Raw genomic sequence first — 108005 nt, 5'->3', positions numbered from 1 at the left:
GATGTCTCCAGCCCACCTGAGTTACTAGGATGTGTGCTGGAGGGTCCCCCTGGGGTGTCCCTCCGCCTTCCACTTCTCCTTTATTGCTGGATTCAAACCACCCCTCGAGGGGCAAGTCATGCTCCCCACCAGTGGGCGAGGAGAGGCTCTTCTCTACCCGTTTGCCTTCACCTTCTTAGGCTACAGAGCTGCTTTGTCTTAAAGTGGGGTGAGGACTGGGGGCGATAATGGTCCTAAGGTCACTCTCTGACTGGGAACCTGTGGGAAGGGACGCAGACAAGGAAATCCGCCCCCTCTCAGAGCTGTTTGTGGTGGCTTCCTGCCACTCTCAGTCAGCGTATGTGAAACCCCACGGGCAACTGGTGACTTTTCATAGTACCCGTGTTATTTTTGAGTTCAGAAAAAAACCCTAAAACAAAACAATAACAACCAATCCTCTATGTCAAATCTGGAAAGCTTTTACATTTGCTGAGTAGCCAACCCTATTAAACCTAGCGACCATTCAGAAGGATCACTAGCCACTAGAGGTAACACAAGAGCTTTAAAACCCGAAATAAAACCCATGAGGATTTATGCTGGCCGTGGGAAGCACACGTTTTCTCGTGCTTCCCTGGAAGTCCTTGCGGAAAACATTTGGCCCCTTCCCTGCAGGAATGGCTTCCAGAACAACATTATATACAATACCAGGAGACCTTATATAGTCATAACTTGTGCTTTACCCCAGATGCACAGTCTGGCCTGTGTCAGCCTCCTTGCTCACCAGACTTGGTTGCTTTCCCAGATCCAGTGTATCCTCAGAGGAGGAGGATTTTGATATTCTAAAGGATGCAGTTCCCAGACGGTGGGGAAGTGGCTGGGGGAAGGAGGGGGGCGGGGTTGGAGTGGGGGCTGCAATCCTGGCATCATTAGAATAAGTGAACGTCCTGCTATGGTGAGTGAAGCGGCCAGTGACGTGTCCAGATTAAGAAATTCCTCGCCTTCCCTTACAGTCTCCTCCTGCTGCCATAAAACCTATGCATAAAAGCATAGGCCAAATTATTTTAACAGGTGGACAATGTTACTCCTCAGTATTTGACTTTTGAATGCCGATGGGGGTTAGTAGTAGTGGGCTTAGCTGTGATTATGTTTGGCTTGGACTGACAGCAGTGAAAATTAAGTTTATGTTGACTGGACACTCACCAAATGGAGTTGGGTGGGAAGTTATTTAGATGACCCAACCCCCATCCCCGAGTCTCCAGAACTTGACATGCCGACTAGGATACTGAGTGCATGAAAAACGGCCATTTGGAAAGCTGCTTTTGGAGTGGAGGTGTTTGGGCTGGGGTTTTGAATCATTTTCTGACACAGGACTCTTCTCTTCAGTTTGCAACCTTGCCCTGACCGAAGCTAGAGCACAAAAATGCCATCATCCCATGGCCGGGGACCAGACTCGGAGCTTCAGGGGTTATAGCCTGGGCAGTAGTAGAACTTCCAGGTCTCTCCACCCCTGGACACTTGCTTCTGTTTCTGAGTCGTAGCCTCCTAGGAATGCTGGCCCGCAGCCTGCTGGGAGAACAGTGCTGCTGTTCCCTACCACTCTGGCCCTAGCACAACTTTGATCTCAGCTCCAGTAGCTTCGGCAATGGCATTTGCAAAAAGATTGACTATTCAGTAACAAGGAGAACTAGGTAATCCAAGTGAATATGACGTTAAAACAGACCTGCTTTTGCAAAACCCAGTGTCCTTCGAGTTTGTGCATTGCTAGTTCACTCTCCTGGCTGAAGCCCAGGAGACTGTGGGGTTAGTTCTATAGAGGGGATCACGCAGCTGTGCTCTGGGTGAACAAGAACAGACAAGTCAGAAAAAGTCTGCAAGTGCTCTTGGGCCCAGGCTGTGGTGGCCCTGCTTTGCCTGGGAAATAAAGATGAAACATATGCTTTGACCTTCCCTCCCCCATAATCTGTGTTTGTAAGAGATCTTGAACTAATCCCTGGGCAGTTATGAAGTCCTAATCAGTGAATCTTATTGTAAGAAGTTATCAAAAGCTCGATACTAGTAGACTCTTACAGTGATCGTCGTCAAGTGTGCTGCCTCTTCTTGAACATGGATTTGCTCAAATGAAATGAATTGCGAATAGAGATGTGAAAAATTTAGATTTATCATCCCCCCTCCTTAGAGCCACACCGAATTAGGTCTAGCACCTCGAACCTGGCACCAGCAGCTCTGAAAGCATCAGTCGGAAGAAAGTGGCTCACGTCTCCTGGTCTTACACATGCTTGTGGGCAGAAAGGAAACCCTGGGACCCCGAGATTTGAAACTGCTCCTCCTGGAGACTCCAGACTGATGTTCTCCAAGTGGAAAAGAGCACCTTTGTTGTGACCTGAGTGATGAGGTCTAGGAAGACCTCAGCAGCTCTACACCCAAATGAGCACCGTGCCTCAAAGCAGCCACCTAGAACACTCCCCATGCCAATATGGCAGCCATTGCCCAGACAGGCGAGACTCCCTGCGCACACTCTCCAGGACCTGCTCACATCAGCTTAAGAGAACCAGGTTGGTTGACTGCTTCTTAGCCACATTTAGCTTGGGGCCCCAGATAGAATGATATCACTTGCTCACTTTTTGTCACTGGTCTTAATTCTAAATGCCCCTTCAAAGTATAGAAATGTTTCATCAGTGAAGAGCTACCAAAGAATGGTCTCTAGTCTCTGAAAGCTGATCCCAGCAAAGGAAGCAGAAGTGATGGAAAACATTTTCAGGTCTTCTCTGGCTCCCACACGGAAGGGGACGGCATGTTATGCTTTAGTTCAGGTGTGTTTTCTTAAATCCATCAAACGACCTGGGCATCTTCCCTCACGCCCCAGCTGTGCGGAGGTTTCAGAGGGACTGCAGCTTATGGGGCTGGCACACACTCCCAAGGGTTCCTGCTGCATTCAGAATGCTCGGAGTAGGTCACTTCTGTAATTCTGGGCAGTGTTTTTTTTAACTTTTGAGGTCACAGACCTCTCTAAAAATGTAACAAAAGCTGTGTCCACTTTTCCAGAAAGGTGTACATAGCCTGAGATTTTGCGCACCACTGGAATTCCGGAAAGTTCTCCATATGCCCGGGGTTAAGAACTCCTACTCCCAGGCTCTGGTTGGTCCAGTGCTGCAAGGCTGTTCAGCTCTGCCTAGGGTGTCCTGGCATTCAATGGGAAAAATTAGGCACGGAGTGAATCTTTCCGTTTAGCTGTGTAGTCAATCCATCCAACGGTCCCTGGGCAGCCATCAAGGCCCCTGGAGCTGTTCTAGGTTCCTGGGAGTTCCTGCAATCTAAAATCTAGCTGTTTACACAGAGGCAAAGCTGACGAATTCCCGGTAGTCCCCTCTTTACAAGAGTCTAAGGATTTGGGGAAGTCAGTCTTGCTAAGTAAGGTTTCCAGTAACTGGTGTGGGAGTGTCAAATGGAACAGAAAGATAACTACACCACACCCGCTGGGGAAATGGTTGCCTGAATTGAGTACCTGACACATTTACAGATCAAGAGGGGTCCCAGAGATAATCTACTCCAAACCCTCTTGTTCCCCCGCCCAAGGCCACAGAGCTGGCTGAGGAAGGGCTGCACTTATTGAGCACCTACCCTCACTAGGGAGGCTCTGAGATTGGAATCAAGGTACTACACTCACCACATGGGGGCGCCTGTGTCTACCTCCTCTCCCTTGTGTCCTTCAGAATCTACCAGCCACATTTTCAAGCTCAGATCAGTCCAGAAATTTTGCTAAAAAGAAGTACCTACTGCTTATTGAGCACCACTGCACAGCAACACCGCTAGTAGCTCTATATAAGCACATAAAACATATTTCATTATGATCATGTTTTGCACACGAAGAAAATACTGGCCCAAGCTTCTAAGTCATCTGCTGAAGGTCACAAAACTAGTTTGTACAGAATCAGGATTCAAACCACACCTATTTGATTCCAGAACTGGAGCTTTTACACACACCTCCCCCACCTCCCCTAAAGAGTGGATGCCTCAGAGCTGGAAACCTTGCACAGCCTGTCAACATCTTTCTAGAAGTTAGGAAGATCCTTGGTTCCAAATTCTCCAACTCCTCCAATTTAGGCACAGTGAAAGAAGGACCTAGAACTGCCGGGGAATGGGGCTTACTGTCCATGGTCACATGCCCCAAAGAAGGCCACCTGGAATAGGCCCAGGAGCCCCACTCTCTGCCCTCAGTGGCCCCCAGGGGCCTCTAGAAACATCTGGACCCTCCTTGATGTGGTTCAGAATCCCCAGACTCTTTCCTTGGCAATATGATTCCTCTCAGGATTCCACTGCTTTTCTCCTTTACTTCCTTTCTTTCTGTCTGGGAGGTGGCTGTATTTTAACCAGTTTTCATGTGCATTATAACTTTAACCCTGTTGGAGAAACCTGGGGCATAAAAGAAGAGAGAGGAATTGGCTCCACGACCCTTAGAAAGCTGCCACTGACCTCCATGGCGCTGAGGCCCAGGCTCCTGCAGGCTTTGGGACTGCCCCAAATCCAGGAGGCAAATGATAATTATAACTAAAACGTATTGAGCTGTTACCCTTTGCCAGGCCCGGTGCTCAGAGATTGATTTACAACCTCAGTAAATCCCTCAGTAGCCCAGTGAGGCATTTCACTCCATGTTACACAAGAAGAAACTGAGATACATAAAGGTTAAATTACTTGCCCAAACTCTGCCCACAGAGTGGCGGGATTTGGACCCAGGCAGATGCAGAAACAGTGTTCTAAAGTGCTGCTCCAACGACTCTCCCAGGAGTTTGCCCTTTTCCAGGCACATTTCCCAGCCTCACTGTCCCAGAATGACAACATACATTTGCACAGTACTTTCCCGTTTATGAATGTTTTGCATCCAATAATCTCATTTAATCATTCATTTAAGAATATTTACTGAGGACGTACCAACTGCAAAGTACTGTGCTCTAAGGCCTTCTGTGCCAAGCGCGGCCCCTGGGCCAGCAGCAGCAGCTGGCAGCTTGTTGGGAAGGTGAAATGTGGGGCCTTGCTACACACCTGAGTCAGAATCAGCGTTCAAACAAGATTCCCGGCTAGCTCATATGCACATCACAGTTTGAGAAGCCCTGCTTTCTAATGTTTCCATAAAAACACCATGAAAAATACCTCACTTTAATATGTGGATAGTGATGCGAGGGGCACCGGCCAGCAGTGATCACGGAACGCTGTGGATGGCTCATCGAAAAACATGCGAGAAAAAAAACATGCACAGAGACAAACTAGTTTCTGTGGGGAAGTAGGGACGAAATGGCCACCCCCCCCTAGTGGGGAGTGCGCTGATTTACAGTCCATACCTGCTTTTATTGGGCTCATTTTGCATAATAATTCAGGTAAAGTACAGTACTCATTAGGGGGAAGTGAGGAATGACAGAAAACAAGGAAGTCTGAGGGTCTATTTTGAGTCGGGGTAAAAGAGCTGTAAGACTTTGAGGAACAAACTAACTTCCTCCTTGGACCCTTCTCATTCAACTGAGAGCATTCTAAACAAAGCAGGTTTCACAGTAATTTACATGTTCTTTCTTAGACCTGATCACCTGGGGAATCCGCCCTTTTCAGCAGAGCTGCACCACCCTGTCATTGTTTCAGGCTTAGGTGGAGCAAGGGAACTAAGGCAACCAAGAGATAAGGAGATTTTCTCCCAGATGATGAGAACTCAGGCTATGTCAAACCCGAGGAGCGAGGGTCCATCACCCCCTTTTGCTGCAGCCCCCCAAGTCCTTCTTTTCGGGGGCCTCCCAAAGTGATCATGCCTGTCTTAGGTCATTCCCCCCTTGGGGAATCTTACCCGTCTTTGGCTAACCGACCAAGCTTTTTGGGGTTCAGTTATGAATAAAGCAGCAGAAGCAGCATTCCTGCCAGGGAGATAAGCTTTTGTCTCCTTGCTGGCTTACGATTCCAAGGGCGTTCCCTTAGCCTTAGCCTAGGCGGGGGTTTCAGCTTCTGATACCAGTCAGGGCAGTTCCCAACAGGATAGATTGAGATATTGTAACTTACTTGTCTTCCCTCGATAATGAAGCAATCTACATTAAGAACTTGGAAGAGCACCTTGCACATAACATGTGCTCAACAGACAACATCTGTTATTATGAATGACATAGTCAAACTATGAACCACTGCTTTTCTCAACTCTGTAGCCCTTTGCTGAGGCCACTTAGGCACCATGCAAGAGGTGAAGCAAGGCTCGTGACTGTGGCTTCCTTCCCAGTTCAGCCCGAGTCTACAAAGTGGAGGATTGGTGGCTCCAGAAGCTACAGTTGGGGTATGCCTGATCCTAAAGCAGGGGCCATTCTGTTACAGAACAAACAAGGGGGCCTGGGATGATATACTATCACTGAAAGAAGCTCCCAGGTCCGTTATGTCCGCCGCCAGAGGAAAGACATGTCTCAATGCCAGAGATTTGTGAAAAGGAAAGGAAATGTTTATTTAATGCTATACAGACTTAAAGTGGTGACCTAATGTCTTCACCAAAATCCCAAAGTCCCTTAAAACACCCACAAACAGACACAGTCCTTCCTTCCCCCTTTGCCCAGTCCAGAGTACCGTATCTCCTAAAGCTGCGGGGGTCCCCACTCTGGCAAAGGCACGTGGTCCTGTCTCCCTGGGCCACGGGAGTCCCCACTCTGCCAGAGCCGCGTGGTTCTCTCTCTCAGGGCTGCGGTGGTCTCCACTCCGTCTCCGTCAAGGCCGCGTGGTTCTCTCTCAAAGGGCCATGGGAGTCTTCACTCTGCTAAAACTGTGTGGTTCTCTCCCAATAGCTGGGATCTTCTCTGCACTTCCACAGCCGCGTGGTTCTCCCTCTCAGGGCTGCTGGAGCCTTGGTTCTCTCTCTTAGGGCTGCCGCCTCTGAGTTTAAATCCCGCGCCAATCTTCCTCTGCATCCCCATTTCCGACCCCTCCCACACTCAGCTGCACAAGCCAGAACTCATATCCTTCCAGCTTTACTGGACTGCCATCATGAGTCTGGGCAGGTGTGGCCCCATGTCGTGGAGCCAATCTTCTCCAAGCTCCCCTGCAGGCGCTGTAGCCCCCAGTCACATCTTGGTGGGGAAGTTACTTCCATTCCCCTGGCTCAGAGCATAGCCACAGCTATTTAACATATCTAAGCGACCAGTCAAAGACTATAGATATGTTAAATGACCACACCAGAGGTTAGCTGCAAGGCTGTTGCTATGTAAAACAGCTCTCAATGGCCCTGCTCCATTTGTCCCTTCCCCCAACCCACACCTGGGGAGTGGGAGTGAGGACATCCAAAAATCCCCTGGACACCTTGAGCTCTGGACCCCATTTTAAATGCCCATTTGGGGTCCCCCCTCTTGGCTGCACCCTGTAACAATTCTGTGGTAGGGATGTTGGTCTGTAGAAGAGGCCACCTAGAGAGAGAGAGAGGCCAGAAGGGTCTCAGGGGATCCCTCCTGGAAACTCCATGCCCTCAAACCTCATCCAGTCTGTCTGCAGGGCTCCTCTGTGCTGGGGACCCTCTGTATCCCAACCCTCCCCAGCCTTCCTCTCTTCACTTCCTGCCCAAGCCCCTTCAGTTGAAGGCTCTGGTGCTGCTCCTTCTCAATCAGTGGGGCAGGCGGGGAGGAAGGACTGGGCCTATCTTCCTGCGCAGGCTGGCCGAGCCCTCCCCAGGGCGCCCTTAGCTCCAAGCAGGACACCCGCTTTCCTGTGCAGGTTCCCCATCCTCTTGGGGCTAACAAAGGGGACGTACTGATTTTCTAAATAGTCCACTATTTTATCTTCTTATTTTTTGAAACAAAACTTTAATATACAAATGTAACCTTTAAGGCAACATTTGTTTATGGTAAAAGTTCAAATAATAATGTTCAAATTATATAAAGATTCCACCCTTTAAAAATTTCATGAGAATTTCATGAAAATTTCTTCTCACAGCGACCTCAGTAGGCTTGGATGCTGAGCAAAATCAACATAAAGGCTTGCCTTTGCCAAGGTTCTATTCAGATACTTAATCAATTTTTCTCTACCACCGTCTGCCTTCGTTAGACAATAAATGTTCCAAAGGCACTTCGCTTCTTCACCGTCACACAATCTCAATCTTTGACTTCCTTTCTTCTACGCCGCCCTTTACCCCCACCTTTGGTCGCCGGGCACACCTGAACCCAGAGGGTGTGAGACCCACGGCCCCGCCCCAATAGAACCTTGAGCCCACCCACTGATGGCAAAGCCCCGCCCACCCTGCCGATGGGGGCGAGCCTAGCCATCTGCGCACACTCGGGGGCGGAACTCCGTTCTACGTCCCCCCCCCCCCACCCCCAAACACAGTCACGTGCCCACACAGGAGTCGGGGTCTTGCCATACACCCGTTTCCTACCTTGGTCTAGAGCCCACCCCCGGCTCCCAGAACAGCCTTGAGCGCCCAGCCCGGGGGCACATCCCCGCGCAGACGCCAGGCACCCAGTCCTCGCTGCTCCGGAGGCGGCGGGAGGGCGTAGCCTAGGGGCTGCAGGCCCAGAGCCGGTGAGTGCAGCCGCCCGCCCCTCCGCACAGTCCGCACGGGCCGGGAGAGGGCGGTGGGGCTCTCTCCCCGGAGGTGCGCGGAGTGCCCACCATCCTCCACCCCCATCCTAACGCAGAGCTTCCCAGGCTTTACCGCTGCCTGCGCTTGTTGTTGTCACCTTGTTACTGGCGGGAAAACTCAATTACGGAAAATTTTACAAGCGTCCTCTACGGAATCTGCACTCCTGGCCTTTTTTTTTTCTCCGGGAGGGATGCTTACCCCTGGGTCTCCCTCCCTCCATTTTCTCCTGGGAGGCTGCACCATTGTGCCCTTCGGCCCTGTCTCTGCGCCCACCTCTCACCCCCCCACACCCCCGCGTGCACTTTCACCCCAGGCTCTAATCTTTTAAGTCTATGGTGGAGGCAATTTGCTGCTCAGTTTTCCATCTCCATAAATATACCTAGAAGAAGCACGCCCTGTGTCTAGGTACCTTCAGAATTAGATGCATTTCAGAGGGAGGCTTTTTCAGAAGCTTCCTCGTTAGAGATGACTTGGTCACAGGGAGCTGGTTGAGGTTCAGGTCCGCTGCGGGTCTTCTTGCAGCCCAGCAGTTTTACCACTGTGGACTCTGAAATGTCTTGAAGGTCCGATTAGGGGATTATCGCTACATTTTAGTGACTCTAAAACACTCAAATTTAAAATACACATTGTTGAGTGTGCCGCTCACTATCAGAAGGCATGGATTGTAAGAGACATCCCCATTTCAGAGATTTTAAAATGTTCTTTTGAATTGCTTGAATAGACTAGCTAGCACCATACCAGGTACCTACTCAGTCTTTGGATTTTCATCATTACTTACCTAGAGTCTTGTGCAGGTGAGGAAACAGGTAGTTAAGCAGTGTGCCCTGGGTAAGAGTAGGGGGCACTCCTGTGTCCCAGAGTGGGAATGCAGACCACTCAGACTCGGACACCTTAGTGTCTGGCAGACTCTCAGTGAACTTGGGTGGTTTGGAGCAGGGAGAGATGTAGAGATAACCCTACGTCCAGGTTAAAATGGAACCCCAGCTCTTTCTCAGTTACCAGGGATAAAGATCGGTAGTTAAGCTGGATGTGGCCTCTCCCTGCTCTGAATGGACATGTCCCTGTGTCTGCACTTGTCCTGATTCTGAGCTCTGCACTGTTGTCACATACACAGCGCCCTTACTAGTGAGGTGATCCTGGGAGGGCTGGGTCCCTTTCAGCCTCTACCAAGACCATCTCTTTCCTAAAAAGTGGCGTGGGGTGAGGGGAGAAAGACAGGGGTGGATATATCAGCATCAGTGGGTTGGATTGGTTTCAAGAGGAGGACAGCGAGTGTGGAGATGAGTTAGGGGCCACCATCCAGGCTAAAAGTAAGAAGGGGCTGCTCCTGTTCAGAGCTGCCGCAGGCTCCAAGTCGAGGGCTCCTTGAGGTGAAGTGTAGCACACTGAAGGTGCCTGATTGTTTGCCACGTGAAGAAAGGTGAGAGCAGCTGGAAAGGGAACCCATGCCTGGGAAGTTGGTGCAGCTGGTCTGTCTCTTTGACACTCCTGCCAAACCATGCCCCCTTTTGGCCATGTATACTGTTCAAGTTGGCAAAAAAAAAAAAACCCAAAACCCCAAAAACCCAGCTGCTTGAAAGCTTGGAGCCTGACACCCATCAGAGATGCTAGAGAGAAACAGCCACATCATTTCTGCCTGCAGAGATGCCAGAAGGGCCGTCTGTGAGGAAGTTTCACCATTTGGTATGCCCCTTTGTGGGGCAGCAGGTGGTCCAGACAGGGGGCAGCAGCAAGAAGCTGAACCCCGCCAGTTTCCAGTCCCTGTGGCTCCAGGACACCCAGGTGAGTTCTTCGTCTTCCGGTGGACTTGTTCATACCTCACACAGGTGAGCCGGCTCCATCAGCACGTCCTGTGCCTCCCCTGGAATTTATCTCAACACTTTCCACACCATCACTTCCTTGAGCCCAAGACAGCCATGCTAGGACTCCACGCAGCTCCTCCTCCATCATTCTGGTGTTCCTCAGCCAGAAGTGGGCATCCCAGTGGCCCGTGGGACTCTGGGGGTGAAAAAGGTACAAACACTGGAGATTCTGATTCAGGGAGCCTGGAGTGATTCTGATCGCTCTGGCTGACTGTACCTTTGGTTGGGAACCACGCTAAATCCCATGAGGCCAACAAGGACCTAAGGAAGGAGCATAGCCTTTTGGTATAGTTTTCAACCTGGCTCACCTTTGCCCTGAGTGTAAGTCAGCATTCCCTCAAGGCACTCCCAGGGCTTACCCTGCCCCAAATCTCTTACCCAATCATATTCAATGCTCTGGAGCTCCTCTAACAAGTCCTTCTTGCCCATGGCTTTGACTTGCTGCTCCCCTACTTGAACAAGTCTTCCTTTATATTCCACCTCTGCCCCCAGTCCTGTGTCCTCATGTTACCATGGTAATTCTAGTCTTCTGGGTTTAGCCCTGCCCTCACACCATCTGAGAAGCCTGCCTTGCCCGCTCTGGGCTGGGGAGAGCCTTCTCCTCTGCGCTTCCATGACACCCTCTGTTTCTGACCGTGGGCCCTCATAGCTGAATTTTCTTGCCTGCTTCGTGGAGGAGACAGATAACTCGGGCAGGGGGTGTGTCCTCATCAATATTTTATCGCTGCCACTTAGCTCAGTGCCTGGCACTTAGGAGGCATGTCGTAATGGCTGTAGAAAAAAATTAATGAGCTTTGTTACTTCTTAGCTATGTGTTCCTAAGCAGGTTGCTTAATCTTAGCTTCAGTTCCTGCAGTTGTAAATGGGGATAAATCACTGAGCAGTAAAAATGGTTGTATGAAACAGGCCCTAGCTGGTATAGCTCAGTGGATTGAGCACCAGCCAGTGAAACAAAAGGTCACTGGTTCGATTCCCAGTTAAGGCACATGCCTGGGTTGTGGGTCAGGTCTTTAGTAGGGGGGCGTGTGAGGCAACCGCACATTGATGTTACTCTCCCTCCCTTTCTCTAAAAATAAATAAAATATTTACAAGACAAAAGAAACAGGCTTCATGCTTGGTACATAATAGGTGCTCAGTAAATCCTAGTTTGCTTTATTGAGATAAAATTCACATAGCATACAATTCACTCCCTTGAAGTGTGCAAGTCATTGGCTTTTAGTGTCTTCACACAAGCTCGTGCAGCCATTACCGTGATCAACTTTAGAACATTTTCATCACCCCAAAAAGAAACCTGGTGTCCATTTGCAGTCACTCTGCATTTCACCTCAACCCTTCACTGCCAGCCCTGAGCAGCCACTAATCTATTTTCTGTCTTTACAGATGTGCCTTTGTTGGGCATTGTACATACATTAAATCAAGCACATGGTCTGTGTGTTTTTCTGTGACTGGCTTCTTTCACAGAGCATTCACTGAGCATAATGTTTTTAGTGTTTATCCCTGTCGTCACACATGTCAGAATTTTCTTCCCTTTAAATATTGAATTCCTAGAGGGGAGAAGCAGAGATTTACTCCTCAGGGTGCGCCCCAGAGCCTGGCACACGTCTGGCACGTTGTTTAAACTCAATGAATGATCAGCTGTTCGAAGTGCCGCAGTGTCCCAGGAACTGAAAAGAGGGGCAGTAGAAATTGCCATCGTCGGAGAGGGTACAGGAATATCCTGACAGAAGCATTTTTCACCCGGTAAATGATTTAACCCTGAGGGGCATTTGGTAAATATTTTCATCAGCATTTTGCCAACATGGGTGAATCTGTATCGAGAAAGCATTTTCTGGAGCAAATTCTGTTATGCCCACTTAATTCCTTGCTTTGCATTTTTTATTTTTTAAGATTTTATTTCTTTTCGGGGGGGCAGGGAGGGAGGAAAAGGGAGACTAGAAACATCGATGTGCAAGAGCAACATCTATTGCTTGCAGGACCCCAACCAAAGCGAAGACAAAGGAAGTGAAGACACTTCCGCTTTGCTGGACGATGCCCAGCCCACGGAGCCATGCCAGTCATACACCTTGCTCTGTTTTGTATGTAGCTCAGTTGAACCATTCCTCATATGTGGGTGCAAATAGCTGTGCTCAGATTTGCAGATAAGATATGCAGATAATGCCCTCTTTTGGGGAGAGGGTTGCAACATACTGCTATAGTTGGAATTTCTGTACTCACTGAGGTATGTACCTTTGGTGGCGCTTACGTTGTGCAGTGTGCTGTCTTTAGCTGCTGTCAGTCTCTATGTGGAGCATGTGTATGCTGTTTCTTAAAAAAACAAACAAACAAAAAACACATGCATTAATCCTTGAATACAGGGATGACAATTTCTATTCATTTCTTAGCTAATGCATGAAAAAATTGGGAGCATTTCCCCTCAGGTACTCTAAGATAGCCTTGCTGTCCGGAATGGATCTGTGTCAATGCTGATCCTACTCTCACTTGATCCTAATCACTTTGAAACTGCTAACTGCCCACACCTCTGGAGCAAAGAGCAAAAGTCAAGTCCAAAATACCCAGCTTGGGAAAGCTTCATGGAAGGGGCAAGAGTGGCAAGATTTGCACTGGGATAAATGTCCCATCCACCTGTTCTAGTCTTCCCCTCTCTGGGTCTGTGTAGTCCGTCTGTGCTGCCGTCACAGAATACCACGGACTGGGTGGCTTACAAATACAGACACTTCTCAGTTCTGGAGGCTAGAAATTCAAAATCAAGGTGCTGGCAGATTCCCCTTCCTGGCTCAAGGACAGTCGTCTTTTCCCTGTGTTCTCATATGGTGGAAGGGACCAGGGAGCTCTCTGGGGTCTTCTTTATGAGGGCATCAATCCCCTTCATGAGCCCCCCCCCCCCCACGGTCATGACCTCATCACCGTCCAGAGGAGCACTTCCAGATGCCATACCTTGGTGGGTTGTGTTTTCAACACCTGAATTTTGGGGGAACACAAACACACCTGTAACACAGGCTTAGATTATGTTCATTTTTTTCTAGGTCCATGGAAAGAAACTATACCTTAGATTTGACCCAGATGAAGAAACCAGGTGTCCTGGCGACAACCCACTGCCAGAACCTCTACGAAAAAGAAAGAGGAAGGAAGGGGCTGGGGACCACAAGCAGACCTTGGGTCCCGACTTCCAGAAAATCTCGGACCAGTCGCCCCGGTCCCCGGAGCTTGTCCACAGCGGAGACAATGGCTCGGAGTATCTGAGGAGGGACAGCCCTGCCGGGAGTGCAGAGAGGTGGCTGCAGATCCGCTTTGGTTTGTTTGGCAGCATTTGGGTGAATGAATTCTCCAGAGCAAAGAAAGCAAACAAGAGGGGTGACTGGAGGGACCCCATTCCAAGGTAATGGCATGGTGGGGTGGGCCGTGGGCAGTGGGCAGTGTCTCTGCTTCTCCGTGGGGTCCGCAGTGTTCCCCTCGGCCCCCACGGGGTGCCTCACTCTGTGGGCGCACTCAGGTGGCTGCCCAACCTGCTCTCTAGCAGTCTCCTCTCTGGGAGAGAGAAGACGCTTCTCTGTCTACCTGTCATTGGAAGTAGACTGTGGTCTGCACCCGGAGAGGAAGGGTCACATCCAGGGTAGGCTTAGCGAAGGGGGACAACTTCCCCAACAAACATGGCCCTGGGCGGCGGAGGTCTCTGAAGAACAGCGGGTGGCCTAACGAGTGCACCCTGAATTTAGGGACAGAAATGTCTCCGTTTTTAATCAATTAGGTGTTGAGACTATCTCAGGGCACAGAGGCGCATCCGTGTCAGGGTTATGTCATTACTGCTCATTCCCGGAGGGTTACTGCTGCTCAGAGAGGGTGAGCAGGGTCCTTATGGCTGAGCGTCCCTACGGCCTTGCAGAAGTGCTCACTTAGCTGAATTCTCGCTGCCATTGGATTATCTGGTCATTTTTTCTTATTACTTTGTAAGAGCTTGTCGATATTGTGTGTTACCTTTTGTGATGACACCACAGTCCTGGTGTCATTTCCTCTCTGTCCTTTTGGGAGTGTTTGTGGCCTTTGGCATTCAGAATTTTCAATTGTATGTAGTCACTGGTCAGTATTTTTTTATAAATAATTCTTATTTTTCAATCACAGTGGACAAAAAATATTAAATTAGTTTCTGGTGTACAACATAGTAATTAGACATTTATATAACTTACAAAGTTATATAGTCCAGAACTATATAACTATATGGGGTTAGTATTTTTCTTGCTATCTCTTAAGTTAACCCCTTTTGCTAAAGAAGGCCCCATTCTACCCAAAAGTCACATTGCTTTTCTATTTTCTAAAGTCTCATATTATATTTTATTACACTCAGATCTGTAGTCTTTATTTATGCTACGATTTATGAGCCAGGAGGATGCTTTGGACTGTAAAAGTAACTCAGGCTGGCTTAAGTTGGGAGGAGATTTTTCTTGTTCACATAATCGGATGTTCAGAGGGAGGGTGGGGTTTGGCATCAACTTAACTTTCCAGTTTTGGGCTTCAGGGTCCTGTGACTCTCCTGTCTCCGCGCTTTTCCACATGTTGGTTTTGTTTTTGGAACAGCTGTTCCAGGCCTGTGTGCACACAAAGAAAGAGAAGAAAGAGGAAAGAGGAAGAGAGAGGGTCATTTTGAAACGTTCAGTTAGCAAGGAGAGCTTTCTCAGAACCCCCCGCCCACCTCTCACTGCAGGGGCGGCTCCTGGGTGGAGGCCTGGATGGCTCCAGCTGGGAGTTCGATGCTCTTCTGCGGGCAGGGCTCCCCCCAGGTTTTCAGATGAGCTAACACATCACCGCTCTCTTCCTTTTCAAATCTTGTCAAGTTTTGTGTCCCTTCTCTTTTTTCACGTATTACCTATTACTTCGTCTCCCCACCCCTTTTTTCCTTAACTAGGCTTGCCAGAGTTTTATCTACATTGTTGGCCTTTAAAATAAATAACATTCATTTTAAATAGTCTGTAGGTAAGAGGATTTCCTACTTGTCCAAATGGTTGAGTGTTCGGAGTCACTGTTTTGTCTGGCTTTGTTTACTGGCCTGCGACCGGTATTGTGATCAAAGCCTGCACATAGTCCGCTTTTGGCATTAAGAGTTGCAGCCGAACACATAATTGATCTGTGCTTATACTTTACGTACATAAGTGCATAGTGTGTTTGTTCAAAGTGGAACGTTCTGGAAATGTTAAGAACAGGTTATGACATCACTAACTCAAATATTCTCTGTCCTTCTTTATTTTTTGTTTACTTAATACTTCAAACTTTTGAAGAGGCATGCCGAAATCTCCCAGGGTAGTTGTGGTTTTGTAAAGTTTCCCCTTGTCTTTTTGGCATTTTTGTTTATGAGTTTTTCAGCCCAGGGGTCCCAGATATCAGGATCCCTGACTCTCATAGGTTCTTTACAGCTTCTTTATTAAATAGCATACTCTTTCTTTGCCTTTGGTCCTGAATTATGCTCTTTTTGATGCTAATATTGCCACTCAGTTCCGCTGGCCCACCCCTTGCTCTTTCCTCGCTTGGTTGTAGGTATTTTTTTCACTTATTTTAGGTGTGTTTCATATACACTATGAACCAAACTTTTGTATATCTTTAAAGTCAACCTGAAATTCTTTATTTTGAAATGGGGGTAACTGACATATATGGATTTTCTTTCATTTGCTCTTTTCAGATTTATTGTTTCTTATCGGCTTCCCCCCTAACCCCATTAATTTAGAAATATTACTATTTATCTTCATTCTGTTGGTAATAATTTTATCTTAAATTATACTTATTGTTTTCTGAGTTAATAACCATCAAGTTAAAAATTTTTTTAAAAATTCTTTTTCAGCCCTGGCTAGTGTGGCTCAGTAGATTGAGCACTGGCCTGCAAACCAATGAGTTTGTTTGATTCCCAGTCAGGGCACATGCCTGGGTTTTGGGCCAGGTCCCCAGTTGGGGGTGTGCAAGAGGCAACTAACTGATGTATCTCTCACGTCAATGTTTCTTTCCCTCTCTTTGTGCCTTCCTTCCCCCTCTCTCTGAAAATAAATAAATAACAATTTTTTAAAATTACTTTTCAATTACATCTGACAGCCATCAAATTTTTAATAACATTAATAACTTTTCTCCCTTCTTATTGAAACTGGTTTTTGGTCACATTCCTTCACCCCTCTCCTCTGAGATGAGATGAAGTATTTCTACTTCACTACTTCTATTCTGTTACATCAACGCCATTTCCTGCATTTGCTAAGATAGTTTAGAATTTTAGTTCCAGATTGCTAACTAACTATATTACATAGTTAATTATGTATAACTAAACTGCTTAAGAACCTTGTGCACCCATAGGCATAGGCGGGGTGTCTGGTGCAGCAGCCGGCTCCCCTTCCTGCCGCAGCTCTCTCCTCTCCCTCAGCCTCCTCCCCTCCCTCAGCTCACTCCTTACCAGATCCCCGAGTTCTCCTGTCATGGCTTTCATTGGAGCCAAGAATGCATCCTGTCTTGTTCTTGCCGGCTAGCACTTTCTCCACCAATTTGAAAGACGTATTGGCTTTCCTGATGCCTGAAGAGCAGGACAGAGTTAAGACTGTCAAGCAGCAACATGACAAGACAATTGTGGGCTGAATCACTGTGGACATGATGTATGGTGCCATGAGAGGCACGAAGAGATAGGTGTATTGATGCGTGGGTCACCGGCCAGCAGTGATCATGGAACGCTGCGGATGGCTCGTCGAAACGGTAGAAAAACATACACAGAGACAACCAGGTCCTGTGGGGGAATAGGAACAGCAGGGCCACTCCTCACGTGGGGAGTACCTTGGCCACCCTCTCTCCAGGAGGGCGCCGCTTGGCCACCCTCCCTGGTGGGGAGAGTGCGCCATTCCCCCTGCGGAGAGGCTTTTTATTGGTTTCATTTGCATAAGAATTCAGGTAAAAGCTCATTACTTATTGCTAGGAAGTAAGGATCAAACAATAGAAAACAAGGAAGTCTGAGGGCCTATTTTGAGTCGGGGTCAAAGAGCTGTAAGACTTTAAGGAACAAACTAACTTCCTCCTTGGACCTTTCTCATTCAACTGAGAGCATTCTAAACAAAGAAGGTTTCACAGGAATTTACATGTTCTTTCTTAGGCCTGATCACCCGGGCAGTCCGCCCTTTTCAGCACAGAGCTGCACCACCCTGTCATTGTTTCAGGCTTAGGTGGAGCAAGGGAACTAAGGCAACCAAGAGATAAGGAGATTTTCTCCCAGATGAGGACTCAGGCTATGTCAAAGCCGAGGAGTGAGGGTCTATCACCCCCTTTTGCCGTAGCCCCCAAAGTCCTTCTTTTGGGGGTTTCCCACATGATTGTGCCTGTCTTAGGTCGTTCCCCCCTTGGGGAATCTTACCCGTCTTTGGCTAACCGACCAAGCTTTGGGGTTCAGTTATGAATAAAGCAGCGCTCCTGCCAGGCAGATAAGCTTTTGTCTCCTTGCTGGCTTACGGTTCCAAGGGCGTTCCCTCAGCCTTAGCCTAGGTGGGGGTTACAGCTTCTGATACCAGGCAGGGCGGTTCCCAACAGTGTATGAAACATCAGTTCTTGATCCTGATGAGGATATTCGTTTCCAAGGCTACAGTATCCCTGAATGCCAGGAACTGCTCCCCAAAGTGAAGGGAGGGATAGAGCCCCTAGTGGAGGGCTTATTTTGGCTGTGGGCAACTGGGAAAATCTCAACAGAGGAACAGGTACCTTGGCTCTCAAAAGAGTGGGTGAAGAGGACAGCTCTGCCTATCATGTGCTCACCATGCTGGGCAACTTTGCCACCAATCTACAACCATGTCTGAACTCAGTGCAGCCATTACAGCTCTCAACAGTGAAAGGAACTTGGCCATAGCAGAGCACATCAACAGACCGGGCACTGGGGGTTGATTTATGAAGATTGTGGATCTGATTGCAAAGCTGCCTTGTGTTGCTGCTAAGATCTGCCGGAATCTGTGCTGGGAGAGCAGCAGTATCAGGGCCACTGACTCTCCACTGAACTTGTCCCTCAGTTTCACCAACGTGTTAGGCTGCATTGATGCTCAGTTTACTGATCCCATGCACTTTTGCCTCACCCTCAACAGTGACCACGAAGGTGGCCATGAACTGCCTGTACCAGCCACTTGGTGGACAGTGCCTTTCCAGACCCTCACCTGTCCTTCTCAGCAGCCACGGTCAGCCTGGCAGAGCTCCTGCCTGGACTGGCAGATCAGGAAGTGCTTGTTTGGCTGATGCAGCCAGAGAAGAAAGCTGGCAAAGCTGTGTCAGATGAGAAGTTACGAGAAGTTACATCTGGAAATACTAAGCGCAGAATGGGTTGTCCCAGGCTATGTCCCATGCAGTACTGAGGAAGACTGATCCGCGGTGTGTGTGTCAGTGAGAGCTTGTGCTGAAACACCTGCCTCATGACGCTGTGTTTAAGCTGATTGCTCAGCTGTACGAGATTGTGTCCAGTGTTTTCTTAGAGCAGGGCCAGGCCAAGAGTCCTTGGCCCCATGCAGATGCTCACAGTGGGGTGCTGCTCCAGCACAGTGGCATGATGAAGGTGAATTACAACGTAGTCCTGGTTGGGGCGTCACGAGCATTGGGTGTACCGGCACGGCTGGTCTGGAGTGGAGCCCTCGCCTTCCCCCTAGAGAGGCCCAAGTCCGAGAGCACGGGCGGTCTGATGAAATTTGTGGACTCTGAGGGTGAAACTGGAGACTGGAGGAAACAACCTACCAGAAGTGAGGGAGCTTTAAAAAAAAGTATACTTTTGTTTCATTTCAGGGTGCTTTTATAATAAGTTTGAGGTTAAAATACAAAGTAAGACTTTAAAAGATGAAGAGTGACCTCTTTTCCCTGACCAGCTTCTTTCTGCTGCCTCATGTGGGTTGCCCATCAGCTGCAGGATGGCCGGGACTAATGCCTGTGGTGTGGGTTGGATATGGGCCCTCACCCTCCCTAGAGCAAGAATCTGGCTCCTCTTTCTCTGGGTCACAACTGGTTGCAGAGAATCTGCAGTTGCTTCAGAGTTTTGGTTCTATTCTGCGAAGCCCTCCTTAGGCCAGCAAACCAGGACTCTGCCCCTCCTGTTTCCATAGTAACCACGTTGGATGTCAGCTGCACCAAGCCCTGCTGCCCTCTCCCTTGTGCTCAGACACTTCCTGGAAAGACCCCTTGGTCAGCTGGACATGCTTTGAGAATTTTTTTCTGCTGCCAGGTGACCGTAAAGTCCATGACATTTGTTGTTACTGGTACCCAGTGTTTGTTTTTTATCAAATTATCCCATAAAAATTAAGATCTGGGACTGTTCTGTTCCCTACTACTTTAATACTCGTTTGAGATTTTCTGTACGCACTGAGCTTCATGCTGAGAGGATGCCCTGGACCGTCCCCTTTTTGTCTCTGCTAGAAACCTCTTTCAGCAGTTTATATAAACCACTGTCTGAGATACGGTCTTTTCCAGTCATTTGGCTCTATCAGAGCTTAACATGAACTAAGATTTTTAGCCATTACCCTCTGACTTTTGTCCCGTAGTATAGGGACTTGGGAATGACCAGCTTACTATCTTCGTGGTCTGGTCCTAGGGCTACTAGCACCTTTTTCTGAGCAGGGAAGTGATTTTAGTTTGGACATAGTCTCTTTTGAATATCAGGTGCTAGGTCTGAGCGCCTTAAAAATAGTAAGCCTCCCTCCTCACCCGCTGTCACGTGAAAAGATCCCTTTATGTATCAAGGTCCCCGTCCTGCCCACCCCGTGCCTGAGGGCTCCCAGTACAGGGTCTGTTCACAGCCCCGGCTGCATAGACTTCAGGGACACAGGATGCTCTACTGCCTTTTTTTTCTGTAAGAAGGGATTGAAATACACTCCCACTGTGCCAATTCCCACCTACTTGCATGGACCCCTAGTCCCCAGGACCATGCTGCTGAGATGGGCACTCTGTCCGTGAACCCCTGGGTGACTCGTGAAGTCATGATGCATGCTTCAGCCTGTTCTGTGTGAAACGCAAAGTAAATGATTTCATTAACAAAAGACCCCCCCCCCGAACTAATTAGTATAAAAAACATACTAAAATAAATATTTTTGGTTTCAGAAATTCTTTCCTAGCACTTGTTCTCAGTTGCACTGTCATAATCCATTTCAGATTTCACAATAAATATTACAAATCTAGTGCTGCTTACTATGTCCTGTCCTTTCCATTTCCATCTTGGGATTTTTGCTGATTTAATTAAAAACATCAGATACCCTACATAGATGTTTTGGGGGTTCCTGTTCTTTTAGGGCCACCCTTTTACTTCCACATGGAATATCATCTAGGTCAGATGCATGAATTGCACTTTTCTTCCAATGTGGAGTCCCATTGCAGCCTGCATGTCTTCCCTTACAGAGTAACCCACCCTTCCTTCCCTCCCTCCGTAAAGATTTTTTAAATTTATTTTTAGAGGGGGGAAGGGAGGGAGAAAGAGAGGGGGACATTGATTGGTTGCCTCTTATACTCCCCCAAACTGGGGACCTGGCCCACAACCCTGGCATATGCCCTGACCAGGAATCAAACCAACCACCTTTCACTTTGCAGGACAATGTGCTACCCACTCACCCACGCTGGTCACAGCCCCATTTCTGTATCAAGAACCTATTTATACGGTTTCTCCTTTGTTCTCGGGGTTCAGGAAGCCCGTGGGAGTGTGTTTAGGTGTGTCTTTCTCGGTAAATCCTGCCTGAAACTGGGAGTGGTGCCTCTTCAGCATCTGTCCATCCTCCTTTCTAACAAGCCCGTTTTTGTGCAGGTGGCCTCAGCTCCTGAACTTTAGATTTCCTGTACATCCCAAGTTGTCTTCAGTGAGCATGTATTGTTAGGATCAGAAAAATGAAGCACGCTATATGTGTTTTCTTTCCATTGTTTCATTTAGCCCTGAAATTTTTATAATTCTGGCAGAGACATTCTTTCCCTCTTCCGGGACCTTAGCTCCCCCAGGTCCATCCTGACAGTGGGGTGTGAGCTGCATGGACGTGTGACCTGACACTACTGTGGTCACTCTCGGTGCTTATGATCTTTTCTTTCTTCCCAGGTTGGTCTTGCACTTTGGTGGTGGCAGCTTCCTGGCATTTTATAATTGCCAGATGTCTTGGAGCTCTTCCCCAGTGATCAAGCCCACCTCTGACATCTTGTCTGCAGAGTTCCACCGAGGACAAGCCTTGGAAGCTCTGGGCCAAGCGCAGCCCGTCTGCTACACGCTGTTGGACCAGAGATACTTCTCAGGCTTAGGTATGACGGATGGGAAAGGGGTGAGCCCTGCAGAGTTATTTAATAGAAAAGTCTCTCGTCTGGGAAGCACAAAACTGAGATCCACCCCAAGTGTGAGCACTACTGGTGTTGAGGTGATTGATCCCTTACTCTCTTTGGCTTTGCTTCCCTCATTTTTAAACTGAGGCAGTTAGATTAGATAGTTTCTAACTTCTTTCCTGGCTGCAGAGTTGATATCCTAATCCTGTTATCAGTTGTAGTCTGCAGACAGCCACATTAGCATGTGATCTCATGAAGGGCAGGGTCATGTCTCATCTATCCTTGAACCCTCCACTGCCTAGCACTATGCCTGGGACACAGCAGGTGCTTGAAAGGTGACTGCCAGGAACCCAAAGGCATGCAGTTTGCTAACGGGGAGCAGAGCATTTGTTAATGGGGTTGCTCAGGGCAGATGGAGCTGCCTGTTAGTCAAAGCAGAGACGTCCCAGGTCTGTGTCAGGATCTTGTGAGACGTGAGTGAAGAAGCAGGTTCTCACTCTGTTCAGGTTTCCTCAGCAGTGAAACTGTGAGTGTTTTGAGGTGGAAAGAAGAGTTGAGCAACTTGAAAACTAGGGTGGCTAATTAGCTGGACTATAAGAACATAACCACCTTTATTTCCCACAGTGGGACAGCACGTGCACCTCTGATTGGCTGCTGAGGCAGTAGGGTGAGCTGGTGATGACGGTGTCCCCTCCACAGCCAAGGCATCGTTTTGTCCGCTGCAGGCACAGCTCACCTCAGGAGGCAGGGGACCAGACCCACTAGCTCACCAGACGGTGGCTTTGCATTCTTATGTTCAGACCATGGAGGTCCCTGTACCTTGAGGAGCAAAGGGCCTTTACAGTGTATGTAGCAAGAGCTGATGCCCCACTAAGAAATCGTTATCATGGACAATTGTAATAACAGCTAGTATTTTTCAAGTGACTCTAATGTGCCAGGCACATGGTTTCATCCTTATTACTATTCTATAGGATAGTTATTTACTAGTTTTCTCTTCATTCAGATGAAGAAATTAAAGCAAAGGATGTATTGCTAGTAAGTGGTACAGCTGAGATAGGAATCCAGGTAATCTGCCAGTGAATTTTAGAGAGAAATTCTGTGGGTAGCCAGGGGTGTGAGTATGAAGCTCCTGGAAAGGGAAGTCTTTTCCATTCATCCGTGAATCTGCTTAAGGAGATTATTGTTTAATGGCTCAGCAACTTGGACTCAGTTCACCGTAACTTGAGATAGGTTGAAATACATGCCTAGTAGAGATTAAAGAGTTCATTGTTGGAACATTATGAAGAGAATTATTGATTCTGGAAGGGATCAAGGCTGGCTTCACAGGGAATGAGGCAAGAATAGAAAAATAATAAAATAATACCTCCTAATACTTTTTGTATCTTAGGCATTATGCCTGACATTTTAAATAATAATAACGGGTAGTATTTACTGAGAACTCTGTGTACTAGTCACTGTGCTCACCATGTGCGTGGGTGTGAATTCCCGCCGCTCACAAAAACCAGGCAACACCCCCATTTTACAGACAAGGAAACTGAAGCCTAAAGAAGGTGAGGAACTTGCCAGGGTTAGATAGCTAGGATCTGGATGAGCTGGGATTTAAATCCAGATAATTAGGTTGCAGAGCCTGTTTTAGTAACCACTTTGCTATTACGTGGGTGTGCATGAGTTTCATCTCCTTCCATTTGTGTAGCAACGTTAAAAGTAAATATTGCCAAGCCCATTTTATAGACGAGGAAATTGACTCGGGGATTATGAGACTCCCCCAAGACCCCCCTGCACACGGCAGAGCTGGCCCTGGGTTCTCCTGAGGCTCTCTCCCCTGCTGCCATCAGCTTCGGTTCGCTTTATTAACTGCGTGCACTGGTTTTGTTATAGGTGTGTTGTTTATTCTCCCCTCGTCCTCTCCCTGCTTTCTTTCAGGGAACATCATTAAGAATGAAGCCTTGTACAGAGCTGGGATCCATCCCCTTTCTCTCGGCTCACTCCTCAGTCCTCAGCAACTTGAGATCCTCGTGGATCACGTGGTGGAGTTCAGTGCAGATTGGCTTCATGGCAAGTTCCAGGGCAGACAGCAGCACACGCAGATCTACCAGAAAGATCAGTGCCCTGCCGGGCACCAGGTCATGAGGGAGGCCTTCGGGCCTCCAGGTGGCTTCCAGAGGCTCACCTGGTGGTGCCCACAGTGCCAGCCCAGGCTGTCACCTGATGAGGTGGAGCGAGTTCAGCTTTCCTAAGGCACTCGGGCCTCTTCCTCACAGGACCCTGCCCTTTGGGAGTGCCCTTTGGGAACTCCTCGGCACGGAGTTCAAGTGTCGAGAAGAGAGTGTGGGCAGGGATTGGGAGTGGAGGCAGAACTAGAGGGGAGGAGGGATCAGGAGGATGTCAGTCCTCTTGATGTTCATCTCACTGAAGTTATGTCGAAGACAGTTTTCACAGGGTTATATTTTTTTTCAAGTGTTGGCTAATTTTTTTTTAATTTAAAAACTGTTTTTATCCTCACCCAGGGACATTTTTCCACTGCTTTGACCAAGAGAGGAAGGGAGGTAGAGGCAGCAAGTGGTTGCTCCCCGTAGTCGCCCCAGCCAGGGGGGGTGTTCCAACCATCTGAGCTGTGCCCCCCGGGGCAAGTGTTGGTTAACTCTTCCCGTCTGAGTCTGCCGCTGTGGAAGATGAGAAAGGTTTCATGACAGTTAAGGGGAAAGCCTCCCAGAATGACAATGGGGTAATGAAAATATAAGTCTATGGAAAATTGCTGCACCCCAACATTGTAGTTTGGTTTGCTTTGGTTTTTCAAAGGTTGGTTGTTTTAAGGCCCTCCATTTGAGAATGGGAAACACGGAATTGTCTTTTTTCGTTCCCCTGGAGGCAGCCCAGGGCCGAGGGTGGAGGAGCATGAGGGTCATGCTCGGATGCAGCCTCCAGACTGGGTCCTTTTCCGTGGGAGGGGGACACCCGGGGAAGGGGTCAGGGGAGGAAGGAGACCAGGAAACTGGCCACCTTTCTTGTGTGCCCCATGGGCTTTAGAAACAGCTCCTCATTTCCTCCTCGAGGGTTTTGTTTGTGACCATTGCTGTGTGAAACAGTGCCGGAATCAAGGGTCATGGAGACACCGTGTAAAGTGGTTAGCAAGAGCTGGAGGAGAAACTATATGAAAATAAAGTTCTTTGTGATTTTCTCTGGTTATCTTTATTTGGCAGGAACAGTTCCTACAGTGTAAATAACCGAGTTCTTTGTAAAGGTGGTTGCTTAGGACTTGTCGAGGTGGCCTGTTGGAGCCACTCAACGTGAGCAGCGCAGGGAGCAGGGATGGGAGCGCACCTGGCTCCCTCTGCCCCCGAGGGCACTACATTGGCAGCAGATCTGGTGAAACAGAGATGGATTTCACTTCTGTTGCCCTGGCCTCTGGCATGTAGGCGCCAGTGATTTGTATAAGTGAGATTAAAAACAGGGGCTAATATTGCTCACTTTCCCTTTCTCTCACCTTCTTAAGGAATTGAGAGTTGTCAACAGTGGGTTAAGCCCCTTTATGGCAGACCTATAACCTGTACAATAGTTTGTGTACACTGACTGCTTACCATGTAAACCACGTAGCTTAGTTCTTGCCTTGTAATCTGCCAAAAAACAAACAAACAAACAAACAACACACACACATGAAAATAGGTAGTCACTCTTACTGTCTTTGTTTTATAGATGAGGAAACTGAAGTGTACACAGGCTGAAGAACTTGCTTGCGTTCACACGGTAAATTAACCGGGGCACATACTCAAACACACATTGTAGCCCCTTCTCTGTAGGGCTTGGACAGCTGCACCACGGCCGTTGGTCAAGTCCTGGCTGACGTCATTAAGGGTGCATCCCACAAAGCAGCCAGCAGTTGAGGTGTACGGGTTGTTGTTGGCACCATCACGGACTGGGTCCCGCATGAAAGAAGTGGGGAAGCGGAAATGTGGACAGCTAGCAGAAACCACATCTACAATGCCTCTCCTTAAGATTCATTCAGCATGGCAGGAGGCTCTCAGCCTGAAGTTTTAATTTTGTTCTGAAAGGAGGAAGGGGAGGGAAGAAGAAAGGTAATGGTGGCACAGAAACAGCAGGGGTGGGGAATTGGACAGTGGGAAACACTCCTCTTGTCCGTGCCTCTGGTGGGTAGAAGGAGAGGCTTTTGCTCGACAGAACCGTAGACGAGGGGTAGAGAGTGGGCGAGGCCAGGTTTCCCGTCCAAGTGAGGAGAGGGGCAAAATTTGTACTCAACACGTTCCAAGGGATATGTTAAGTACAACATGAGCTTGAGTTTCCACATTATTGACATTGTGGAAAACTTTGAATTTAATGTTAGGTTTCAGTGGCCTTAGCTATTCAATAAATATTTCTTAAATGCCTCCTAAATGCCAGGTTTGGGAATACAGGACAAAAGACAAGAAAAGCCCTGCACTAATAGGAGGCCAGCTTGTTACAGAGTGTTAACAAGTGTTTCCCTAGGTTATAAAAGCAGTGCTATGTGAAGGTGGGGGAGATGCAGGAAAGATCCAGCACAGTCCCAATTCCAGGCATTGCTATTCAACACAAAGCAGCAGACACGTGTTAGCGGCAGGCACTGTGCAAGGTGTTATGTTTATACATGGTCTTAGACCTTGAGGGGTTCATGGTGAGGTGAAGAGTCAAATGAGATAATCAGAATACAGAAAGTTGAGGATGAGAGTCACTACTGGACAGGATTGAAGGGCTGAGGTTTGTGGAAATACAGACCACCTAATGAGAACAAACAAATGATGCTCTTTAATCATTGTTACTATGTAGCAAGGGCATCAGCCACCATTACTAGCATTTGGCAGAGACTCAGTGGCAGGCTGGGAAGTGGGAAAGCTTTACAGTGGGGAAAAAAAGGCAAGTCATCAGGTGTGCTTGGGTTGGAGGAGGTTGGCATGGGGAAGCTGGAAGCAGGCTAGTAGTGGGGTGTCTTGAGTGATTGGTTTGGGGAGCATATTTGGTTTTCTATGGTCCGTCCTGTGTTGGAAGAGGGGGCAAAAATAGAGAAGTACTTGATCAAGTCCCGACCACTCCAGGCCGGTTGCCGCAGAGGTTGTGGATTAGTGTGCTGTTACTATAAATGGTCTGATCTTTGTCCATTTGTATATGCAGTCTTCAGCTGGACACACAGTAGGTCAGACTGTGCGAGCTGCGTTAGGCTCCAACTATGTAATTGTCTTCCTCTGGCCTGCAAGTTCTCTGGGGTAGAATATCATCGTACTCATCTTTATTTCCAGCGCTTGCCACGTTGTCAGTGTTGGGTGGATGTTGGTTCAATCTGAAGAGCAAATAAAGGAGAGGCCAGTGAGCCTCAGAAGAGGATTCCTGAAGCAGGGTATTCCCCCTGAGCTAGATTGAAGGCATGGCAGTGGCTAGGTGAGAAGCAAGTGAGGAAAGAGCAATCCAGGCAGGTGAATTACTTGGGCCAAGACATGGGTTGTAAAATTCTGTGGCCTCTTTAAGAAATGGAAATGCTGCCAGGACGGGATCTGGGTTTGAAGGATGTGAAGTGACTAAAAAGGAGGCTAAAATTCAAAAAAGGGCATATAAGTGCCAAATGATGAGGGAATTTTTATTCTATGCCAGAATTCTTGATTTGATTTTGGAAGGCATTTCCTTTGAGAAATTTAAAGTTGAGGGGTTGCCAGCAAGAGAGTAACATAGTCAAGTATATGTTTTAGGGAGATGGGAAGTTGTTCTCAAAATAGTTTGGGAGAGGAGATGGGGCTTACACCAAGATGGAGGGAAGAGGAGAGATTAAGACAGAGATGTTTGTTTCTTGGACTCCCCAGGATTTGATGAATGATTTCTAAGGGGTGTAGGGAGAGAAAGGAGTTAGGGATAATGTCTGGATTTTATAATTGGCAACTGGGAGGCTGTTAGTGCTATTCATAGGAGAAGCAGATTCAGTGGGAGAGAGACTTCAGGTATGGACATGTCAAGTTTGCTCAGTTTGGGGGTCATTAAAGAGGAGGTATCCTAGATGCAGCTCGATTCAGTAAGTATTCATTGTGCATCTAGTATGTGCCAGGCATGAATCTAAATGCTTGGGGGTGAGTTAATGAACAGAATGAAGACCTGTCGTGATTGAGCTTACATTCTAGCAAGGGAAAACAGCCAATAGATATCATAAATAAATTATGTATTATATTGGAATGTGATAAATGTTATGAGAAAAAAAAGTAGGATGGAGGATCAGCAGTGCTAGTTATAAGATGGGGCCGGTGAGCCTACATAAGGTGAAGTTTCAGTAAAGATTTGAAGGAGGTGAAGGAGTTAGCCAGTTGGATATCTGGGAGTGAATTATCGCAGGGCGAGTGGAGTCAACAGCTAGACAAAAAGGCCCTGTGGCCAGAGAGAGAAGTAAAAGTTGGGTGTGAAGAGAGGTAGTGGGGATGCAGGGCTAATCACGCAGAGCTTCGCAGATCCTTGCAGGGGCTTTGGCTTTACTGAGTGAAGTGGAGAGAAGTTGTTGGGTTTTATTTAGGCAGTGATCTGATCCGACAAGTTTTAAAAGGATCCTGGTTGCTGTGTTAAAAAAATCGGAGGGTCGAGGGCTGCGGTAGCAAGTAGTTTCCAGGGCTTGTGAAAGGTCTAGGGTGGAAATACAATTTCCACATCACCTGTGTATATTGTGGGAATGCTTGAAATCCTTTTTTGGGATTGTGTGGGCCTAAAGCAAACACCTTGAAGAGGGTAGCTGAAACTCCAGAAGAGCGTTTGATTATCACCCTGAGAGCAGCGAAGCCTCACAAACGGGAGTTTTATTGCTGGGCCGGATACCAGGTATTATACGGGGCTGCAAGTGGCATAAGAGGCAGGTGAAAGGTTCTGTCAAGCGTACGTGTCCCATCTGAGTTGGCCAAGCTTTCGCTCTGTGTGCTGTTGGCAATAAAGACCCAACAACTTAGTGGTGGCGCCCACATGCCTTTTAAACGTGAGCCAGGCAGGCGGGGGCGCGACCGAGAGCGCAGCAGGTCAAGTAAGAGCTAATTTGGCTTGCAAGATAAACAAAACTAAACACGTGCAGGGCTCGTTGACGAAATCGTGGCGGACTCTGGCCCGGTCTCCTAGTATCGTCTGGGCTCTCACCCAACGCCCAGGCCAGAGTTGGACTTCACCACGCTGGAGCTCCGGGAGGGCTGGGTCTGCGCCCACAGCCCCTCCAAGGGCAACCGGAGGGAAACAAAGGCCCGGCCCCAGCTGGATCACCAGTCCAGCTCGCCTTCCCCATTCCCACCCTTCCTTTGGCTTCTAAGGCGTATCTTGCCATAGTCATCCCACCGGCGGTTGGCCAGCGTCTTCCCGGAGCGAGTTGCCCTGGCCAATCAGCGTCCCTAGCCCCACGAAGGCCGTGGGGAAGAAACATGAGCCCGCCCCCAGTAGGAGCACCAATCCCGCTTGCCTGCCTCTTTCTCGCTCTTCAATTAGCTTCTAGTGTGTGCTCATCACGCCAGACTATCCTACCTCCGATTGGCCAGCGTCTCTCTGGTACGAACAGCTCTGGCCAGTCAGTGCGTGTCAGTCCATCCTACAAGCCACCGGAAGTGTCTCGAGAGCGCGGGGCCCGTTAAGATGGGCGGGAAGTGGGCGTGGCGTCGCCGCTCTGGACCCGCCTGTGTTCCCGCCTGGTTCACTGCCTCACCTCCACAGGCAAGTGCCAGGTGGAGGAATTAGGGAGTCAGTCACTGAGGCTTCGCATCCTGCTTTCAGATGGAGTTCGTGAAGTGCTTGGGACACCCGGAGGAGTTCTACAACCTGCTGCGCTTCCGGATAGGGGGTTGGCATAAGGTGATGCCCAAGATGGACGAGGTGGGTTGAGCATCCCTGCGTTCCTGCTGGGTTGGAGACGCTGCGCTCGACGCGAGTCTTTCCGACCTAGCCCGGCGGGACCAAAATCGGGGATGAGGGGCGCGGCGAGCCAAACGTCTCAGTCTCCCTTCTTCCCTCCGGGAGCAGACAGTTGCCATCCTGGTTCATTCACTTTCCTTAACCCAAGGAAGCATCCAGCTGGTTTTGGTCTCCTACGCAGACCTTCTCTGGCCCTTACCCTCCCTCAGGTTGCCTTGCTGCTTAAAATGTTTCTACTCGCTCAAGACATTGGTTTTCAGGTACTTTTGCTTCACATTTCATTCTTTACTTTTTACAAAAAAATATTTTTTAAATTTATTTTTTAGAGAGAGGGGAAGGGAGAGAGAGAAACATCAATGCGTGGTTGCCTCTCCCACGCCCCCGGGGGCCTGGCCGGCAACCCAGGCATGTGCCCTGGCTGGAATCGAACCCGCATCCTTTCGGTTGGCAGGACGATTTTAAGTCACCTGAGCCACACCTGTCAGGGCCACATTTCATTCTCCACCTTGATGATTGACTCCTTCGCGTTGATGATATCTTATTTTATTCTTTGTTTGCACAATAGGCTATGTGGGTAGTGTAAGTGAGACAGGACCTTGGAGAGGAATATGGAGCGAAATGAACTATGTAAATAGTGTGAATGCCTTTTTTAGAATGAAACCGGACTTATCTTTCCAGTTTTCTGTTACTCCAGGTCCTGCAGAAGCTTCCCTTGCTTTCCTACGGTCTGACCCACATCTTCCTCAGTGCTTTCTCGGTTTTTTTATAACACTTATTTACTCTTCCAAGTTCTTATTAATTACCTGTATGTTGATTAGCTACACTGTTGGCTTTTTGAAGGCCAGACCTGGTTTTTTAATTTATATTTCAAAAAAATTATATTTTATCTGCCTCATTCCTGCACCCTTTGTTAAGTAAATACTTACAAAGGTATTTATTCCAACAAAAAAATTATTCTAAAGTGATTATTGAATGACTAGACACCTTCAGCTGTATTAGTGGGTTATGTCAAGAGTTTTATTTTTCCCCAATGGAGCTATCACAGTGAAATACTGTTCTTTGCTTAAATGTACCCTTAATAGTTGTCCTTCATTAAAACACTTTAATTTCAATGAAAAAAACTTTTATCCCTTTGTCTCATGACTTAACGTCCTCATCTTTCAAGGTCTAGTTTCATTGAGTGCCACCTATTGATCATTCAGCAGTCATTTTTCTATTAAGATTTTATTTATTTATTTATTTTTAGAGAGGGAAGGGAGGGAGAAAGAGAGAAACTTCAATATGCAGTTGCTGGGGGCCGTGGCTCGCCTCCCAGGCACGTGCCCTGACTGGGAATCGAACCTGCGACGCTTTGGTTCTCAGCCTGCCGCACTCAATCCACTGAGCTATGCCAGCCAGGAGCAGTCATTTTTTTAAAGCATCTGTTCTGTGCCAGGAGTTATAGAGGGTTCAGCATGGCAGGCCGACATGCATGACAAATAAAACAGTCGAAGAGCTCATCATCTTGTTAGGTCAGTAAAACGTTGTGAAATTAATTGTTCATAGAAAACTTTAGAAGGGTACCGTCACGAGATGCTTTTTCATGTCACCTGTGACATGGAAAACCATTTTCTCTAGCACTGTTTTTTACCTTATATCAGTAGCATAACCTTGTGTTGTGGTTATTTGTGTATTGGCGTTATGTTCCCCAAATCCCTTTCAGATGTAAGATTCTGGCTTGTAAGCATTTTGAAAACAGGAATCTTGTTAGATGTATCTTTAGTGCGTTAATGAACAAAAAGTAGATGCACTGCCCTGGAGAAACATCTAACTTTTTAAACAAGATAAACATAAGTAAATGTGGCAGATAATAGTAAATGCCATAAGGAAATTAACAAAAGTGAAAAATCACTTTTGGCTGGAATAAGGGCTTAATCTTTTGAGGAATGCCTAAAAGAAACACAGCTTTAAGTTGCTCTTGTGCCTTATTCAATAGATATTTTTTGCATGTGTCCTGACTGGGAATTGAACCAGCCACCCCCTATGGCTTATAGGCCAGCACTCAATCCACTGAATGATACCAGCCAGGGCTCAATGGATACTTTTTCGATTAGAGATTCTTACTAAGAGTTCTTACTTGGAGCTTTTCTGAAGTTATTTGGAAACATTTGTTGTGAATTTGTGTGTTTTAGGGGGAGGAGAATGGTGTCCACTGTTACCACATTCTCCCAGGAGGGAGCTGTAACATAAAACAAATAGTCATTCCTTTACAATCCAGGTGGTGCAGTCACCTGAACACCTCCTGTGACTTATAATTCACTATCTATGGAGACTGCCCAGTCCATCTCCAGATAGTTGAGGCAGTGTTACCTAAGTGAGCTGAACTTCCTCCACTCTGTTCTCTCTCTGGAGCCGGGAGTCTAACCCTTGTTGAGTAATACAGTACTTGCAGTGACATATCCTCTCTCTATACAGATACACAAGCCAAATGTTCTGTGTTCTTCCGCTCGATATCTGTTCCTCTTTCCAGGTCATTTACCAACCTGGTCTGTCTTTAAAGTCTATTGTTCAAAACTGAACAGCAGTAGTTTAGGTGTGGTCTGGTTATTTCAGACTTGAAATTTCTTCCTTATGGATGTTACATATTTTTGACGTTAAAATTTTATTTATGCCCTGACTGGCATAGCTCAGTGGAATGAGCGCAGGCTGCGAACCAAAGCATCTCAGGTTCGATTCCCAGTCAGGGTACATGCCTGGGTTGCCCCCAGCAACTGCACATTGATGTTTCTCTCTATCACTCTCTCTTTCTCCCTCCCTTCCCTCTCTAAAAATAAATAAATAAAATCTTTAAAAAATTTATTTATGACCAGAGTAGCATAAAAGACTTGTTTTCCATGCTCAAAAAGAAGAAAAAGGTCTTAAGCAGGTCTGCTGCTTATCTCTCATTCCTTACCCATCCCACCCTTATGTTTCTTGGTTTTTCTGTTACACCTGTGGAGAGCTTCATCGCCATCCGTGAGGGGTGTCATAGTGCTTGGCAAGACACATCATGTAAAAATAGTCCGTCTTGGATATTGTATTTCTAATGAACATAGGTTAAGATTGCTTTAACTTTAGCAAATGCATTTTAGTTATAAAATATTTCAAACAAATAGAAAAATACTAAAAATATTGTAACAAACTATTTTGTGTCGGTCTCCAAGATTAACTACATATTAAGTTTTTGCTGTATTTGTTTCAGCTTTTGTGTTGCTTTTGTTAAGAAATAAAATGTCCAGACACAGTTAGGTTCTTCTCCCCATCTCACCCTCCCACGTCAGTGTTCACTGGCTTTTTAGGCAGGCTCATCATGCCGTGCACTTGAATCTGTGGTCAGTCCTGATCCCTAAATGTACCTGTTCAGGACCTGTTCTCCTGGACAAGAGATGGAAGACCAGCCCAAAGACTTTTTAAACCTAAATCTTCACTTTTTAGATAAAGGCTGTCGTGATAATGCTTAATATTTATTGAGTTATTGCTATGTGGCAAGTGCTATTTTAAATACCTCCTTCCATTTGTTGTTTAAACCTTCCCAGTAACACAATGAGGAAGCAATGGTATACTTTTTCCTATCTTATCGAGGGAGAAGCAGGCATGGAAAGGTTAATTAATTGCCTGAAGTCCAACAGCTACTTAGGGCAGGAGCCTATTTTGGAGCCTGGCAGTCTGACCTAGAGCTCATTCTAGGCCAAACCCCACAATGCTGCTTACCTTGAAGGGAGGGACCTCAGAGACAATAAGCAGAGCATTGTCCAGATTCAGCTGAAAGATGAATACACATTTTATTTTATTTTATTTTAATCATTGTTCAAGTACAGTTTTCTCCCTTTTACTCCCATTCCAGCCCACCCACCCAACCCTCCCCGCTTCCCTCCCATTTACTACCCTCCCCCTAGGTTTTGTCCATGTGTCATTTAAATTTGCTCCTATAAACCCTTCCCATTCTCCCCTGAAATTCCCACTTCTCTCCCCTCTGGTCACTGTCAGCCTGTCCTCTATTTCAGTGTCTTTGACTATATTTTCCTTGTTTCTTTGTTTTGTTGTTTAGGTTCCTATTAAAGGTGAGATCATATGGTATTTGTCTTTCAGATGAATGTACTTTTGTATGATGGATGCAAAGTGGGAAATGCCTGCTCGAAACACAGTCTATTGGAGAATAGGTGTGCAAAAGTGAGATAACCTAGGAAGTGCCGAGTAATCTGAAGGACATTTTGATTTCAGGAGTTTTTACTGAAATGGAAATGTTTCACAGTGAAAAGTTTTCAGAAAACACAGGAATCGTGCTTTGTAAGGGTTGGGGCCTTGAAGAGGTATTAGATTTTAGCCTAGGAGGGAGGATCCTCAGTGGAAAAAGGCAGCACGAGCCAAGTCGTGTAGGTAGGATCCAGCACGAAGCGTGTAGAATGATAAGGAACCCACCCTGGCTGGCAATGAAGCATGTAGACTGCAAGTATGAAGTTGGGTGAGTGTGGGTGGGGACACAGAAGCTGAGCTGTACTCGGTCAGACAGGTAATGGTTAAAGCAGAACTAGGTCATGATGAAAGCAGTGTTTCTGAACCACTCCTCTGATAGGTGAGTGGAAGTAGGAGATTATATTGTAAACTAGATTAATCAAATTAATGATGATGTTAATAATAGTCATCATTTATTGAGTTCCTGTGTTTGCTAGGCATAGTGCTAAGCTTTTTAAACCTGTTCCCTCAGCGTACAAGCAGCTGTCATTGAGTAAGAAGCCCCAAAACTGGGTGGCTCAGTTCTGAAGATTGGTTGCACTGCAGCATGAATGTACTGAACAGTACTAAACCGCACGTTTAAAAATGTTCAAGACAGTAAATTTTATATTATGTTTATTTACCACAATTAAATTAAAAAAAACTGACCGAAAATGACAGCTGAGTTCATACATCTCTAGAACAGGGGAGTTCTAGCCTGGGCCAGCTTGGTTGATTTCTCCTGGGTTTGCTCAGCTGAACTGTTCGGCTGTGGCTGGACCACTTGGTGGTTAGCACACTGGGCCATATACGTGTCTCATCCAGCAGGCCAGCCCCAAAGGCTTCTCCTCGTGGCTGGAAGAGCACAAAGTGCATGTACTTTTCAGGTCTTTGCTCTAGTTACATTTGCTACTTTGGGGCCAGAAAAAAAATCAAAGGGAAAGCCCAGAGGAGGTGGAGAAAGGTCCCATCTCCTAATCAAAAGACCCACAAAATTTTTGCAGCCATTTATAACTTAACCACACTAGTCAATGTTGACAACAACCCTGAAGAGAGAGAGTCCTCTTATTGCTGCCATTTTACAGATTAGGAAATGGTGGCATAAAGGAATACAATAACTTTTGTGAGGTCACACAGCTCCTTTGTGGTCGTGCCAGGGTGCCAACTTAGGCTTGTCTGAAGGCCTCCATGTTTTCTAGTTTGGAGGCCACCTGGTGGGATAAAGAGCATAGGCTTTGGCTGTTCCTGACAGCCAATCAAATGCCAGCGCTGTCACGTGTTCCCAGCTCATAGCAGGCATCCTCCTACCACTTTTCTTCCCTTCCTGCTTCTGCTGTGCTTTAGCTTCCTTCCTCCCTCCTCCTGTCTTCCTTCCTTCAACAACTGGAGATAATAGCAGTGAACAAGATAGGTAAAGATCTTGATCTGAGAGTCTGAAGTCAGGGTATTCAATTTGTAATGTTGAGATTTGGGTCTGGAGACTGGACTTCTCTGTGTCTCATTTTTCTCGCTGTAAAATAAGACTGCTGAGAAAAGTGGTAGCATTGGGTACTTCTAGAGAAAGAAGTGGGTGGCCATGGTAAAGGGGTAGGAGAAAAGCTTTTCACAGTATCATCTTTTTAAATCTTTTAGACACTCGGGCTAGTCCCTCTTCTAGCTCTGAGATTTGATGAACAATACTGTATGACATTATTGGTTTTGTTAGTTGCAGTTTTGAGCCCTTTTTAACCCCTGTGAGCCATTTTAACATAGTTGAGTGTACCTCAAATTAGAGCAAACAGCAAAAACCATTTTCCTTCACTTAACATATTAGTTTCTCTCTTAAGTAACAAAGAAGTTGGGGGGATTTGCACTTATCAGATATGGAGGGCTGGTTATTTCTATCAGCAGGATTTGGCTATAGGAATTCAGAATTCAGTAAACTTGATTTATACCAAATTTTTAGGAGCATATCAGTAAATCCAGGGCCTACTGCCACCTGCAAGGTGTGACATTCCTGAGGGTACATAATGGGGAGAGCAGGTGTTTTGTAAACATGCAGTTCCAGCATCTGTCACGCTTCAATCCTGCTATTAAGCCAAATATCTTAAGTCTGATAAATCTAAATCCTGACTCTGTTAATCTGAATAACTTTTGGTCATTTAACCTCAGAGCAACAGTGTGTTTACCTGTGATGCAGATACCAGATCACAGTCCCTGCAGCACATTTCCCAACTCCAAAATTATCTGAAAACAAGGAGTTTGGTAATAAGTCTGGCTCAAGGTTATTTTGTAGCAAAAAAAAAAAAATTGCTCTAAATTGAAGTGACCCCAGTTAGTATAAATATTCAAATGTTTTGCTGAAGAAATGTTAAGATCAATTATGGGATGCTGCTCCACAATGACTGTGGCTGTATATGCATTTTATTTCCTGTTTTCTACAACACAAAAAAATCTGAATCCTGCTGCATGCTGCTGGCCATGAAGATTTCAGGTGGGTTGTAGGTCTGTAACACCTTCCTTAAAGGGTTTTTTCAAGATTAAAAAGGTACAGCAGGTTAAGGACTTACAGTAATGTTTGTATTGTGCTCAACATGTAGCTGCCCAATAAATGGAAGCTATTAATCTTGTCACATAAATTCAGTTCTCAAGTTTGTGGGTCTTTCCCCTGCTTCTGAGGGAACCTGTGCTACCTAACGTCTTAATGGAAGACTGTGGAGAGGGTTGGTAGCTTTTCACTTGTGGAACTGTCTTTCAGCTCGAGACTGGAGCCCCAGTCCTGGGAGTTCAGACTCGCGCTTCTAGCCACCCCACAGGCTTCTAGACGCCCTTCATTCCCGTCTGCTCTCACTTGAGAGCTCTTGGGAGTGCACTTGATTTCAGCAATGGTAAACATCAGGAGGCTCTAGGGACAGGCAGCAGGAGCTTCAGCCTTTCTTTGTCTTTCCCTCAACTGCGAGTCAAGCAGTGGAAATTTTTAGTGAGTAGTGTTTTCCGTAGTGTGTTTAATAGTTTCATCTTCCTGTGCATTGGTGATCTGAGAAAATTTATTGTTCCAGGGTGAGGCACTGAAACAAATAGGTGCTAGAGGGAGACAGGGACGTGATTTATTGACCTCAGTCCCCTTTTGAGAGTGCAGGCAGTGTGCTGGAAACGGAGGGGTAGAGTATTCTTTAAGAGTGTTGCTCTTCAGACCCGGTGACTACACCATTAGATTTCACTGAGGAGTAAACATGTGGCAGTGCCGAAAGGAGTCCCTGCAGCCTGGTCACGGCAGTGGGTGTGAAGAGCTGGCGGGGAGCTTAGCAGACAGCTCTCCTTCTCTTTCTTTTATTTTACTGTGGAGTCCTGGGAAGGAGTTGGTGAATCATTAAATACTCTATGAATGTGTTTATTAATCATACCTTTACTGAATATCTGATTCTAATATAAGATGCTTAGTATATATTTTTACTAATAATTTTTATTGGACATGACAATAAAATTAAATTCTCCTGATTGTGTGATTTAAAAAAAAAACCCTCCCCCGCCCCCCACACACCAGGGTTACCACTGCAATGTGACTATGGGATTTCTGGTGCATATGCTGTATTGTATTTTTTTAATCACTCCCCTGTTAGATAATTCAATTTTCCATTTCTCTTTTAAAAATAGAGTGGTGGAGATTGGGGGTGTGTAGGAGGGTGTATGGTAACTCTTCACTTTTTGGGGGGGGGACTCTATACTTCTGATTCAGTTTTCCTGTAAACACAAAACTGTTCTAAAATATTAAGTCTCCATAAAACACACAGTAGTTCTTTCTGATGATATGCTTGCATATCAGAATATGGTTTTGTTTTGTTGTTTTTTTTTTCTGGAAAAACAGTTCTTGTTTTCCTTAGGGAATAATAAAGTTCAGGAAGCAGATAGTTACAGTTCAGATTTGCAAAGGAAAAGACTAATAGAAATCTTAAAAAGAAAAATAGTTTTCCAGAGACTAGTAGAGGTTTACTAGGTGTTAAAGAAAACGCAGCTGAACAGTAGCTAAAGGGGTAAAAACAGATTTTATTCAGAAAAGCTATTGCAATAGGGGAGAGAGACCTCAGTTATAGAACTGGACTTCTCTAACTCCTAGTACTGGGGATTCATAGTCAAGGAGCAGGCAGAGTGGAGGGGAAAATTGTAAGGAAACATCTGGGACGAGGACTTTCTGGTACAAGGACCTAAAGGGAGCTGGAGGCAGGCCAGGGCCATGGGATGTCGGAGGAGGGGTCGCGTCAGATAGTGAGTGAGGTTGATCGGATGTCAGGGTTTGGGGAGTTTGGCCAAATGAGTTTAGGACTTTTGCTAAAATTGGGTGATACAGACACACAAGTGCAGACGTGGGGGATTCAAGGGAGCCTGACTGAAGTTTGATCAAGGAGAGATGCAGTCGCAAGAAGTAAAAGCACGCTTCTTGCAAGTGAAGCCTGCATGATTTAGCTACCTTTGGGGTCTGGGGAGAAAGGGTTGCTTGCGGGGCGAGGGGGGGGGGCAAGGGGCGGGGCCTTCTCCCTGTGCTCCGAGGACCTCACTTGGCAGTGGGCGGGGTGGGGCGGGGCAGGTGGGCGGACTTGCGCTTGCTGCCCGCCAGTCTGGAGTCTTTTAGAGTGGCAGGAGAGCTCGCCCCGCCCCGCCCCCTCGGTGGGCGTCTTCCAGCTCCGCTTGGGTCTATGGAGGAAAAACTTGGCGCTAGAGCCTCGTTTCTCATGGCTGCAGTCGCCTGCGGCACCAAGGCCATGTCCCTCTTCAAACGGACTTTGGTGCTGAGCCCCGCGGCGGCGCCCAGGGGCACAGGTAGTCCCCCGCGCTGCTGGCCCTCCAAAGAGTGGCCACGGGGAGAGGGTGTCTGCGTTCGGCTACTGAGCCCGACAGCTGCCTGCCGCCTGCCCCAGTCCCACTCCTGCTCCTCGACCTCTGCTACCTCCGTGTGTCTCTGCCCACAGGACTCACTCAGCAGCAGCTTGAAAACTTGCTACAAGTATCTGCATCAGACTAGTCGCAGTTTCGCAGCTGTTATCCAGGCGCTGGATGAAGAAATGCGGTGAGTGGCAGGGGCAGCTCTCTTTGGCGTGGGGAGAAAAACTTTCCAGAGGGCTTTGTGTCATTCCAAGAAACTTTCTTTTGACAGAGCCCCCAACCGTTGCATTCTGTGTGCTTGTGGTTAAAGCACAACGTGCACCACTTGAGTACAGGAGAAGTTCCCTGTTGGAACGCCCATGTATTTACTTCAGACTGCCCTTCCGGGCACCTTGCCACCTAATGATGTCTGCTGGCCCAGCTCTTTCAAGGAAGGGGGGTTGTTTATTCACTTTTTTTAGTCTTGGCAGCTGAACCTGTCTCTGAACAGGTCATGCATTTTTCTTATGTTGCTTTATATTTGTAGTATTCTGGGGTGATTCTTCTCAAGTTGCTCTGTGCAGATTACATGCATACGTGAATTTAGACCAATTGCCTTAATGTACGATAGTATTTGTATGAGAAGTTGTATCTCTTGACTTTATTTTTTATCTGCAAAATATTGGTTTCATCTAAACATTTGGTCTGTTGGCCTTTGTACAGCTGTTTTACATTAGTTAATTGTAATTCATTGTGGAGTAGTGACATCCAGCTGATAGGTTTTTTATTTTTATAAATAAACTATATCAGTCCATTGTTGCTCTATAAGAAAGGAAAATAAGATATCTGAAGTATGAAAGGCTTTGGATATTCTTTCATAGTTCTGCAGAGTGTAGGAGGGTTTACAAAATGACCTGGCATAAATGAGATGCTATTTTGAAATAAATATCTTTGAGTTTATTCTTGTATATTAATACTTCTCTATGTTTTACAGCCATGCAGTGTGCATATTTTATCTGATTCTCCGAGCTCTGGACACTGTGGAAGATGATATGACCATCAGTATAGAGAAAAAGATCCCACTGTTACACAACTTTCACACTTACCTTTATGAACCTGACTGGCGGTTCATGGAGAGCAAGGAGAAGGATCGACAAGTGCTAGAGGACTTCCCAACGGTAGTGGAATTACAGATCTCTTCTGCATGTACTTTACAGAGTTTATAATTGATGGTAGTGTCCGACAGCCTGCACATCTATAGAGAACGGTTAAATAAGCAGTCTGTGGGCAGCATAATATAATGTGATGGGTAAGACTGCCTGGGTTGGAATCCCAACTTTCCCACTTATTTACTGGTGCTTAGTTCATACCCTGCCGGTGCCTCGTTTTGTTTTGTTTTGTTTTGTTTTGTTTTTTTCCTTCTATAACAGAGAGGTAATAATAGTACCTACCTCATAGTATTGTTGTGAAGATTAAAAGAGTTAATACAGATAAAGCTCTTAGAGTGGTGTTAGCTACTATAACTATTGCTGTAGTGTTTGGTCCCATGTTTACTCCTGTGGAAAGACGCACTCAAGTTCTAGTGGCATAAAGAGGGAATCTCAAGCCAGCCCACAAAACCTATTGCCTATAACGAAGCTTAGGTATGCAGCACTGCTGGCAGCACGGTAGCACGGATGGGCTGCTCACCATGAGGAGAGCTGGCTGTGCTGTAGGGAGCAGCTGGGGGGAGAACTCAGAAGCAGGATGATCCTCTGTAGCTTATAGTTGTGTGGTGTTGGACAAGTTCCTTAACTTCTTGGTGTCTCAGTTTTCTCATTTGTAAAGTTAGAACTGTGAGGATTGAGTAAGTTCATATGTGTAAAGTACTTGGAATAACGCCTGGTACCTACTAAGTATTCTGGAAATATTAGATGTTTAATCCATTCTGTTGGAGTAAAGTGGATTATAATTAAAATCTTGAGCTTTAGAAAATCCCACAAGTTTATGTGATATATGTGACTGGGCCCTGCTTTTCTGGAATTTGCACATCTTATCACACAAATAAGTGATTCTTTCATGTCTTATAAATAAAGTTTTAATTTAGCAAAGTCTCATGTTCCTAATGACTCAAAGGAGCCCTTCTGTATTTATACATAGCTGCCAGAATTTTTAGGCTCTTACTATTGAAACAAATCTATGTTCCTGAGTGGAGAGGGAGGGATCCACCCATTACAAAAGAATGTTTTGAGAAAGACTCCTTTGAAGCGAAGCCTATTTCAAATTATTGAGAATATTTTTTCAGTGTCAAAGCCAAAAGCCCAGTACAACACAAACCAAAAAGTCTGTGAAGAATAGTTCAGTGGAGTTGATACAGTACAATACAATATAAAAGAAGACGAAAGGAAAAGAATCAATGAAAAATACTTAAGTGAAGCATTAGAGCTCACACCTTTCTCCATTACACTAGTGGACTCCTCCTGGTAGCCTTCCTCCATGCACTAAGGCTCTCCAGAGGGCCTTGACTCCTCCCGAGCAACTTCCTCACATGCCTCCGCCATTGCGTCCTCTGTGCTTGCGCTGGCGTGAGCAGAACATGCACCCCGAGTAGAGGAAATGTTCACTGTTGGAACGCCCAGGAAATCTGTGGTAGTTGTGAAACAGAATCACCTGGAGGAGTAAAAACTAGGCTGACTGGCTGGCTTTCTTGGGCAGAACCCGTTACTATCGAGATCGTGTGAAATGAGCACGGAGTTTGGAGTGAGTCAGCAGTGCTCCCCTCCCTCCCTCGGGCTTCTGGGAAAACAGCTCTTCACTGACACTCTTTCCTAGATATTTTTGTTTTCATTTTGTAACTTTATATGATTATGTAACCACAGAGTTATTGGAGGAGATGGTTCAAATTCAGCAAGGAAATGTTTATTTTGGAGTTTTTCAGAGTCTAAGCTGCTCCTCCTCCCGCACCTCCCTGGTCTTTCCTCCCTTGTAAATAGAACTGACCTGGCCCAGGATCTGGGGGAAGAGCGGGTCTTGGGGAGATTTGGAGTGCGAAGAACCTTTGGTGGACTAGCTCATTTGTTGTAGCCCTCCGCAGGGATTACTTCTGGGCTGGGCTTGGAACAACTGCTCTGGAAAGAACAGAGTTCTGGCGAGGCTGGGTTGATTTTACGGATTTTGGGGGGGGTTAACAGTTGATGTTCTTAGAGTAGTTCTGAAGTAACTGAGGCTCCTGATCCCTTTGCTGCCCTGCAGCCAGCTTGTTTTCCATTAGGTCCTTAAATTTAGGAGTTTCCTGAGGAAGGTTTTCTAACTCTTCTGTAAACACAGACCAGGTCTTTCTCACACTTTTGATGCATATCAAAGTCTAGTCACTGTCTTCAGTATTGTGTGTTGGGTCTAATGCTATTTTACAGCATTTTATTTGAGAAATTTCATGGTGTTTTTATATTGTATTTTCATAATTTATAAACACTTCTTTGAACTTAAGATATTTGTGCAGTAGCAATGAATTTTAAAAACATCAATAGTATTTTTTTTACATCAGAGCCTGGGCTGTAGGGAAAAAAAAAATGTTGAGTAGTATGCCCGAGAATGGACTAAATTGAGTTCCAAAGCATGGCCTTGTAGCGGGGAAGACACTAGAGCTTCTTTACATACATTTGGAAATTCATGATAGAAAACGGTTTGCTGATTGCTGGAATATAAACGCTGCAGGAACACGCGCTTCTGGCTGTCTGTTCCCAGTCTCCAAACAATGCTCATTGCGGGGGACGTGCCAGAGACTTTAACACTCTGAAGGGCTTTGCCTGAAATGGGGCCCTCTTCCTTCAGTTCTTACATTTATGCCCAGTTTTATGTTGAAGCATCTCATTTACTAGAAAAATGAGTGTATAGTGAGACTTGGGATCTTCTTTTGAGTCTAGAAACTACCATTTTTAGACCCTTCCACTTCTTCAGTGTTTATAAAATTTGTTGGGTTTATTATTCAGGATATAGAAAACTAGAGTAATCTAGATGATAGGCTGATAGATGAATCATTTGGGAGTCTTAATTAGCAAGTTCTGCTGTTGCTTTGCTTTATGATCTAGGTACCACATTGGTTCCCAGGGTAAATACATATTTCACATGTTCTGTTTTTTATATCTCCATTTCAGATCTCCCTCGAGTTTCGAAATCTGTCTGTGAAATATCAAACAGTGATTGCCGACATTTGCCAGAAAATGGGACATGGGATGGCAGAGTTTTTGGACAAGCATGTGACATCGGAACAGGAGTGGGACAAGGTCAGTGCCCCTCGGAAGCAGTGTGCCGTGCATGGGGCACCTCACCGTGAAGTCAAGGAGGAGGAAGCCGTTGTCCGCCAGGTCCAGGCTTCCTGGTTTACAACCCGTCTGTTTTGCTTGAATGACTCATCGTAAACACTAAATAAAGGTTTATAGTTTAATGCTGGAAATAATCTATGTTGTAGAGAGTTTACTATTAAGTTAGGTCAAAGTAGATATAACTTATCCTGGAGGTACTGACATTTAGCTTATAAAAGTGTCTCCGACTTGCTGGGAAATTTTAGTAAATGGCTAAATTACTTCATGTCATGTAGACATACTAGTTTCAAATATTTAAAATGTGGGGTTTTTGTTGTTTTCTTTTTCACCACCAAGTGTGTATGTGTATAAAGCTTAGTATCTGAGTTATTTCCAGTTCCATCTTAACACAAGATTACTTTTTTAAACTGTTAAATTATGTGCCGTTTCCAGAGAAACAAAAGCAGTTCATGAACATCCACAGGTACTAACTTTGGATTATAGGTCTATTATGCTGAGGGGTGAGCACCTCTCTAATACTTCTTTCTTTCCCATCATCTCCTTAACAGAAATAAGACCATATGAGATATTCCAAGTTTCTTGACATGACCCCATTCCCCAATTCGTATTGTGATTATAAGCACATTTATGTGGGTGTGGCTTTCATTCGGCCAGAGTTCATTCCTGACCAGCAACTGTGAAGGCTACTGACCGGGGAGGAGTTCAAGACTGGGAGAGTGCTTCCTAAGATAAAGAGACCTAAGAGATAAAGTGACCTAATTGATAAGGGGACTAAACAAAACATCAAAATACCAGGTAGGAGGGAAGAGGCTCACTGCTTTTAATAAGAATGATGTTTGTGAGCCTTAATTCCTCACTCCAGTGGAAACTACGACATTTTAAACGTCAAAACTGTGTATGCATTTTGTATCTGTAATAGTATTTAGGTTAGGATCACAAAAGGCTACTGTTGACACATACTCATTTAGTAAGCACAAGTCAAAACTTGATGGCAACATCTTCGGAACTGCTGGTAGGTGCTCCCTGTTAGCTAGCCGGTGCTGCAAGTGACTGCTGCTGGGATATCAGTTTAGGAGTTTAAAGTTAAAGCTGAGACTCCTGGCCAGGAACCAGCACTGGCTCTCTGCACAGTAACTTCCTTTTCTGCTGTGGAGCTTTGTCAGGAAATGTAATTATAGATTGTTGAGTGAAAGTTCTGATCAGATAAAACTGACTATGGAGAGATATTATTTTTCCTTCAACTTTGGAGAAAGTTGAATATTTCCATTCCAGGAATATTTATAAACAAAGACACTATCTTAAGACATATTTTTCCTTGCACAGCACTGTGGAGGTACTAATGCTTTTAAATTTGTAGTAATTCTTTTAAAATTTTTTGTAGTTGTCCATAGCTTATTTCTTGCTCTCAAATTTCAGCATATCTTTACTCTTTCCAGAATCTTCCTCTCCTAGAATATTCTCTTTGCCATTTCACTGTGCCCTTGACTAGTTTCTGGCATTGTATTACTTGCAACCAGAGACCCTTTACTCTTCTGTCTTTGCATAACTCCTCTCTAGAGGTACCTTCATTAACTACTCTGCACTTCTTAAATTCTCTGATGGATGTTCATTTTATTTTATTACTTACTTTTTAATCATTTTTTATTGTTATTCAATTACAGTTGTCTCCATCTTTCCCCTGCCCCACTCACCCCCACCTCCCACCCTCAGTTCTACTCTTCTTTGGCTTTGTCTAATGGACATTTATTTTATAAACGCATTGCATTAACTTGCTTGGAATACTCTTTTCAGGAGAGGATAGCTGTGACAAACCACTTTTATGGGGAAAATTCTTTGGTAATTATTAGTTTACTAAGATCTCTGTAGAGAAGGACAGTTTTAGCAAAGTTGTTAAAGCCTGCCCCTTAAGCCAGAGGATCTGGCTTTGCATCGCTAGCCTCTGACTTCGCAGATGAGTGATCTTGGGCAAGTCAAGTTACTTGACTTCTCTGTCTCAGTTTCCACATCTGTGAAATGGTAATAATAGTTGTATGTACTGCCTAAGATGTTTGTGAGGATTGAATACACAAAGTAGGGCAAAAGTAGGTTTACAGTCGTTTGTAAGGGAAGTAATATAGTGATTAACAAATGATGATAAACTGTGTTTCGCATATTCACAAGTGTAATGCTGCTTTTGCCCAGACCTGTATGGAGTGCTTAAAGCGTGTCAAGAACATCCCGGTAGCACTTTGTTCTTCTGTGCAATGAGGACTTTGAGATGCTGCAAGATCTTGCAATATCTTCAAGATTAAACTCACCATTCTAGCTTCCATTAGAATATATTTGATTCCTGCATTGCCTTTACTCCCACTTTTGGATATCAAAAAGTTTTTTTTGTACTGCTTTATTTTCTAAATAACTTTAATTCTAGAAGCAGTGCATGCACATTGTAGAAATGCAGAAAATACAAGTAAAAAAATAAATCACACCAGCCAGAGGTCACTTCTATTAAATCTTTTGTGCACGTCCTTCCTGGATGTTTTTACTTACCTGTCCCTAGTGTACATTTGTGTTTTTAATCAAAATGAGATCTTGTACATTCTGTTTGAAACCTGTTCTCTTGTAGCTAATGATCTCTAGCACTATCACTTTAGTAAAATTTTTATTATTGAAGTACTTCTAAAATAATCTTTTACAGTACTGTCACTATGTTGCCGGGCTGGTGGGAATTGGCCTTTCTCGTCTGTTCTCGGCCTCGGAGTTAGAAGACCCTGTAGTCGGTGAAGACACAGCGAGTTCCAACTCTATGGGCCTGTTTCTGCAGAAAACAAACATCATTCGTGATTATCTGGAAGATCAGCAAGAAGGAAGAGAGTTTTGGCCTCAAGAGGTAACAAACCCAGGGGACTTGAGGAAAGATAATTTTAAACACTTTCTGAAAACAAATCCCATTAAACCCTTTTGGTTGCAAGTGACAGGCAGCTCAAACTACCTTAAGCAACATAAAAGAATGTATAAAGCAGGTTAAGATTCAGCTTTTTTCATGTAGGTAGACTGGCTGAATCCAGGAGTTCAGACCATGTAATCAGGCTCTGCGCCCTTTCTTTCTCTCCTGACAGGCATTCGCCAAGTGTTGGGTGCAATAACCCATGACTCTCCACCTACTAGCTTAACAAAAAGTCCTTAGAAAGGCCTGATTCATAGGGCTGGTTCCTACAAGTCATTTACTGTATCCCTTAATCATTTATAGAACCCCAGGGCTGAGTGGTATGTCCAGACAGACCGGGGTCATACTGCCCATCACACACAGAGTGGATTCCCCGCAAAGCAAGAAGGATTCTAGGGCAAGAAGAGGGAAAGGATGCTAGATAGGTGAGAACTACAGGTGTTCACCTTAACAGACAAGAGCTAATCTGTGACAATTAAAAAACTAGAGAAAGGCAAGGCTTTGACACAGATTTTTATTTAGAAGGAAAACTAGAAAATCTTATGACTATTTGCTGATTTTATTCCAGCATTTACCTTTTACTTTCCATAAAATGGTTTCCTAAAACCAAGTGTTTTTATTTTTAAATTTTATTTATTTAAAGTTTCCATTCAATATTATTTTGTATTAGTTTCAGGTGCCACAGCACAGTGGTTACACAGTCATGTGCCTTACAGAGTGGCCCCCAGCTGTTTGCAGTGCCCCCCAGGCACCACCCACAGTTATTTCAGTATTACTGACTCTGCCCCCTGTGGTGTACCTCACGTCCCGTGACTGTTCTGTGACCACCAATGAACATGTGATGCTGGATCCCTCCACCCAGCCCTCCAACCCCTCTTCCTCCTGGCAACCATCAGTCTGATTTCTGTTGCTGTGAGTCTGTAAAACCAAGTGCTATCAAAGTGAAAAAAGGCAGGTGGCAAAGTGGGAAAATATTTGCAACTTACACTGCAGATAAAGGGCTAATATTCCTAATATTTTATTTATTTAAATATTTTTTAAAACTGCTAAAAGTTAAGAAAAAGATCAAGCACCCTGTAGAAAAATGGGCAAAGAGATAAAAACAGCTCACAGAAAGAAACATGCAAATGATCCTTAAACATCTGAAAAGATTAGTTTTACTCTCAGTAAGGAAAATCCATATTAAAACTACCTTGAGCTGAGACATCAGTTTTTCAAGCTTCCCAGGTGATTCTATTATGCAGCCAGGGTTGAGAACAGCTTTTGACCACCCTTTTTTGACACCATGGCTCAGAGAAGGGATGAGGGCTCTAAGGACGGCCACTGAGTCCATGGTCGCCCCTGAAGGGAAGCTGCAGTCTCCTGGGTCAACCCAGTGCCTGTCCAGCATATCCGACCGCCTCTGCAGTAAACACCAGCCCTGCGATCCTATGTACCGCTCCCCCGCCCCCGTCCCGGCCCTGATGCTGTGAAACAGAAGCACAGACAGAACTGCAGTTGACCCTTGAACAGCATGGGTTTGGGCTGTACAGGTCTGGTTGTACCCTCGGGTTTGTTTTTTTTTTTTTCCCAGTAAATATGTGGTCGGTCCTCTGTGTCCTTGGGTTTTGAATCCCATGGTTCAACCAGCAGTATTTTCAGTTGTAGTGTGGAACTTCTGCATACCAGTTCCAGGTATGCAGAAGGCCAGCTGTATGCATTAGTCTGCACCATTTTACACAAGGAACTTGAGCATGCTCGGATTTTGGTATCTGGGAATGCTGGAACCAGTCTCCCGTGGACACCAAGGGATGACTGCAGTTAAATTTGGGGGGAATCAAAAGTTAATGTGGATTTTCAGCCAAGCATGATTACTAACAATAACTGATATTTTTTATATAAGCTAGCCTAACTCCCTATTTTTTATGGTTGTATTTCTAGCTAAATTGTCATAATAGATAGCCATTACCTACTATAATATTTCCCTCACTCCACTTACGTAGGCTTGGTTTTGTGCTCACCACCCATCTTTGTGTTGGTGCCTCTAGTCATTTCCATTTCCTGAAGGTCCTGCCCTGGTAGATGGGAAAGATCCTTCAGAACATAATTCCCTAGGTTTACATATATTGATAATAGCTTACCAATATATTTGTATATTTAAATCCTGTATAAACTATAATAAACATTGTATTTGAAGATCAGTTTCTTTGAATATAAAGCTTTTAGCTCTCATTGTTGGAGATCCTAAATGTTTTACTACCATATTCTTCTGCTTTAAAGAAGAAGCAGATTTTTCAACTGGCTCTTGAAAAATCTAATGGCCACTTAACTTCGTTTTTCCTATAAGTTATAGGTTCTTCTTCTTTTCCTTGGTGGTCATTGTCTAGATCCATTTTCATTGGAGATACCAAATGGTGCAATCTTAATTCTATCATCCTTTCTGCACTTACCAGCTAGAATTTTAAGTTTCGTGAAGATGGTAATGGTGGCAGCAACAGCTTAGTTTTCGGATTTTCCCAAATTCTCACACAAAAAAAGAGGAAAGCAGCTCGACCAAAAAAAAACCAACAACAACAACAAAACCTAAACAACACCCCCAGAATCCAGCTCATGGACAGCACATACCGAATCACTAAGTAACACATTGTCCCAGGAACTCCAAAACACGAGTGGACACAGACAGAACACCAGCACCACAGACGAAACCTGTGCGCTGCCAGGGACTGTGTGGGAGACAGCAAGGGTGGCCACGGGGCGTCAAACACACCTGGAAACAGGAGAGGCCCCGGAAGAGCTAACTGGTAACCCCTGGACAGCAGGGTGGGCCCCTTGGAGAAGAACAGGTGAAACGGGAAGGGTTGTTCTCCAGTGGGTGAGCCCATGGGGGCATGGCGACACCTGTGGGAGCCGGAGTAGACTTACCCCTTTGAACTGGACAGTGACCAGCCAGGATTCTCTTCCAGGATTGGGCCCCTCCTTGTGGAGTGAAATGAAAAGTGACAGAATAGACCTGAGGAACACCCACCAAATGCAATATATGGATTTGTTTATATCTTTATGTGAACAAACCAAGTGGACAGAAAAATGTAGATAATGGGGTCATTTGAACACTAACTAGATAGTTTGTATTATATTGTTAATTTTTAGGTGTGATAAGATAGATGTATAGGAAAGGTTCCTAGTCTTCTAGAAATCCATAATGAAGTGTTTGTGGATAAACTGATGTATCAGGGCTTTAAAAAAAATAACACTGGGCTGGGGTGGGGGCACATACAGATGGAACAAGATTTGGCCAGGTGTCAATCATTGCTGAGGGCGGTAAATGTATGCCTGCAACCTCTTTTCTCCAGGTTCTGCAGAACGATCGAGTATAATCAATCTCAGTGGGTTGAGGTGCAGGTTAAAAATGGATAACAAATTTGACTTTCCATAGAATTTCTTAGTCCTTTTAGGCCTACTCATTTATTTTGGGGGAGTGTTATTCTTTAGGAAGTTTAAGAATTATCCAAGAATAAAAGTAAGTTACTTGCTAGCTTCAGAGAGTCCTCTAAATATTAAAAAATATCAATGAACCTCAAATTGACGATGTTATTTCACTTTCAAGTTTCCAAGATCCAGGGAGGTAACGTTTGTTCATAGGGTATAAATCTAGCTCTTTTTCCCAAGGTGTGCTCGGTCAGTAGCATTCTTACTAGAATTGAGAATGTGATACTAATCATTAATTATTTTGAGGCCTGGCAACCTTGAAAATATTTACCTTGAACTGTTGTAGCCAATTTTGTATATATCTGGTTATTTTTTTAATAGACTAATGCCTTCTGGACATAGGAGATGTCTTTAGTCTGAGGTTACAAGGTATTGCTCAATACAGGTGGCACTAATTGTCCTAAAGGGACACTTTCCCAAATACTTCGTGTACTCTTAGGTTGTAATTAGATCTTGACTTGTAGTCATAAATACCCACTGGGTATAGTTTAAAATGGACTTGATCTTGGTGAAAGATGAGTCAGCAGCTAAAGAACTATATCATAGCTCTTACTCTCAAAGATTTTTTTCACAGTGCTTGAGCATTTTTCCTTTGTGCACATCTTGACCTGTTTATTGATCTTTTCATCTGTCTAGGTTTGGAGCAAGTACGTTAAGAAGTTGAGTGATTTTGCTAAGCCAGAGAATATGGACTTGGCCGTGCAGTGTCTGAATGAACTTATAACCAATGCACTACACCACATTCCAGATGTCATCACCTACCTTTCCAGACTTAGAAACCAAAGTGTGTTTAACTTCTGCGCTATTCCCCAGGTATGGGACAAGGCTGTGCTCATTGTATGTGGGAGAGGGAGGCCAAAGGGAGTGTGTAGTGGGGGTGATGGGGGCGGGTGCAGTGCAACTACTGTTTTGGTCTGCTGTGTTCAGGAGCATGGTTCTTTAAAAAGATGACTCTAGTTTTTCTTTATTTGCTGGGGGCAGGCAGTGTTTCATAATACCTCCCCTTTGCCTCAGCCATCACACTTGGCTAAGCCTTGATGTGAAGTCTGCTCCTGTCCTAGGTTTATGGGGAGAGCCATGGAGGTAAGGCTGTACTAACTAAAAAGTCTTAACACCTAAAATTTGCTGTTATTTTCTTAGACTCGGGCTAACAGCACCTGATCCTATGGACCTAGCTCTTTGATATCCTAGGAGCTTACACTTTTAAAATGCCTTTACCAATTCCATTTTTAACTCAGTTAAGTGAAGAAAGGCATAGGAGTTAACTGATCTGCAAGCTTGGTTTGATCATGTCCTAGTAGGCAATCTTGAATTTGAATGGTTGTTGGAACTAAGACCTGTGTGCCTGACCTAGGTTTTCATTTATCCTAGAAAGCATTTCCCTTGGAGCATGGGAAACTACCTTCCCTTTTCTTTCTTTTGTCCTCTACCCACCTCCCCTGTGCTACTTTTTTAAAATGTATAATTATTATCTTCATTGTAAGAAAAAAAGAAAAAAGCAAAATAGAAAAATCTTATCAGGCATTATTTTTTTGAGATTAGTTTCCAGATCTAGTGACTCATTGCCCTAGCATGGAAACTGTGTCATTGGCTTGTGCTTGTTGCTTCCAAATACAAAAGAACTTTGGTGGCTAAACCACAGAATTATTGAAGACTGCAGACACAACTTGATTGATGTTTGCTGTTGAGAAAGGGAGGAGTGGGAAAGGCGAAAGTCTTGACATACTTTCTTCGTGGGTATTTTTTCTTGGTTAGTTACAGCTCTTCGGCGGCTCTGTCTCATTCTACAGAAGGCCTTGCGACCTTTTCACGATGCTGATTGCTTCCAGTGCTGTTTCCTTCTTTTGTTTTGTGAAGCAAAATGAATTAGTGTGTTTTTTTTTCCCTCGCCCCTATTTCCTGTTAGGTAATGGCCATTGCCACTCTGGCTGCCTGCTACAATAATCAGCAGGTGTTCAAAGGGGTAGTGAAGATTCGGAAAGGACAAGCAGTGACCTTAATGATGGATGCCACCAACATGCCAGCTGTCAAAGCTATAATATACCAGTATATGGAAGAGGTGGGTTGTATTCAACTACGTAGGTAATTTGTAACTATTTTTATGATTTAAACAGTGCTCACTTATGTAAACATTTCACCTTTGGATGTTGGATGATCATAGCAACTCATCGTACTGTGGCATAAAGAGATAAGATTGTGGCCCTGATTAGGAGAGGAGTGTACACACCGGGAGCTAGCCCGTTGCTCAGAGCCGCACAGGCCTCTGGTGAGAGGAGCTCAGTGAAGCACGGCTGGAACTACTAAGTAGAATCGTGTTTTTTGAACTAGATGATGTTAGGTCTGCACCAACCTGGCCGCTTGTTTACAGGTCAGGAGTGCGTGGCTGAGGCTTGTGAATGCTAATGCATTATCTGACCGGTGGCTCTTGGACCCCAGTCCTCACCTCCTGACCGCAGTCTGTACTTCCTATTACAGCATGGGCCTCAGTTGAGAAGCCACAGTAGGAAATTTTGGCAGAGGAAAACCATCAAGTTGCAATTATTTCTGTATTTTCTAATGCAGATCCCATTTCACATACCAAAACTATCCTGTAAAATAAAACATGCTGGTTTAGGTCAAATCTCTAATAAAATATGGCTAGGTTCAGAAGAACAACTTTTTAGTTCTAACGCTGATCACCAGCCCTAGAGTGGTGGTCCTCAGATGGAGGTGGTTTTGCTTCCCCCTTCCTGCAGGGGACATTGGGCGATACCTAGAGACTTGGCCACCTGCAGAGTGGAGGCCTCAAGATCTTTTTGAAGACTGAGACACTAAGGAGTGTCTGAAACCATAAAATGACCCTCCTCCGTCCCAGACCTTACCACTGCTGGTGGTTGTGTGCACCCCGAAGTCCCCTGGTTACGCCCGGACGGGAATGCGATTTATGATGGAGCTTTCATCCCGACCAAATTTTGCACAACCATCATTCCCCTGATTTCTGTTGCATATGGCACGTTCTCCTTGTATCTCCTTCCTTTTTTTTTTATCTGACTAACTTTGAACCTCAGTTTTTATACCAGAGGCACCTGTAGGGGGTAAAAGAGAAGACCGAATTTTTTTTTAATCCTAAAGTTCTTTTAGTGACTGGATGAAAGTGTTCAGCCATCGACCAAAAAATTTTTGCCGGTGAGACTCAGAACTGTCCTGTTCACCACATAGGCAGCACTCATTTGCGGCTTACTGTGTGCCTGGCACAGCAGCCGGATGGGCTGGTGCTGTTAGGATCAAGGACACTTGAGGCACTAACCTCGCTGGAGCCATAATTTGGACCCGGGTCGTGCTGACTGCAGAGCCTATGTTGTTCACGATTCTAAGGGGTCGAATTAACCTTTTGACACTGAACACAGTCGGCCCTCCATATCCTCAGGTTCCACATCTAGGATTTAACCAACCACAGGTCAAAAATAATTGGAAATAAATTACCTTGTTGCTGACATGTACCGTGTAGTTAAATCTGCAGTGGATGTGTCTCTACTGAAGACGTACAGACTTTTTTCCCCTTGCCATTATCCCTAAATAATGCAGTATAACAACTATTTACATAGCATTTACGTATTAGATATTACATATACGTAATCTGGAGATTATTTAAAGTGTACTCAAGAGGATATGAGTAGGTTATATGCAAATGTGGTGCCCTTTTACATAAGGCCTTCGGGCGTCCTCCAGGTCTGGTGTCCTTGGGCGTGTCCTGGACTCAGCCCTCTGTGTGCGCCTAGGGGCGGCCTTGGTGCCGTCCTAGGCATCACTTCTCCATCTTCTGTGAATTCGGGATACTTGACGTAGTCTGTGTGTAGTTCAGGGAATATTTTAGTTTTGCCATTTTATTTTTTCACTTATTTTAGAAAGTCATTTTTTAAAAATGCCCTAGGCAATTCTGTATTAAACATTTGGATTTTATTTGGTGTTTTTCTTAACCTTTGGAATTAAATCCTAGTTGTGATTGACAGTTGCATTTAGGGTAAGGGTAGGCCAACCACAGCTGGCTGACCACCCGTTTTCGAAAATAACTTTTTCTTGGAACACGGCCACACCTAACGTTTGACGGCTGTCTGGCTGCTGGTAAACACGGTGCAAAAGGGCGCAGCTGCAGCAGAGGGCAGAGGGTAGCCCGCAAAGCTGGCCTCTGATTGCGGGCAGCAGTTACTTTGTTTAAAGCAGTCTGTCTTAGCAGTATATATGACACTTGATACATTTATATACATGCAGGCTTATAAAAAAGCATAGTGAGAGTAGGTGTAAAAGCACCTACGCCAGCCTGTGACTGAGGAGGAGGAGTGTAAGGGAAGTTTGACATTATACTTTTATTCTTGTAGTCCTTGTTTTTATAGGTACAATTCCATCATCCAAATTTTTTGAAAGAAATTAAAGAAGAAATTGTACTTTCATCCTCATTTCTGTTTTATACTGTTGTCCTTTCTAGCATAATATTAGATGCGAGACAGCACTAATGTATTCTAGTAGGCATATTCTTTATTTCTTTGTTTTCTGAAATTGCAGCTGTGCTTTTGGGGGGAAGAGGGAAGGTGGTAAGAATAAACGTTTGTGGGGAAAAATACTCATTATATAATGAGAATTTTGAGAAACTGTTGTTTTTTAAATGCCTGCTCTGTCCTCTTCCTCCGCTTGGCCTGCGTCCCTGCCCAGATCGTTGTCGCTTCCCGTCTTCGCAGCCTCTCGACTGCTCTGGCACTGAGTCAATAAACATCTGTGGAGGGCCTACTGTGTGCCGGGCACAGCCTGAGGCTGGAGATAGAAGATGAGTGAGACGAGGCGCCTGTGAGCTTGCAGTCTAGTGAGGGAGACAAATACAAATAGAGGATTTGAACATGAGAGATAAGGGAAGAGCATGGACAGGAGAGTGGCACTTGGCCCAAGCTGGGGTCCAGGGCAAGCTTTCTGGGAAACATGACACCAAAGCTGAGACGTAGGCAACAGGTAAGAGTTAGCCAGGGGAGGGATGTGGGTGCAGCGTTCCCGCGGAGGGAGTGGGGTGAGCGAAGAAGGAACAGAGAGCGCGTGCAGTGGCCGCGCGCATGCGGCACTGCGGGCCCAGGCCGTGCTTGGCTGGTGCTGAGGCTGTCAGGCTGAGGTTTTAGATCTTTTTGCCAGCGTGGAGAACAGATACGTGGGTTTTTGGAGTTAAGCATAGAGGCAGGAGCTCAGTGCTTAATGAGAGTTATGGGGGGCCAAGCCAGGGTTGGTAGCGGGTGGCATGTGGAGGAAGACTGGGTTCTGGAGGTATTGCGGGGGGCGGGGGTAGGAGGTGTGGAGGTGCAGGGAGAACTCTGGGTTGTCTCAGGTGCCTGCTCCTGCTCCAGCCTTTCTTCATCTAGTCTGCTGCCCATCCCCAGGTTCAGTCTGCCTGTCCTAGGCTGCCTCTGCTAGCCTTCCTGCTGTCATTCCCCTTCTTCGTGGTATTCTGCTTCAGTCTGAGCGCTGTGCTCCCAGCTCTGGGAGCTGTGGGGACAGGCGATTGGTGAGGACCATAGGAGCTCCCGGTGCAGCAGGGCTCAGGCCTCCCTGCTGGCATGGGCTTTGGGCTTCCACAGGCCTGGGATGGCATCCTGCCTTACTAGTGCAGTGACTCGGGGTTGTCACTTCCGTGTTCTGCTTCCTTATTGGTAAAATGGACTCACAATCTCTCCCTGTTTGGGGCTGTTATAAGAAGTCAACACAAAACGTGTTTATAAAGTTCTTAGGAGTCAGTAAGTAGCACTTACCGTATTTTCTTTCTTTCACAGATCTATCATAGAATCCCCGACTCAGACGCATCTTCTAGTAAAACCAGGCAGATCATCTCCAGGATCAGGACACAGAACCTTCCCAGCTGTCAGCTGATCTCCCGGAGCCACTACTCCCCCATTTACCTGTCATTTGTCATGCTCCTGGCTGCGCTGAGCTGGCAGTATGTGAGCACCCTGTCCCAGGTCACAGAAGACTATGTCCAGACCGGAGAACACTGATTTGTTCCCCATGGAAAGGGTTGACCTTTTTTCAAGGACAGATACTTGCTTCCCCCTTTTTCCCCTCCTGCTTTAATCCTGTACGAAATCTGCGGGCTTGGATCTTGGGAAACTGTGGCAAGCAGCTGAGAAGAGTAAGAGATTACATCATCCTCAGCACCTGGTCCTTGTAGGTTGTGCTCACCCGGGCGTGATGGCTGGTGGCCACGCCCTGGGTGCTGCCAGCCCGGGGAAGCAATTGTATTCGGACTGCCAAAAGATCTTAGTGTGGGTCCTGGCTAGAATTATAATGGAATGCATTTAATTGGAAGCAACTTTGAACACCCACCCTAGCAGCAAAGTGAAATGAATTTTCTTTGTGTGTTTCCTGTTTTTCTCACCGGTTTGCTTTCTTCAGTTGATTTGAATGTAATAGCTGTAGTTTATAGCGCTAGGTAATTTTTCTATGTTTTCTAAGAATGCAGACTGTCCTCTGCACATGAAGGCTAGGAATTAACTTCTGGATGTTCTGGTGTTATTTTCTTCTTTAAAGAGAGTTAAACTCTCCAAAAGAAATAGCAGGACTACCTTGGCCCCATTGTTGAAGACTAGGCTTCCCTCCAGGCTGATGTGTTCGAGAAGATTTTTATAGTAATAAATGAATTACTCCGCATTTGTCAAGGGCAGCTCCCTTGAAAGCCAGGGTGAGCATGGCAGAGAAGGAACTCAAGAATGAGGTTAGTGCTTGAGGGGCAGACAGCCAGCTGCCACCACCACCAAGCCCCTCAGAGCAGTGCTGGGAGGGGGCACGCCTGCCTGCCCGGGAAGGAGCGAGTGGCCGCGTCACCTCCTGCTGCAGCCTGTAGCCTGCACTAACTGCCAGCCTTCTGGACTTGGGACCAGTTCTCTTCACTGCATTCAGGGCTTCAGGTTCAGCTTTTGTTTTTAATGACCAGTTTATATACTGAGGTCTCAAGAAGGGCAAAAGCCGTGTTCAGGTGCTTGAAAGCCGAGCGGTACTCAGCCTGATTCTCCTAGCACTGCGGTTCGCCTTCCTCCGCGCCCAGCACAGCCGAGGTTGGTGACGGCCTCGTACTCACAGTGACCCGCTGAGATCTCAGCCTGCACTCGGGGGTCCTGGCCCTCACCAGGGTGTTTGAAGAGTCCCGCAGCCTGACAGTCAGAGGTGGTAGGGCCTTCGACTGCTTTCTGGAAGCTGTCAGTGCTCGGTGTATGTAGTCTAGTCTCTTTTGCTGCAGTTATATTCGGTGACTTCTTGAATTTGAGGTTTTCCCAGCACTAACGTTGGATTGCATTGTTACAGACACATCCACACAGACTTCCCTCCTCTGGCAGCCGCTCCCACCTGACGTCATCTGCTTAGCTTTTCGGTGCATGGAGGCTTCAGTCAGGCGGTTCGTGTGAGGCTCAGTCCTCGACACACTGAAGTGACTTGCTACGTACCTACCGTTCAGCTCCGAGTCAGACCCAGCAGTAGTCTGCCAAGTTGTTTAAAGCATCAAAACTTGGTTTGAGTCTCCAGGGTAGGTTAAGAATCTTGAAGTCTTAAGACTAGTTCTGCTGAAGTTCATGGTAGACAGAGCCTGGATCTGAGGTGGACGTACTGGACTCCTCCTGGCTCAGCCATGGCCTGTGGGACTTGCTGAGCTGCTGTTTAGGTGATCTCAGGTCCCTCCCAGCCATGAAGCTGTGTAGTGTTGACTGACTGTCACCCACTGGTGCAAAGGTCTGAGGCCTCATTCCCTCTCCAGAGTTCTCTGGCAGATGCTTCCCTTTTAAGTGTTTCTCTGCTGAAGCTGCTAGATAAAATGCAGGTCAACCTTGGATTTCAGATAAACTTTGTTTTTAGATACAAATATCTAAAATGCTTCGTGGGACATATTTATGTAGACATTGTTCATCTGAAGTTCAAATTGGGCGTCCCTCATTGGCAACCCCGCCCTCACTTTAATGTAGTGCGTCACAGGCCCCGTTCCTGGCGCACAGCCTACCCGATTCCTCCTCGCGGTAGAACGTTCTACGTTTTCCTCAGGGAAGTAATAGTTGAGGTTGTCAGTGAGGCAATAATCAATGGCGGTGATTTGAGGTTTACTGAAGTATTGATATTGCTCCCAGTTACTCTTCAAGCCAAGTGTGGAGATGACCTGCGACGTGTATTGTTGCACCGTTTATCACATCTCTGCCCACCATTTATCACATCTGTGCCGGCTTCCCGGGTGAGGGTAGAGTCGCAGGGGACAGGGCAGAGGAAGGGGAAAGAGTGTGGAAGTGGGATTGTCCGACTCAGTGTGCGAGTGGGTGGGACATCAACTGCATTGGAGTTACGCACATACTCTAATTGAAATGTTAATAAAATGGTTACACATTTGTAGCTTTGGTAATTCTTGCTAACCACTTCATAAATGTCATGAGTTTCACTGTTTTCCCTACAATGTTCACGGGGTGTTCTGGGTCACGGCAGAAGGCAAACTCACTCAGCATGATTTTGGGAGGAGCTAGTCCAGCTCCTTTGGGGCAGGGAAGTAACTTGTATCAACAGGCCAGGGAGATGGGTTCCTGTTCTAGTTTCCTGGTCCCTGAGAACCGGTGGACTTGTTGGCTTATGGTCCTTAATGAGGCCTATCCAAAGGAAGTTACTGACCAGCAGTGTAAACTGAAGAGTCAGAGGGAACTCCAAATACGGCACACAGGCTCTGCCTCCACCCCACCCCATCCCAGCACTGGGGGGGCGGGGGGGGGGGTACCAGGGAGAAAGCTGGTCTGCCAGCAGGACACTGGGGTTATGACATCACCAATACACATCTATAGAAAACCTTAGGTGTCTGCTGGTTTGTGGTTAGTTAAAAAAAGGAAACTTCTTAGCACTTTAAGCAAGGGCAGAGCTCGTCACTCATGGGGTGCACTGTGGAGCCATGTTTACAGAGAAGGGTCAGTGACAGGGAACTAGAGACAGGAACTGTGGCTGGAAGTACACTGCAGCAGTGAGAAGCCAAAATTAGGTGCTTGTTTCATTCCCTCCCTGCGAAGCAAGACAGCCCTGACGAGTTTAAAGGGCACCCGGATCCACGAGAACACGGTTCTTCTCGGGGTCAGGGACGGGCAGCGGCAAGTCTGCAGGCAAATGACCTGAGATTCCACACACACACACACACACACTTCACATTGAAGGAAACCTTTTATTGGCACAGTCATTCCTTTCCTTGTGATTTAATAGGGGGAAGCAGTGGTTTTTAAACAACAAGGGCTGGTTTCTCCCAAACTGTTTTCACTGTAGTATCAGAGGTCAGTAGGTCAGTCAAATCAAGACCACCCGGGTTTAAGGAGACAGTCTGTAAAAGTAGCACAGCTCTTCCAACTTCTAAGACTCATTCTCATGATCAGCTGAGGTGCACAAAAAATAAAACTTCTATTTGAAAAGAATCATGCCAAGGACAAGGTCAGAGCAGGTTAGCAACATTGCAAAGCCTGACAGATGCAGGGGCCCTGGGAGAGAGGCTTTTCTCCCAAAGGGCTGCCCTATCAATTTTCTTGTAGACTTATTTCCGAATCTAGAGGACTAGCTTGGAGGCACTGCCGATGGGGAGGAAGCTATCTTGTTAAGAAATCAACCCTTTTGTCCTGGAAAGTCTACAAACCCTCTAGGTCTGTCCTGCTCCCTGGTGATGCCAGACAGGGAAGGATGGAGGACGTGGCGGTGGTTGCAGTGACGGTGGGAGCAGCACTAGTCCTGGGGAAGGGTCTGCTCTGCTTGCAGCAGTGGCTTCTGTGGGCTAAGTGCATTGTGACGACAGTCCATCGGAAGGCTGGGAGGTAGCCCGGCCTTGGGTGTGTCTCCTTGGAAGAGAGTTCGCGTGGTGGACATGAGGTTTGGCCCAATCCAGTCCTTCAGGCCTTGTCTACAATCTCTTGAACGCTACTTGAACTCAAAGAATAAAAGACATTCCTATCCTTCTTCTCATCCCCAGGCCCACTGGCTGCATTTAGGGGAAAACTGCCCAGGACTGGCTGGAAGGGCCCACAGCAGGTTAGATCCTTTCTGAGTAGTGCTCCGTGCATGGGACCCCAGCCACAATTTCCGATTCGATTCCACAATGATCCCGGCCTCTCAGGATTTTAAAGAAGCCTAGAAAGCAAAAATAAGGAACCTTTAAAGTGAGCCTTGAGTGCTGGCTTTTGCCAACATGTTCAGACTCATCCCTGAAAGACCCAGGAGCCGAAGTCACCAAGCTAGCCCCTGAACAGACCCCAAACCAGGACCAAACCAGCAGGGTGCTCTTGTGGGGTCCACTGTTTGCCCATGGGCCCAGCTCCATCCACATCACGTGGGTGCTACTTCCATTAGGCCTATGTGCCCCGTCACTGCAGCTGGTGCAAGGGGAATGGGCAGGCACAGGGACCTGAAGCTGGAACCGGCTCCCGGCCACCCTCCCAGGGTCAGAAGCTGTCCCCTAGCCCTAACACCTGGACACCTGGAAGGTCACGGCTAAGCCTGAGGCCCAGGCTTGGAGCTCTGCAGTGGGCAGAACAGAGGAAGGGAAGATGACAACTATGTTCTGGTTCTTAACACCCTCTGCTTAGCAGGAAGGGAGCAGCCACTCACCATTGTCACCCCAGTCGGTGTTCCAGGAATTGCCAACCAGCCAGTAGGGGGTGCCATTCTCCACTCCCCAGCCCAGGATGCGAACTGCGTGGCCTCCCACCATTTCTCCAGAGACATGCTGGTACACTCCTGAGAAAGGAAAAGTAGTTCCGGCTGAGACCCAGCCACTGCCCCATCTCTCACAGTGTACCCCAACTCAGGTGGCGCCCCGTCAGGGCAGATGGAGCCTAGGAGGCCCCAAAGGCCTGCCATCATCTTCAAACAGGATTGTATAGGCAGGAAGTTATTTAAATGTGTTTTTCAAAGACCAACACACACAGGTATGTTGTGCAAATATTAAAATGGAGCTAACAAAACATGCCTGTTGGTTGCCTTTAAAACCAGAGTTTCTTAAATTCTAATTTAAGAAATACAATGTTAAAATACCAATGATCTGTTTCACATAACTGGAACTCCATGCAACATTTTGTTTGTTAAAAGCCTTCTGGGCTGAGTTAATTGCTGCTCTGGGGTCACCCTGGAGGCGATGCAGGAGAGAGGCTGGCTGAAGAGCTCCAACCCAGCTAGCCCCTCATGATTCACTTGGTCAAGCTGGAAATACAGCCTTTTGTAACATGGGTGGGGACTGTATTAAGAACTACCAGCTTTACAAATATAATTTTTTTCTCAGGGGAGTAGAGTATAAGGGGACTGACTACAAGGCAATGGGGAAAAAATACAGCAAAAACTGAAAACAAGTATTTTTTTTGCTTGCCAGAATTATCTTCCTTTGTGTAATCCTTGTCTATAAGAGTTGAGAGCTTTAGAGTTTTCAATCTGGCAGAACGTACATGAGACAGAAGCGGTCAGCCCAGACTGCTCATCTGGAAGGAACCAGGGTTTCTAAGACAGCTCTTGGGCCGAGGGCAGTCCAAAGTCCCCACCACGTGGTGCACAGCAGGTGCTCCCTGCTTCCTCATCCACTAGATGGTCAGCATGAAGCCAGGGCTTTGCCAAGACAAAGACGAATAAAGAGAGCCGCTCCATCCAGACACCCAAAACCCACAGTTACACTGTGATGCGTAAGCTGATAGAGCAATGGAGGTGAACAGAGGCGGGGCCGGGGCTGCAGGGAGGCGAGGACAGGCTTCCCTGAGAAGACACTTGAGCCGGCTGTGAAGGGTTGAGTGCCACGAGCAGCGATTGGCCATGTATTAATAGAAACACTTTGGAGAGGGCATCTGAATAGCACATGCAGACGAGGTGAACAGGTGCAAGAGAGCAGAGCAGGGGCAGCTGCTGAGAGCAGCGATTGTGAGCATCGGGCCAGCTGCAGAGGGGCCTGCAGAGCCGGCCGAGGGGAGGCCCGACGGCGCCCTTCTCCTGCACACCCCGCCTTCCTCCTCTGCTCAAGCCCTGTTGGCCCACCTGAACCCAGACCTCCCGTGCGTGCCCCCCGCCCGCGATGCCACCAGGGGTCAATACACACCAGACTTGTACAGCAGGAAGTCTGTATACACGGAGAAGGCTGCCTCCACTGGGCCATTTTTGTAGATCTCTGCCATGATCTCCTTCTCGTCACTGGGGACGCTGTACGCGTCACATCCTGACAAACGAAGCAGGAAGTGGGGTGACACGTGCCTCCCACAGCTCCAATCAGCCAATCATGCACTGATTCACGGGAGCCACCAGGGGAAGACGGAGCATCCAGAGGACCTGCCAGGCCTGCAGTGGGGTTGAGGAGGCTGGGGGCAGTGGTGGTGAGTAGGGACCCCCCCCCCCCCACCAAGGGAGGAGTAATTGAGGTGGATCTGGAAGTTGAGAAGCGGGAGACCACGGCCTTGGAGGGCACGGTGGGACCCAGGAGGACTAGGCCAGGCCACTCCCCTGTAAAAAGAGGGCTTTGGGCCCCTCCAACTCCTGAGAGTCTGACTTGAAGGCAACATTCCTGACATGGAATTCAGGGTGGACACAGAACACACAGCAGGTACGCAAGAGAGGCACGAATGCCCTTCCTCTCTCCGACGCAGGTTGCTGACTCTCAGACTCAGCTGCCCTGGCCTCTCTCCCTTTGGCTGGGGGAGGCTGTCAGCAGGTCTCTGGCCGGAGCACTTACCGAAGTGTTTGTCTTCTTTGTATGATGGGCTGTAGCCTGGCTCACAGATCTTGCTGCACTTGGGGGTGTCCCCGCCTTCCCCTGAGCATGGGGGCCGGGAGCCATTCACGTGGTGCTCACAGGGAGGGATGGAGTAGGGTCTGCAACCTGTTACCAAGTAGAAAGCAAGGTGTCGGCCAGCAGCCCCTACACAGTCCCCTCAGTGCCAGAAAGGATCGGGGTGATGACTGGCAGGAATAGTAGTTACCCCCCCTGCAGGCTGCAGCCTGGGTCTGTTCTCCCACCCGTTGCAAATTCTGCCACTGAGGAGATGGGCTTGTCTTTCTACCCTATGTTCTGGCCCGGCACTCTTGCCCTTAACCCTCAACCTTCACTTCATGGTGGAAAATGAAACCGTTATTACTGCTTATAAAACCCATCTGGCCAGACAGGGACTCAGGGCAGACGCTCACCTATATGGGAGTCATAGAGGCCCCCGGAGACCAGGCCTTGTTTCTTCCAGAAGTTCCAAGCACCAGAGGGAAAGCCCCCATTACAGCTAAGAAAAGAGCCATTCATTAAAAGTCATGGTGACAGAGGTGCTAGCTGCTCCCAGACCACCGCCTGGGGGGCCCACCACTGCCTTCAGCGATGGGCCTGACAGTCTCCCACATCCTGAGAGACCCCCAACTCACCCTCCCGGACTGTCCCTTCTTCCAGGGAATTGCCTGAGTTCCCTCACCCCCACCCATCAAGACTCTCAAGAAGAGAGAAGGACACTCGCATTCACGTCCCCTCCAAACCAGGCTGGGTCCTTTCTACGGCAGGGACTGTCCCTCGGGCAGCCCAGAGAATTCTCTGGGGCCCTTAGCAAGACACCAGTGCCAGAAATTCTAACTCAGCGGGCGCAGGGCAAGGCCTGGACACACGGGGGTTTTGTTGTTGTCGTTGTTGTTTTTAAGAGGGCACCACCAAGGCACTATGACCGACCTGGGGACCCATTACTCTTAGTTACAGATAAGGAAAAACGCCCGAGGCACTTCCTCGGGCAGAAAAAGGGGACAAGGTGACAAAACCAGAAGATCATGAGATCAGAAATTTAACGGCACACCCTGAGCCCATCCGTGGCACCCAGAACCCACTGTCTACAGCGGGCCAGTCTGTCCACCGTTCCTGTGGGGCCAGTCTAGTTTCAAGAACCTTCCAGAGAGCAGCAGCCACGCTCCACCACCCACCATCCTGAAGGAGCACCACTCCCATGCCAGGGGGCCTCAGTTGTCCCCCACCCCGGAGGAGGCCTCAGTCCAGGCCTCCCCCGTGCCATTCCTGGGGGCAAGGAGGGGGGGCCTGAGACTCACCCTTCCCCACACTGGAAGCCACAGCAGGTAAGCAGGTCCTCGGCAGACACCTCCACATTTTGAAGCCCATTGCTGAGGATGCAGATCCGGTCAGAAATGGCTTCCACAGCCCCAAACGCCTGCAGAAACAAGCCCCACTCGGGTGAGCCCCACTCCTGGACTGTGGGACCCACCAGCCACCACCTTGGAGGACCACAGTGGGTACCTCAGCACTCCCTTCATTTCTGAAACACACGACTTTGATTTTTAACATAAATCACAGCTCGTGCAAAGGACAAATACTCTATGGTTTCAATTCTCTGAGGTACCCAGACTGACCTAAGTCGCAGAGACAGAAAGCAGAAAGGCAGCTGCTGGGGGCTGAGGGGCGGGTGGATGGGGACAGAGTTTAGGGGGGCGGCGATCTGGTTTCTCAACATGACAAAAGCTCTGTGGGTGTATGGGCAGCAGTGGTGCCTACACAATGGGGATGTTTTTAATGCCACTGAACCGTCCACCCGAGAGTGATGAAGATGGTTCCGTGTGTATTGCTTTACCACAGTTAAAACAACAAACAAAATTAAGATAGCTCATTGATTCAGAATGGCTGAGTCTCCATGACGGAGCAGGAGTCAAGATTAATGCTATCTGCCGACAGACCAGCACAGCATGTCAGACAGAGACATAAGCACATCTCACATCCCACACACGGGCTGCGCCCTGTGCGGGGTGCCTCGCACATTCTTCCTTCCGCCTCATCTCTGCAACAACTCCCGGTCAGAGGGGCCTTGATTACGCTCCTACTGGTGAAGACTGAGACTCAAGAAGGTTACGTGTTGTGCCTAAGTCACAGTTGGTCCACTCCCAACTCTCCCGGTCACTCCCAGACCGCCCCCACCCCTTGCTCCAGCCACTCCCAGCCAGCAGGGCCTTACCCAGCAGGAGCCACAGGAGCCCTGGTCTCTGATCTCCTTGATGGTTGGGCACTGTGGCCACTGTTCTCGAGCATCGAAGTTTTCAGGCAGAGCTATGTCCCCAGCGAGCGAAACTCTGAATAAAGGAAGGTCTCCATTAAAAGTTTGCACCTTACCCAACATGTGCTGCCCACCCCATCCCATCCCACCCCTACCAAGGCCAGTTGATGGCGGACTGCCACCTAGAAAAGGAGTGAGGCCCACGGCATACAGAAGAGGGATGTCCCCTTGGAATTTTAATTTTTTAATCCTCATCTGAGGATATGTATTTACTGATTTTAGAGAGGAAAGGAGGGAGGGAAGGAGGGGGAGGAAGAGGGAGGAGGAAGAAGCAGATGGAGAGAAAGGGAAACATCAACCAATTGCCTCCCACATGTGCCCCCAGTGGGGATCACACCCAGAACCTAGGTACGTGCCCTGACTGGGAATCGAACCCACAACATTAAGGTGTACAGGATGATGCTGCAACCAACCAAAACACCCAGCCAGGGCATCCCCTTGGAATTTTAGAAAACAACACTTGATTCTACTGCTTAACACAACTTTTCATTCCATAGGCTTCTTTTTAGACTAATTTTATGGATATTTTTCAAGAGTTTTTAGACACAGGGTCCAGACAACTGTGTTTCTTGCTTCCCCCACCCCACAGCACATCACAAACGTCTGCTCACATCATTGTTAACACTGTCACGGCCGTGTGATTTCCCACACCTTCCCTAGCCCATCCTCGCTGTTAGGTTCTTCTAATGCTCCCTACGAGAATGATAATGTCTACATGAAAATGTCCAAAATTTCCTAGAAAAACAAAATTTGAATGGCCAATCACATGGCTTCTCTTCGATTTTCCTTATTCAAGATCAGGCCCACCCAGACTGTGGTGCCCCAGACTCTGGTGCCCCAGACTCGGGACCTTTTGCCCTGGGGCTCCCAGCCGCCTGGAGAATGGAGAAGCACAATAAACAAACAGTGGTGTTTGGCGCTGAGCCCTGCCCCTCCAGCAGGGTCTCTGGGAGAAGCGAGCAGGGCGAGTGCCGGGGAGGCCTTCTCTCCTCCCTCCTTCCCACTGTCCCAAACACACACCAGCTACTCACGCCCCAGGGGGTGGGCTCTCACCTCTGGGGCAGCTTGGGCCCGCCCAGTTTGGTGCCACACAGCTTCTTCACGTAGCTCGGGTGCACGTTGTAGAAGTTGTGTCCGGCCTGGAAGAGAGCCCGTGCACAACGGTCACCCACCAGCAGAGCGGTGTGTCCAGGGACACGGCGTGTGAGGGTACGCACGCTGCCCTCACTCAAGCCCTGACCAGGCCAGGGGTCCCTTCCAGCTCAGCAGAGCAAGGGGGCTGATCTCCTGCCACAGACCAAGTTTCCCCCAAATTTGTGGTGAAACCTACACCTGCGATGGGATGGTATCGGGAGGTGCACTTCTGGAAGGTGCTTAGGTCCTAAGGCTGGAATCCTCAGGAAGAGGGTTAGTGCCCTTTTAAAGGAGACCCCAGAGATGCCCCTCCCACCAAGTGAAGACACAGAGAGAAGCCAGCCATCTGCAACCTGGGAGAGGGCCCCCGCTAGGACCTGACCACACTGGTCCCTTGACCCTATACCTCCAGCCTCCAGAACTATCAGCAAAAAAGTTCTGTTTATAAGCTACCCAACGTATGGCATTGTGTGGTCATGGCCTGAACAGACTAAGATGGGCACCCAGCAAAGCAGGCCGGGGCCTGCCCAGAGGGACCTCGTGGGTAGCATGTAACACGCAGTGCAGTGGGTGTCTCTTCTTTTTGCTGACGTCAAGAGAGACGCCCAGAGCCCTGAGCATGTCCTATTCCTCATTCCTGGTTCCCAAAGTCTCAGGCCTTAGGACTGGGCAGAAGAGAATCAAGGACCTGCTAGTATGGATGAGCCATAACACGTACTCCGGTGGAGTTCACAGGCTACCCAGTTAGGGACACTTCCAAAGCTTATTTACTCCCACGCCCCTCCTCACACACGGGCAACACACACACAGGCATGGGAGGGGGCACGGAGGAGGTGGGTGAGGTCTTGAGCGGCCTTGACTCTGAACCAGACTTTCAACCCTCCCGTGGGCCGCAGCTGCAGCCCCCTCTGCTGGGAGTCAGAGTGCCCAGACTGACAGCCCTTGGACGGGAAACATGCAGGAAGCGGCCCCCGCAGCCCACCTTCCAGGTGGTGTTCTGTTTATTAACATAGTTGACCAGCTCATCCGTCAGGGACTGGAACTCGAGCCTGCTCCGCGCACTGGTCAGCACCGCCAGGCAGCTGAGGGTGGCCAGGAGCTGCCACATTTTGGAAGCTGGATCCTAGATTCACCTAGAAAGGAAACGACCCAAGACATCAGAGGCTGCTCCTCCCTCACTCAATTCAAGTGCTCGACATACAACAAGGGTGCCCCCCCAGGCAGCGTGGGCCTGGGGCCAGGAACAAGCCAGTGGGCAAAAGACCCATGTTTTTGTCCTGGCTGCCACCTGTCCCCTTCTGTCCCCCAGTTTCCTCTTTTGTCAAGCCTGGATGTGGCGACTAGAACCCTCCAGGACCTACGTGCCTGCAGGCTCCTGGCCTGGTCTCGGTCCCAACCTGTGCCTGTGGCACACAGGACCGTGCAGTGGCCTGAATGCTTGTGTCCCCCAAATTCAAGTCAGAATCTTATCCCCCAAGGCTGGGGGTTAGAAGGCGGGGCCTTGGGGAGGTGATGAGGCCATGAGGGTGGAGCCCTCATGAATGGGATTGACGTCCTCACAAGAGAGACCCCAGAGAGATCCCTCACGCCTTCCACCACGTGAAGACGGCCGGGAGTCTGTGACTGGGACATGCGCCCTCACAGACCTGCTGGTGCCCTGACCATGGATTTCCAGCCTCCAGGGTGTGACGAATAAGGTCTGTTTAGAAGTCACCCAGTCTGTGGTATTCTGCTGGAGCAGCCAATGGACTAAGCCAGACTGCATGTGCTTCTCCTGCAGAGAACCAAGACAGAGAAAGCTGGGGGGCAGGGCAGCTGTGTTGCCTGTAGTGAGGCCTCTGAGCAGCTGAGTGCTGTTTCACTGGATGGACGGTTTGTGGCCCAGACCATCTAGAGAGCTGTGAGGACCAGTCCAGGGCTGACCTGCTGTCTATGAAGACCCCAGGGCCCAGACAACAAGCAGTATCAATACGTCTGTCCTGCACCAATGAAGACATCTGCACCTTCAGGCTAAATTGGGTCCAGTGCCCTCTCCGCTATCTCCAATCTGCCTCTCCATGGACCTGTGGACCCCGTTGAGACTCTTCCCAAGTTAGTGCTCTGAAGAGTAAGCAGTCTGTCCCTGTGATTACGTCGCAGGTGGATTTTAAAAAAAAGCAAAACAAAATAAATTTTATGAGCCACGTTTTGAATACAAAACAAGCAAAACACAAGCCAAGCTAAGGCTGGCATGTGCCAGTCCCAGGAGAGCCAGGGAAGCAGAGCTGGTTTGGCCGGTGGTGCCAGCCTCCTGGGATTTTCTCTGGTTTTTCCAGTCGGCCAAGGGCTCTGCTTCCGGTGCCAGAGATGGGCCCTTCCAGGAAGGGAAACCACCACCTCACGATCACCGCCCCTTGATCCAGGACTGGTTTGTGAGCCAGGAGGTCAGGGACTGCAGGTCAGCCCCCGAATCATGCTCTCAGGCCAGCAGCTCCATGAAAACAAGAAGTGCGTCCTGGTGCCACACCACGGCCGGGCCTTGGGAGGCACCCACCAGTGGGGCCTGTGGGCCTGTGTGTGTTGGGAGATTTCCTGTGAAGGTGACATGAAGATACATGACTTGGGTGACAGTTCTTAACATGCCGCCTACCACACAGTGCATTGTATTTGAGGGAATAGTTAAACCTAGTTGTTGCATAAGCAGCAATTCATCTGGAAGAATAAATGCATAAGGATAGCAAAAAAAAAAAAAAGACAGTTGTGGAAAAAAAGCAAGGAAGGCGGCCTGGCCCTCGGGGTAGTTAAGTGTATTATAACCTCCTTCCCCCACCCCCCTGTGAGGTTGGCGCAGGACCAGTTTCATCAACAGAACAGAAAACAGACCATTCAAACGCATATCCTGTGTGGGCGTCCAGCGTGTGTGGGAGAGGTGAGCGAGCACACTGAGTGTGCATCAGTAGATGGTGCTTGCACAACTGGCTACACACTTTGAAGAAAAAAAAAAAAGAAAGGCTGAATCTTTACACTTCATTCCTTACACACAAAAAGGAACAAAGATCTTGAATAAAAACACTGAAGTAGTATGAAGAAAATAAATGTACTTTAAAAAATGTAATATCGGAGTGAGGAATGCCTACGGTTGACATAAAACAGAACCTTAAAGGGAAAATGTCTGATGATGTAAAAATAAAGCCTCTCTTCTAGAACAACAAAAAGTGGCATATACTTAAGGCTTCCGTATACTTAAGGTGTTGTTTCCTTAGTGTGCAAAGGGCTTTAAAGTCAGAATAGAGACAGTGGAAGAGGAAAAAGACAGAAGGACCCGCACAGTGAATTTACAGAAGAACTACAAATGGCCAACACAGACATTAAAAGATGCTCAACCACAGGCAGACACAGACAAGACTGAGGCGATATTTATCTTCCACCAGAGTGGCAAAGGCAGGTCATCTTGATAGTTAGTTCTGGGCAGGGGTCAGATGTAGGGAAGCGGACAGGTCACACTGCCCCCTGGTAGAGACACAGGCCTACCCCGCCGTCTCCATTGGCTTTTTAGTCTGCGTGTCCTCTGACTCAGCAATCTGACTTTCGAAACTTATCCTACCAGCCTCGCAAGGCAAACATACTGGGTCACGGATGCTCCCTGACATTCTCTGTGTTAGAGGAAAACCAGAAACCAAGCAAGTGTCAGATAACAGAGTAACTGTTTAGGTATAACCAATCGCGAAATGGTTGGATACAAAGGGCTCCAGCTCCTTGAGAGAGGAACTGGTGGAAATGAATCACCGCACCACTGGACCTATACTGTAAATACATGCAGACCCACGCCGCAGGTGAGTCATGCTAAGCTTGTGAACCCAGTAAGCAGTGTACAAGTACATTCCTGTCACTACGTGTAAAACGTGAAGAAAAACGCACAAAAGCAGTCACTGCAACAGGGGCACTTACTTTTCACTATGTATCTTTATTTTAAAAAGTCAACATATTATACGTGAAGCTGTGTTTTTAAGGACAGCTAGGGCTATGGAAGACCCCCTGCCGCCCACCTGGCGAAAGCACGCTGGTTTCAGCGAGCCTCCAAATGCACTTACAGTCACCTCCCCGGCCACCACTGAGGCTTCCTCCCTACCGCCTTTCCGCTCAGAACTCGTAACCTTCCCCTTTTCAGTGACTCACAGGGAGGCTTCCATTCACGTGACCACGTGCCAGGGACCCACGCACCCTCCAAACTGCTAGGGGACTGTCTCACTGTGTTCTCATGTGGCAAAAGGGGTAAAGAGCCATCTGGGGAGCAAAGCAGTCAGGTTCATTTCTTTTTATTGACACCCTCTGACTTACACTTGGCATCTTAACATTCTTCCGAGATAGGAGGACCTCGTGCAGGGGGCAGTCCCAGTGCAGTGCCCCCTAAACGTCGACAGGGGTGTCCCCACGTGCCCCCTGGGTGCGCAGCCATCTGCTGAGACCTCAGATCATAAGCAGGTGGAGAATGAAGGTACTTCCATGGCAACTCCGATTTTAAAGCGAGATTCTGTGGTTCGGTGGTGGGAGAGAACACGGCACCTCCCACCTGCCAGATGGCTCTCGGCTCCTGCACAGACAACCGCCATGGCCGTCCCCCAGCCTGAGCCCCGAGTCCTGCCAGACCCCCGATTCGACAGCACCAGAGAGCCTTTCACGCACGCACTCTGCTTTTCGTTTGGTTCCACAGGCCCTCCTCCATCTTTCTTGCCAACTTTATTCTCCCTCCCTATAACCTCAGTGGAGAACCAGGACCCTCCAGTGAACTGCAGACGTGTGACCCACGGACTCACAGCCCACGCGGACTCAGCGCCCAGGAAGCTCTTCCTTTAGCCCCAGCTCCCCAGCACAGTGCCACGGCAGTATGGGAGCGTGTCTGGGCTGGGCTTCAAGTTGGGGCCAACAGCCACCTTAGCACCGCAGTGAGGATGAGCAAGGGACTCGGGAGTCAGGAGACCTGGATTCAGATCTCGCCTCTCCCAACTCACTGACCGCAGCCTTGAGTGCCAACCTGCACTGAGCCTCAGTCTCACCACCTGTAACAGGGAGCTCATGGCCACAGTTCCTCCGGGTGGAAGACCAGAGGGAAATGAGGGTGGGTGGGCCCTGGCGCAGGCTGCTCCGCGGTCAGGAGGCCACGCAGGGCCGCTCCCTGGGGCCCGTTCAGCTTCCAGGTCCAGCTCACCACCCTTCTGCCTTCCCTCTCTCTTTCTTCTTTTCTCCACCTCTCGCCTATGCCAGACAACTCCGGTCCACCCCAAACCTGTCCAAAACGCCTCCACATCACAAGGAAGAATCTGAGTTAAAAATGAAATTTTAACCTCAATTAGCCCCACAATGGGCTTCCATTTTGAGGGTCTCGAGACTGTTGAGAGCCCAAAGAATACTAAGTCCAAAGTCTCCTCCCGGAGGGGACAAAGACAGCAGTGGGGATGTCATCTCCGTGAGCACCAGACAGCCTTCCCTCCCCCGCACCCACGCACACCACGCGCACGGGGCAGACTGCACATAGGTGCTGGAGACAACAGGCTGTGCTGGTGACAAGCAGCTCACGAGTCCCGTGGCCTTGGCACAAAAAGAAGAGCTTTCACTTCTCCTCCTTTTGGCACCTACTTCCCTTTTATTTCTCAATTCTGTGCAAGTTTCCCTCTTAATTATAGGAGAATGGACAGAAAGTTCTTACTTCCTGGGGGAGAGGGGCCCCCACGGGACGAGGACACTGCCAGTCACCGCCCTGCCTTTCAGGGTGTGGGCGGTGGAGGGAAGTTCTCGGCAGGGCCAGCGTTACTTCTGGTCCTTGGTCAGCAGGACTAACTGCATAGGGCCTGGGATTCCACCACATCCCGTCCCCCCTTTTCCAAGGTAACATCTAGCTAAAAGGGGGGGGGTGTGGTGGGGGGTTCCCTCATTCCTTTCCTCTCCAAACCTCTATAGCACTTACCAGTTTACAGGAAAACACATCCCACAAAAGTTCTGTAGACCGTCCTGAGAACAAAAGGGCCTCTGGCCAGGTGATCCTGTCTGTCTCCCCTCAGAGCACAACTGGTCTCCAGGATGCCCTGAAGCCATTCCCAGGGAGAGAGAATGAACACAGGAGGGGAGCGGCTGATGCCACAGGAGGCTTTGAGACCTGACATCCCTAAGGACACAGAATCAGTTTGGCTGCCGCCTGCCTTGGTTTCATTTTTTAGAAGATTTAGAAGACTATAGAGTCCTGGAGTTGACTGGATTCTTTTTTTTTTTTTTTTTTAATCCTCACCCAAGGACAAGTTTATTGATTTTATAGAGAGGTGAAGGGAGGGAGAGAAACATCCATCAGTTGCCTCCAGTACATGCCCCAACCAGGGACCAAATCTGCGACCTAGGCATGTGCCCTGAACAGGAATCAAACCTGAGACCTTTGGGTTTATAGGATGATGTTCCAAACAAGTGAGCTACACTAGCCAGGGCTGGTTGACTGGATTCTCAATCTATATTGAATCTGGTGAGAGAGGACATTTCTACTTGAACTTTCCAAGCAAGCCAGCTGCAATCTCCTGGCTAATGCAGAAGAAGAGTGAATATCCAGCAAGTCTTTCACAACCAGTACTTTGCTCTTCCTTGTCCGCTGCTGCTCATATACTGGTGACCTTTTGCAGCTGGTTCTAAAGAACCAAAAGATCACGTGCCGGCACTTTGCTAATAGCCACACATTAGGTTTCGCTATCTCTCTCTCTCTCTGTATATATGTGTGTATATATATATAGAGAGAGAGAGATTTATACACACACACACACACACACACAAATTGATGAGGGGAGAAGTGGGAGGGGTGTGAAGATTTAGTGAAACCTTGCTAGAGAACTTTGTAAGTCTCTCTTCCACAAAGACTGGTCTTGCCTCTTGCTGTTGTTAATGGCAGTGATTCTTGAACTCCTGACCACCCCAGCACACACACAAAGCAAAAGGAGGCAGGTCTCCATTTCCCCTTGATCTGTTTGCCCAGTTACATACCTCAGTATTGGGGCAGCCCCTTGGCAACCCTACACAAGTGCCTCGACTGCAAATACACTCCAATGGCCCTGAAGGAAAGAAACCCAAGGCTTTTCCTTCTGGACGCTGAATCACAGCCTTTGATTTGGTCTTTTCTGTTTTATGGCTTTGCTCCTAAGGCAAACATGGTTAACTGCTTCTTAGCTTATCATCTTTAAACTAGAAAAACAAGACAAAACAGAAAGGGCTTCCAGCTGTCACCTGTCTCAGTGCTGTGAGGACACACAGGTACCGGGTAGGCTATCCATCCCCTAGAGCCTGGCTTCCTGCAGCTGAAACGCCCCCCACTCCAAGCAACTGCTGTGACCCAGAAAAGTCATCACTGCTCATGAGCCCTGCAGGCTCCAGGGGAACCAGGGGAGGCAGTGTGAAGGCCCCATTGCCTCAGCCTCTCACAGGTACTTCGCCTGCGGCCCACCTGCCAATCACCCGTCTGAAATAAGTGACTAATTCCCACCAGGTTCAGCAGGGCTGCTGCGCTCCCACAGTGTCTGGAAACGGTGTAGCTACAGCGCCCACAAATGGAACATTGCTCAAGATCAGCCATGACAGCCCACATCCTGCAAACAGAAGAAAATGACGACCATAGGCTTAAAACAATGGACCCCAGAAAGTCCCCAATCAGCTCAAAAATGTTGTGTTGTTGAGAAACAAAACACAGTTCAGACAAAGTTCTGGAAAGTTCTGGAAATTTCTGGAAGCCTCTGCTCACCAGCTGAAACTAACTTACTGAAATGCTGAAAGGGGCACCGCATATCCACGTCTCAGTTTCTAAAATGGGCACACTGTGTGGTGAGGGCACAGACGAGAATCAGCCGATGAATGCATCAGTAAGTGGAACAACAAATCGATGTCTCCCTCCTCCCCCACCCTCCCTTCCCCTCTCTAAAATCAATCAGTAAAAATAGAATAAGATAAACCGGGCATACTGCCTGGACTCTGAAGGCCTGTGGAGCTACTTTATCAAAGCTTTTAGAAACCCTTGGATCTTTAAATGAATTAGTGCCCCATGTTGCAGGAACACAGCAGCTCCCTTATTCAGCCACAGGCTAGATTACGTCTCCCTACCAGATGGGTCCAGGGTGACCGAGGTGTTGGAACCCCAACAGCGAGCCACAGAAAGGCTTCATCTCTCTGGCTCAGTCCGGGTTTCCTCTTCTGAGGCCCCAGGGAAAGAAACTCACCTCACAGGCTGCTGGGAGACAGAAGGAGATGCCCTTTTTCAAACAGCTTTTCATGCTGCCTGCCTTAGGCAGACCTTACAATGAACTGCCACTAGGAAACAGCCTCTCACTCACTAGTGGGGTGACTATACACCTCTCCCTCTCCACAGGCCAGTTAACTGTTGCTGTCTCTGGGTAATTCTTTTTGTTCTCAAAATGTCCCAGTATGGATGAAAAATTATGATCCTCCAACTTTCAGGGACAAGCACTCAAATGACGGTTTGCAGTGCTATCATGACCACCAGAACCAAGCACCTCCCAAACACCTGCAGGGTTAAGTGGACCAAGAACGGGTGGCAGATGGCTCCCAGCTGAGGCTGGACAATGCCTCAACCCAGGAGTGACTAAAGCCATTGGCTGGCACCACCTACCCAGGTCTTGTGCAAGCCTGGAAGCCAGGTGACTTGTGTGTGTGCGTGCGCACATTCTGCCCAGTCCAGGTCAGCAGGTCAGAGAGTCAGAGAAGCACAGCCTCCCCCGGGTCTCTCAGCAGAATACCCAGGTGTTTTCAGAGTGCTCCAGGTTGATTCTGTTTACTATTTTGGTTGTATCTGTCCCTCCTTCCTCTCCCCATCTTGCTAGGTTATCTTGATGACCAGACTAAATGAGTTATTGGCCTGTGGGGGACAGATAAGGCAGTCAAGAATGCTCTCCCGCCTTCTTCCTGGTACCCAGCATTCACTGAACAGTAACACTGGAAACGTCTTGTATAGGCTCTTGTTCTATAGGTAAGGGAAACTAGTGCTTGAGAAGAATCAAAGTCTGATAGTATCCAGTGTTGGGAAATAGGAGGAACAGGAACTCTCAACACTGCTGGGCGTACAGGTTGGTAAAACTTTGCCTCCACGCACTCTGTTGGTATCCAGCAAAATGGAAGATACACACCCATGATGACCCAGCAATTATTCAACTTCTCCTGCTTTTGCCCCAGAGAAACTCTTGCAAAGTGTCTAAGAGATCCAAAGATATTTAATGTAGCGCTGTAAGCAACAGTGAAAAAAGCAAAAACCACCTAAGTGTCCCTCAGTAGACAAATACAGTGTGCATTTAAAATGATTGAACTAGAATTGTATCTAACAACATAAATAACTCTCATAAACACCAGTGGGAAAGGATACATGCGGTATAATGAAAGTTAACGCTAATTTTAATAACATTGTTCATGGATTGATACAAAGTATTAAAAGTGGGAAAAAGTGTAGGAGAACTATACAAAGAGCAGAAAGGAGCTACAATGTCCCTTAGGAAGACCAGAAGCCAAGTGGTGCTGAATGTGGATCAAAGAAACGGAAACCTCCTTCCCTGTCAAGGGAAGCTGTGACTGAAAAGGAACCACTCACATACAAGTCTGAGACCTGGAGGCCCCGGTGCTGTGGAAAGGGAGTAAGGATGAGGCTTGAGGTTAAAAACAGGACCGGTTCAAGTCTGGACATGTAATGGCTTTTGATCTAGGACCCCCCCCCCCCCCCATCTAAACTAGGGCAGAATATGAACACTAACAGCCAAGGAAGGACGCGGGGTTCATCTCCCTCTCTCAGGCAGCTCCTGGAGTGCATGTAGAGTGTAGAGATGCCCACATGGGCCGGGGCACACTGCTCCCTGCCTCCCTGCACACTCCTGCACACTCCTCACTGCCAGCGAGCACAACCAAACCTGTGTGTGCCCCAGCTTCATCACCTCACTGCCAATCCCCTCATCTCTCTACACGTGAGGGTGGACCCCATGAAAATGCCCCATTTCCATCCTCGACGTTCACAATTGCCCACTTCATACAGTTCGGCCTCATGTACTTCTAATACTTTCCTTATGCCAAACTCTCAAAACTGGTGGCAGACACTATTATAAGTTGGCACCCCAATTATTTTAGTCCTCATTTAAAAAAAATCACCCAGCACACATATCAGGGCTCGCCTGACACATGTGCTCTCCCTTCACTTCTCAGTCCAGCTGCCACTAGTCACACAAAGTCTCTGTCGCCCCTAAAATGTGGGCAACTTCCTACTCCACCTCCCCAGCTCAGCAGCTGGGAAAGAACCACAGGCCTCAGTGCAAGCTGCTGAGTCAGCAGCACATGGGCAGGTTTTTCCTGGAGCCATAAAGCTCCCACTCTCTCCCTCTGACCCGGTAGGAAACAGGGTTGTCCAGAGCCCCTATCCCGGGAGGGAGTCGCTGCAGCTGGGCTGGGTCAGGCCTGCGAAGCCCCCAGATGAGGAACCTGCACCTTTCCACCGGGTATCACCCCAGCTCTGGGACAAAGGCCCAGAAAAAGTCTGAGCAGAACCTTTCTCCAGGGTGCCTTCAACTCTCTCTTTGGGAAAGCCCCACAGGGTGCGGACAGCCCAGCCCCATTTCTGTGCTCAAGGGCCCTTGCTCACCATCACCAGTGCCAACAGGAAACTAGTCTCCGTTACTGTGAGAACTTCATGGAAGAAAAGGAAAGTGGCCTTGGCCAAGCCGGACACCCTTCTAAGCCTTTCACCTTCTCACTCAGGCTGCACGGAGAGACTCATCTAGATGAATGAATCTCAGCAGCATTCACCTCAGGGTGAAGGCACTTGGGGATCAGGTTTCCCAAGGTAACAAAAGATGCTAGGCCCTCCCCCACCCCAGGGTTTCTATGGGGTTGGGCCGCGGTATATGGTGCCTGGGCTGTTGCCTTTCTCCCTGTTCCTGTTGGCCTCTTCGGTGCCCAGGGAAGGGGTTGACCAAGGCCCACTAAGGCGGCAAATCCCAGCCATACCTACCTGGATTGCCTACTGGTTGAGCCCTCCAAACTCAGTCACTCCACAATGCTCCCTATATGCTCCCTCTCCCAGGGCTGCGGGGTCATTAACTGAAGGAAGAGGTGATGTCCCCAGGGACTCAGCCCTGCTCTTCCCTTGCCCACAGCACCCTGGGCCTGAGGTGCCCAGCCAAGGAGTAGGAGTGGCCTCTTCCTCCCGCCCCCACACTCCCAGGGCCAGGGGGACCGGGACCCTGTATAGTCTCCTCTCCTCCTCTCCGTTTAGTTTCTCTTCCCCTCCGTGGATTTAACTTTCATGTGGTTCCCAGCCCCATCCACCCAGTCCCGGATTCCTGTTTTCAGCTTTCTGTCTTCTGGGGCCCTAAATTGTCCATGATTGAGTACAGATAGTTGCCCAGACAACCTCTGGTATAACAAAACACCCAAAGCAGATGCAGAGGTAGACACTATGATTTCAGAAGTTTGCTAGGGAAACTGAGGCCCGGAAACCCACCAGGCGCTGGCGGCCAGATTCTAGCTGAAAGTCGCGGGATCCGAGCCAAGCCTTTCCTCGCAGGCTCCTCCCTCCGCCCACCCCTGCAAACTGCCGGGCTCCGCCTGGGCTGCCTCCCGGGCCAGCCCTGGGGACAGGAGGGTCGTGGGGTCCGCAAGACCCCGCCCGAGACCAGAACACAGCCCTAGAGGAGGCGGCCAGAGGGAGCTTCCCGGCGGGATGGGGTCTGGGACCTCGGCTGCTGGCGATCGGGTGGTTTTCTGCTTTTCTCCCCAGGGCGACTTTTTTGCAGTGCGCGGCCGCCATCCCTGCTGGCCGGGCTGTGATAGCCTGAGCGTCCCCCCACCGCCCCGCGGGGCGCGGGAGGCGCCGAGTGGGCCCGACCAGGGGCGCACCGGGCTCCTCTCCTCATCCCCTACCAAGGTCACTTCCGCCGGGGTGGCGCAGCGCCCGCGCCCCGACCCGCCACCCACCGGGACTCACCGAGCTCGGCTGCCTAGAACCTGGGCCTGCAGCCGGGAAGGACGCTCCGAGTCGCTGCTGGTGCCGAAGCAGCCGCCGCAGGTCCCCCGGTCGCCCCCGCTCCTATTTACTGCGCCGGCCCCGCCCCGAGCCCGGCTGACTCGTCACGTGACCGGCCCGGGACAGGCCCAGCGCCCCCACCCCCTATTCTTCCTGTTGGCTGCACCCCACCCCATCCCAGGCTCGCTAGTGAGCTTGGCACCCCCACCCACCCCCCCGCTTGTCCTGCTAGCTGCCCCGGATCCTCACCCCGGCTCCCCGTGGAGCCTGGCACCCGCACCCCACCCCCTCCTTCTGCTGGCCGCCGGGTGGGCCCTGTGCCACCCGCGCCAGCCTCAGCTTTTGGAGATCCCTCTCTGGGTGGACACGCCGGCTGGGGAAGAGGGGCTCTGAGCCCCGCCGGCCTCTAACTCTGTGGGCTGGGGCCTGTGGGGAGCAGAAGGGAACTGAAGCTGTCCCTAAGGGGCTCCACCCAGCCTGCGAAAATTACGCAGGGCCCGCTGCAGCCGGAACGCCGCGCATTCAAAGCCCTCAGATCCCTGCTTGGGGAGAGGGTAACTGTTCCGTATTTCATTCATTCAGAAACCGCTGCCGGAGCTGGGTATCAAGGCAGCAGAATTACAAAAAGAGCTTTAAAAAGCTCCTTTATCAAAGGTCAAAGCTCTTTTTATCAAAAAGCTCCTTTGATACCCTGAGACCGTGCCAATAAGATGCTCCAGCTATGTAATCATAATGAAAACAATAGCTAATACCCCTGAGTACATGCCCCTTGCAGGAGCTGAGTCAGAATTTACATACAGAAGGACCTTGAGACCAGGATCGCTTAGCAACCAGCTCCAAACCTGTTACTCTGCAGCCCCTGCATCACTCGTGTCCACTAGGAAGTGGACAGAGTTTGGAATGTGCCACGTGGAGCTGTGTGACTTTGGGTAAGTGACTTAAACGCTGTCTTCTCCCGATTCCTCATCTGGCTAATGAAGATGATGGTATTTACCTCATACAATTGTGAGGACTAAGCGGATGGGGCTCCATTCCGTTTCCTCTCCACCTGTACCCAAACCCCAGCACTGACACAGTCCCCCGAATAAATCTGGGTGCTCTCCCGAAACGGATTCGGCTCTCCTTGGGTCCAACCGCTCCCGTGGGGGCTATCACTTAAGCCAAGCAGAACTGTAATTGGAATTTGAGTTGGCAACTAGCACCCCTTAGCCCCAGATGAGCCTTGTGCCTTCCATGGAAGGTTTAGGGCAGCAGGTGGGACCTTCTGAGGATCTCCTTGAGCCCCCCATCCTCCCCTCAGGCCTTTTATGAGCCCGAGAGCTTAACCTCCTGAGACCTCTAGCAGGGAGAAGAAGTGTTTGGAGAATTTCTCCTCTCCCACCTTCACCCCATCCCCTGCCCCCAGTTCATCTAAACCTACAGGGCCAGAAACACCACCAGACTCTCCCGTAAACCAGAGTCTCCTGAGCTTCCTGGGGGGCTCTGACCAATGGGAAAAGGTTGAGAACACCCCTTGGCCCAAGAATCTCCCCTCTCAACACCACCTTGTTTCACCAGTCCTGGCCAAGGTGAAAAAGAAAATGGAGCCAGGAAAAACCTGGGCTGGATTCCTGGTGAAAAAGAAAATGGAGCCAGGAAAAACCTGGGCTGGATTCCTAGTTCCTCGGTTACTTCACCTCTCCCAGCCTCCAAGCAGGTGGTTTCAAGGAATAAATTTGAATTAGCTTCTGTCTAGTGTGTGCCAACCACAGCTCCATACATGCTTAGTGATGAAAAAGCCCTTTGCATTTTCTAGTGTTCAGAGCCAGACATGGTGTAGAAAGACCTGGACTTACTAAAAACAGTGACAACCCCAATTGTTGGCAAGAAAGTGGAGCAATGGGGGTTCTTATGTATTATTGGTGGGAGAGTAAAAGGGAACAGCTACTTTGTTTTAAGAAATGGTCTACAGCCCTGGCTGGTGTAGCTCAGTGGATTGAGTGTAGGTTGTGAACCAAAGGGTGGCCGGTTTGATTCCCAGTCAGGGCACCTGCCTGGGTTGTGGGCCAGGTTCCCAGTAGGGAGTACATAAGAGGCAACCACACATCGATATTTCTCTCCCTCTCTTTCTCCTTCCCTTCCCCTCTCTCTAAAAATAAATAAATAAAATCTTTAAAGAAAAACACTCTACAGTTTTGTTTTTTATATAAAAATTAAGTATTCCCTCACAGTATTACCCCAAAATTCCATTTTTATGTATTTACCCAACAGAAATGAAAATATATGGCCACAAAAGACTTGTACAATAATGCTCGTAGAGGCTTTATTCATAGTAGCCAAAAACTGGGAACAACCCTGATGTTCATCTGTAGGAGGGTGGACCAACAAGCTGTGTATTCAACAGTGTTTCCCAAAGAGAAAAAGGGGTGATATCGCTAGTCGTAACTGAAACCAGAAAAGACACCAGATTTCGGGCTGCCTGTCACTACCAAACTCAGTAAGCAGAGAAGGGATTGAATCTTATGGGCGCTTTATTCAGATGACTGATGACCTGAGAAGATGGCGGGTTCATACCCTTACAGACCATCTTGTCTTTTCTTTCCACACCAAGGTTGTTCTAGCAGGGACCAAACAAGGTGTGGTGAGGGGTTTTGAAATTCAGGGAGGAGTTAACTGTATTAAAAAAAAATGACTTCAGCATTCCTTCCCTGGGCAGTGGTCTTAAGCTGTGCCTCAGGCGGTGGTCTTCAGCTGTGTACTGGGTGGTGGTCATCTCATCTTGGAGCACAGTGGCTCAGACATCATCTTGAATTGCTTGCAGTTCTCCTGAGGAACAAAGGTGGAACTGCTTAGGGTCTCCTGGAGGCAGGGTGGGTCACACCTTCTGTTCCTGAGATGAAGCTTTTACTTGCATTGATTGCTAAGCTTACTGGTTATTACTTAAAATAAAATTTCTCAACTCTTAAATCCCCTATCATAACCACAGATTCAGTCTCAAAATGTGTTGAGTGAAAGAAACCGTCCGAGCCCTGACTGGCATAGCTTAGTGATTGAGCTTGAGCTGCGAACCAAAATGTCGCAGGTTCGATTCCCAGTCAGGGTACATGCCTGGGTTGCAGGCCATGACCCCCAGCAACTGCATATTGATGTTTCTCTCTCTCTCTTTCTCCCTCCCTTCCCTCTCTAAAAATAAATGAATAAAATCCTAAAAAAAAAAGAAAGAAGGAAACCGTCCTTAAAAGAATGCATACTATACATAGTTCCTCTTAGATGAAGTTCTAGAACAAGCAAAACTAATCTACTGTGGAACAAAAATTATACCGGTAGTTGCCTCTGAGGGTTGGTGAAGGTGGGAATTGACCAAAAGAGACTTGAGAATTCTCTGGAATGATGATTATGTTCTATATCTCGATAAGGGTTCAGGTTACAAGTGAATGTTCTTGTCAACACTTTGCCAACACACACTTCAGATTTGTGAATTTCATCACTGTGGGTAACATTTTACATTAAAAAAAAAAACCATAAGCAAATACAGTGGACGCTTGAACGTGGGTTGGACTGTGCAGGTCCACTTGTACGTGGATTCTTTTTCAATAAATGCTGTAAATGTTTTTTCTCTTCCTTACGATTTTCTTAATAACATTTCTTTCTTCTAGTTTACTTTATTGTAAGAAAACAGTATATAATACAAAAAATGTGTTAACTGACAAAATACGTTAGTTGACTTTTTGTGTTATCAGCAAGGCTTCAGTCAACAGTAGGCTGTTAGTAACTAAGTTCGAAGGGTCAAGACTTACAGGTGAATTCTCTAATTCAGGGGATGGGGGTGGGGAGAACACCACAGGCCAAACAACCCCTGTGCTGTTCAGAGGTCAACCGTACTGGAGTCTGGTTCTGATGAAAAGGAAGCCACAGATGTCTGCAATGAGGAATTTTAAATGCATTAGGATGATGGGTGGATGGAGGAAGCAAGGGAGGGGTGAGTTGATGCCTAATGTGCAATAAAGCAAATTCAGTAGGGTCCAGTAGTCCCTATTAAGGAAGAATCTAGGGAGGTATTAGAGCAAGTAATACAGTGATACAAACTGCTGTAACACACAGGCCCGAAACCAGAAATGTCGGCGTTCGGGCTGTCTGCCGCTACCAGAACCAACAAGCAGAGACAGGGCTTGAATCTTCGTGGGCGCTTTACCCAGATGGCCAGCGATCTGAGAAGACGGCGGGTTATGTGCCCTTACGGACCAGTCTTACATTTCCTCTCTACCCAGCCTTTTTTATAAGGAGAAAAAGGTGTAGGTAAGGGAATTGGAATTCAGGAAGGAGGTTAATCAGATAAAAGATCTGATTCGGCAATTTCCCTAAAGCCCCTTCCTTTGTTGACCCACGATTTTTTTTTTTTAACCTGGGTCTTTTGTGCTGTATCCTGGGTGATTTTCTTTATCTGTGACCTGGGAGTCTCGCCCTGGATCACAATGGCTCGGATACCACCTTGGCTGCTCACGGTCTCTTCTGGAGCACACAGGTTGACTTGCTGTGGTCCCCTGGAGTCAGGGTGGGCCGTGCCTTCAGTTCTGAAACAATGGCGTTTTACATTCATTAACTACTAAGCTTATTAACTATTACCTAAAACTAAAACTTTCCAACTCCTGAGTTCCTCCAGCAGACCTATTTCAGCAACTGTTTATTTCTTATTCAAGGTGGAGACCAGTGAGACTTGGCTGGGGGGTGGTGCCCTGCTTCTTGATGTCACTGAGGGACCTGAGCTGCCCCCTTCTCGTGCTGTGGTCTTCTACACATGGACTCTGAGGCCAAAGGAAAGTGGGGAATGGGGTCACTCCCCACGTGCTCTTCCCCTCCCCCTCCTGTGAGCAGCGGGCAATGCTTTCCTTTCACTTATGTTCCACTGAAGAAAACTCTCTGGATGCAACAGGGCTGGGGAACGTGGTTTTTTAGCTCTGTGCCAGGGATAAGAAATGGTTTAGGTGAGCTCTGGCTGGTCTCTGCGACGAACTCGTAATCCTGGTTCCCCCACTTCCCAGCTGGTGCCCTTGGCCTTGGGCAAGCTCATTAAACTCTATGGGCTTCTCTTCTCTCATCTGTGGAACCCACAGTAATGACAGGGTTGACCTTACAGGGATGTTATGAGATTAGGGGAGTGTCTTAGTCAGCTGAAGCTGTAGTAATAAAACACTAAAGACTGAGTGCCTTCAACAGTGGGACTTTATTTCCCACGTTCTGGGGGCTGGGAGTTCAAACCAGGGTGCCTGCAGGCTTGGCGTCTGGTGAAGGCGTTCCCTTTGGGTTGCAAATGGCCTCTTTCCGGCTGTGGCTGTGCCTGTACCTGGTCTTTCCTCCATGTGGGGGTGGGAGACAGAGAGGAAGCAAGCTCTTCCGGGTCTCTTTCTTATAAAGGCACATTTGTCACCTCACCTAAACCTAATCTCTTCCCAAAGGTCCAACCTCCACAGATCATCCATTGAGGGTTGGGGCTTTAACGTGAAATTGTGGGAGAGCACAGCTCAGCTGGTGGCAGGGAGGTGATAGCGGTAAGGCACCGAGTGCCCAGCACGGAGCCAGCTCAGTAAAGACGAGCTACCCGTTCCCCCTGCTCCAGATCAGCAGTCCTGGCAATGCACGTGAGCCTGTCTGCAGTCATATGGCCCTGAGAGTTTACAGGAAAGACAGTTTCACTCTCGCAACCTTTTCTACTTGGAGCCTCTTAACTTACCTATGAAGGAGGCTTTTTCCAGCTGAGAAAACTTAGAAGAGTCTGGGCTGGGTGCCAAAGTCACGTGCACTCAGGCAGCTAAGCCCCCCTGCTCAGTCCAGTGTGTCTCCCGCCTCCTTTTCCGAGATCTCAGTTATCACCTTTGGCACAGTGTGGCCCTCTGGACTCTCTCACTTTCTGCTGCTGAGAAGCTTGCAAAAAGGGTCTGAGTTACAGAGAATCGCGGCGTCTATTTTAGGTCTCATATTTCGGGGTGTCATGGAATGTTTCAGAGGGTGTGTGTCCTAGGCACTAAATTCCCCCCCAGGACAGGCCTCCTGACCCAGTGCTCTGTGAGACGGCAGCCCCGCGCCATCCATCCGCAGCGAACACTGAACGTCCTGTCAGCACAGTTATCGGGAGGAGTGACTCGAGGAAAGCACCCCGGTCAGGGTTTCTCAATCACTCTCGGCCCAGCCCGTAGTCGGAATGGGAGAAAATGAAATGCCCTACGCCAGCAGGAATAGCTTCTGCATCTGAGATTCTTTTTGCTAAGAAATGAGGAAGAGTGAACTGTTCCCGTTTAAATGCATAACCATTGCTCTGACTCATTTTAGACAGCAGTGGGTCATCCGTGGGGAAGGGTCTAATGTCGATTCCACACACATTGGCTCATTTGCTATAGATGGCCAGTAAGTAATTCAAAACTCAGCTGAACTTCAAAGGAGGGTTTTTATCTTTTGTGGATTCCGCTTTTGCTTGAGGATGTCTCAGATTTCGGAAACCCATAGTGAGGCACAAACTCCTGGGCTTCCTCCAGATGTTTACCTGTGTGAGTCTCCGTCCTAATTTGTTTGTCTAGGGTTCTGTGTAGGTGAGAAGTCCTCCTTTAATTGTTCTGTGTGTCTGTGACTGGATGTATAAAGCATTTTTCGATTGTTAGTCATCTCGCTTGTGTGAAGGGAAGTCATGGGACAGTCCGCAGGGAGCAGGAGGGGGAAGTTGGTGAATTTTGCAACAAGAGCTAAGAAGGGCTTGAACATTCCACGGGGGCAGGTCCTGGCCTTGATCCCAGCTCAGTTTACTGTCTTTCGTTCAACTAGAACATGGCCTTCGGTTTTGGAATGGGAGCTTCATGGGGTTATGGGCTCACGAACCTGTAAAAGAATGTAGCTTCCTGCCAACAGAGGGAAATGACGTATGGGAGGCAGGGTTCCAGCATGACCAGGCTTGTCATCAGAGTTTGCTACTGGCGCTGAGCCGGAAATAGGTCGGAAAACCAAGTGGGAATGCTCACATATTTACTTAAGCCTGGAGCCAGGCTTCGTGATGAACCAGCACATGAGCTCAAGACCAGGAGGCAGGAGGGGAACCAGGCAGGGTGTGTGTGTCTAGGACAACCTGAATTAATTAAGGCAAAAATCTGTGTGCTTTGTTCCTTTGTCCTTTTCATGCTGTTCTATTTTCTTTAAGTTTTCAATGGGGGCCTCCCCTCCCTGGAGATCCAGGTAAAATGGGTGAATACCTTCCATTTTCATGCTCTCGGATATTTAAAGCTGTCCCCAAGGTGTCTGCAGATTTCAGGCGATGGACAAGTGCTGAGGGAGGGAGGGTGCTTGCGTTCTGCACATGAAAAACTCTGTTCCTTACTTGATTTCCTCGCACATCGAAGCTCACACAAGTCCCAGTGAGTGTAGTAGACACTCCTGGAGGTTTGGGGGTAGGCAGTGAAGGTGGGCAGGAGGGGACCAAGAGATAGAAGAGGATTTTATCCTTTTAGAACGTGTTCTTTGGTGACCCCACCGGGCGGGACTTCATTTACTCCCGACCTCTCCATCTATGTGGCCACTCCCCATTTCACACCTCTCCCCTTACCTTTCCGTTGCAACAGCCCAGCCCTCCCCTACCTCCCCATTCTCTGAAGTCTGAGTTCTTGCTGACATTCATCCCCCAAAGGGTCCATTTACCCCAATCTGGCCTCTCCAGGCTCAAGGTCATTCCAGCACTGGTTAGAGTTCCGGGGCCAGCTGCACTCTCTTTTACATTTCACTTCTCTAGGAAATTTCATTTTGGGGATTTCAACCTTGCTCAGCTGAATTAAGGGGGTCAGAGCAGGACTGCTGGTGGGGCTGTGCATGCCTGGAGACACAAGTTTGTCCTGGGGTGTGCCCATAGAAAGCAGACCAGCTGGCCAGCAGGGGAAGCCAGCAGTGGGCTTGGGGTTTGGGGTGTGGGGTGCAGCTCCTTCTCAGATGGCAGGATCGCTGCCCTGGTGTTTCAGAAGCCCTCCTGGGAGAGGGACCATGCTCTAGACGCACACACACACTTGGAGAGAAAACTCGTCCAGAATTTTTTTCAACAGATTTTAACCTTTAGAGTAGTTTTAGGTTCGTGGAAAAGTTGAGAGGAAGATACAGAAATTCCTCATATACCCCTTGCCCCGTCCAACCTCCCTCATTATCAACATTCCCCGCCCCCCACCCCCGCCAGAGTAGTACATTTGTTACAATTGATTAACAACCTGCATTAACACAACATTCGCATTAGGGTTTCCTCTTGGTCTTGTACATTCTATGGGTTTGGACAAATGTATAATGACATGTATCCACCATCATTCAGTATCATCCAGAGTAGTTTTACTGCTCTAAAAATCCTCGGGGCCCTAACTATTCATCCCTCCCTCATCCATGCCCCAAAGTTTTCATCTTAAAAATAGATGTGAAGTTTGACTCTCATTTATAATACATTCATGGTTGTATTGATTTAAAAATAATGTATTTTGCAGGGTGGCGGTGTTGGTACTTTCACCCTGCACACTCTGTGCCAGCCACTACACTGGGCTTTGGGAATCGAGTGGCAAGCGTGACTGATGTGGAATTTGGAATCCAGGTGCACAGACAGATGTCAAGCAGCCAGCCCAACCAGTGAACATCGCCAGGGCCGTGGCATTTATCTGGAGGCCGCGTACCTTCAGGGTCTGGTAAGCAGGGTTGTTAGGAGCATCGTACTCTTCCCAAGATGTTGTATAGCTTCCCCAACGCTCAGCACACAGCAGACACTTAGTAGACGCGGTCCAAAGATTGAGCAAAGTGGTAAATGTCTGAATTACAAAGGTTGACTTGGATTCTCATGTTGGAGTATGATGGTTAACTTTATGTGTAAACTTGACTCTCCAAAGAGGTGCCCAGGTAGCTGGTGAGCATTACTTCTGGGGGTATCTGTGAGGGCATTTCTGGAAGAAATTACCATTTGATCAATAGACTGAGTAAAGACCACCCACACCACTGTGAGTGGAAATCACCAACCCCCCGGAGTCCCGAATGCAACAAAGAGGCAAAGGGAGAACGGATACTTTCTCTTTTCTTGAGTAGGGACCACCTTCCTCTGCCTCAGACACTGGGGCTCCTGTTTTTCAGGCCTTTGGACTTTAGGACTGACACCAGGCGGCCTCCTGGTTCTCGGGCCTTTGACCTCAGATTGGGACTTCCACCATCAGCTCCCTCTGGGTCTCAGGCCTTTGAATACTGAACTACACCACCAGCCTTCCTGGGCTCCAGCTTGTAGGTGGCAAATCATGGGACTCCTTAGCCTCCATAACTACGTGGGCAATTCCTATCATAAATCTCCTCATCTCTCTCTCCCTCTCTCTTTCTCTTGAGAGAGAGATAGCTACAGCTTATTGGTTCAGGTTCTCTGGAGAACACTGTCTGTTATAAGAAACCTGGTGTAGCCACTCTGGGTTAAAGTAAAATCTGGGGAATGGAATGCAAAACTGATGCTTTAATGTCTTCAGAGAGGGTTGAGCTTAACCCCTTAGCAGGGAGTTGGGAGGCTGAGGCCTAGAGAATGAATACGGACATGAAACCTATTCAAACTAGAACTATCTAGGACCCAAGTTCCTGGATTAGGCTCTGTGCATCTGAATCCACTGCCCATGCTGCCCGCCCTTGGAGACACACTCAGATGACTGACATCACCACGTGGTGCAGATGTCCATAAACATAACGTAGGCGATCACCTGATAGGGACCATCACCCAGCTGGTGTCACCACGGCCAGAGTCAACAAAAGCCAAGGTCATAGCGTCGATGCTGGCTGCTTCCCTAACTCCCTGGCCACTTGCTGGAGTGTGGGACAAGGGCATGGAGCTGAGAGAAACAGGGTACTGGGAGCCAGCGAGGTGGCTGGGCAGGAATGTGCCATCTGTAAGCTATCTTTGCTCTGCTGCTGGCTGGGTTCCTGTCTTAATGAGACAGAAGATGAGGTTGCCATCCCTGGAGGTCTCCTGGCTCCTGTAGTGGTAGTTCCCCCACTGAAGCCTCTTGAGGGGTTATTCTTAGGGGTCTTGTGGGCAGTGCTAGTGAGCTGCACAGGTGTGTCCTATGAGTTCTGTCGGTGTGAGGCAGGGCGATGTAGAGAAAGGACAGGTCTTGGTGGCAGGAATTCGGGCTCTGTGCCCTTGGTGTGTCCTTCAGGTTTTCTAAGCCTCAGTTCCATCCTCTGTGTCATCTGTGACTCAGAGGCAGTACCTACCTCACAAAATAGATGTCAAGATTAGAAATGACGTATGTCAAGTGCCTAAGCACAGTGCGTGGCAGGTGAAAGTTGTAGGTGACTGTCACCACCATAATTGTTAAGTAGGAGACCCTACTCTCTGCTCTCCATGAGGCTAGAAGCTGAGGTCAGGGCTTATACAAGAGCATCCCCTTCAGCGAGAGCCAAGGATGCCTGCCCCCACACACAAGTGCTTCCTGTCAGAGGCTATGGGACTCCATGTGGTTCTGATACCATGGGAGGACTTCATGAGGCGTCTACTTTCAGGTGGGCATCGGGCCTCCTTGCCCAGATGACGTCGCTGTGAGTGGTGGTAATGCAAGTCCAGGAGATTAGACTGGGTACAGCCCAGTCGCCCTATGGTATTAGCAAGAAATCCCTCCATTAGCCTTACTAGGCAACTTGGTGTAGTGGAAAGAATGTGGCTTTTGTGACCCACAAACTGGATATCAAATCCTCTTGGTTCTACCACTCCCTTGCTGTGAGAACTGGGACAGATTAGCTGACTTCTCTGAGCCTTGGTTTCTCCTGCAAAATAAGGAGAACAATCAGAGTATTCATAAGAACGAAATGGAATATCCCAGGCACAAGAGTTTCCTAGGGTGACCGTAACAACATGCCACAGACCAGGGGACTTAAACCACAGACACTTACCTTCTCATAGTCCTGGAGGATGCAAGTCCAAGATCAAGCGGTCAACCGTTTGGTTTCTGAGGAGGCCTCTCTCCTTGACTTGCAGCTGGCCACCTTCTCTCCCTGTAGTCACGTGATCTTTCCTCCACGTTGAGCATCACTGGCATCTCTCACTGTGCAAATTTCCTCCAGGGACACCGGTCAGATTGGATTGGAGCCCACCCCAAAGGCAGGGCCTCATTTTAAGGCCATCGCATCTTTAAAGGCCGTACCTCCAAACACAGTCCCATTCAGAGGTGCTAGGGATTAAGGCTTCAACACAGAAGTCTGAGGGGGCACAGTTCAGCCCAGTAATGGTCCCCATGGCTGCTCATTAGTTTGATAGCCTGTCATTTCTACCCCCAGCCTTTCTACCTGCTCCTGATTCTGGAATGTTTCTGTGGTTTGAGAGTTGGTAATTCCATGGGGTGATACTGATACTTTTCACAGAGTCTAATAGTAAAAGCCAATTAATGGCAGGAAGAGAGAAACCTAAAAAGCCTGCTCAGCATCACTCTACAAGCACAATCTACCCTCAGGTGCTTTTCTTGGGCTCTAGGTACTGAGAAATTGTTGGCTGGTTCGGGGACCAGGCAGAAAATGTGTTGCAACCAGGTCAAAAATGTGCTGTGGTTACAACCCACCTCTTAGGCCACTAGCAATGAGCTGTTTGCCACACGTGTGAAGAAAGGGTGTTCAGTGGATATTTCTATATCCACATAAGTGGAGTCTGTTTGGTGAGAAGGTCTTTCTCTGCAGCATTATTAGTTATGTTCTAGTCCTCGAAAGAGTCTAAGTAACCATAAAATTGAAAGGCCCCTCACCCATGACTGAGGGCCTAGTGTGTGCATACAGATTCTGTACGGAACGCTGGGCGGGCAGAGCGGGCCTGGAGCGGCTGTCTGCTCTGAAGGAAGGCTCCCTCGCACCCTTGTGTCAAGGCAGTAACACTTTCTACATGTAACTCGCACCCTGGCTTGTGGTCACCGGCCCTGTGCTCGAAAAACTGGGGTGAAAAATTAGGGGGCTGGGATGCTTGCTCCCTCACGAGGCCTCTCTGGTTTCTGAGTTTCCTGAGACGAAGTTGGATTTCTGTCCTACCTGCATGACCCCCACCCCCCAGCCTCAAATATCACTTCCTGTGCAGCGAGACTGCCGCGTCTTCTGACAGAGAGCCAAATGGCCCCAGCTCCATCAGCGTAGGCTCTTGGGACGCGGCTCCCACACCTGACATCATCCTCGTGGGGCGTCTCGCCATTGGCCACTGTCTTCCTGAAAGCGCGACCTGCAGAATGTGCAGCCCACAAGGTGGGGAGGAGGGACGGCACTCCCCACTGAGACCCACTGAGAGCCACCTCCTCCAGAAGCAGAGGGGTCCTGGATAGTTTTTCTGAAGGCAAGAGTCCTTTTTCTTTCTCAAATTTCTAATGTTCAGACTCCTCATTAAGTCACTGGAGTTCTCTCTTCTGCACTTTAGGGTGGCATAGTGAAGTCGTATGTCTCTCATCCTTTTGATTATTATGAATAATAATATTTGTTTACTTATAAAAATGTTGACCAGCTATGGGAAGTCTGTTGCAGCCAAGACCCTGCCCTCACTATTTTATGACTTCCTAAAAGCTTGACTTGTGGTTTGACCTGCAAAGAGAATGACAGGGATTCCTTTGTCTTTCCAGAATTGTCCCAGGTCTCTGGGCCCAAGGCTACAGGTCAGTCTCTCTTGCTCAGTTTGTCATGGAAACAAATTCTTTAAGGTGAAAAGGACTTTGGAATTCTCAAAGACAGAATTTAAAATATATGTGATACATACATAATAAGTATTTTAAATATAAATGATAATAATCAGTATGCATTTTCAGTTAATAATGTCATCCGGTGTTTACATCAACCCTGTAGCACCTTTTAACAGATGGGGAAACTGAGGCACAGAGTATGAGGTACTCCGTCCAAGGACCCAGAGTCCCTTCAGCAGTAAAGCCAGGGTAGGGACTCAGCTCACAAGGCTGGGATTCAGCAATCAGTGGAGCAGCGAGGAGACCAACCCAGGGCTGTCTTTGAGCCAAGTGCCAGGAAGAACACAGGCCTGGGTCCCAGAAAGCCACGAGGCGGTGCCCCAGCTGGGGAACCAGGTGAATTGCCCTTCAGTGCCACGCACACCCACACGCAGTGTCCAGCAGAGGAGGGAGAAGGAGAGAGAGACCGTGATTGGAACTCTGACTGGGAGAACCAGGGAAGGCCTTACAAAATAGACTCTGAGACTTTGAATGGCAGTAGACTTCCATTAGGAGGAGGGTCCGTGGGAGCAGATGCCAAAGACCCTTTCAGGCAAGGAAACAGCATCACCAAATTTTCCTGGGGAAGGACACCGCATTGCATGTTCCTGAACAGGCCTGGATGTGGCCAGCATGTGGGACCTGGCTGGGGGCGGGGGTAGGGGGGGAGCAGGTTACATTGGGAAGGGACACGGGTAAGAAAGACTCAGGGTGGCTTCCGTTCTGAAGAATTTTCACATGCACTCTTCCACGGCCACACCTGAAATTTGTTTTTGCCATGCCCTCAGCTTCAAATGCTCTTCTCTCTCCATTTCCAGCTCAATGTTCCGGGCTAAGAATAAGTGCATTTCTTCCCTGAGGGGGTTATTGATCCTTGTGGCAGGAATTGTGCACTCCCTCTCTTGAGTCTGCTGGGCAGGGTTCTCTCCAGTCACTTAGCCCTCTCCTCCTGGCTGGATGCCCTGCTCCTCTCTTTCCCACGTCTCTGGCCCTGCACTTGGGGTCTGGGCGCTGGTCCTGCCTCCCTCCTCCGTTTGTCTTCCCAGGCACCTCCTACTAAATTAGTCCCCTCCCCAGTCCCTTCTGGTGCCTGAGAGGCCGCAGCACTCATTGTTCCGTAAATTCATTATTCTCTGGGGAGCAGATGGAACTAAGCTGTGACTGCTGTTTGGTCTTGAGACCCTGTCACTAAGGTTGGTATTCACCTTCCACAGAAAATATGTCAGGCAAAGAAAGGAGAAAGCCCACTCTTAAAACGTATTCATTTTGCCCTGGCTGGTGTGATTGAGCACCAGATGCAAACCAAAGGGTCACCTGTTCGATTCTCCATCAGGGCACATGTCTGGGCTACAGGCCAGGTCCCCAGTAGGGGGCACAAGAGAGGCAACCACATGTTGGTGTTTCTCTCCCTCTCTTTCTCCCTCCCTTCTTCTCTCTGTAAAAATAAAATAAATACATAAAATCTTTTAAAAATGTATTCATTCCTGACTTTATTTAGATAATTTGTAATAAAGGAAAGGGGGATTGGGATAAGAAATCCAGATTTGGAGGCAAACTTTTTAGAGCAAAACTTTTGCAAATAGGGACTTGCAGGCATCCTTTGACCAATCATGGTTGTTGTTTTCTTGTTCAATCCCCCAGTTTGCTTGTTTCCTTACATGCTGTAGGGTGTGATTTACCCAAGGCAGCCCCAGGCGGGTCCTTGCAGTGGGGGGCGGGGGGGGGGCACTCAGGGTGAGCCACAGGCTTCACAGCTCAGTGAAACTCCTCTGCTCAGAGCTCATCTTTATTTTTGGCACTTTTGCTTCCTCTCTGGATATTGGGCCACTTAGTGACCTCAGTGTCTTTTGACTGGGAAGTCACATGCCTTCCTGTTCTTTGAGGTTTGAGCTTTCTCAAGCTCCAGCTCTTTAGCAATAGACAGAGTGTATAGACTTGATGTCAGCAGTGGGGAAAAGTCTTTCTGCAGGTTCCCATCCACGTCCACATGATCTCAGTGACCCCAGGTGGACTCCCCAACAGAGGAAGCTGCCCTGTGCACAGTCTCCTGAGACAGGCCCTTACCTGCTGGTCACAGTACTGGGCACCTTGGTCTTAGACTTCTAGTGTCCAGATTGTGAAAAATAAATGTTTGTTGCTTAAGCCGCCCAGGTTACGGTATTCCTGTGAAAGCAGCCCTAGCTGCCTGAGACAAAAACTAGGCTTGATGGGTAGAGCGGCACGGCAGTAAATAGAAGAACAGAACTGAAACCCAGCCCTTTGTTTCATATTTTGGGCCCACCACCCGCAGTTGTTATCTTTTGCTGGGCCACTGATTACCCTGAAACTAAATTGTTTAAAACAAGGGCCATCGTTTAGGATCTCACAGTCTCTGTGGGTTAGGAATTGGGGGGCAGTTGTAGCTGGGCTCTTCTGGCTCAGGGTCTCTCCTGGCACCCCACTCAGGATGTGGGCTGCAGGCTGCGGGCTGCTGCCATCTGAGGACGGGGCTGGGCTGGAGGATCGCTTCCCAGGTGGCTGGCTGACGTGCGGGCAGGTGAGCGCTGGCTCTCGGCAGGAGGCCTCCACTGCTGGAGTGTCCTCACCGCATGTCGAGGACAGGAGCCACAATATCTTCTATGACTTTGCCTCAGAAGCCATATCGTCATTTCTGCGACATGCCATAGGCTGTGAAACGCCAGCCCTATGCAGTGTGGGAGAGTACGATGCAGAAGGCAAACACTGGGAAGGAGGATTATGGGGGCCATCTTGGAGGCTGAGGACCATATCACACGTTACCCCGCTATATGGAATATCAGGGCTGTTGCTGAAAAACCCAGTGCAGAGATAGCGTTTTCATACTGTTACGTGGGTTCCAGAATCTGAAAGCAGGAAGTGTTTAGGCGTCCACAGTTTTATAATAAAAATTGGGCTCAAGGGCTTTTGCTCACTGATAATGTGAGCATTGGAAAGGATCAATATATACATAGATAGTAATGGGGGCAGATACTGGATAAATTAAACATTTTAAACATTCATATATGTTTTTCTGCAAAAGAACATTTCCCAACATACTGAAACTTACATTATTATACCAGAAAACGTAACCAAATCTTTCCCTGAGTCTCGTGAACCATTCTGGCAAATTGCTGAAACTGAAGAGGGGGTTGTGGGATTCCCTGATGTATAACCAGTTGGTCAGAAGAACAGGAGGCCTGCACTTGCAATTAGCATCTGAAATGGGGGGCAGTCCTGTGGAACTGAGCTCCTAACCTGTGGGGTCTGGGCTAACTCCAGACAGTGTTTGAATTGAACTAAATTGTAGGACTATAGGGAACCAGCCCGAGAGGCGATGGCAAATGTAGCTCAGCCCTGGCTTGGAAAACCGACAGGCATGAGGCAGCACACAGGAGCCAGGCCCACAGATCTGCTTTCCCATGGGGAGCTGGGCCTACATTATATCTAAGCTGCTTTGAGGCTTGCTTTTGCTAAAACTCCCTCACCCTGAGTTAAGGCAGCAAATGTTCAATGCATATCTTTGAAGTAACTTCTTAAAGTCTGTGCTAAACCTCCCAAAGAGGTAGTGTAAGCAGTTCAACCACTTTTTCCCTTGCATTTGCAACATCCTTTTTTTGTTATCTGTGAAAGGCAATCACCTAAAGCAAACCTGTGCATAATGAACAAGGACATTCCTTGATGTGATGCTTCCAGAAAAGCAATAAAATCCTGTCCAGAGAGGGGTCAGGGCACTCTCTTACTCAGAGAGTGGCCATGCCATCCCTTTTCTCCACAGGACTTCTGCAGTCTGTGTGATTTTGTTCGTCGCATCCACAACACCAAGGATACTGCTGGCAGGAGTCCACATCATAGGACCCCTGGTTACTGTCCACAGGAAATTGGAGAATTGGTTGGAATGAGTAAAAATTCCTCCACATTTGTTGCCAGAAATGCTGGGAGCAGAGAACCAGTTCTCTTGTGCACTGACAGTCACTCCTGGGTTAGAGGTTGATGCTGGTCGCTCCATTAGGTGGGTCTGTTATCCCCCTCGAGGCTAAAAAGGCATGTTTTGGTGCTACTCTGACATTTTACAAATGCCTGGTTGCCCCTTATCATTCAGTTCATAGTTTCAACATTAAGAATCCTTGATAGGATCAGCAATCTTATTGAGATTGAAAAATAATGACTTTCTAATTCTATCAATCCTTTTATTAATCAGCTGGCATTTTTCTGAAAGGTAGAGCTTTTGTCATCAACTAAAATACAGCTCCTACTGGAAAAGTAGAGAAAATGTTAATTCCTTCCCTTTCAGTGATTAATTTTCAATGTAAGGGGTTAGTTTTATAGCCATCCCAAATCATAACAAATGAATGCATTTTTTATTGCCTTGGGTTTGTTTCTCTTCTTTGATCATTATTATGAGTTTATGGATTTTTCTTGATTTATGTTTTTTAACAACTGTACTAATAATTTTTGACATTCTAATGCATTTTATCATTTAAAAAATATTTTGTTTATTTATTTTCAGAGAGAGGGGAAGGGAGGGAGAAAAAGAGGGAGAGAAACATCAGTGTGCAAGAGAAACATCAGCTGGTTGCCTCTCGCTCACCCCCAACCAGGGACCTGGCCTGCAGCCCAGGAATGTGCTCTGATGGGAATTGAACCGGCAAACCTTCGGTTCACAGGCTGGCACTCAATCCACTGAGCCACACCAGCCAGGGTGATGTTCTAATGCATTTTAAAACAATTACTTTGAAGTATAATTGACTTATGGTAAACTACATATATGTGTAGCATAATTTGATAAATTTGACATAAGCCTATACCAGTGAAACTGCCACCATAATGATGATAATGAATACTTCTGTCACCCTCAAAAAGTTCCTTATGCCCCTATCGAAATCCAATCCCACTTCTTCCCTTGTTCCCAGGCAACCACTGACACGCTGTCTGTTGCTAAGTATTAGTTTTCATTTTCAAAAATTTTTCTATAAATGGAAACCTACAGTGCATTCGAGTTCACGCCTGGCTTCTTTCACTGAACATAATGACTTTGAGAATCACTTGTGTTATGTATGAAAGGTTCATTCCATTTAAAAAATTTAAAAATGTTAACAACTTTATTGAGTTTTAATTGATGCACAGTTAACTGCACATATTTAATGTGTGCATGTTGATAAGTGTTCACCCATTAATACACACCATGAAAACATCGCACTAAGACAACAAAAACACCCATCATTCCCCAAAGTTTTCTTGTGCCCCTTGGGGTTCCCCCCTTTCAGCCTTTCTCTTGGTCCCCATTCTCAAGCCACCACTGATCTTGCTGTCAGGACAGATTCAACTACACTTTCTAGTCCATACATGGACTCATAGAGTATGTGTTCTTTTTTGTCCGTCTTTTTGTTCAGAGAATCATTGATGCAGGTGCATTACCAACAGCTCACTCTTTCTTATTGCTGAATAGGATTTCATTGAATAGACCACAGTTTGTTGATCCATTTGCTGCTGGTGCAAGTTCGTGTTGTTTCTTAGGCATCTTAGGGCATCACAGCCTCTGGAATAATGCCCAGGTGCCTGGGAATGTCATTGAGTCTGGCCACCTTTGTCTACTTTTTGGTCCCAGCACTCATAGGGCTGCGGATTGAAATGCCCTCACAGTACACACATATACATTGCCAGGAAATTTCACGGCAAAGTGTGAACGGCTTAATGCCATCTCCAGAATGATGTCTGTGTGAGGGAGACATGGCAGGAGTGTGGCTGTGGTGGTCTTTGCCTTGCCACCTCAGAGAGGGTCTGTGGGTCCCTGGGCAATGACCGATGATGTCATTGCAGTAATGATGACCAGGGTGAGGGTATTCGTGACTCTTTACACTTACTGAGCATGTAACAATTTAAAAAGCATGCCCTTCCTTATTATACTTCTTCCCTTTGAGATAGGCAGGGCACTCACCGGTTAGTGCTCCCTCTTTACAGGGGAACACACTGAGGTTCTGACAGGTCGGGAGGGAGAGAGCCAGCACGCCTTCTCGGGCCCAGAAAGACCTTGGTGGAGCATTTCCAGGGCAAGCTCCAGCGTAAACCTGGATTTGACCCCGCACATGCCTCTGACATCAGGGTTCAGGCCTATCTTCTCTCTGTGCCCTGTTAACCCGCCCGTCCCATTTTTATTTTGTTTTGTGAACAGTGCATGTTTGTGCAATAAACATGCAAAAGGAGAACTGGACTTTGGAGCCAAAGAAACCCGAGTAACTCCTAGGATTTCAACGGACCAGTTTCCTGGACTGTGAAATGGGCGGCCCTCATTCCCACCCTACCATCTTACGCAGATTCTTCTGAAACCACTCTGAAACCAGCCAAGAGCTGGTGCCCGAGTTCTAATCCAGGCCTGCAGGTGGGTCTCTGGCCGTCACCACAAGCTTGCGTTTTCCTCGACCCAGTCCCGCGGACGTCCAGGACCCCGTCACTTCCAGACCCTCCCAGCATCTGCAGAGCCCAGCGTCGCCCTCTGTTAATGCCGACAGCGCCACCCTGCGGCCAACCTGGAGAACAGTAGCCATTGGTGTAAATGAGGGATGTTCTCTGCGTGGAGCGGGTGGGCAGAGGACCGCTTTACTCCGGATCCAATCCCATTGCGTGGAAACCTTCTCGGGCAGGGCGGGGCCTTCCGCCACCGAGGAGGAAGGCGGCGAGCTTGCCAACTGGAGCCACTTTTGTGGTTTCTGTCCATGTGACTTAAGCTTTTCTCTTTTTCCCATCGCCCCGGGAGTGGGATTCGTGAACAGGGCTGTCCTGAAATCAGTCTCAGGATCCTCCAGCTGTGCCTGCAGGGCCTTCACCGACCTGGCCTGAGGGATACCTCTTCTTCCCTCCAGGCTTCGCTGGAATTCCCGGCCTCCCGGCCCCTTCCCCTTATTTAACTCCTCCGTTTTCTGGACACCCAGGTGTTTGTCTGGCTGCTGAATGACCCAAGAGACTTGGGATCCAGACACGGCTGTGTCACGTGTGAGCATCTTATTATCTTCTGTAAGGTGGGGGCTGAGAAGCCTGGCCATTGAAAACAAAGCCTCCTTGATTGGCTTGCACTCTCCCAGCCCTGCTGTGGAGCCCCTGAGCCTGTGGGTTAAGGGAGGAAAGCAAGGCCAGCACTTGCAATTCCAGACCCCTCTGGCCGGCCTCAGCCTGCTCTTCCAGCCTTAACTCCAACTACTCTCTACCCAGGCAGGTGGGCCCCCTGTACCCCCAAACCGTCCCATGATTTCCCACCTCCACACCATGGGTGGTGTCATTCCCTCGACCTGGAAGGCTTCTTCCCCCTCTCCCCCAGCTCACTCCGCCTAACATCTGCTTGCCTCCCAAGCCTTCCAGGACCAAAAGCTCATATTGAATGTGTGGATTTGCTGTTATTATCTTAACATTTTCTAACTAAAAGATTAATATATGTGCTGTTTTAAATTTTAAAAAATTTAAAGAGAATCAGCCATTATCCTACTTCCCTGATCTATTACTATTTTAAAATTAATTGTAATTATTATATTCCTCTAGACTTAGTTTTTTTCTGTGCAAATACACATATTTTACAAACATAAGGTTATATATATTAACTACCTTTAATGTGCAAAAGTTATGCTTCTGTAGCTAGTTATTGAGCTTCCAGGAAGCAGGAACTCCTACCCACCCGTCAAAGCCCAGCCCATGCCACCCTGCCCTATAGGACTCTCTGCTTCACACAGGCAGTCACAACTGCTCTCACCTGGGGGATGATGACACCTGAACTACAGTTTTGTAACAGGACTTATTATCTGGCGTTTGGCTGTGGGTTTGTGCATCTGACTTCTCCCCTGGAGGGGAACTCTTTGAGGCTGGGACCCTGTCTGGTAGATTTGTTTGTATTCCTACCTGTTAAGGAGAAGTCACCCTCACACTTGTTAAAATGGTGAGGAAGACTTTATCCAAGGATGCTGCGGTGGGGTCACGACTACTGCTGTAGGGGAGACAGATGGGGCTCAGCTCCAAATACAACAAAGACAAGCGGGATTCACAGCCGAGGACCAGGGTGGGTGGGGGGCAGTGGATGGAAAAGTACTAAGAGAAGACCTTACGGGGAGGGGGAATTCTTGCTAAAGTGATCCAGCAGGTTTCTGGCTACCAGCGGGGCAATCAAAGACTTAGATATCAAGGGTGAAGTGTGAGGACCTTGGTCAGATACCCAGGGTGAGCTCAGTCGTCAAGGTGAGCAAATACTGAGAATAGGGGGATTCGTGCTAAACGGATTGAGCAGGATTGTTCCAAAAACTGGGTTAAGCAGCCTGAAGACAGGCTGAGGCCAAGGTCAGTGAGGCCTGGTCAGGAGGAGGGCTCAGAGGAGTCAAAGTAAAGTTCAATCAAGGAGAGTGTTTTTGTCATGATACCTGTTCACTGAGTCTATGTACAGCATGGGGCAAAAGTAGGTTTACAATTGTTTATATGGAAAAGAGTACAATGATTAATAAACAATAATACAAGAACAAACTGTGTTTCACATACTCAAACTGTAAACCTACTTTTGCCCCACCCTGTATCTTGAAATAAATAGCATGCACTTACTTAACACACATCACTGGATCTTTTTAGCTATATTCTAAAAGAGCACCACTCCAAGTTCTTCTTAGGGGTTGTAGAATCAAAAAGGAGTTTGGCACCCTATCACTCACCCTTGCTGCCAGAAGCCTTCTGTACAACAAAGAAAATTTATGAAGACCAGGGCTCCCCAGCCTGGCTTCTATCTTGGCATCTCAAACCCCTGAAGTCTATTATTTGTTTTACAAATGTTTATTGAGCACCTGCTATGTGGCAGGCACCGTCATAAGCACAGAGAATATGACAGTGAGCAAAGCAGATCCCTGCCTTCTTTGAGGCTGACACTTTACTGCAGGGAAGCAGGCAAAGACCCAAATAAATTAGTAAAATACATAGTCTGTCAGATGGAAAAAAATAAAGTAGGGAAGGGACAGCCCCCTCCTTAGACCTGGGCAGGAGGGACCCCAGCACTCAGCCCTGCGCTTCTGAGACCTGCCCTGGTCCTCCTGCAGAGCGAGGGTTTTGGCAGGCCAAGGGGATGTGCCCCTGGGCATCTGAACCCCCTTTCTAGACCACACTCTGGTTACCCAAGACTTCAAATTTCCTGCCCAAAAGACTGGGCCCACATCAGGGCTTGCAGAGATTTCCCCTGGGTCTGACCTTAGAGAGTGGAATGCAACACAGGGGTAGGTACCCCTAAGCCCGAGGTATAACCAGGAGGTGGTTGTTCGCAGGGGGTGTAGCTGGGATGTTCACATGTATGTGTGAAGCTCCTTGAGGTACCTGGATGGAAAGGGGGGTGGTGGAAGGAGACAGGGGGTGTGCATGGTTTTGGGAACCACCATTTTTACTTTTGCTCCAAGCTCTAGAACTCTCAGTGGCAGGCCTGGGGAGATAAGGATAGGGGCTTTGGCGGGGAGAGAGGGGAGCTGTCGCTGCAATTTTGAATAGGATGGTCAGGGAAGGCGTCATGGAGAAGTTGACATTTTACTGAAGCTCCAACAAAGTCGAGGAAAGAAGTGATCTGAATATCTGTGGAAGAGCATTGCAGGCAGAGGAAAAAGCAAGTGCAAAGGGCCTGGGGCAGGAAGGTGTCTGGATGCTCCCCCGGCACCTCAGTGCAGCCTTGCCAGATTTGAGCTCGTGCAAAACAGAAAAGATGCTCCATCAACGTCGCATTGAATGAACGAAGGGGCCGGCTTCCTGAAGGAGCCCCCCCACACCCCCGCAGCACACACATAGGCATCTTCCTTCTCTGCTCCGTGCCAAAGGGTGTTTCTGGGCCAGCCCTGCTCATCCTGATGACCAGGGACTGCTTGCTCTTCAGGCCAGGATTTCCCCACACTTGCTGTTTTTAAAAATTGATTCCAATTTCCTCGAAACTTTATCACCTCTACTTCCTGTTTTTCTTTCCTGCCTGACACCCTTGATCTTCCCATGTCTGCGGGTCCCCAGCACCCCCTGCGTCTCGGATGTGGCTGCAGACACAGAGCTGAGAGGGGTCAGCCGGGATGTGTGTCAGGGGTGGGGGTGGCCATGGATCCCTTCCTGAGGGGACAAGGGTGAGCCCTGAGGAAGGAAAGACTCAGAGGTCAGAGGGTTGCCCTGGTCTCAGCTGAGGGGGAATGTATGAGAGTATCTACAAAAATAAGAGGAAAAGAAACAAATAAAAAAAGAACTTTATTTTTGGGAACAGGCCTTGAGGTTTTGACCTGACGTGGAGACTGAGTGTCAGATTTTCAGCTGGTGGCTTCTCAGTTTCACTACCCCTGCTCTGAGCACCTTCTGTCCTCAGTCCCTAACATGGACATGCTCCCCCAAAAGGGGAGGAGGAGGCCCCCCATTCAGAGACATGGAGAGGGCCTCACCCCTGCGTCTCCCCTCTCTCCTGCCTCTCTTTGCACAGGCTGCTCATCTTGGCATGCCCTTCCCACCCTCCCCTGCTGGGTGGCACCTGCTCATCCTGAAGACCCTGTGTGGGCCCCTCCTCCTTCCGGCAGCCTGTCCTGGCCCAGGACGCAGGGGGGTGTACCCTCCCCATGCTCTGAACGACCTCACCCTTTGTTTTGTTGCCCCGATCACTCCTGCCTGGTGAGCTGATATTCCTCCCTCGGGGGCAGAGGCCGTTCTTATTCCGTGACCCCAGAGCCAGCGTACGCCTGGACACGCACAGTAGGTGTTCAGACTGTTAGTTTAGTGAATGAATGGGTAGGAGGTAGACCCTGAAATACCCCCTGGGACAGTTTAATGCGTCTGAGTAGGCATCTGAGGTGGAGGGGACACAGTGAGAAGGGACATTTATTGGGGTGAAAATGGAGGCAGCACTTGGATTTGGGCAGCATTTCCTGTGCAGTCTCTCTGGAGGCCACGGTGGGTCATGTCTGCTGCCTGGGCTGGCAGGGAGGAGCCAGGGAGCTGGGGGAGCACTGGACCCAAGTTTGTAAAATGCTTCAGACACAAACCATTTAAACTTACCATCTAGAAGGATGCCCGGTCCATATGGGAGGTGGGCAGTGACATTGCGCCCCTTGCAGATAGAGAAACCGATGCTCAGAGGGGCCACTTGACTTGCTCATGGTGCCCACACACCTAAAGGCTGGGCCAGGGCTGAGCCCTGCTGGGGGTTTCCTGGGGCTCCGTCCGTGCCTTCCTGCAGCCCCTCTGTCTGTCCAGCTTCTTCCTGGGTGATGAATACAGGCACGGCCGGTCCAGGGAGCACTCGGGATGGGCATCAGCGGGTCCCTTCCGAAGGGCACCAGGCTTCTGAGTGCAGAACAGGTGCTCTGCATGGCCTCTTGCAGGTCTGTGTCAAAGGCTCTGGCTTCCTCAGGGGAGTTGAAAAATGTACTCTCTCCAAATTTTTATTTATTAATTTGAGAGAGAGAGAGAGAGAGAACAGGAAGAGGGTGGGGGGAGAGACTGAATTGTTGTTCCACTTATTGATTCTGATATGTGCCCTGACCAAGGATTGAGCACACAACACTGGTGAATTGGGACGACACTCAGACCAACTGAGCTACCCAACCAGGACTAAAAAGCACTTGTTTTAGATCTGCTCCTGAAAGGGCTCTGTTGAGAGAGCCAGTGTGACAGAGCTGGCTGGGCTGCCGGGGGGAGGTGTCGGGGAGAAGTGGAGTTGGCTCCTGTCCCACACGGCTCCCCATCCCCAGTGTCCTCCAGTTTTGCAACCACCGTCATCATCCTAGCCCAGCATCACCTGGGAGAGGGATAACAGATATTTGTAAAGTGAGACAGTTTACATGAAATTGACTAACTTGCACGTAGAATTGTACTCAGCATTTTCTCATACATTTGGAGGTAAATATTGTTATTTCCATTTTGTAGGTGAGTCAACTGAGACACAAGTAATAGTTACAATCAGATGCTTATGAAGGGCCAAGTACTTTATTTGGATTCTTTATTTGATAGTGCTGGCTTTCATGTATTGAATACTTAAACTATATGCAGGTACTGTTCTAAATTCTATATATACATGAACTCATTTGACCTCTGCACAAACCCTACGAGGTAGCCCAGATGAAGAAATGAGGGCCAAGAAAGGGCTCAGAAACTACCTAAGGCCAGATCAGGGAAGGAGCCGATCTGGAATTTAAACCAGGAAGTCTGACCTAAGAAGTCATACTGAGAAACCCTGCTCAAGCCACATGGTTAGTTACTGGTGGGGTGGGGGTTTGAACCTGGGCAGCCAGACTCCAGCGCCACTGGCAGAGCCAGAGCTGGGATACAGACCCTGTTCTCCAAATGCAACTGCAAAAGCTTTTTTCTACATCATGCCATAAATCATGCTGGGCAGTCTACCTACATGGTCTTGAGAAATGAGAATGTTGTTTTTCACCCCTGATTTCCACAAGGAGAGGCTGTCCCTAAGAGGACACTATGCCTGCCCTGGTCCACTGCTGGGGTGCGACAGGTGAGACAGTCTCATTTGGGGTTCTGTTAACAGCCCCATTTGGTGAGTAGGTTGGGAGCAGGCTCTCCAGCTTTACTTGTTTGTTTTACTTCACAAAATGTTTCAGAATGTAGGCGGGAAAGTGAGGTTCTATTTATTGAGTACGCTCTTGGAGACCTCACCATTTATGTAATACCACCAAGCAAGGGTGGTATTGGAAACATCGTACATTCAGGATAGGACAGGATGGAAAAGGGCCTGCATGACGCTGGAGCGTGGTCCGAGAGGCCCCCTGTCGTGCTAGAGGTCACTCCTGTAATTGCTGGCTTCTGTGGGCTGCAAGAAGGTCCCATGGGAAGGATCAGGAAAGCTGTGGTGGCCAAGGGACCTCCGGGAGGCTCAGGGGAACAAGTATTTTTAAGAACTCATCGGCGTGCTGGCTGAATATTAGATTGCTTAAGCCCTTGAAGGATGTTTATCATCCCAGTTTACAGATTAGGAAACTAAGGTCCAGAGAAGTTAGTAATTCGTTCTAGGTCACTTAACTGTTGTGAGATAGAGCTGGAGCTCCTACCTGTCTGGCTGACTTTGGAGCAGAGTGTCCCCCTCGATGGGAGAAGGCATCCCACTGAGCCCTTGCTGGGGCCGCACGGGTGTCTACACATGGAAGCCAGCCCAGAAGGCGTTGCAGGAGCAGCTTCTGAGATGGTCCGCATGACCTCTGCCTCCTGGGACACCTGTCTAATCCTCTCCCTTTGAGCACCTTGCTTTCACTGACTGAATGCCCCAACAAGAGGAGATGCCACTTCCATGATTAGACTGCAAAAGATTTGGACTTCTGCCTTGCTAGCAGGCTCTCCTCTCTCTGGCTGGCTGTGATGAAGCAAGTTTGGGAGACCCATGTGGCAAGGAAACGAAGGCAGCCTTTAGCCAGCTCTCAGCTGGGAACTGTGGCTTTCAGTCCGTCATCCCCAAAGCAACGGAATCCTGCCGGTAGCCACACAAGTGACCTGGGAAGCAGATCCATTCCTGACCCTCAGGCCCTGACTGAGGGAACCTCAGCCTTTGGACAGAACCCAAAGCAGGTGATGCAAATTAGCTATTCTTGAACTCCAACCTGAAAAGCTGTGAGATAATAGATATGTGTTGTTTGATTGTAAATCCCTAAATTTGTGATAATTATGATGTGGCAATAGGTAGCAAACACAGGTGTACCTCAAATAACATGAAACACTATGGGAATTATATTTATCCAGATAAGTTAAAGGTTAAAACACAATACTTTTAGTTTTAAACATCTTGGTAGAAGTTACAATACCTGTCCTTTCAAAACTGCATGCAATTTTCTGTATTTCAATTTCCCTCTGAGACAGGATGGTCTTTGGTTGAGAGGAACTACCAAACCATTAGGTAGATAAGTGTTAAATGAGTGTGATCTGGCCATGGCCCAGGGCAGTTTGGGTTATTTTGAAAAACTACCCCCCTACTGAAAACAATGTACTTTGGAATTTTTTTTTACAAAAGGACCCTAAAAGTATTTAAGTATGAACATAACAGCACCAAAACATCACATCAAAATCAAACTTCAAACAAGTACTTAGAGATGTAAGCAGAATCTGGAAACCACTTTTGCCTTGGGGTCATTCACCTGATAAGTTTGGACTTTCCTTTGGCAGCCTTTTGGATTGGATGATGAGGTTCAGCAATAAAAGTACAAGCTCACGTATGTTGGGGAATAGAATAGAAAAATCTCCTCACTGTATGCTGGCATCACAAAGGGTAATTGTAAACAAGATGCATGTCAGTCCTCATTGGGGTAGCAATTGGGGCCCTCATTGCCTGGGCGGACAAGGGATCTTAGCTTTGAACTTGGTTCAGGGTAGCTCTGGAGGTGCCTAGCCCCTAGGAACCTGACAGAAGCAAACTAATGCCTTTTTGGAGAAAGGTGATTTCATCCTGGATCTGAAATTATTGCTATAAATACTTTTTTCAAGTATCGTGAGCAGCTCACCGCAAAAGATTACCTGGCACAAAAAAAAAAAAAAAAAAAAAAAAAAAAAGGAGGGTACCATGAGAAGAACCAGCAGAAAGAACAGGCAATAGAGACAGACCTACAGACACTGTGCCTGTTAAAACAATGATGCAAAGGTCCCCTTTCTGTCTGGTTCTTGTAAGTATACTTCCACAAAAGATATACTTAGTATGCTAAAAGAAATAGAGCTTTGAAAATAGCTGCAGGAAACTTCCCAAAGTGCCATTCACAGATCTTAAAAGGAACAAAATAGAACTTTAACAAATGAAACATACAATACCAAAAATGTGAAAGTTCAATGGAGACTACAACAGATGAGACACAACTAAGGAGAGAATTAGTGAATAAGAAATTAGCCAGAAGAAATCATCCAGGCTGTTAATCTCAAGGTTAAAATCTAATAGAATAAATTCCTATGGGAGTAAATAACAAATGCATCTACATCAGCCACATCTCTGCAAAACCTCAGAATACCAAAGACAAAGAAAAAAAAAAACTAACTGGGATGGGATGGGGCAGGGAGAGATCACCACCTCAGTATGAATGAAATCTAGAAGGTAATACAATACTTTTGAAATATCTAAGAGAAAAATAACTGTCAAACTTACAATTCAATACAGTAAAAAAATGTTTTTTTTTTTTTTTTAAGGAACAAGAGCAAAATAAAGACATTTTCAGATAAATAAAACCAGAAGGAATTTTCTAATATTAAGCTCATGTAAGGGAATTCTATCGGTTGTGTTTCAGGCAGACAGCAAAACAGACCAGGATAGAAAGTCTGAGAGGCAAGAATGAATAGAGATGAAAAAAGGATGGGCAAATATATGTCTAAATTTAAATGAAAAAAAATACTGTATGAAACAATAATAGTAATGATCTGCAAGCTTGGAAATAATTGGGAAATTGAAATATATAGCAATAGCATATAAACTGGAGGGGTCCGTGGAATTACAGTGTTATAAGGTCCTTATGTTGTCTGGAGTGGGTTAAACATATTGTTCAACTTTAGGCTTTGGGAAGAAATTAGCTCTGCAAGTTGTAATTTCTAGGCTAATCATGACAAAAACAGGGCTTCTAGCTTCCAAGGTAAGAGGGGAAAACACTGATTGATGAAACTGACCAACTCAGGATCGAGTCAAGTAACGGCAGGAAGAGGGAGAGAAACAGGCATGGAGCAGCCGGCACAGATAGAAAGCAGTACAGGATGTGGTGAATTTAAACTCAGATACGTCGGTTATTACATTAGATGTAAATGCACTACACGCTCTTGACAGATGTGTGAAGTAACTCTCCGTGGACCAGAGAGGGGGAAGAACCTGCCCGAGGCCCCCCCCAGGAAGTCAGGGTGGGGTCAGCCACCAGGGGCCTGCTTCCTAGCCCTGTGGTCTGTCAGTCCCACCCCGGGCGGGGGAGCCGAGTCCCTTCACATGGAGAAGCTTGCTGGGTGCCAGGCGGTGTCAGGCTTTGGAACACAGACATGAGTAAACATCTGTCCTTACATTTTTTTCCCTAAATGAGGACAAAGTAGGTTTTAGCATGAATTCTTGTATACATACTTTTCAAGAGTTTAAGGTCACATCATGTCTTTATGGTGGTGGTGGGGGTACGAGGAAGGGACAGGACACACTCTTCTACCCTCAAGGTTTTGTGGCTGGTTTAAGAATCAAACAGACACGAGACAGATTAGCAAGAGAAAACCAAATTTAATCCTACTTTTAATGAAAGCCCTGCCTACACAGAGAGCCAGAGCGGCCCCCGTGGCCTGTGGCCTGAGAGCTTGGAAGCAGACAGGGGACAGAGGCACGGAGGCACACCCTGAGCTGGGGATGAGGTAATGCACCTTGGGGGCTTCAAAGGGTAACCTCAGGGTGATAAGAAGAACAGAAGGACAGTAAATAGAAGTCTGCCCTGCCCTGTAGATAGGTTAGAAGTTATCTCTGATAATCTCCTATGGGCAAGGCCTCTAATTCAAATTCTTGTAGGTAGTTAAAGGGAGGGGTGGAGTTTTCTCTTGAGCCTGCAGCCAAAGTTGCCTTTAGCTCAAACAATCTGCATACCGCTGCTGAGACGCATCTTGGGGTGGCTTGTTCTGAACCCCCAGAGTTGGTAGTGATGGCTTCCAGGCTGTGTCTGAGAAAGGCCCTGCCTGTGTGCCCGGGTGTCCATCATAGTGGGACCCCATGATGACGGAGGGGAGGGTGGGAGGAGGTGGTTTTCTGAATGGAAATTCATCAATGTATTTCTGTCTGCTGTACTTATCAGTGTTGCTATTTCAGTGAGTAATGGTGGAGCCTTCACCCAGCTCTTGCCAGACGCCAGGGGTGGGGGTGCGGGGCAGCGATATGGCAGGGGTCCTCTCTGTCGTCAGAAAACATGAGCTCATGCCAAGGTTTCTGCAGGTCACCGAGATAGCACTGGCTCTCTGGAGACAGGCGTGACCCTCAGGTCGGCTCCTAGTCATTGAACTAAGTGGGCTCAGATAAGGGCCGGATAATGGTAGCCAAACTCCCATGGCCTCTTCAGGCCTCCCCGGGGGCCGAGGCCAGAGGGAGGGCAGGTCAGGGAGGGGCCACGGGGAGGAGTGTGGGCCAAGAGCTTGCTCAAAACCCTCTGGAAAATGCCACAGGGGGACCCAGATCTCCTGAGGCTCCTGTCCGGCACCACTGGTCCATGCCCCTGCCTCTAAGCCAAACAGTTGTTGTGACAATGGGAAGCCACTGGCCATCGTGGACTCCTAGAGAAACACAGAACTGGCAGCACTTCCTTCTTTGGGCTTCTTGTTGTTTAATCAAGTCTGCTGTATCTGTTGACACGTTTTAGTGAGTGGGGATGTCGGAGATGCGTGTGTTCAGGGTTCTGCTGTGGATGGGGAGGTGGGGGTGGACTGGAGCAGCATTAATCTGCCCAGTGGTTTCAGGAAAAACCAAGGCCTCATCACAGTCCAAAGGGTTCTCAGATTCCGTGCTCTCTGGCCCTGCACAGACCATCTCACTGAGCCTTCCTGTGAATCTCAGCTAGCTGCTACACAGCCGCGGGGGTGGGGGTGGGGAGGGAACAGACGGTGAGTGTGGTGGGGGGGTGGGGCGGGGGTGGGGAGAGGTTGGATTTAGACCTGGAAGGGGATTCAAGATCTAGTCTTCTCTGGGGATAGCCAACCTGGGGCAAGCTCGCTGCCATGGCCCTCTGTTGGGTGTGGATTAGGGAATCTTTCCTTTCTCTGCCCAGGGCAGCCCCCAGGGAGCCACACTCAAAGGGCCAGAGTCCGTGTGGGAGATGCAAGGATATGCTCACCTTCGAATGTGCCCAACTTCCTTACTCCGTGGCGGGGAGA

At 48.0% G+C, this 108005-nt stretch overlaps 3 protein-coding genes, 2 long non-coding RNA genes and 1 pseudogene across 7 annotated transcripts; 4 read left to right on the top strand and 2 right to left on the bottom strand.

Annotated features, from left to right (window-relative positions):
• The first annotated feature begins 8281 nt into the window (after positions 1 to 8281).
• Positions 8282 to 24851, top strand: NEIL2 (nei like DNA glycosylase 2). The gene is made up of 6 exons (XM_036032015.1): positions 8282 to 8496; positions 10200 to 10339; positions 13443 to 13795; positions 21461 to 21657; positions 23599 to 23953; positions 23989 to 24851. The coding sequence occupies exons 2-5, from the start codon at positions 10202 to 10204 to the stop codon at positions 23910 to 23912; spliced, it is 1002 nt and encodes a 333-aa protein (XP_035887908.1). The 5' UTR covers positions 8282 to 8496; positions 10200 to 10201; the 3' UTR covers positions 23913 to 23953; positions 23989 to 24851.
• On the top strand, positions 16494 to 19148 carry LOC118501965 (annotated as a pseudogene).
• Positions 24852 to 26433: 1582 nt separating the features above from the next.
• On the bottom strand, positions 26434 to 28916 carry LOC118501966. The gene is made up of 2 exons (XR_004904627.1): positions 28798 to 28916; positions 26434 to 26983 (listed from the first exon to the last, which is right to left on the bottom strand). It is a non-coding gene; the product is annotated as an uncharacterized LOC118501966 (long non-coding RNA).
• Positions 28917 to 29165: 249 nt separating this feature from the next.
• On the top strand, positions 29166 to 55691 carry FDFT1 (farnesyl-diphosphate farnesyltransferase 1). 2 transcript variants are annotated; one of them, XM_028521786.2, is made up of 8 exons: positions 29166 to 29517; positions 38730 to 38827; positions 39617 to 39800; positions 42756 to 42884; positions 45601 to 45792; positions 49951 to 50127; positions 51221 to 51373; positions 55098 to 55691. In XM_028521786.2, exons 1-8 carry the CDS (start codon positions 29419 to 29421, stop codon positions 55317 to 55319), a joined length of 1254 nt encoding a protein of 417 aa, XP_028377587.1. In that variant the 5' UTR covers positions 29166 to 29418; the 3' UTR covers positions 55320 to 55691. The 2 variants fall into 2 exon arrangements, with proteins under 2 accessions (XP_028377587.1, XP_028377585.1); XM_028521784.2 differs by lacking the exon at positions 29166 to 29517 and having other exon boundaries at positions 38434 to 38827; positions 55098 to 55686.
• On the top strand, positions 33683 to 36470 carry LOC118501967. The gene is made up of 2 exons (XR_004904628.1): positions 33683 to 34090; positions 34306 to 36470. It is a non-coding gene; the product is annotated as an uncharacterized LOC118501967 (long non-coding RNA).
• Positions 55692 to 58475: 2784 nt separating the features above from the next.
• Positions 58476 to 77617, bottom strand: CTSB (cathepsin B). 2 transcript variants are annotated; one of them, XM_028520769.2, is made up of 10 exons: positions 77473 to 77617; positions 66481 to 66631; positions 65418 to 65503; positions 64266 to 64380; positions 63352 to 63470; positions 62467 to 62552; positions 62015 to 62161; positions 61388 to 61504; positions 59920 to 60048; positions 58476 to 59442 (listed from the first exon to the last, which is right to left on the bottom strand). In XM_028520769.2, the coding sequence occupies exons 2-10, from the start codon at positions 66604 to 66606 to the stop codon at positions 59345 to 59347; spliced, it is 1023 nt and encodes a 340-aa protein (XP_028376570.1). In that variant the 5' UTR covers positions 66607 to 66631; positions 77473 to 77617; the 3' UTR covers positions 58476 to 59344. The 2 variants fall into 2 exon arrangements, with proteins under 2 accessions (XP_028376570.1, XP_035887907.1); XM_036032014.1 differs by lacking the exons at positions 63352 to 63470; positions 65418 to 65503; positions 66481 to 66631; positions 77473 to 77617 and having other exon boundaries at positions 64266 to 64339.
• Between the last annotated feature and the right edge of the window lie 30388 nt (positions 77618 to 108005).

This window comes from Phyllostomus discolor, chromosome 8 (genome assembly GCF_004126475.2).
Source record: "Phyllostomus discolor isolate MPI-MPIP mPhyDis1 chromosome 8, mPhyDis1.pri.v3, whole genome shotgun sequence".
NCBI lineage: Eukaryota > Metazoa > Chordata > Mammalia > Chiroptera > Phyllostomidae > Phyllostomus > Phyllostomus discolor.
Note: the sequence above shows the minus strand (reverse complement) of the source record. Positions and strands in the feature narration are given on the sequence as shown.

Bases quoted from the DNA above. Each gene is read 5' to 3' on its own strand.
- CTSB (XM_028520769.2), bottom strand. From the start codon at position 66,606: ATGTGGCAGCTCCTGGCCACCCTCAGCTGCCTGGCGGTGCTGACCAGT. The intron at 60,049-61,387 runs GTGTGTATTGAC...TTCCTTTCTCAG, and splicing joins CTTCCTGCTGTACAAGTCTG to GAGTGTACCAGCATGTCTCT. The intron at 59,443-59,919 runs GTGAGTGGCTGC...TTTGCTTTCTAG, and splicing joins CACCGACTGGGGTGACAATG to GCTTCTTTAAAATCCTGAGA.
- FDFT1 (XM_028521784.2), top strand. From the start codon at position 38,457: ATGGAGGAAAAACTTGGCGCTAGAGCCTCGTTTCTCATGGCTGCAGTC. The intron at 38,828-39,616 runs GTGAGTGGCAGG...TATGTTTTACAG, and splicing joins GCGCTGGATGAAGAAATGCG to CCATGCAGTGTGCATATTTT. The intron at 39,801-42,755 runs GTAGTGGAATTA...TCTCCATTTCAG, and splicing joins TGCTAGAGGACTTCCCAACG to ATCTCCCTCGAGTTTCGAAA.
- NEIL2 (XM_036032015.1), top strand. From the start codon at position 10,202: ATGCCAGAAGGGCCGTCTGTGAGGAAGTTTCACCATTTGGTATGCCCC. The intron at 13,796-21,460 runs GTAATGGCATGG...CTTTCTTCCCAG, and splicing joins TGGAGGGACCCCATTCCAAG to GTTGGTCTTGCACTTTGGTG. The intron at 21,658-23,598 runs GTATGACGGATG...GCTTTCTTTCAG, and splicing joins GAGATACTTCTCAGGCTTAG to GGAACATCATTAAGAATGAA.